This window comes from Elaeis guineensis, chromosome 6 (genome assembly GCF_000442705.2).
Source record: "Elaeis guineensis isolate ETL-2024a chromosome 6, EG11, whole genome shotgun sequence".
Lineage (NCBI taxonomy): Eukaryota > Viridiplantae > Streptophyta > Magnoliopsida > Arecales > Arecaceae > Elaeis > Elaeis guineensis.
In genome coordinates, this window is record NC_025998.2 from 126,097,973 (window position 1) to 126,242,151 (window position 144,179).

The 144,179-nt window shown below is 37.5% G+C and overlaps 9 protein-coding genes and 1 long non-coding RNA gene across 16 annotated transcripts in view; 3 read left to right on the forward strand and 7 right to left on the reverse strand.

The window, feature by feature from the left end:
- The window catches only part of LOC105033257 (casein kinase II subunit alpha-2), a 14,360-nt gene extending 13,691 nt beyond the window's left edge, over window positions 1-669 (reverse strand). For 2 of the 3 annotated variants that reach the window (XM_010907979.4, XM_010907978.4), the window contains exons 1-2: window positions 258-669; window positions 25-154 (exon numbers count right to left, since the gene is read on the reverse strand). In XM_010907979.4, the coding sequence (XP_010906281.1) occupies window positions 25-154; window positions 258-592 (465 nt within the window). In that variant the 5' untranslated portion in view covers window positions 593-669. The remainder of the gene's footprint in view (window positions 1-24; window positions 155-257) is intronic. The other variant, XM_010907977.4, reaches the window with a different exon arrangement.
- Window positions 670-22,089: 21,420 nt separating this feature from the next.
- On the forward strand, window positions 22,090-24,255 carry LOC105033256 (uncharacterized). 2 transcript variants are annotated; one of them, XM_073259777.1, is made up of 3 exons: window positions 22,141-22,249; window positions 22,352-22,436; window positions 22,568-24,255. In XM_073259777.1, exon 3 carries the CDS (start codon window positions 22,758-22,760, stop codon window positions 23,823-23,825), a length of 1,068 nt encoding a protein of 355 aa, XP_073115878.1. In that variant the 5' UTR covers window positions 22,141-22,249; window positions 22,352-22,436; window positions 22,568-22,757; the 3' UTR covers window positions 23,826-24,255. The 2 variants fall into 2 exon arrangements, with proteins under 2 accessions (XP_010906278.1, XP_073115878.1); XM_010907976.4 differs by lacking the exon at window positions 22,352-22,436 and having other exon boundaries at window positions 22,090-22,249.
- Window positions 24,256-29,349: 5,094 nt separating this feature from the next.
- On the reverse strand, window positions 29,350-30,186 carry LOC105033255 (uncharacterized). The gene is made up of 2 exons (XM_010907975.3): window positions 30,029-30,186; window positions 29,350-29,917 (listed from the first exon to the last, which is right to left on the reverse strand). The coding sequence occupies exons 1-2, from the start codon at window positions 30,111-30,113 to the stop codon at window positions 29,682-29,684; spliced, it is 321 nt and encodes a 106-aa protein (XP_010906277.1). The 5' UTR covers window positions 30,114-30,186; the 3' UTR covers window positions 29,350-29,681.
- Window positions 30,187-32,785: 2,599 nt separating this feature from the next.
- On the reverse strand, window positions 32,786-37,769 carry LOC105033254 (peroxidase 51). Its single transcript, XM_010907974.4, has 4 exons — window positions 37,470-37,769; window positions 37,193-37,393; window positions 36,920-37,085; window positions 32,786-33,318 (listed from the first exon to the last, which is right to left on the reverse strand). Exons 1-4 carry the CDS (start codon window positions 37,680-37,682, stop codon window positions 32,912-32,914), a joined length of 987 nt encoding a protein of 328 aa, XP_010906276.1. The 5' UTR covers window positions 37,683-37,769; the 3' UTR covers window positions 32,786-32,911.
- Window positions 37,770-65,669: 27,900 nt separating this feature from the next.
- Window positions 65,670-68,512, forward strand: LOC105033253 (uncharacterized). Of its 3 annotated transcripts, none has more exons than XM_019846596.3 (3): window positions 65,670-65,940; window positions 67,463-67,578; window positions 67,666-68,512. In XM_019846596.3, exons 2-3 carry the CDS (start codon window positions 67,501-67,503, stop codon window positions 68,194-68,196), a joined length of 609 nt encoding a protein of 202 aa, XP_019702155.1. In that variant the 5' UTR covers window positions 65,670-65,940; window positions 67,463-67,500; the 3' UTR covers window positions 68,197-68,512. The 3 variants fall into 3 exon arrangements, with proteins under 3 accessions (XP_019702155.1, XP_010906275.1, XP_010906273.1); XM_010907973.4 differs by having other exon boundaries at window positions 65,672-65,940; window positions 67,419-67,578; XM_010907971.4 differs by having other exon boundaries at window positions 65,673-65,940; window positions 67,336-67,578.
- An 871-nt stretch (window positions 68,513-69,383) lies between these two features.
- On the reverse strand, window positions 69,384-75,342 carry LOC105033252 (uncharacterized protein At2g23090). Its single transcript, XM_010907970.4, has 3 exons — window positions 75,077-75,342; window positions 74,931-74,971; window positions 69,384-69,694 (listed from the first exon to the last, which is right to left on the reverse strand). Exons 1-3 carry the CDS (start codon window positions 75,147-75,149, stop codon window positions 69,575-69,577), a joined length of 234 nt encoding a protein of 77 aa, XP_010906272.1. The 5' UTR covers window positions 75,150-75,342; the 3' UTR covers window positions 69,384-69,574.
- On the reverse strand, window positions 70,333-74,924 carry LOC105033251 (uncharacterized). The gene is made up of 2 exons (XR_829948.4): window positions 70,677-74,924; window positions 70,333-70,600 (listed from the first exon to the last, which is right to left on the reverse strand). It is a non-coding gene; the product is annotated as an uncharacterized lncRNA (long non-coding RNA).
- A 4,735-nt stretch (window positions 75,343-80,077) lies between the features above and the next one.
- On the reverse strand, window positions 80,078-87,840 carry LOC105033272 (uncharacterized). Its single transcript, XM_019846586.3, has 5 exons — window positions 87,243-87,840; window positions 82,697-82,858; window positions 82,444-82,616; window positions 80,460-82,161; window positions 80,078-80,372 (listed from the first exon to the last, which is right to left on the reverse strand). Exons 1-5 carry the CDS (start codon window positions 87,357-87,359, stop codon window positions 80,319-80,321), a joined length of 2,208 nt encoding a protein of 735 aa, XP_019702145.1. The 5' UTR covers window positions 87,360-87,840; the 3' UTR covers window positions 80,078-80,318.
- Window positions 87,841-89,579: 1,739 nt separating this feature from the next.
- Window positions 89,580-97,642, reverse strand: LOC105033249 (probable prolyl 4-hydroxylase 9). 2 transcript variants are annotated; one of them, XM_073259779.1, is made up of 8 exons: window positions 97,400-97,639; window positions 97,174-97,296; window positions 96,126-96,283; window positions 95,334-95,436; window positions 94,006-94,101; window positions 91,450-91,515; window positions 91,251-91,370; window positions 89,580-89,860 (listed from the first exon to the last, which is right to left on the reverse strand). In XM_073259779.1, exons 1-8 carry the CDS (start codon window positions 97,526-97,528, stop codon window positions 89,771-89,773), a joined length of 885 nt encoding a protein of 294 aa, XP_073115880.1. In that variant the 5' UTR covers window positions 97,529-97,639; the 3' UTR covers window positions 89,580-89,770. The 2 variants fall into 2 exon arrangements, with proteins under 2 accessions (XP_073115880.1, XP_073115881.1); XM_073259780.1 differs by lacking the exons at window positions 89,580-89,860; window positions 91,251-91,370; window positions 91,450-91,515 and adding an exon at window positions 92,522-92,841 and having other exon boundaries at window positions 97,400-97,642.
- Window positions 97,643-143,086: 45,444 nt separating this feature from the next.
- LOC105033248 (subtilisin-like protease SBT1.7) overlaps window positions 143,087-144,179 on the forward strand; it is a 2,650-nt gene continuing 1,557 nt past the window's right edge. Inside the window, exon 1 of the mRNA XM_010907968.4 lies at window positions 143,087-144,179. This exon is cut by the window's right edge and continues 1,557 nt beyond it. Within this exon, the coding sequence (XP_010906270.3) occupies window positions 143,239-144,179 (941 nt within the window). The 5' untranslated portion in view covers window positions 143,087-143,238.

Sequence of the window (144,179 nt, forward strand, 5' to 3'; positions counted from 1 at the left end):
TGCTTGATTGGAGAAAGGTCGCACCTTTTTCTTCTTCACCGGCTTTAGAATCTTAATAATGCATTTCTCATTGTTCGCGCAATGAACTCCCTCGAAGACCTCGCTGTACTTTCCCCTCCCGACCTTCCGAACTACTTCATAATCGTCCTGTTCCCTGCCGAGGAGGGGGAAAAAGAAAAACCTCTCTGAATCAATGAGAGGGTATAAAAAGAAACCCTAAGGGGAGATCAAAGGAAGGGAGAAGCAACGATCGGTACCCCCACTGGACGGTGAGGGACTCGTAGTCCCAGTACTCGTTGGGGCGGTGGACGTTGATGTCGGCGTAGGCGCGGGCCTTGGAGGCGGCGCCGGGGCGGCGAATGGATTTCCCGATCTTGTGCGCCAGGGTTTCCGTCTGGGGGGCGATGGCGGGGCGGGCGCAGGTGGGGCTCTTGGGGCGGGCGAGCGGCGGGCCGCAGGTGATCCGCCGGAGAGCGGCGGCGCGTCGTAGAAAGGGAAAGGAGAAGGAGGAGGAGGAAATAGAGGGAGACGAGGGGCGAGAGAGGAGGAGGAGGAGTCGGTAGGATATGGAGCAGAGAGGCCCCCAGGCCATGAAATAGAAAGGAAAGCGATATCACGAGCCCGTCAAAATTCCTCTCTCCCCCAACTCTCACCGACCAAAAGAAAAGAAGGAAACTTTGATTATTCCCTCCTCGTATCTCAAGGTCTTCTTTTCTTGTGTCCTTCTGCTAATTAATATAAAAAAAATATATTTACTTAAATAATCTAATTTTTAATTTATTTATTAGTTTGATGCAAAATCAATAAAATACTATTTTGAATGGCGTTTTATCATCATCACATCACCCCCTATTTTTTACGGAGACCACGTCAAAAAAAAAATTTAAAAATTAAAAATACCAAATAATATGACATTTTTAAAAATATCATATTTTTTGATGTTTTTTATTTTTCCACCCAAAAAAAGAAAAAATAGAAAAAAATATATATATATAAATTTATAAAAAAATAAAAATTCTAATTTTGAAAAAAAATAAAAATTATTTTTTTAAAATTAGCATCTCCATTTCAAAGTATCTTTTTAAAAAATTGGTGTAAAAAAAATAAAAATACTATAAAAAAAAATCGAAAAGAAATAGAAATTATAATTCTAAAATTAATTTAAAATTAAATTTTTAAAAAAAATATCTCAAAAAAATCTTTAAAAAATACCATAAAATAAAAAATACCATAAAATTATTTTTTTCAAATTAATTTTTTTAAAAAATATCATAAAAGAAGAAAAAATAAGAAAAAATTGAGAAAAAATGAAAATTATAATTTTGAATGAATTTTAAAAAATAAAAATTCTAATTTTAATTCAAATAAAAAAGATAATTTTAAATTATTTTCTCAATTTAAAATTAATTTTTTTAAAAATTATCTAAAAAATCTTAAAAATTTTAAAAAAGAAAAAATATCATAAAAAAGAAAAAATGAAAAAGAAATGAGAAAAGAATAAAAATTATAATTTTTAATTTTAAAAAATTAAAATTTTAATTTTAATTCAAATAAAAACTATCACTTGAAATTAGTTTCTCCATTTCAAATTAATTTTTTAAAAAATAGATGTTCAAAAAGATAAAAAATTAAAAAAAAAGTGCCATAAAAAAGTCAAAAATTTAAAAAAATGAAAAAAAAATTATAACTTTAAATTTCAAAAGAATAAAATTTTTAATTTTAATTAAAATAAAAAACATCATTTCAAATTACTTTCTCCATTTCAAATTAATTTATTTAAAAAATATTCCAAACAAATGAAAAAAATACCTTAAAAAAATTTCATAAAAACAAAAAATGGTAAAAATGAGAAAAAAAATAAAAATAAAAATTTTAAATTATTAAAAAAATTAAAATTTGAATTTGAATTCAAGAAAAATAAAAGAAAAAATGCCATAAGAAAAGCAAAAAAAATAAAAAATTAAAATTAAAATTAAAAAAATAAAAATTTTAACTTTAATTAAAATAAAAAATATTATTTCAAATTACTTTCTCCATTTCAAATTTTTTTAAAAAAAATATCTGAAAAAAATTGGTGTAAAAAAATAAAAAATACCATAAAAAAGGAAAAAGAGAAAAGAATTGAATTGAAAAAAAAATAAAAATTCTAATTCTAATTTAAAAATAAAAATTATAATTTTAAATTTAAATTTAAAAAATTAAAAATTATAATTATAATTCAAATAAAAAATGGTAAAAAATAAAATTTAAAATTATTAATTTAAAAAAATAACTTTAATTTAAATAAAAAATTATCATTTCAAATTACTATGCCCATTTTAAATTAATTTTATTTATTAAAAAATCACATAAAAATAAGTAAAAAAATTAAAAAAACCATAAAAAAAATTTAAAATTTTGAATTAAAATTTTTATTTTTTTAAATTCAAAATTATATTTTTTTATTTTTTTCTCTTTTTTTTGATATTTTTTTATAATATTTTTTTTTTAACCTCAATAATTTTTTGGGATATTTTTTTTTAAAAAATTAATTTTAAATGAAAAAAATAAGTTGAATTTATGTTTTTTATTTGAGTTAACATTTAAATTTTTATTTTTTTCTCATTTTTTACTTCTTTGTTTGAAATATTTTTTAAAAAAATAATTTGAAATGGGGAAAGTAATTTGAAATGATATTTTTTATTTTAATTAAAATTAAAAATTTTATTTTTTTAATTAAAAATTATAATTTTTATTTTTTCTTATTTTTTAAATATTTTGCTCTTTTATGGCACTTTTTTTTATTTTTTATTTTTTTTGACATATTTTTTTAAAAAAAATTAATTTGAAATGAGGAAAGTAATTTGAAATGATGGCTTTTATTTAAATTAAAATTAAAATTTCTATTTTTTTAATTTCAAAATTTTAATTTTTATTTGGCTCTCATTTTTTTCTTTTTTATGGTATTTTTTATTTTTTTTAATTTTTTAAGTTTTTTGAGATATTTTTTAAAAAAATTAATTTTAAATGGAGAAAATAGTTTAAAATTATCTTTTTTATTTGAATTAAAATTAAAATTTTTATTTTTTAAAATTTATTCAAAATTATAATTTTTATTTTTTTATTTTTTTTCTTTTATGATATTTTTTTTAAAAATTAATTTGAAAAGAAGATTGTAATTTGAAATGATGATTTTTATTTGAATTATAATTAAAATTTTATATTTTTTAAATTTTAGAATTATAATTTTTATTTCTTTTCGATTCTTTTTTTATGATATTTTTAATTTTTTTTACACCAATTTTTAAAAAAGATATTTTGAAATGGAGATACTAATTTTAAAAAGATAATTTTTATTTTTATCAAAATTAAAATTTTTATTTTTTTATAAATTTAAATTTTTTATTTTTTTATTTTTTATCATTTTTTTAGGGAGAAAAATAAAAAAACGTCAAATAATATGGCATTTTTAAAAATATCATATTATTTGGTATTTTTTATTTTTATTTTTTTTGGCGTGGTCTATGTGGAAAATAGGGGGTGACGTGGCGATGATAAAATACCATTCAAAATGATGTTTTATCGATTTTATATCAATCTGATAAATAAGTTAAAAACTAGATTATTTAGGTAAATAATTTTTTTATATTAATTAGGAAAAGGACTCTCTTTTCTTTCTCCCATTTTCTTTGTTTTCTTCTTTTGGCGGGGGAATGATTTTTAGGCTACCCCCCGGTGGATAGGGGTGGAAACAGGCCAGACGTTCTGTCAGGGGCCTGCAACCTAATCTACTGTCGATCTGATTTAATATGATGTATTTATCTCAATAAATCAGATATAGTTTTTTTAAAAAAATTATTTAAATAAATAGATAAAACCTAAAATTTTAAAGTCTGATCTGAAAGCCCGTAGGCTGATCTGTATAAATTGACAATGCAGTATGAGTCCTTGCTTTGATTATTTAGTTATATATAAGAGTGGCATAGTGAAAAGAAGGACAAAATCTTTAGATTTTCATTGTAAAAATGATTCTTAAAATATCATTTTTTACTTTTCATTTGATTCAAGTTATATTTTTTATAATTTGAGATCTATTAGAGGCAAAAAAATTATTATATTTGATAGGCCTTCGCCTGTATTGAGGTCTTGAAGGCTGTTGGTCTATTTAAATGCCTTAATGTTTATAGATCTTTAAATAGGCTTTTAGGCTAGATTAGGCTTTTTTATTTTGCAAAACAGGTCAAGCCGAGTCTCATTTTAAGCCTGAACCAGTCCAACAAGCTAGGCTAGTATTTAAGTTAGTATTTTATAATATAGGCCTAGCCTATTTAAGCCAAAGCCTAGCCTGACCTGGTCTATTTCCATCCCTATCGGTGGATTTCCCAAGATAGTTGCTGAAGTTAAGGGCTTGTCCAATTGGAAGTGGATAAGGCATTCTAGCATTTGATTTTGGCGATATGGATGTGAGATGTGGACTTCTACTACAGGCACCTCTTTCTCATAAAGATTTAGAGGGTAATTCACAGAAAGATTTTTTAGGTTTAGAAGGCTTGTTGATTTACAGAAAGAATTTTTTTATTAGATATTTTTTTTAGAAAGCTGGTTCTTGATGTTGCTGCAAGTCTGCGGTTCTTGATGACATGACTAGAGTTAGATGCGGTTCGGAAATCGGAATATCGGAGAGAATCTACAAGAGAAATTTATACTTGTCAAAGAGTTTCTAGCGGGGGAATCTTCCGTTGCTTAAGTTAGTCGGAGCTCTAAAAATAGTCGAGAAAAAAATGAGAGCAAGAGGAGAGCAAAGGTATGTTCTTTCTTTTTCCAATTAAACTTACTTCAGGATCTTCTTGTTATCTTTTTTTTATACAAAGATGGAGCCATAGGCAATTTAGCCGAAATTATTAAACCATTAAATCTCGTCAGGGCACTAAGTCACATTCTAACAAACCATTAGGATAGGAGATCTTTCCACTATCGTACGAATCAAAGTTGTTAGACAGTTATGGATTTTGCCCATGTAGACCGAGGAGCTGGTAGTCAAGGTCATGTATCGATGCTCATGTTTACGGCTTGATATATTACGAAGTGCCTTATGTTTGATTAAGCATATGCTTTTCTAAAAAAAATTATATAAAATATCTATTATACTTTTAATAAAAGACAAAGGTCTCATCTAATTTTGATAGTCTTTTTGGAAAAATTTTTAATTCTCTTTCATGAAAAAAACAAAAATTATGACTTACATAGATTTTTTCTATGAAATATGAAAAGTTTATTTTCATAAAAATATCACTTTTTGATCTCTCTCTTTTGACGACTCCAACTAAACAAAAGAGACTATTTTATTTTTTTTTCATTGATCACACTGTCCCCTTTCTCTTCCTACGAAACTAAACAAGTCCAAAATGAATTGAATGTGCTAGTCATGGATTTGATTTCTTTCTTTGAACCGTTTTATGTCATCTAACCATGCTAGGTCTCGTTGATGCAAGTCCATCCAATACGAGGAGATAGAATTCATGCTAGAGCAAGGTTAGGTATGTAGGCCATTTGCTATAAAGTGTCCATAAGCCACAAAAAAGACATGCTAAATGCATGGACTCAACCACCATAGGACTCGAAGCACAGAATTCACACATTGTGATATAAATGTGCTGGATGCTAAAATGGCCACAAGATAAAATAGAGACACAATGACATGGTGACCAACTTAGCTTAATAGCTTGTGAGTGCAAGGTTGAGATAACAGTGTGTTCTTTCTAAATCTAGATTTGTTGACTTCAAACTAGTGTTAATAGCTTTGGTGTTTTATGATTTAAGAATTTGATCTAATCCAACAATTTGGTGTTAAGGGCTTAGATTTGGACTTTTGAAATATCAAATTAATCCTTCTTAGCTCTTTCATTCAGCTCCAAGATCCATGGCCCATTTAATAAAAGCTGGTCCTTAAACCTACCCAATGATAAATTTGCCATGTTTAGATGAGCAATTCTTTGTGCACCGCATGCGGTGATTCGCTCACGCGCAGGCTTGGGGACGTCGGCGAGAATTTTTTTTTTTTATCGGCCCTATGTAAGAGTGAATCACCGCACGCAGTATATAAAGAATTTCGCTGTTTAGATTAGCTCAAGTACAAGCAAGACATCTGTGTGCTATATTATTTGGTATCCTTTGGTGCCCCAAAGCTTGTACTTTAATTTGCCGATGTTATCTTTTCATATTCAAAGCCTCTCATAAAGAGAAATAGGGCTGGCTGAAGGGCAAGGCCACCGAAGCCCTTACCTTAGGCCCCCGCAACGCCCCTCCCTCCCCCCCCCCCCCGGCCTCCACCTCGAAATGCTGGAAGACCTCCCTTCGCCCCTAGGCCCTCTGCTCAGCCTGCGAGAAGACAAATGATGGGATGCCTCTACCCTAGAAGGCCCCCACCTCTAGCCCACAGGCGGCCCTGCTCGGCCCGCGAGAAAATGAACGGCACCAAAGCAAGATAGAATGGCTGAATGCGCAGTCGGTCGGTCACTAGTAGCAAAGAAGATGGAAGGATCGAAAGTCTTCGGCTCTCCGTGCAAGCGGCGCAACTGTGGATGTTCCCTTTTTTTTCATTTTTTGAAAGGTCCCCGCCCCCAGGCCCCCCCCCCCCCCCCCGCTTGGCCCGCGAGAAGATGAACGGCGCATCAGTGCTAGCAAGGAAGAATGGTTGAGGCCTGAGGTCCTAAGCAGCTGAGCAGTCGTCGATCGATCGATCACCGATGGCAAGAAAGACGGAAGGTCTCCACTCTCCACATGAACGGCCTTATGGTCCATCAGTCCCTTTTTTTTTCATTTTCCAAGCGAAAACACGTGGCAGACCGCAGACGGTGACTGTGTGGCAACGTAGGAGAAAATAAAGAGAGTCGGACGACGTGCAGCCTGTTTAACATTAATATTTGTCAATTATCGATCTAGTCCACCAACGAAGTTCAGTGTTTCAATACTAACGGTTATATTTTTATAAAAATAAATTCTTTTCTTATGCTTTAATAGAAATACTGTTAATGATCAATATTTTACACAGTACAGATGGCTCCACAGAAGTATAAAACCTTGTTCAATTTTTGAATTTTTTTTTGTTATCTACTTTCGTACTCCTTCAGAAAGGTTTGTAAATTCTCAAAACTGATTAGGATTAGAAAGTATTTGATGTTTTATAGTTTGAATCACTCTGTATTTGTAAGTTCAACAAGGTTATCCATTTTTTCTCTAGATTAATACAGTTCTTCTTTTCTATAAAAAAATAAGTTTTTTTTTAAAATTTATAACATCTATTTCTTAATTCTTCTTTCATTATTCTCTTTACTCTTCTTATTGATAATAACTCTAACTCATATTTTCTGCAGTTTGCACTTTCGTATAACAGCATTCAACAATCGGATACTATGAATTAGTTGATTATTCATCTCATTTGTAATCAGCATTCAACAATTGAATACTATTATTCTAATCTTTACAAATTTTTTTATTTAATTTAGAATTTATATTATATTATTATATTATCTCTATTTTATTTAATACTTGATTCATTAAATTAGAAATTTTGATTGCTGATCTTGTATTAGCCATTTAAAAAATATAAGATAATTATAATAGCTAATTTTTTTTGATAATTCATAATAAAAATTTAAATATATCAATTCAAAAATATAAATCTAGTTATTCAAAGTTTCAAAAAAAAAGAAGAATTAAAAGTTTAATATAATCTGAAAAAGGAGCTCTTGATAAACTTTTTACAAGTAATAAAAATAATAAATCAAAAAATATTGATGAATATTTTTTAAATGAACAAGTTAATAATCTTTTAGAGTTAGATGATAATAAAATATTAGAATAAAAAAAAGTTAATAAAGAAATTCAAAATAATTCTCAAAGTCATGGTGAAGAGAACCAATCTGTTAATTTAAATGATTACATTCCTAAAAATATTTTTGATCTAAGTCAATAGATAAATATTGATACAAATTTGAGAAATTTATTAGTAGAAAAAGGTCTAATTAGAATTGATGATATAGATTTACCTAAAGATGAATTTTCAAAATATTTTTCTACTACATACCATATTCAAAAGTTGGCAAATGAAGAGAAGCATGAAAGAAGATGGCTAGTTTATTCAAAAAATTTGAATAGAATATTTTATTTTTATTATAAATTATTTAATTATGCTCCTAGTATAAGTAAACTGGCCAATATTGGCACTAAAGATTAGAAAAATCTTAGTGCTAAGCTTAAGAGTCATAAGATGAATAATGAGCATATTATTAATATGAGTTCATGGAATGATTTAGAAATGAGATTGTTAAAAAATAAAATAATTGATAAAAATATTTAAAAATAAATAAATAAAGATGAAAAATATTGAAAAAAAATATTATTAAAAATTCTTACTGTAGTAAAACTCTTGATAAAAATAATTTAATTTTTCATGAAAAAATAAAAATATCTATCAAGAAAATAATGAAAATTTTTTAAGTCTAATTGAAATGATTGTAGAATTTGATCTGATGATGTAAGAACATATTCGACATATTAAAGATAATAAAATTCATACTCATTATCTTGGATATAATGTATAAAATGAATTGATAAATTTGTTAGCAAGTGAAACTAAAAATAAAATTATTAAAAAAATTATAGAAGTAAAATATTTTTCAATAATACTTGATTGCACTCTAGATGTAAGTCATCAGAAGCAAATATCTTTTATATTATGATATATAAATATTTTATTAAGTCCAATCAAAATTATGAAATACTTTTTTGAATTCTTAAAAGTAGATGATACAATCGAAAAAATTTTTTTTGATGCCATTATAGATGAAATAAAATATATTGGACTTGATATTAATAATTTAAGATGACAGAAATATGATAATGGATCTAATATGAAGGGCAAACAATAAAGAGTGCAAAAAGAACTTTTAGATATAAATTCTGGATCTTTTATACATCATGTGGTTGTCACAATTTAAATTTAGTACTTTGTGATATGGCTAATTTTTGTACTAAAGCTATATCATTTTTTAGAGTGGTACAACGTATATATTCACTATTTTCTTCTTCTACTAAATGATGAAAAATTTTATAAGATAATATTTTTAATCTAACTCTTAAATTATTGTCACAAATATGTTGAGAAAGTTATATTGAAAGTGTTAAAGCAATAAGATTCTAAGCTCTATAAATAAGAGATGCTTTATTAGAATTAGCAGAAGTTAGTGAAGATATTAAAACTAAAAGTAAAGCTAATTGCTTAGCAATATTTGAGCTTAAAAATTTTAAATTTTTATTGGATATGACTATTTGGTATGATATATTATTTGCTGTTAACTCTTCTAGCAAAAATTTACAATCAAAAGATATGCATTTTGATGTTGCTATAGAACAACTAAAAGATCTTCTTTCTTTTTTTAAAAAATATAGAAAAGATGGATTAGCATCCGCCAAGATTCTTCTAAAGAAATGACATCTGAAATGAAAATAAAACTTAAATTTTATGATAAGCATATCATTTGTAGAAATAAATAATTTGATGAGAATGTTGACAATAAAATAATAAAATCTCTTGAAGAATCATTTAGAATTAATTATTTCTTAGATATAATAAATCAAATAATTTTTTTACTCCAAAATAGATTTGAATAGTTTAAGATATATAAAAATATTTTTAATTTTTTATTTAATGATAAAAAATTAAAATCATTAGACAATGATAGTTTGAAAGAATATTGTCTTAATCTTGAATGTTCCTTAAAATATAATAGCTACTCTGATATTGATGGTTTAAATTTATTTTTAGAGCTAAAAATTTTTAAAAAAATTATACAAATAGAAGATAACAGTCTAATAGACATACTCAATCATATAAGATGACTCAACCTTTTTTCAAATATATAGATTGCTTTTAGAATAATGTTAATAATTTTAGTAAATGTTGCTTCAGCAGAAAGAAATTTTTTAAAATTAAAATTAATAAAATCTTACTTAAGATCAACAATGTCTCAAGAAAGATTAAATGAATTGGCTATATTATCAATTGAAAAAAAAAATATTAGAAGAATTTGATTATAAAAATTTAATTAAAAATTTTGCATCTCAAAAAGTTAGAAAAATAAAATTTAATAAAAATTTATATAAATTTTAATAGAAAAAAAATTATATTTTAGTATTTAGCTTTAGGCCTCCAAATATGTTGAGCTGCCCCTAAAGAGAAAGGAATTCAATGCCAAAGGACCATTGCACTTAAGTGGAGCTATTAGCAGATTTATGCCAAAAGGACCAACTGGAATCCCTCATTTTGAAGGAGAGTGCAATTTTTTTTCAGAAAGTTGCCGAAGAGCTGCTTGATTGGTGGCAACAAAGGGTTGAAACCTATTTGAGCCAATGAAATGTGGAGCAGAGCTTTGTGTAGCTTGGACACAGATCGTATATGCATGAAGGATATTGGGAGTAGATCATATAGCTATTAAGGATGACTCAGCTGTTATTGTATCCTAGATTCAGAGATGTATGCAGAGAGTGACTAATTTGAAAGGAATATATCCTATAAGTTAATTAAAATTTGTATTTTGATGAATTTTTTTTTAATCTTTTAGACTCATGTAATTGATACTTTATAAATAAAAAGTATTTATTTTTCATCATGGGCTGTATCTTACTTTTGTAATGATTATAATAAATTTCATAAATCAAGATAATGGATTTAGAGTTATGATGAGATCATATCTATGAGATCTAAAATCTTAAAAATCTTGATTTAGAATATTTCTAATCATAGGAACATTGAGTAGGGAATCAATATTTCGGATAGACTGGCACATCCTATGTATGCTCGATGATGAGAGTGGTTGATCTTATAGGCCACTTATGTGAGATAATAATATAAGGATGTGGGTGCTCATTAAAAAATAAGTTCACTGAATTGATCTGAATTAAGAAACATCTTATAGAATTAACTTATCTGACAAAAGATGTTTTCTTATAATGGAAGTTATGTATGTAATTCTTTGATCTGAGATTACCATAGAACTTTGTATACATGAATTCATATTTTGGTTCATACTCATTCATAACTTAATCATGTATGGGATATTCTGGATATGATGAAATATGTATGGAGGTTGTGAGTAGATCAATATGGAATCGATCACTCCTGATAAGAGAAGATCGCATCCTACTTGCTCTAATCGACTGATGATTCAAAGAGTCTTTAATCAAAGCAAGATAAAAATTAGAAAGAGTTTCTAATATTTCATTAATCGAATCATCATTATAAGTTTAAGAAAAATATGAATATGATATTTGATTTGACATCATTCTATATCCAGAGTCATATTAGGGATGCAGATTGATCGCATGATCGAATTATACGGTAATTTACTATTGAAAGATATTTTTGATATTTTTATCAAAAATTTTATTTCTTTCGGATAGGGATGATATGTTGCTAGACATCAATCTTGTCTTATAAATTTGATTAAATTAAAAAATTTAATTCGATCGTTAATTAGAAAGGGTTTCGATTATTGAAATCAGTTTAGCTCGATTGGATCTAAATCGGTTAGATTGAATTCTAATCAAATCAGGTCAACTTGCACCTGGACATACTGCTGGCTAGATATAGAACCCAATGGGTCACACACAAAGAAAATTGATTAGGAGTCTAATTAGATTAGATCATATTTGTAAGATGAACATGCGAGTACATGTTGCAAACCCTAGCTCCTTGTTTCAAATCGGGTTCGAATTTAGTTCCTGATTGGATAATTAAATCCAATTAAATTGAAACTAAATTTGGGTCTGAGTTGCGTCAACCCTTTGCTAGTTAAACTAGGAAATGGGTGCCACAAAACTAGCATCCCATGTGCCAAAATTTTTTTCTCTAGTGTGTGGGGTTTGTCTTGTGCGCAAATAACTAGTTGGCGTCCCATGGGATGGGACGCCCCTTTTTCCTCATCCTTATCCTTTTGTTCCATGGTAAAAAAAAATTCACAAAGGTTTGTGATCTGATTCTGGGTGCAGAGGAGTCTTTCTGTGGCTAAATCACTTCATGAGTTAGCATTGAAAATTGGATAAAGATCAAACCATAGCCAAACCTAATCCAGTGCCGCCTAGAGTCCAAGTTATTTTGGTCTCTTAAAAATGTTACACGCCATTTTTTTTCTCTGATTTTTCTCCATGCCTAAATCAAGTTAGCGCCTCCCTTGTGGGCCCTTGGATGGCTAAAGTACGCTGATCAAGGGTGAAGAAACATGCCGCCCAAGAGAAGCCTCGCGACATCTCGAAAAACATCGAAAAAAATTTCTCCGAAGAGTCTTTCTGTGCGAAGCAACTTTTGGACTTTTTCCCGATGTTTGTCACATGTCACAAGGCTTGCTGATGGGCATGTAAAAATGGTTGGAGGCATGAGAATTTCTGGTTGGGTGTGAGTTGTCACGTGGAGAAGGCATGAGTTGTTCCTGATGACATCTGGTCGCTAAGTATAAATAGGATGCCGCGCTAAGGTTCAGATTCATTTGAATTCTTCTCTTATCTCTTCTTTCTTACACTACTCTCCCTCTTGTCCAATTATTCTCTTCCTTTCCTTATTAGGACAAGTTCTAAAATAATAAGAACAATTTCGATTTTAGGACAAAGGCTTAGGAAGAGATATAAGAAAGACAATGAGAAAAGAAAGATAAAAATAGGAAGGCTAGGAGGAGAGAAAGGTAGCCCCAAGGTTCTGTTGCCTAAAGAAGTTCTTGAAGGAAGAATTTAGAGGGAGGAACCATCTTGAGGAGTTGGTGTCTTGATCAAATCTCTGTGTGGATCACCATTGGAGGACGAACATTTGGACGTATCGTGGAGGTTCTGTCGGAGTTTTAGAATAAATGTTGTAGGTATTCTTTTATACTGTGAGGCCTGGCCCAAGCAACGAATCCTAAGCCCAAAACAAAAAAAAAAAAAAAAGAAAAACAGAGCAGGAAGACTCCCGATCGGAGTCTTCCTCTTCTCCGATCAAGAATCGGAGTCCTAGGGCCATTGAAAGACCCTAGGACGAGCTCTATAAGAACCCTTCCCCTCTCCTCTATGGGTAGACCCTTCCGTCGCCGTCGATTGCCAGAGATTTTTCTCCGATTTTCCCGTTTGAAGCCGCGACTCCTCGACCCGTGTTCGCCGCGATTTCTCGCCGGTGGGGGTCACCGGAGGTTGTGGTAAGGTCTCCCTCCTCTCCCTCTCTTCTCTCCCTTCTTTCCCGTGCCTGTGTGCACGATGGCCGGCGACGGGTGTCGCCGGATTTAGTTGGAGAAAGAAACCCCCCTGTTCGCCGCCTCTTTCCTCTGATTTTCCGACGTCGACGGTCATGCCGATCGCCGGCCCTGGTCTCTCCGAACCCGAGAGAGTCGGCCGTTGCCGCCGGCCACCTCCGGCCATGAGATGGCCGTGATCGGCCGATCAAGGCACGGGGACCTCTAGGTCCCCTGTTTCGGCCCAATGAAAGCCCGGGAAGAAAAGAAGAAGAAGAAGAAGGAAAAGAAAAAGAAAAAGAAAAGAAGAAGAAGGAAAAGAAAAGAAAAAGAAAAGAAAAAGAAGAAAAAGAAAAGAAAAAGGAAAAGAAAAAAAAAAGAAAAGAAAAATAAAATAATAATAATAATAATAAATAGGATTTTCTCTCCTCTCTCTTCCGTGAAAAAAAAAAGAGAGAGAAAAGAAAAGAAAAGAAAAATTATTAAATTAATTAATAAATAATGATATAAATAATAAAATATGAGAAAGAGAGTTTCTCTCTCTTTCCTCTCTCTCTTCAGCCTGAACTAGTATTTTCTCTCTCTAGAATTAGACTTTCTCTCTCTACTTTCTCTCTCTAGAATTCTCTCTCTAGATTATCTCTCCTAAGATTTCTAGAATTTTGAGAAGAATGATGATGAATTTAAATGATCCTCGTGATGGATTTTTGATCCGTGATCGTCGGACGGTACACCGACATCCACTTTGATCAGATCAAGTATTTTTAGATTTTATTTCTCATGATCTTATTGAATTGTCCACATGATAATTTTAGCATGATTTGATCTGATCGATCAGAATTTGTTGAATCATATTGTCTGAAGAATTCAAGATGAATTTTCTCTCTCTAGAGATTTTCTCTCTCTAGAATTTTCTCTCTCTAGAATTTTCTCTCTCTAAAATATTTTCTCTCTTGATTGATTCTCTCTCTAAAAAAAAAGGTTAGTGAATGAAGAAATTTCTTTTAATAAGTCTGATCTGATTCTAATGAAGAACCTTGATCCATGATTGTCAGACAGCGTACTGGCACCCACCTTAATCAGACCATGAATCTTTAGATTTGATCATCCATGATTTCGATCTAGCCATGATTTGATTTGATTATGTTGGTTTCACCAATTGAGATATTGGACCAATCGTAATGTTGGATTGTGTCACTTGATCAATTCGAATTGTACCTCATGAATTCTCTCTCCTCTGATTCTCTCTCTCCACTTGATTTTATGAAATCGATGAAGAAACCTCGATCCTATCACTTCGAATCTGATTTGATCTGATAGTCAAACTTTGGATCATTTAGGTCCTAGTTAGATTTTGATTAGATAAAATTAGATGATCGGACCCAATCTAAACCGTTGAAATATGGTATTCGTATTCTTTCTAATTATTGAAATTGATTCTGTATAGGATTGTAGATATTTGATCATGGGATATCGCGATATGATCTACGAACATAATTTTTGGAAGAAAATTTATAGAATTATGTGGATTTATTGGAATACGTTTGAGGTAAGTAGTGTTTATTTTTACTGAATTTATCTGGTAAATTATGAATTAAATAAATTTATGCATGCTTGTGATTGTAATTATTTATTGAAATAATTATTGAAAATTATTTATGATGAAAGTTAATTGTAGAAAATTATTTATGATTGAAGTTATTTGTGGAGCAATTATTATGATGATATATGATCTCAAAGAATGTTATAATTGATTTGACTCGAATATCAATTAATTTTATTATTCTTGAAAATAATATATGAATCGGAAGACAATATGAAATTGACAACCTGACTGTGTTGAGGACCCCGCCAATAAAGGCATATACGTTGGCAATTGACTGTCCTGAGGATTTATGTCGCCAGTGAGACCAGCGACATGTCGCCAGATAGACCAGCGACAAAACCGCCAGCTAGACCAGCGGTTCCAAAGGACTTGGCTGCCAGATGATTCGCAGCCCACCGCAAGCAGATACGCGGTATTATGACCCTGCCACAGGGATAATGTGGTCATAGTCATGGTTGGTAAGAAGAATTTAAGAAATTGATGAATTTAAGAAGAAAAGCATAATTAGAAATTATGATGAATTGACTTTTATATATGATTGACAGTATGAATATGATTTCATGAAATTACATATTGATTTGTTATGCATAGTATTATTTGTCTGATTATTCAGTTAAAGGTATACACTGCTTACTGGGCTATTTAGCTCATGATAAGTTTTATGTTTTTCCTACAGATCCAGAAAATTAGCATGATGCGGGATTTCGATTGGGAGAGCGATTAGAGATGGAGTTAACTCATTGATTTAGGATTTTCTCAGAATTTATTTAAGACTTTTAGTTTTGTTTTTAATATTGACTTGTCAGACAGTTACTTTCTTTTGAACACTTAGTTTTGATTTGTTATTTGAACCAAGGTTTGATTATTGAATAAAGAAAAATTTATTTAACTGTTTGTGAAGATATCATGATGAGATACCTTGCATGCTTATGGGAAAAGTATTCTATAAGTATGCGGCGGTTGCCATGACCCTCGATTCAAATCTCGGGTCGGGGGCGTGACAATTAAAGTGGTATCAGAGCATAAGTGGATGAATTATGAAACATAGAATCAGATATAGAATGGGTGTAAGTGGATAGACACCAGGGACATTATAGTGTAGATCTTTGATGATTGTAGTGGGAGAAATATTTATAAATTTTGATTAAACATTGAGATTATGTATGAAAGGATCACAATAGATTATAACATATAGAATTTGAAATATGATGGATGATCTATTGATCATGATATGATTAGTTAGATCTTGATCGAAAGTAATCACAAAAGGATTGATATAAAAATTGTATTGTGCATTATGGTTATTAATTTGATCATTGGTTATTCAAGTGAATCGTAAGTTCAAATTCGATGTGAGAATAATATTATGATATTACTTCTAGTTGAGAGATTGACTATTATTGGAAGATAAAGATTTGATAATAAAATATTATTCCAGAATGGGCTAAGAAAAATCTTTTATGATGCTTGATTGGAATATTTATCGAAATTGAATTTGGTATGTGGATTATATATAAAGTGGCATATTAGGATGAATGCATATTTGAGGATATTGCAAAGAAACCTATTTCTTATTGATGAAATTGATTATGAGGTTGTAGAATATTCATTGTATTGGAAGCTTTAATCATCATCTTTAGATCTAAATAATGGATCTTATTATGCCTCTTGGAGGCTACATGATGTGTGTGAAATTTCAATTTAAAGATTTCGTATCTAAGTTGATTAAGAGATTTTTTGATATTATTGTTGAGGTTGTTAATGAAAAATTGATATCTTCAGATTAAGATAAAAGATCTGATTTATATTTATTTCAGATTAAGGGACCTATGTGAATTTACAATTAAGAAATCTTGGATTTAAGAATTGATATGGAGTTTCCTTTGCTTTTGTTAACGAGGTCCTTAATTGAATCTACTATTAAATGGAGATTTGATTTTTGAAACTTGTATGATTGTTATGAAAGGATATTTGATAGATATTGAAGATTCTGATGATAGAAATTTTAAAAAAAAAAATAACAATAATAATGATTTGAAATTCATATATATTCAGATTATGTCTAAATTTGATGGAGCATCGAAGAATTTTCTCATTGATTTGACTTATAAAGATTTTTGGTTTGAAAATTATCGAATTGAATTGATATGAGAATTGAGATTTGATTCATATTGATTATAGTAAATCTATATGATGGTTTAAATATGATATTGAACTCAAGGGTTAATCAAGATTATTGTACACTAGTAAAGGTATGAATGAGAATCGAAAGTTAATCTTTGATTTCAATTGAAATTTAAAATTTTTAGATAAAGAAATAATTTGATCAAACTTTTTTTGGTGAACCTAAGAAATTTTGATTATTAGATCAGAGTGCGCAGCGGAAGCATGGTAATCTGGATTACTTTGAGTAAGTCAGGAATGTTGATTCTTTGAGTCAAAGAATTATGATAGATGATATGGTTTGATACAAAAAATTTATTGATATTAGAAAAAATAATATTTTAAAATTTTGAATCATTTTAGATATCCTAATGTGATTTTTTAAAAGTAGTGCTTCCACCTACTATGCTACAAAAATATTTAGCATCCTAATTCTAGGATGAGTGGACCCTTGATTTTTGATTTTAGATTTAGAATATTTAGAGATAATTTTTTTTTCTATCCTAGAATTAAATTTTATAATTATCTAATTACTAGGAAGAATTTGAGATTGTTTATCGAATGATGATTTCGATCTTAGATTATTATACTCAAATATTTATCTCCAAGGTATAATGAAATTTGAAGTTAGAACTCTTTTGATCATTATTATTTCTCTGACTGAATGGAAAAGATTGAGGTTATCTATTGATATTGACGATTGTTCTATAAAAAATGGATTGGAGTTGTTTAATAATAAATTGATTAATTAAGAGTTGTTAATGTTTAGATAAAGAAAAATTGATATACTTACTTAGAACAGAGACATTGATTTTGATTATAAGAAAAATATAGTTTTGATTTAGATCAATTTTTGAGTTATTGATTTTTATTATGGAATGACTTAATGATAAAATTTGCTTCAAGAATTAGAATATTTAAGAATTTGAGGGTTTGAGTAAGAGAACTTCAATGACTAGAAAATAGTGATATTGATTTCAATCAACAATGGTGATATTGATCTTTATGAAATGACTTAATGATGAATGAAGTTCTTATGCAAGAATAGAGACATTGACCTTTTTCTATTCACAAGAGATAGATTTGATTTTAATTTGAGTCATGAGATATTGAATATTAATTTTTACAGGAAATAAGATCATAATTTTGAAATATTGAAATATTGAAAATCTTTGAGATGTTGATCTTGATAAATAAGAAAATGGATGGTTCCGTTCAGATCGATATTTGATGTACCGATTTTTTTCTTATGAAATGATTTAAGAATGAATTTATATCAAGAAATAAAATATTTGTGGATGAGATTCAAATAAGAAACTATGAAGACTCAAGCAAGAAAAAATTTCGAGGACGAAATTTCTTTTAGAGGGGAAGAATGTGAGGCCTGGCCCAAGCAACGAATCCTAAGCCCAAAAAAAAAAAAAAAAAAAAGAAAAACAGAGCAGGAAGACTCCCGATCGGAGTCTTCCTCTTCTCCGATCAAGAATCGGAGTCCTAGGGCCATTGAAAGACCCTAGGACGAGCTCTATAAGAACCCTTCCCCTCTCCTCTATGGGTAGACCCTTCCGTCGCCGTCGATTGCCGGAGATTTTTCTCCGATTTTTTCGTTTGAAGCCGCGACTCCTCGACCCGTGTTCGCCGCGATTTCTCGCCGGTGGGGGTCATCGGAGGTTGTGGTAAGGTCTCCCTCCTCTCCCTCTCTTCTCTCCCTTCTTTCCCGTGCCTGTGTGCACGATGGCCGGCGACGGGTGTCGCCGGATTTAGTTGGAGAAAGAAATCCCCCTGTTCGCTGCCTCTTTCCTCTGATTTTCCGGCGCCGACGGTCACGCCGACCGCCGGCCCTGGTCTCTCCGAACCCGAGAGAGTCGGCCGTTGCCGCCGGCCACCTCCGGCCATGAGATGGCCGTGATCGACCGATCAAGGCACGGGGACCTCTAGGTCCCCTGTTTCGGCCCAATGAAAGCCCGGGAAGAAAAGAAGAAGAAGAAGAAGGAAAAGAAAAAGAAAAAGAAAAGAAGAAGAAGGAAAAGAAAAGAAAAAGAAAAGAAAAAGAAGAAAAAGAAAAGAAAAAGAAAAAGAGAAAAAAAAAAGAAAAATAAAATAATAATAATAATAAATATGATTTTCTCTCCTCTCTCTTCCGTGAAAAAAAAAGAGAGAGAAAAGAAAAGAAAAGAAAAATTATTAAATTAATTAATAAATAATGATATAAATAATAAAATATGAGAAAGAGAGTTTCTCTCTCTTCCCTCTCTCTCTTCAGCCTGAACTAGTATTTTCTCTCTCTAGAATTGGACTTTCTCTCTCTAAAATTCTCTCTCTAGATTATCTCTCCTAAGATTTCTAGAATTTTGAGAAGAATGATGATGAATTTAAATGATCCTCGTGATGGATTTTTGATCCGTGATCGTCGGACGGTACACCGACATCCACTTTGATCAGATCAAGTATTTTTAGATTTTATTTCTCATGATCTTATTGAATTGTCCACATGATAATTTTAGCATGATTTGATCTGATCGATCAGAATTTGTTGAATCATATTGTCTGAAGAATTCAAGATGAATTTTCTCTCTCTAAAATTTTCTCTCTCTAGAATTTTCTCTCTCTAAAATATTTTCTCTCTTGATTGATTCTCTCTCTAAAAAAAAAGATTAGTGAATGAAGAAATTTCTTTTAATAAGTCTGATCTGATTCTAATGAAGAACCTTGATCCATGATTGTCAGACAGCGTACTGGCACCCACCTTAATCAGACCATGAATCTTTAGATTTGATCATCCATGATTTCGATCTAGCCATGATTTGATTTGATCATGTTGGTTTCACCAATTGAGATATTGGACCAATCGTAATGTTGGATTGTGTCACTTGATCAATTCGAATTGTACCTCATGAATTCTCTCTCCTCTGATTCTCTCTCTCCACTTGATTTTATGAAATCGATGAAGAAACCTCGATCCTATCACTTCGAATCTGATTTGATCTGATAGTCAAACTTTGGATCATTTAGGTCCTAGTTAGATTTTGATTAGATAAAATTAGATGATCGGACCCAATCTAAACCGTTGAAATATGGTATTCGTATTCTTTCTAATTATTGAAATTGATTCTGTATAGGATTGTGGATATTTGATCATGGGATATCGCGATATGATCTACGAACATAATTTTTGAAAGAAAATTTATAGAATTATGTGGATTTATTGGAATACGTTTGAGGTAAGTAGTGTTTACTTTTACTGAATTTCTCTGGTAAATTATGAATTAAATAAATTTATGCATGCTTGCGATTGTAATTATTTATTGAAATAATTATTGAAAATTATTTATGATGAAAGTTAATTGTAGAAAATTATTTATGATTGAAGTTATTTGTGGAGCAATTATTATGATGATATATGATCTCAAAGAATGTTATAATTGATTTGACTCGAATATCAATTAATTTTATTATTCTTGAAAATAATATATGAATCGGAAGGCAATATGAAATTGACAACCTGACTGTGTTGAGGACCCCGCCAATGGGGGCATATACGTTGGTAATTGACTGTCCTGAGGATTTATGTCGCCAGTGAGACCAGCGACATGTCGCCAGATAGACCAGCGACAAAACCGCCAGTTAGACCAGCGGTTCCAAAGGACTTGGCTGCCAGATGATTCGTAGCCCACCGCAAGCAGATACGCGGTATTATGACCCTGCCACAGGGATAATGTGGTCATAGTCATGGTTGGTAAGAAGAATTTAAGAAATTGATGAATTTAAGAAGAAAAGCATAATTAGAAATTATGATGAATTGACTTTTATATATGATTGACAGTATGAATATGATTTCATGAAATTACATATTGATTTGTTATGCATAGTATTATTTGCCTGATTATTCAGTTAAAGGTATACACTGCTTACTGGGCTATTTAGCTCATGATAAGTTTTATGTTTTTCCTACAGATCCAGAAAATTAGCATTATGCGGGATTTCGGTTGGGAGAGCGATTAGAGATGGAGTTAACTCATTGATTTAGGATTTTCTCAGAATTTATTTAAGACTTTTAGTTTTGTTTTTAATATTGACTTGTCAGACAGTTACTTTCTTTTGAACACTTAGTTTTGATTTGTTATTTGAACCAATGTTTGATTATTGAATAAAGAAAAATTTATTTAACTGTTTGTGAAGATATCATGATGAGATGCCTTGCATGCTTATGGGAAAAGTATTCTATAAGTATGCGGCGGTTGCCATGACCCTCGATTCAAATCTCGGGTTATATTATGAAAATATTTCATATGATTGCTAATCATCAAGGAGGTGCTGATTTAATAGTTTAATGTTTAAGATTTTTTAGTTTAAATTTTTAAAATTTATTATGCTTTCGCTGTGCATGTTGTCTATAAAATTCTACATAATTATCATTTTCTGTGAAACATCTATTTTACTTTCAAGATGCACTGAACTTATAATTAGACATATCTTCAGGAAGATAAATACTGTAGCAGATTGAGTGGCGACTTATATGATGAAGCACACGGAGGATCTTTTGTGTATTATTATGGAGGTAGCCCTTGGATAGTTTAAAAATATTTTATTTTTTGATTTTTTTTTATATATTTATATAAAATTTGTATGAATTATCTACCTTAGCGACCAAAGAAACCCTTCTCCGGGCCTTCCTCTCTCCCCCTCAAATCCACACTTGTTTATGAGACTCGGAAGTGGAGCGGGACTCAAAAGTGTCAAAAGAGAGAGAGGGTATTTTCTCAAAATTACGAGACCCACTACGTGGAGAAATTACTGTATAGACCAGGTCTAACTGGATCAAAGCAAATTGCGAAACATATGTACGGTGGATAACGTCCAATCGAAATTGGTGAAAGACAAAGAGTGATGAGGCGTGTTTTCCACCGCGGGATTTGGCGTGGTCCATGGGACCTGGTCCAAGAAATAATTAGACCACTCCATGGGCGTGTAGGCGACTTGGAAGTGAGAGTCAAGTCCCCAACCGCAGAGCAAGCGTCCGCACTCACCAACCAAAATCACACGTGTCTTTGACCCAAATATCGCATTGAGAAGCTTCCAATCTTGGCCCGAAGGAGGCTCTGTTCCTTTCCTCTCTTTCCGCTTCTATATAAATAAGAGCAGCACGCCACGAGCCCCAAAAAGGGCAAAATTGAAACCCTTCTGACCCCTCTTCGCACCCCCAGATCTGTCGAGTCCTCAATCCCAAAGCTCTTCTTCGATGCCAAAGGTCGGTCCTTTCTTTATTTCTTTCGCCATTTGCTTCTTTCCTTTCTTGATCACGTGCTCGATCTGTGGCTTTAATTGGTTTTGATCTTCGATTTCCGGTTAGGGTTTCTCTTGGAATCCGTTTTCCAGCAAAACAGTCCGTATGATTTGTTTATTTGTGGGAATCAATTACTAGCGGCATTAAATTAGTAATTTCCCCTTCATTAGCCCCGAGAATTTACTATCGGTTGCCTTCTTATTTTATTTTCGATCAATTAATGATTTTTAGTTGAAAACCTAGTTCTTTATCTGATTTTCTTGAGTGTTTCTTTTTATTCAGGGGTCTGATCTGCTGTAGCTATCATCTGATCTGCAATAGATATCCGAATACCCAGTTTTGATCGAGTTTGTGTTTTTGGAGACAAAAAGGTAGCTTTACTCCTAGGGTTTTGTTTTCGAGATTTTACTGGTCAGTGAGAGTTAGATCAGTGAGCTGCATTTTAGTGGTTGCATGAGAATTGGAGGTCAAGATGCCATCTTACAGGCAGTTTTCCCGAATTGATACTATGGAGCTCAAATCTCAGCTTTTCAAGAAGCTCGGGCGGCAAAAAGCTGAGAAGTATTTCTATAATGTGAAAAGATTACTCAACCTGAAACTTAGCAAGTTAGAATTTGATAAGTTGTGCTATAGTACCATTGGGAAGGAAAATGTTGCTATTCACAATATGTTCATCCGCTCGATCCTTGGCAATGCATGTCTTGCCCTTGGCCCGCCTAGCAAAGAGACAGTCACAGGGAACTCTCGGATTAGCAAATTGTCGAGCTTTGGAGACACTTGCCCAACATCCCCTCGAAGGAGAAGGTCTATAAGTAGTAGGGATCGGAGATTCAGTGACCGTCCGAGCCCCCTTGGACCTGATGGACAGATGCCTCTTAGACATCTGCAAGAAGTCACTAATTCTTGCGATTTGCAGAGGTCACGAGAGCAGCAAAGTGCTCAAGAGTTGATATCTGTTGGTAGTAAGGCTTTCTTAGAAGTTGCATCTGTGGAAGATGGAGAAGAGGTTGAACAAGCAAGAGCTAGTCCGAGTGTCCAAAGTAGAAGCCCTGTAAGGGCACCTCTGGGCATTCCGAGGACTGCTGGTGCTCTTCCCCGTAAAACATTTTGCACCGGTTTTGCTGGAGGCTTTCATCTTTCTAATCCATATGTTCCTGAGTCTTGTCATGGTAGTTCTGAACTGCCTGATACAAGATCTTTAAGGAAGCAGTTGGAGCATAAGTTGGAGGTTGAAGGCCTTGGTTTATCAGTAGACTGTACTAATCTGTTGAATATTGGTTTGGATGCATTTCTAAAGAGGTTGATCAAACCCTGTATGGACTTAGCTAGAGCGAGGTGCAGCAATAGGAGGCAAACAAATGGTAGGATTTTTCCTGGGATAAATGGTATGCGGCAAGGAGAACAGGTGCAAGGGTCAAATCAATGTTATTATGTCTCATTACTAGATTTTCGGGTGGCAATGGAATTGAATTCTCAGTTGCTTGGTGGTGATTGGCCTCAACAGCTTGAGAAGACATGCTTGCATCTGTTGGAAGAATGAACCACAGCATGAATACAAGTTCAGTCTTATTGATTGCCTCTGCAAGTGTTACTTACAGGATCGACAATCCTCACGAGCCTTTGATACTGCTGAAGCAACAGAGTACATCATTAGGCTCAAAGTACAGAAAAAACATTAGTAAAAGACCGCAGAGTTTACTCTCAAGAAGTTTCAAGCTACAAACAATTCATTACTCCTGCCATGCGGAATAAATTCCATGTGCCTTCCTGAGGACGGAATTGAAGTGACATATAGGTGTCACCACTGAAGCCTCCAATTTTTTGGGAATGGGTCCATGCCCTGGCCATCGAATGTAAACCTTTCGACCCAATTTATACATCTTTTCACTTTACGAATTGTTATGGTTCTGAATCTTCTGATCTACATCTTTTCTCTTTACCATGCTGGTAAATAAAGTGTTACTTCTTGATTTTTGTGGCTCTTGATAGACTTAATTTTTTTGGTTGAGATAAGCTGATTATAAATTCATTATTCTTGTATGTTATGTTGGAAATAATTTTACTACTGATATAAGGATACATGATTGCTTACCATTTCGTTGTTATATCTATCCAATTTTGATATTTTGGATCAGCTATGAGCATCTGCACAGAGTGGTGCAGCCTAATGTTTAAATCAAAAATCATAATATTTTGGCATTTTTGAAATGCAGTCTAATTTGGGACATTTACTTCTAAAATCTTGTTGAGTTGCACCGAATGGAGCAGCCTAATGTTTTCCTTCTCCATTGACGAGGTTTAGATATATTGTCAAGGTGGGTACAAAATTTGGCTTGCTAATGGCAACATGCAATAAACCAGGAAAACTTTAGTAATAAGCTAGGAAGTGTTGGAGAATAAATGATTCAGAAGTTTACCTACTAGGAAAAATTGTTAGGAGCTACTAGATTTTAAAGAAAAATCTTAGCATAATTCAGAATCACCAGTGTAAACTGTAAAGCTTATCAAGTAATTGGAAAGTCTATTACTTTATATTTATTTATGACACACTCATAGAGTTCAGTTAAACTGAGAAATAAATAAAAGGTTTGGAATTTTCATTTGCTAAAAAAAATGTCTGTATCAGATAATACTGAATACACTTTTGGTTTGAACGTTCTCATGTATAACACCCTGTACTTTTTTTCTTTGTTTCTCTTTCCTTAAGACTTGCATCGGTTATAGCAGATAATTTGAATTTCATTTCTAGTCCACCTTTCTATGGAGTTGAATTCTATTTCCATATACTACTCATGCCTCTTCCGTATCATGAATATGGTGCAGGGTAATGTTAAGTTAAAGTTGAAACCAACAGTAATTATTTCTCTGGAATAAAGCTTGTGAAAGAAGCTTAGTTCTGACAAAATAGTTGTCTTACTGCCAAAACATAGATGGGTAAATAATAACTTCTTGGGTTACTTCACCAGTTGTTCATTATTTTGGAGCTATGCTTTCTGAAACCATCTCATTGCATGTGAAAGATATTATTTTGTATAGATGAAAATTTTGAGGATGTTCTTTTTATCGATATAAACATATTCCAGTAATACACTTTATTAGTGGATATATTGTTTATGGTACTTGTACAGTTTAACTTCTTATTTTTAAAAGCAACCATCTAGGTAGCTGGCAAACCTGTATTGTTCAGACTTCAGATCCAGAGCAGATCATGATATGCTGGTAGACGTTTCATGATACCAAATGATATTTTCTTGATACTGTTCGTGTATATTAGAGCAGAATAGGGCTAAGTCTACTAGATATATTCAATATGAAATTGAATCTTTTTCAGGACAGTCGAAACCTATATGACACAATACATATGACCCTTACTCATCCTGGGCAATATCTTTATTTATTTATTTATTTATTTATTTTTGAGGTTTAAGGGAGGCACATAGGCAATATCAATACATACTCTTCGAACCTTTGGTCCTTTTCTACCACCAGTCTACATCTTCTAAGAGCTCGTTAAAGCCCGAGCCCCATTGGACTTGTTGGTTTTTAGGAATTTCTTTGATAAAAAAAGGCACACAGAATCTGCTGGGGAATATCCCAATAAGCTGCCCCATCTGCGCAATCCTGCTGAACTATCCAAGCAGGCTCTAAATTAGAACTTCTAAAGAGGTAATGTTATATATTAGTTACTCAAATTGGAACTGCTATGATGTGAATTTTTTATTAAACACTAACTTTTCATTGGTAAATATGTAGCACATTTAAGGGAAAATAGTATATTAATCTATTTACTTAAAAAAAATAAATATGTTCCAAAATTAACTATAATATGTTCCAATTTTTTGTTGAATTGTGTTTTAAACATTCCTGGTGTGAAAAAACATAAAAATAAAATAAAAATAAAATCAACAACTCACTGTGTGTGAAGAATTGGAGTATCATGGATCTTGACCAATAAATTGTGTTTTCAATTTAAATTATGCTAATAAATGAGTTAATATATGAATATGTAGCTGAGCTAAGTGTCCAGCATGTAGGCATTCTAGATAACTAGTTGACTGTGCCCAAGGATCATATTCTAAAATTGTTATGGTTTGGTACTATGTACACCATATCCTAATTTGTGGTGGAAATCTAAAGTTTAGATAACGGTTTAGATAAGGGCTATGTGGTGGTGCCAGGATCAAAGAAATAATGTGAGGTTCGAACCTCCATAATGAGAAAATGGCCAAGTGTTCAGGTCTGATTTAACATAATGAGAAGGGGTCCACTAACTGGAGTAAAGTGTTGATAGGACTATTTACATTATGATCCCACCAAGGACATAAAGATCACTTAAGATGAGGCTATGTGCTTAGTCTTGAAGAAGGCCAAAAGGTAATTAGAAAGTGCCAATCAGGTTACTATGTGGCACCACATAAGACAGGCTGAGTGGTATGTAGGGGGAGCTGATCAGACTCGGATGATTGATTACTTGAGACACAAGTCAAGTTCCAAATGAGGCGTGAACATAAGCAAATTGCCAGCACAGCCTGCCTGATTAAGTTCTTTGCTAGGATGTTAGCTTGATTCAGGTGTGGTTCGAGAGCAAGATCTATGGGGATAGTTGTTGAAAGGCTAAGAGGTGGAAAGTGAGGAAATAGTTACAGCCCATTGTAGCAATTATCAGAGCAAGTGGATGAAATGATGGTAATTGAAAATGGCAAGCATTAATATAGAAGATGGATAACTGTATAACGGTTAATAAGGAGATGTATAAATACTAAGTTGTAATTCTGAGGGGAGGTTTACTTTTCGTGAATTGAATGATCATTTCTTTTTACCTTCTAGTTATCTTTCTTTACTTTTGATTGTCTTTTAGTTCATAATTCATAGCTCTTAGCAAACTCTTGTAGCCTCCTTCGGAAAGGCAGGACCCAAGTAGCGAAAATCCTTGAAGATCAAGATAGCGGAAATCTACTATCCTTTCCGATTCAAATAGCAGTGGCATGCATGTGTATTGATCTAGTGCAGTTATAAACTTGTTCTCCTTGCCATCCTATATCGAGAGGGAAAAAGGGAAGGAACAGGTACTTTGATAGATTTAAGCTCTTGATGGTTTCAGCTTCCAAGTAAGGTGCTACTCTGTGCTTTGCCATATTAATGGTATCAATGACTCTTCATACACTGGAACAGCTATTTCATGAGAAAAAAATTCTGTCAAAGAGAAAGAGGAGAAAACAAAATGAATTAGATAGACAGAAAAAGGAGAACACTAATATGAAACATGAAATGTGAAAAATAAGGAGATCTAAGATTTATGTTAGTTGCATTGAAGGTACGTTCTAGTTGTGAATTTTCTGTTTGAAGGGACATTATGTGGTCAAAGGAAGGTTGGAAAGTTATAAGGCTTTAGATGGTTGGCTGATGCCCCACTCGGTCTGACTTCATAGATGCACCTCTAAAAATCTCATGGTATGGTTGAGATAATCCAAATCTTGTTAATATATGGGTTTAAAACCACGATTCTGATTGTAATATAGTTATTGGAGAGGATGCTGAGCAGTTCCAGTAGCTCCTTTGTATCATGCTTTATATAGGGAGGTATATGGTTTTATACCTTTAGGGTGTGTTTGGTTTGTGACTGAAATCGGAGTGTCATATCCTTCGATACATTTGATTCATGATTGGAATCGAAATCGAAATGGAATTTGAATACCAAAGGGGAATAGGGATTAAATTTCGAGGGATTGAGACATTCCTATCATCCTTTAGAATTGGAATAGGAACGAGGTCCCCAATCAAATAGTTAGAATGGAAGGCATCCATTCTCATTCTCATTCCAAAATTCAACTCCTTTTAACCAAATATGCCCTTACTTATACAATGATGCTAAAATATTTTGGCATGCTTTTGTGCTTAGAAAATCCATTCTTTATCATCTTGTAGTGGTCATATGGTTTAGAATGTCTAGTTATACTTTTGAGACGTTTTCATGGTGTTCGGATGACATTTACCAACTCTATGTGCATGTAATGCACGTGAAAGCAATTCCCGTCTCTGTGATACAAGACGATAAATGAAAGAGAAACCTGATGGCATATTGATGGTTTCTAAACCTCAGACGAGTGTAGAAATGGTGAGGTCTCCACAAGCGGCAGATCATTGTGTTGATGCATGACGATGCTCATGGACCTGTCAAAGAGCATGGGAGAGCCAGGGGAAAAATTGGACGATAATTGTAGATTCATATCTTAATGTGATCCCATAAAGTTAAACGATTTTGAGTTATGAACTGTAAGTTTACAATGATTTGACCTTAGAAATTCTTATTAGAGCCAAAATCTGTATCTCGGGAATAGAATTTTTCTGGTGTCACTGCAAAATTGGTTTACAAATGAGAAATTTATTATCCTAAACACAGGCTTGACGCATCTTTGTAATTGTACAATTCATATTGTGCTCATTCAGGGGCTTATGGTATACCAGCACAGTGATGCACTGAATGTGCGATACACTATACTAGGATGACATACATGACTCAATTTTTCATTGAAGAATTGCTACTAGAGTGAAGAGATATTGGTGTTATAGAAGTCTAACACACCACTCTTGTCCTCTGGAGGAGTTATAAATCATCTTCCATGGTGGTACTTTGTCAGTGGAGAACTACCACATCAACCACCTTTTAGTCTAAGTATTGATACACACCCTTCCAATTTGTGATGGTCAGCTTAATGGATCAAAACAAGGTTTAGACTGAACACTACTCTACGGTTAGCTTTAAAATTTATGCTTATCCTCCTGTCAAAGAAATTTTAGACTCTATGACAGGCTTGTCTCTGTAATCAGTTTTGGATTATTTGATGGGAGAAAACCTTATCCATCCTTCTTGAAATATTAGAAATTTATTTTCATTTAACCTGGAGCTACTGAGAGGTTAAAGCCTTGCCATAGCAGATCCATTGGATGGTTCTATTGAATGCCCAACTTACTGATCTGTTCACAGAATCTAAAAGTGAGTAGGGAGAGAAATAGTTGTGTCTTAGAGAAAGATCAGGGATTTACAACACTGAGGAGAAGGCAGCAATCGCAAATAGCAAATATTATTATGAGTTCCAGGAGATGGTCTTCTCAAAAGAGGAAGGGACTACTACTTTTTTTTAAAATATATATATATATATATATATATATATATATATATATATATATATATGCAGGGGTGGAAAGCTCCCCTCGCTTCCATTGTCTTCGCGATCGTTCGGTCTGTGTACAAGAGAACCCAAAATTAGACCACCGCGACTACCACGACAGATATTGCAGCGACGGGGGAAGACGGTAGGGAAAGACGGCTTCGCATGTGCCGAGACCAACTCTCTTATGCCGCACTCATCCCATATTCGGATCCGTTCCAATCCAATTAGAATTCGCGGCACAGGTTATGAGGAGCCCACTCGAGCACGGCCGCCCACACGCCGCTCCTCGCCCTCCCACTCCGGTGATGCCTCATCCTCCGCCGTCGGATCTTGTTATCATCATCCATCGCCACCGGCGGATACCGTCCGATCTCGCCGTCGGTCTTCCGCAGCATCTCCCACATCACGTGCACGTCCTCGTACTCGCACGTCCTCACCTCCTTCCTCAGCTTCGACAACCCTATAAACCATTACAAAAATATAGATTAATAAATAAATCTAATTTAATTAACTCCCATCGGGGAAAATATTTCGGACCGTTCGACGAGCAAAAAAAAAAAAAAAAACTTACCGGTTTTCTGAATGCCGATACGGGTAGCCACGTTGATCCAGACTCGCCTCATCGGAATCGCCACCCGATCCCAGCAGCTGTCCATTGTTCCCAAAGCCCTCGTTGTTCTATTGCTCCTCCTCCTCTTCTCTCTTGTCTCTAACCATTTCTTGGTTCCTTCTTAAGAGATCTCTCTGGTACGCGCTTCCTGTACCGCGTGTGCAAGCTTGCCTCCATCGCGTCTCAGCTTGACAACGACGCGTACGATCCTGTAGACCGTAAACGTGTCGGACCGTGTAACTTCCTCACACTGTGTGGTCCCGGTTTCGCTGTCCGCCGACGTGGTACAAGGCCTCCTCGGATGCTGCCACCTAAGCCCTCGAGATACGGAAAGCTAGGTCAGATCCGGGACTGTTGACCGTTAGGTCTCTGGTCGGATCTGGCTACAGAAAAAGGACACGTTTTTGTCGTTGGACGCCAGCGGGGTGTTTTTTTTTTTTTTCCGTCTGGAGTTGGAATGCTTACTGTCTATAATAATCTGCTGATGCAGCGGTCAACAAACAACAATGATGATGTGGCATCCTATGATTGGTCTAATGTAAATTCAGTTTTATATTTCAACCAATTTCTGACTTCCACGTAGGATTAGAGAGTGGTGGGGAATGAAGCGGTGATGGATAGCAGTACTACCACTTCAGCTGGAAACGGCCTTAACGCCACCAAGCTACCCCTTTGAAAGCCGCCCCTGGCATTTGTCTGAGACAGAAAGTGGTCGGGAATGGAGGTACGGATGGGAACGGCCAGGACAGACCGAGGGGGGCACTATAAATTAAAGAAAGAATGTATAATACATAAATCTTTGATTAAAATGATGAAAATTAAACATTTAAATTTTGAATTAAAAATATATAGACAAATTATATTTTTGTTCTCGATTGATTTTCATATTTTGGAGACATTGTATGATTGTCTCATTCTCCATGTTATTCAGCATATGTTTCTCATTTTATGTAATCAAAATATCATTCATCAACTAATATGTAATTATCTTTTCACAATACTCTTGGCCGAAAATTTTTTAATATACAATTTCTTTCAATAGATTTTGGTTATAATCTAAAATTCATGGTCATAATCCAAGGTACAAAGGCGAGGCACAGCCGCATAGGCACTTGGAACTATTTAAAGTGAAAAAATTATTGATTAGAATAATCTTATTATGTGTATCTGACACCAACTAATAACAAATCAGCACATCATTTAATAAAATTATTTTATTTTTATTTAAAAATAAAAATTATCAGTTGATCAATAATAATTTTTTTATTTAAAATTTTTAATTAAATTTGGATAACAGTGTGTATTTTTTTAGTAATAAATGGTATCTGGATTGTTATTGACTAGTGCAAGGTATAAATGGCAGAACCAGTCTAACCATATCCAGTGGGATGCGGCAAGATCTCAAATCCTGCGGCCTATCCCATCTAATAAATAAGAGTATATTTTTTAATAGCATAGAACGTGGAGGTCCCAGGAAACATAATTAGATGGGTTATTCTAGGTTCTCGCCTTTGTTAATGGGAATCCATTTGCTTGTGTGAGGAACCTGCATTTGTTCTGGTTCGCGCTTTGAGTTTAAGCTATCTCTGCATTCATATGTAATATTATCTATATATTAAATCGAAAGAGTAAGCGAAACTCTTGTCGATGGATTGTGAGTTTGAAGTCATCACTATTTTCTATAGCAGAACCGTATCTCATGGCATAGTAGGTAAATGGTAGAAAGATAATGTGGAATGACTGGAAAATCTTGTGATCTAAATTGACCATATTGGGGCAGATGTTGGCTCTGAGATCACAACATAAACATCAGAGCTTTTGAGGTTAAGAAGGTAGGCAGAGAGCCAAAATTGTGAGATTCAAGAGAATTTTTTTTTGGTAACTAAGGAAAATCTTATAATAAGAGTATAACTTGGCCGAAGGCTGTCAAAATCTATTTAGAGCATGTTTGAGTCTTTCCCTAGGAGTAGACTAAAAAAATTCTATAGGATTTGTGGATTAGATGATCCATTTAAGTATGGCCCTATATAACCCAATTCCATCTGACCCAAATTCCTCTAGGATCCGAATACCATAGGATGTTTAATCCAATCCTATGAGAATATTCACGCAGGGCATTTGTTCTTTTTGAATATACCAATGTATCATATTCATCCAAGGGTTTGCTAGTATTCTTTGCGGCATTCTCTTCCCACTTGTCATCTTTAGATAATACTATGCTGAACGTTTTTGTGTACCGAGGAACCATAAGATGTTATGTGATTGTAATGCCCAAAATTTGTGCTTTAGTTTCCTCTAAAGTTATGCTAATCAAGCTCATTTGAAGCTTCAACATTCAAGCTCAATCCAGAAGAGTAAATGTGAAAATTTTCAGGAGTGCATGCCCAAAGTCCGCTCCGTGTGTTAACCAACCCATTCATATGTGGAACCATAATTTAAAGGCTCCAATTTGGATGAGTGAAGGAGCAAATTAAAGAACAATTTAAAAAGGTCAGTTGTTCTCTCTACCAAAACATCACTAACAAATGAAAGATGAAACCCAGATTCTTCTATAGGATCCGATGGGATTTCCTTTTGCTTGCCATAGTTCTTGAAGCAATCTTTGCTTCTCCATGTTATTTACAATTATCTGTTCTTAAGACGTTCGGTTCTATCTTTGGTTTCAGTTGAAAAAACAATCAAAGATGAAAAAGGAGCAACTCGATGATGCTACCACACTTGAGAAGAAGCACATTTCTTTTGCGTATGATCTCACTTGCATTCTTAACAACCATAGTATGAAAATTTCATTGAGACTGACTCCACCATAGTTTTCAAAAATAAAAGCCACTCTCAGTAATTAAGCTAGTTGAAGGTGGCACACTCATGGCGAATGTTGCCATTGGACCCGGTCTTGACTCCGACCCGGCCGAGCTTGATGATGGCGGCGACGAAGGCCTTCTCGAAGGCGGAGGAGCTCTGGGCCCAAGAGTTGACGGTGGGCCTGGACCGGGGGTCAGTGAAGAGGGATTGGTCCGAGGTGAAGAGGCCCATCCCTTGCTGAAGGTTCTTGTAGTACTGGTTGTCAAAGATCCGGGGGGTGATGGGGTCCATGTTGACAGCTATGGTGGGGTCTACGTTCTTGGGGCACATGGCCTGTAGCTGGGACGCATAGGTCTTATTTAGGGTGGGGTCTACTGGGTTTTGGGAGTTGAAGTTGTAGATGCGGTTGGCAAACCTGCTGCAATGGGAGAACCCTACAGTGTGAGCAGCTGCAAAGTTGGACGAAAAAAAAAGAGAGGAAATGTCAGCTTAATTTCTAAGTTTCTGACATTTAATTGACAATTAATATAAGTTGAAAATAAGTTATGTTTGAATTTTATTTTTTTTTATTTTCATTTTTGGCTCTACATACTAGCCCAGCAAATATAAATTTGGGAGTAGTTCTCAAAAGGTGCAGAGAAGAAGAGAGAAAAAAAGCTAACATGTACTCACGGTCAAAATACTGAAAAATCATGGCGATCTTCGGTGCTGGTTATCTTATAAGATTTTTGGATATTTCAAAAATGTTCATGATTGATGTTAGTTTAGCATTATTTTTTATAAAATTCAAAAATTTCTTTCAGGTTGTGGTGGCGGGTAAAAGATACGATGCCTAATAAGCATACATGGATATCATGTTGTTGGTGGTTTGTTTTTATTCCTCTATATATTTGTAAGCATGAATGTGAATAAAGGTGAAAGAATTAGGCATCATTGGATGCTGTAAGAGGAAGCAAAGATATGGAAATGATAGGCTTGGAATTGATCAAACCTATAAAGGAAGATGTTATATCTTAGATTCTTAAGGGAAAGTGAGAACCATGATTTCGAAGACCGGCAAACTTTAATGATGCAGATATCACGCTAGGATATTGGAATATTTGGAGAAAGATTTTTTATTTTTCTATATTAATGAGTGTAAGGAGGGAATAATTATATTCTCAAGCCAAACAACAAGCCAATTGGCCTCAAAGTTTGATCAGAAGAAATGATCTGTCATACCCTATCCAAAGTTGCGCACCAACTTGTACTTTATACTGGACTAGTAATTGTACATATGTAATATATGCTTGAAAAATATGAAATTTTCAGCTATGTTATATGCCCTAAAATAGATTAATTATCCTAATAGCTTTTTCACTTGTTTAAGCTACCATTCCTCCTTTCCTGATCAAAACAAATCTTTTCATGAAAATTAAAAATAGATTGGATATTATCCCTTTCTATAATTCTACCTAAATGGATTTGATTCTTTGAATTGACTCTCAAATTGATTGGACTTTAGCACTCTCTTTTCTCTCTTTACTCAAGCACATATGCCCAATTGCTAGTAAATCGCATAGTGTAATGGATCTCTCTCATATTTCTGTATCACTCTTATTTTTGCTTTCCTTTTTTCTAAGTGCTAGAATTTTTATTGTTTTATTTTTTAAAAAAGTCAAATTTATTTAAACAAAAGTTTGTTATGTATTGTGAGAAATGTAGAAGGGTATTTTGGGAAGTTAAAAGTGATGGATAGAACTGGAATGAAATATTCCTCAAATCCAAAACTATACTTTCATATGGTATAGATAAATGATGAAAGGAAATATTTTTAAGGTACCACAGACCACTAATTATTTAACAAAGATAGGTTTGACATACAAAATGCACAAGGTTTTACCCAAAATTTCTAAAACAACTGTTTGCATGCATTTTCCGGTGGAGAGATGAAGAATTCTGAGATGAAGAGATGATTCTTTGCATAACTATGTTAACAAGATATCTAAATACCAAAACCAGTATTTCTTCATCTTAGTCTTTGCTTTCTAGCATATCATTTCTCAAAAAATAATTTTAGCATAATTCAGATGACAAGCAACGAAAAAGTCTATGTTAACTAATCATAGAGTTGATCAACAAAAACTTAATGAAAACTCCATTTTCTTCCACAAATAACTGAACAAATTAACCTTATATTTCTCTATGTTGTCTACTACGATATCCTCTACAGGACTTTTCTTCAAATTTAATTTTCTTCTGTTGAGGAGTTTTTCACAAAAGAAATTCTTTTATGAGTTCAAATTATTTTATGAACAATATAAGTCAATCAAAAACAGAAAAAAGAAAAATCAAAAAAATGATATCTGTTTACCAGTCAAAATGTCTTGTGCCTCATCTCAATTGACTAGTAGTTTCAAAAGAAACCAATTAATTGAGACAATGACCTAAGGATCAGTGATTCTGTCAGACATTGGATAAGATATCTTCCAGTCTGGATCTATATAATTGATAAGCTTTAAACCTGACTGAGATGCAACTACAATCCAACGTGGCACCTTTATTGTTACCATCCAATCATCCATCCTTCAACCAACATCACTTTCAGAACACATCTATAGCCTCTTACAACTTGGCAAGTCCCCTTGACTAATGTCCATATCTATCCAGGTGAATCTATACTCAAAGATAATGTGATTTTTAAGGGGATTAATATCCAAATGTTTTCATGTAACTACATCCAATCAGAGTAGTTGAATGCTACAAATAAAACAAAGTCAAGTTGGAGACAGACAAGCATTGTGCCCACTAGATCATAGAAATTAGTTCCTTCATTTCCGGCTATAACACGCTAGCTTGAGCCGGGTCCAGGACCGGTAAAAATTCGAAGATATCCAAGACCGTATGCCCCAGAGAAATTGTTCGGCGGATCAGATCTACCGTGAATCTAGATGAAATTATTTTATTTTTTTATGCGCAATAGGTGGGCCTTGTCCATCTAATAAGATTTGGGTCCAAATTGGCCGGCTATTATGGCGCAGTGGCAGGCCGAACTTGTACGGATGATGTTGTAACGCTGACCTACATGGCAGGAATTATGGAGTGCAATCCATCCATTTTATTAGTCAATCTGAGACTACGACGGTTTCCTCCATCCAATCTTATAACGAAGGATTTCTAATCAAAAGAGAAGAGGAAGGGTGCCCGTTCGTGGCTCGGTCCTACTCGACCCTATCAGATCCTCCTTGATCTTAATCTTTTTTTTTTTAGTGAGGAATCTACATAATTAATAAAGATTATGATATATAATGGATCTAATTTGGAGACTACTTATCACAAACTCATGGTCTAAAAGCTTAATGATCTCTTGGGAGGAGGACCAGCCCAAATAAATAAACCCAGGTGGCAGCTTTTTGTATTTGTCAATATGGGACCATGATAACATAGTTTTGCGCACTGCATTAATGCTGCAATAAGCCCAGGTTGGCCAGGAGCTATAATTCCTGTGGCCAACCACATGAACCAATCATATGCAGGAACGTGGAAGGAAACCAACATACAATTACTCTAATGGATCCATCAGAGTGCATGCTAATTCAGTTTCCGTCATTCCTAGATTTAAGGTGTGGGCTCCGTGAAAACTGGGCACCTAGCAAGATCCAAAGAAACGAGAAATTATTAGATGGACAAACTCCAGCAGACCAGTCCAAATCCCAAGGCATGCGTACAGTGGATGACAAGAAGAATTCTCACACCTATTTTGGTCTGGCAAGTGAGTATCGGACTGGTCCACTGGACTTGATCCATCTAATAATTTCTCCAAAGATACTAATATGCCGATGCCAATTTGTAATAATGGCAACCATTACCTGATTCAAGAATGAAGCAGAATTGAATATAGTATTCTGTTTCTTCGGCAGTTGTTTTAAGCTGTCGATCTGCTCTCTGTCTGCTAATCTACAGGCCTTAATCTAATGTCCCAATTAGACTCAACGGACAGCGTGCTGAATGCAATTGTTGAATACCTAGCAATCAAACATATGCAAAGGATATCTATCCATCTAGAGTTACCTGAAAGAGCTATCATATCGCCCTGAGAGAGCCCATTCGCTGCAAATAAGGCATTGAGCTGGTTCAAATTAAAGGTCGGTTGTGGCAGCTTCCCGTTTACACTATTCGCCGTAGAGCTCAGCCCATCCAGTCTCCCCAATTCAACTGCGTACGATGGCCCGCCAGCCTGTTCCAACAATATCCAACCAACCACTACGTTACTTATAATGCTACTATATATATATATATATATATATATACAGAGAAATCAATGGCTAGGATATCGTGACCAACCAGTGCTACGACATCCCGGGTGGCCATTGCAAGGATATCGGCACAGGACACCTTATTCCTGCATTGGGGAACGGCGTCCACGGCTTCCTTAGCCTTGATAACAGTATCGAATCCATCTCCAGCCAGGGATAGGTTATCCGGGTGGTCCTTCTCGGCTGTGTTATTCGCAGTGGATGCAATGATGACTGAAGCATCACAACCCTGTAATAACACCAATAGTTTAGAGAAGCAATCACGAGCACGGAGTAGAGCCATGCATCTTGGGTTTCTGCTATACCTGAACGAAGCAGTCATGGAAGAAGAGGCGTAGCGTGGCGGGCACAGTGACGAAAGTCTGTTGGAATTTCTTGGTCACAGCATTCCTCACAATGCTCTCGACATTGGGGCAGATTTTGGAATAGTAATTCCGGCGGAGTTGGGCTGAGCTCAACTGAGGGAATAGACAAATGCTTAAGGTCAGTAGTAACAAGGCCACCCTGATGTTTCCCATCTAATATTGATATGAAGGAAAGAGAGAGAGAGAGAGAGAGAGGAATATAGGGAGAGTTGGGATATGAAGGATGGAGGACGGGGAATATATAAAAGGTTGGCCAAGCCAATTGGTCTTTAGAACCTTTTACAGCTATTAGGAATTAAAGGGATAAAAGGAGGGGTGGAGGGAGAGCGTGGACAGGTTCCATTTGTCTACGGCCGCCTTAGCTTTCAGCATGACAGATATGACGAGGCTATCAAAAAGGTCCAACGAACGTGCTACTAAAAGTATATCATGGGAACAATGATAGAGATATTAATTAATATGGGGATAGGGAGGAGAAGATGGTCAGCTGTGTATAGAGAAGTTGGTGGAGTAACAGGTATATGTGGGGCAGGAAGAGGTTTCATGCGGGCTTCCACTATATTTTGGATGCTTGTGTTTTGGGTAATCAGAATAGAGAGCATCTATCCTTGGTAGTCATACGTGGCTCTTATTTGCGCAGGGTTTTGCCACTAAGACAAAATTATTGTTTGTTTAGGGATTGTTGTATACAGCCTTCACACCTTGGAAAGGTGTATTACTGCATAAAAGAAGAAAAAGTTAGGAGGTTAGATCGCAATTTTCTCTTTTGAAGTCTTATTAATTAGAATACAAATTTTCACTTTTTTTTCCTGTATAGAGAATGACTTTTAATGTCCAAGCTTTGGCCATTGACCGCAATTATATTTGATACATTAATTGTCTTTTTTCAAAAAGCATGCAAATTTACATATGGCATAAATCGTTATACTTAATTTGCTTGAAAAGAAAATTGTTTTGCCTTGCACACCACATGGCATTTTCTTTGTGCTTGAAATTTATATTTTCATGTTTGAGTGAATCTTCTCAACTTTTTGTTACTCAAAGTTATAAAAGAAAAAATCATAAAATTAGGCAAGTAAGCAATCTTATAAATTATATATACTAAATGACCATATCCATCGATCTATCTATCCATCCATCCATCCTTCCATACATACATACACGCAAACATATATACATATGCCCGATAATACATCACTGAAACATATAGGATATAGATAAATAAACTATTATAATAATATGGTTAAGAATTATATCAGGCTACTCATCTATAGTGACGTAAAATAAAGGTTCTCTCAATTTTATTATTCTGAAATCCATGAATTTGATGTATAAGTAGATATATATGATCATGTCTTGTTTTAACCAAATCACCTCCTGTCTATTTTGTCAACATTTTATATCAAAGCTGCAAGTTTTATTTATCTTATTTGCAATTTTCAGTAGGAAACTTTAAACAAGAGCAGGCAGTTCGATGAAATTATGTATTTAGAAAAAGCCTATAACATCGGGGGAAGGTAATCTGATTTGACAATCAAGTAGAAACTTCTTGGTAACTTAGAATAGACTATTGCCATGAATACTTTTGAACGAAAAAGGAAAGAAACAAGTAGAGCTAAATTGGTATAAGTGTATCCTTTTTGAGATGGTTGGAATTTAAATGTGAACTTGTAAACGAAAGAAGATATCAATCTTATGTGTATGTATCAGTATGTTGAAGACAATGTCGACAGAAATTTATGATTTCCCATGGCTCTGCATTTTATTCAGAAGTCATTCAAATTATTATGATTAAAATTACTTATTTGAACTTGTAGTTGATTTTTTGGTGAGATATGTCCAAAATGCTTTCATTCCCGAGACTTATCCTAGATTCTCCTCCTAATAGAAGTATTTTTTTGATTCCAAATTCTGAAAGGCAAAGGAGTTCTTCTAAAGCTTGATTTGAGAAGGTTAATTGTGATCTTCTTGATTGGAATTTTTCTTAGTACACTGCATGCCCAAAACTTTGGATATGGATAGCCTGGATCAAAAAGATTGTTTGCTCGACAAGCATTATTTGTAGTGAATGGGTGGTTGAATTGGATCATTTGATGTTACTGAGGCTTGAGGCCGGTGTGATTCCAGTTCTCCACTTGGGTTTGGGCTGGAGGCTGACGTTTTTCATGTGATGTTAGATTGCTAGAGGTCACAAGAACTATTAAGCTTAAAGATCTGGATAACAAGCTTGAGGCAGGAGGTATCACTAAGTTATAGCATGCAGATGACACTTTGCTGTTCAGCAAGGCAAGGGATAGATATATTGGCAACTTGAAACTAATTCTATATTGCTTTGGAGGTCTCTCAGGCTTGAGAGAGTCAATTGTATCAATATCTTTTTGAGAATGGTCAATTATATCAATATCAAGAGCTTCTTAGTGCATATCGGACCTGATAGTCAACAAGGACAGCTATTGGCATGTACTGTGAATTGTGGACTGTAGAACCTCCCTGTCAAGGACCTTGGTATGCTACTTTCCAATACTAAGTGCAGAAGGACTAATTGGGAGCCTTCTATTGAGAAGGTGGTTAGGCATCTAACCAGTTAAAAGAAAAGGGAGGACAATTTTATCCTATAGAGGTAGTTTAGTGCTCATCAAGGTTCACTATTTTGGTACCAGATTTTGTACCAGTACCATTCCATTACAATGTTGGTATGATACAAGACAATGAGATATACCAAGTGTCAGTATGGTATGAGATTGTATATGGTACAGTATGCTCGGTGTAGTATCGATGCGTATGGAGATCTTGGTGCTCATCCAATATGTACTTACAGCCCTTCTTTGCATCATGTCTAGATCCATTGACATAGGTTATATAGAGAATTGAAGCAGTTCGAAGGTTTCTTGGGGACAAGTGTGCAAGAGTAGAGATCAAGACTCCTTTGGTTTGCTGTGTCCAGTGGCAGGACACCTTCAGAATATTGGGGATCTCTCAAGGTACGCTTTTTATACTCCTTAGAACAAAGCCAAAGTCAAGATTCTGTTTGGGTGATTGGGTTTGATACATTTGGTTTCACACAGAAAAAGAAACTCAGGAGAAGAGTCCCTTCAGCTCTACCAAAGCTCAAATTATGCATTTGTGGATTTTATGCATATAATTTTATACTCCTTGTAGCAAAGCCATAATTCTGTATTTGATATTGTGGCCTTTGAACTATTCTGCCGTCATCATATTAAGCATGAGAAACAAAATTTGCTTATCGGACCCTTTGTGGCTTTGTAGCTTGCTGTTTATAATAATTTTGAGTTGCATATAGTGACCGTTGAGTCATTCTAAGATAAGTATATGAAAGATGGGGGAAAATTTATTGCAAGGTCCAAATTCTATGTATTCGAATTTGACCTTGAAACCTGTCTAGGTCAACTATATATATTAAGCATACTAAATGAAACTGGATCACTAGACCCTTCATAGTTTGTTTCTTTTAATAATATTCAGTTTCCATATAATAACTATGGAACTATTTAGGGGTCACAAAAAGAAGCATGAAAAAAAAAATTATAGCCATGCCCAAATTCCATAAATTTATACTGTGACCCAGAACCATTATGAGGTCAGTATATTAATCTAGTATGACAGAATTTGATTACCAGACCTTCTGTAATTCATTGCTTATGGTAATTTTCAGTTTTTTTATAATGGCCATGAAACCATTCAGAGGTCTCTATTATGAAATAGTTGAAATAAATTTATAGCTAGCAATGCCCAAATTCTATGTTTGTATTTTGGGGCCTTAGAAGCAGCCTGAGGTCACTGTATCAAGCATAGCTAATGGAATTTGATCACCAGATCTTGTTGCTTATAACCATTCTTGGTGTCTATCCCACAACCATGCAACCATGCAAGGATTACCATATGAATCATAAAACTATAACATGGCCCTAACTTTGTGTTTCAGTAATGTGACTCAAGAACCAATATAGGATCAGTATATTAAGCATGGAATATGGAATTCTACCACCAGACTCTCCATAGTTTGTTGCATCAAATATCTATCAGTTTCTATATAGTGATGATGGAACCATTCAAATGTCCCTATATGAAATATAGAATTTATAGCAAGGCCTAAATTCAATTTTTGCATATCGTGAACCCATGGTAAATGTTGGTCACCATATTAAGAATGGTTAGTGAAAATTGATCTCCAAACTTTCTACAGCTTGTTTTCTATAATAGGTTTTAGTTTCGATATGGGATCATGCAATCAGTCAAGGGTCACTATATGAAACTTGCGAAATAATTTATAGCAAAGCTCTGTTAAGAACTGTGTCACAGAGCACTTTGTATTATTTGTTCATTGCATAAAATGGGGGTAGCTTCCTACTACCTCCTATTCACATAAAAAAAAAGAAATTGTAACCACTGAATTATGGGGTCCTAGATGAAGCACAGCTAAAAAATTTGATCAGAGGACTCTATGTAGTTTGTTCCTTATGATAACTTTTAATGTCCATATAATGATGATCGAATCATTCAAGGGTCACTATATGAAATATGGGCAAAAGATTTACAGGAAAGTACAAATTTCATATTTGCAAAGCTAATGAAATTTGATCACTGGAACCTCCATGGTCTGCTGCTTATAATAATTTTCATTTTTCATATAATGAACCATTCAGGGTCACCATATGAAACGTGGAAAAATTATAGCAAAGTCCATATTTAGTGTTTGTATATTGTAATTGTAGAACCAGTTTGCGATCACTATATTAAGCACTACTAATGAAATTTGATTGTCAGATTTTCAAATTTCTGGTGGCTGTTATGAAAGCGAAAATAGAGCCACAAAGGCTTCAGAGAAAATGGAGGCGGCTCGGTGACAAAAGAATTGATGGCACTCTTTGGAACAGAAGAAAAAGAATGAACAAGTCTACAAGAAATGCTGAAGGCCATATATCCAAGAGGTTATAGTTGCCAACAAGGTTAGTATTACAAATGAATGAAGCTGTCTGCAAATTTCTTGAACTATGGCCAAATAACCAGCTTGTTCTCCTCCCTCTCTCTCTCTGTTTGATCTTTTTTTACAGAAAGTTTGTTCAGGTTTGTTAATGGGAAAATAAGCTGAATTCCACATGATTAAAAAAAAAAAAAAAAAAGCTGAATTTAAGCCACATTATGAGGATGGGCATATAAATGACAATGCCTAACTATGCCATATATGGGCTCCAATTGCATGGACCAAGCATTGCATGGGCACAGGGAGAGCTAGAGAACTTGGGCAAACAAAAACCGTAATGACAAAAACCAACTTAACATTGCCCTCATTATTTTTAGCAAACTGAGCTCGTTAGCAGCTCTAGATCTGGATAAGATTATATGGATCCCATATCCAATGCATTAAAAATTAGAACTTTCATCATTTTGCGAACCAGAATCCCAATCCTAATTATATGACAAGAGAGAGAGATCAAGGAAGTCACAACAAAAACCATAATTATAAAAATAATGCCATAGTTTAATTAACATCACAAAGATTTCCTCATTGCAGAGATTAGTTTTATCCCTCTTTGCAGCAGCCAAGGCCCAAAAGAACTAGCGTCCAAAGGGGTTTTCCTACATGACCCAAAAGTAACGATGCCTGAATGACGCTAAGACCACATGATCTTTAACATCTTTCCAAGGGATCTAACCCTCTCTGTCTGTTCATTGTATCTCGTACATTTTTATTCCTTAAAACAGGAGAAAAGGGACAACAAGGACGGCCAAGGCCACCAGGGCCTTGTCCCACCCGAGAAAGAGTAAGTCCAAAGCTTTCTTACCCAAAATGATTCTGTTGGCTGCGACCAATCAATAAATAACAAGAAACAATGACAAAAAAATCCTCCATGATTTCGTCCAGTGTGCCTCATTGATTTCTAGGAAGAACATGAAAAATTGTATCCTATTCTGTATGCATCATGTGGTTGTACGCACCGTCAACCGCAGTATCCATCCCTACGGTCCTCATTCATCAATCATATATCTCGATATATTATTATAAAAATAAATAGCTGTGATTGATAGCTTGCAAAACAACTTATGCTTGCAACGTAGGGTATGATTTATAAGAGAAGATACCATGTGTTGCCTCAGGACTTCAAAATATGGAGTAGAGTGAATCGATTTGAATGTGATTGGATGGAGCAATCCCTGCGATCTGGTGAAAACTCTTTCAATATGTAAAATCAGTCAAAAAATCGAATGGGGATCCTCTGATTCTTGATGCTTCGATGCTTAAGTCAGTTCGAACTTTGAGAACAAAGGTAGAAAAGAAGGGAAGAGAGAGAGAAATTGAATTGAACTGGAGGAGAACTGGATAGGAACTAAGAGTCTAGTTTAATTTTCTACTGATAGAGTTTTTTCTAGTTTCAGAGAGCAAAATTTATCGATGAAGGATCTTTGGCCCTCTATTTATAGAGGGGTTGAAGAGGTCATTCCAGAGTTTGTTAGGCCGTTAGAGAAGTTTGTTAGATGATTAAAGAGCCACCTGTAAATGAGCTGGCGTACAGCTGTGCATATGAGCTGAACATGAGATCGTGGCCAGTTGTGACATAGTTGAGGAAACCACCGTGGCATTTGCAGAACAGTTAAGTCCATCACAATAATAGCTCACCTCGATAGATGATCGGGGTGAAATAGAAATACCATAACATTCATCCTGGTGGTATCAGGGTTCAGGTCGGTAGATACCCGACCTGAACATTTGTTTGTCAGCTAAGACCATCCGGATAAAATACATAAGGATGTCTTCTATTCATCTCGATAAAACATCGAACTGAATCTGCTAATAGGTAAATTGGTATGCTGAGATCCGATGCTTTAAGATTGATATCTCTTTGATCTTGTATGACAATGCCATGTATCTTAAGGCTGATTTAATACACCAATATGTTACCCCCCACTTCCTATGTGCGAGATGATAATTTTTTGATTGGATCAGAAAATAACAATATCTTCACAAAGTAGGATTTTCACCAATTTGGTAAGCATTTGTCATAAAGATTGGATTTTACCAGTCGGGACATCTTATTTCCGAATCAACCTAATCTAGCTCGGTTATCTACCATCCAGGAGATCTATTCTCCGTGTTTGCCTTTTTATTCGATCGTTTACCGACTAGAAAATCTTATCTTCACTCTTGAATCTTTGGTCTAATTTTCATCGGTCAGGAGATCTTATCTCCACATTTGATTTTTTTGCTCGATTTTATATCAATCAGGAGATCTTATCTCCGTACTTGAATTTTTAGTCTGATTTTCACTGGTCAAGAGATCTTATCTTCATATTTAGCTTTTGGTTTGATTTTTCACTGATCAGAAGATCTTATCTCCGTACTTCAATTTTCATTCCAATTTTTATCGATTAGAAGTTCTTATCTCTATATTTGGCTTTTGATCCGATTTTTCACCGACTAGGAGATCTAATCTTCGTACTTTGAATTTTCATTCTGGTTTTTACCGGTTAGGAGATCTTATCTTCATATTTGTTTTTGATCCGATTTTTCACCAATCAAGAGATCCTATCTCCATACTTTGAATTTTTATTTCGATTTTCACCGATTAGAAGATCTTATCTCCATATTTGATTTTTGATCTGATTTTTCATCGATCAGGAGATCTTATTTTTGTATTTTACCTTGGGATATTCTGGGTTGATGTTGTCGTCGTTTGGAATAAATGCACCACACCTCGAGAGCATGAAAATTAATTGTTTGGTTGAAAACGAAGGGACTTGATCTTTCAGAAAATGATTCATCAGATCTTTCCTCATCATTGCTTGGACGAAGGATTTGAAAATATCAAATAAGAGTGCGATAATTGTCAACATTTGGTTGGCTTATCAGCTTGGGCACGGATCAGTCCATCATGGCAGAATCTGAGGAAAAGTGTGCCTAACCGCTGTCTAACCGAGCATTGGATTAACGTTAAGTGTCACAAATCGGCAAGGAGATCAGTTAATACAGGCTGTCGATTTGCCTATAAAAGGCTTTTGCCCCCCAGTCTTTGTTTATTTTTTCTGTTATCATGCAAAGGTGCTGCTGAAATATTTTCAGAAGTTTCTTAGCATCAAATGATTGCCAGAGAAAGTAAGGAGCCTCGTCGGAGCAGGAGGAGAGGAGCCCACTTTTCATCTCTTGAGAGGATTTCAGCTGTTTTCTTTAGGTATCAATCCTCCCTCATTCGCTCTCTTTCATCCTTGTTTGCTTTCAACTGTAAGGTAGCTATTCCTTCTCTTTTGAGTCTGTCTATTTTTTTCTCATATTTTTTTTCTGGAAAACAAGTCTAAGAGAGATAGAAAGGGGAAGGAGACCATAGATGGCCCACATGTTAGGTCGACTCAACCCCTTTTGGCCATAGAGATAGAAAATCCACCTCGAAAGGATCCTGAAACTGATTTGTTAGGTAAAGAGAGTTCGGATCACAGTGCAGAATTTTTTGTGCATGATCTCATGGATTACCTCGATCCAGAAACAGAGGGATCTGTTCTGACTGAGGAGAACCTCACGACCCTTAGAAACAAATATGACATATCCGACGAATATGAAATGATAATACCGGATCTGGAAGGTCGGGTATCTGAACCTCTCGAAGGCTGCATAGCCTTCTATGATGAGTCTCTTCGGTCTGACCTATGATTTTTATTGCATCCCTTTTTTTATAATGTCTTTGATTTCTTTAGGGTCCACTGCACTCAAATAACTTCAAATGCAATTAGAATGATTATAGTATTCATCATCACGTGTAATTTCCTTCATATAGATCTTAGGATTTCTTTGTTTAGGTCCTTGGTCCTTTTGAAAAGGCATCTGAGTGAGAAGGGTTAGTGGTACTTCTCACCTCGGAAGAGCTGCAAAATTAGATCTAGCCTTCTCTCTTCCATTCACGACTGGAAAAGCTATTTTTTCTTTGTCCGAGCTTCCATTCCATAAGGTTTTAGGACTTTCTGGGGGCGTCTGGACACCAAACATAATTCCCACGATGAAATTCTCTCTGAGGATGAGGTGACTTATTCAACCTTGATCACCACCAAAACATCCAAGCTTTCTTCTCTGATAAATGATCAGGCATTGTATGATGCTGTTATCGATCTATACTCTCCTCAGGATAAGATCGAAGTGTTATACTTTTTAACTTCTCTCTTTTTTGTCTTCATTGTTCTGAAACGTATGTCTGATGCAAAAATGAGGTTCAACCCGATGAAACTGAAAGATAGGAAGAGGAAGGACCAACTGAAACCGTCTGTCACTATCACTGCACCAAAAAAAGTTAAAGGTGCAGAATCTCTTCCTGCCCCGATGCTGTCCCAATCTTCATCGGCGACTCCTTCCTCGACCATCTCGAGGAGGAGTGAAGCCTTCTGGGGATCCTAGAACTCTCCTCGAGCACTATCATTGGAACCACCTTGCCAACCCACCGTGGTCAGGGTCAAGAACAATAATGCCCGGCCTGCACCGCCTTCCAAAGAGTTCGGGCACAAAATGACTACAATCTCTGAGGTCCTATCAAGCTCAGCTGAGGGGGACGCTGTGACTAGAATGTCACTCCTAGAGCGACCTCGACTAGAATGTCACTCCTTGAATCTGTAATGCCGATCATCGATCTGGAGGTGCGTCAAAAGAATTGCCCAAAGGAGATCGTCAACCATGAATTTTAACAACTCATGCATGTGAGCATTTCTCTTCTTTTTTTTTTTTCACTTCGATGAATGACCGAACTGAATCTTTTGTCCTGCAGGTTGTCGTTAACTTCAAAGTCATGTATGAGAACATGATCTACCTACTGAAGAATAAAGAGGCCATGGACACCAATCTAATCATTCTCCAAGAGGAGAAGAAAAAAGAGTTCGAACTCACCATCGGACTAAAACATCAACTCGAAGAGAAGCTGAAGGTCTTAAAGGAAAAGAATCAGAACTTACTGGACCTTCAGCAAAAAGTCAACGAGCAAGAGAAGAAGATTTTTGATCTGCATACTATTGCGGAGAAGAATAAAGAATTGGAGCCAAGGCTTAAAGAGGCGAAAAAGGCCAATAAGGCTCACGAAAAGGCCATAGAGGCCTTGAAAAGATAAATTAAGAAAGAGTAGGACAAGGCGGCCAAGGTGGTCAAACTATATAAGGCTTCTGAGGAGTTCAAGGATGAAGTGTCCGAAAGCTCCAAGGGCACGTACGACTACGCCTTCAGTCAGTGCCAGAATCTGATCAAGAAGCTGTACCTTGAGGTAGACATCTCTAGGGTCACTCCAAAGGTGACCGTCGAGATGGGCGTGAAGTGGGATCTTGAAGCACCCCTCTGAAACGATGGAGGAGCCAGCGAAGGAGTTTGATCGATCTCCTATAGAGGTGAACGCAACTGAAGCTATCATTGTGGAGCCCATATCCATGATGCCTCCAGTGGAGACTGAAGTCCTCGAGGTCGGCAAGAAATCGAAGCCTACCCTAATCGTGGAGCTTGCTATTATCGATACTGAGAAGTCGGAACAACCCAAGAAGGAACCAACCAAGGAGAGCTCCGATGCATCGGTGATCATTCAATAGAAATTTTTTTTTCTTCTTAGGATGTACCGACCTGATATAGGTCTTCTTTTTTCTTCTTTGGGATATATAAACCCGATATGGATTCTTATTTTTGTATCTTTTTTAAATATCAATGCAAAAGATATTTTTTCAGGCATACTTGAGTTATGTAGTCTAGCAGATTTTATCGTTTGTCGGGATAAAATAATCATGCATATCTTTGTAAATCAATAGAATCAAAAATTGATAACTAATTCAATAGAATCAAAAACTGGTAACCTTAAATTCATCCATCATCAATTAATTAAAAATGAAAGGCTGGACGTACCTTTATTTGCATGACCGCGGATGGATCAAGTTTTGAAATTTGATTCAGATATTGATATTTTCAGGAGACCCCAAAGATAATCTCACTCTAGAGATCAATATAAACCTTTTGATCTTGTATTCGATATAAGACTCGTCGGTCAATGGGGGGATCAAATCCTCTGGGGCTTCTCCAGACTGAAATCTCGATGAATGCTTATCGCCTTCAGTGCTCTATCGGATCAGAATCTTGATAAACATTCATGCCCTTTGGGGCTCTATCGGACTGAAATCTGAATTAACATTTGTGCCCTTCGGAGCTTCATCGAATTGGAATCCAGATTGGTGTTTATGCCTTTCGGAGCTTTATCAGACTGAAATCTGGATTGATACTTGTGCCCTATGGGGCTTTACTGGATTGAAATCTGGATTGGTGTTCATGCCCTTCGGAGCTTTACCGAACTGAAATCTAGATTGATACATGTGCTCTATGGGGTTTTATCGGATTGGAATCCAAATTGATATTCATGCCCTTCAAGATTTTATCAAACTGAAATGCAGATCCATATGTATACCCTTCAGGGCTTTACCGAATTAGAATCTGAATTGAAACTCATACCCTTCGGAGCTTTACCAGATTGAAATCCAAATTGATACATGTGCCCTATGGGGCTTTATCTGATTGGAATCCATATTGGTATTCATGTTCTTCGGAGCTTTATCAGACTGAAATCCGGATTGATATATGTGCCCTACAGGGCTTTATCTGATTGAAATTTGGATTGATATTCATACCCTTCGGGGCTTTACCAGACTGAAATATGGATTAATACATGTGCCCTACGGGACTTTACCAGATTGGAATCCGGATTGGTATATATGCCTTACGGGACTTTACTGACTTAAGGACCAAATTTTGATAAATAGGAGGGACATGACGTACAAGAAAAAGCTCGTTAGATCATTTTCATTGATAATATCTTCTGAGATTTTTAGAATTTCAAGTACGAGGAATAATAGATCTGTCTAAATTTTTAATTTCATAAGCCCCTGGATGAACTGCATCAGTGACTTAATAAGGTCCTTTCCAATTAGGAGCCAATTTATCTTGCTCAGTAGGCTTTGAAACTTTAGCTCATCTCAGAGTGAGGTCATCCTTCTGAAATGACTTCGGCTTCACTCGGGCATTGTAATACTTAGCAGTTCTCTGCTTATATATCGCCATTCTGATATGAGCTTGTTCTCTTATATCATCAAGAAGATCCAGATTGATCCTCAATCGATCAGAATTGATTGTTTCATGAAAATTTCTGACTCTATCAGATAATAAATCAATCTTCACTAGAATCACAGCTTCAGTCCTATAAGTGAGCCTGAAGGAAGTTTCTCCTATAGAAATCTGATGTGTGGTTCGGTATGTCCACAGTACACTCTACAACTCTTCAACCTACAAGCCTTTTACATCAGTGAGCCTTGTCTTCAAACCATGAAGAATAGTTCTATTGATTACTTTAGCCTCACTATTCGACTGTGGATGCCCAACAGAAGTGAGTCAGTGATCAATATGAAACTTGAAATAGAATTTTTTAAACTTGAGGTTGTCTAGCTATCGATCATTATCAGTGATGATGATCCGAGATAAATCAAATCGATAGATTATGAATTTTTAGATAAAATCCTGCATCTTTTTCTCTATGATTTGGGCTAAAGGCTCCACCTCTATCTATTTTGTAAAATAATCAATAGCCACCACCAGAAATTTTCTTTGACCTGCCGCTGTTAGAAAAGATCCCAGTATATGCATCCCTCAAATTGCAAAGGGCCAGGGGGCGGTAATCGCAATAAGCTCAACAGCAGGTTGATGTTAGATATTAGCATACCTTTGGCATTGATCACACTTGTTGACAAGATCAACTATATTTTTTTGAATAGTGGACTAGTAATAATCTCGCCGGATTACTTTATAAGCAAATGACCTATCCCCCAAATAGTTTCCACATATACCCTCATGCACTTCTCGAAGTACGTAGTTAGCTTTATATGACGTCAAGCATCAAAGTAGAGGAAGAGAATAAGATTTTTTATATAAATGACCTTCTTGGAGAACACACCATGGAGCTTATTTTTTAATGCTTCTAGTCTTGATCAGATTATTAGGCAGAACTCCTTTAGATATGTAATCTATGAGGGAATCAATCCAACTCGACTCATGACCGATCTGAAATATAGAGAGCACTTCAATACTAGACCTGTCCAACTGTTCAATCAATATTTTTTGATTCAGATCGGAAAAACCTGAGGTGGCAAGATGGGATAGAGCGTCAGTCCGGGCATTTTTTGATCTAAAAATTTGGAGTACTTCAAGCTCTTTAAAATTTTTGGGTAGTTTTTTGACATTCTGCAAGTAACAGGCCATCGTGGAATCTTTGGCTTCAAATTGACCTCGGACTTTGCCGACGACAAGTTGTGAATCTGTGAAAACCTTTAATTTTTTGACTCCGAGTTCTTTTGCCATCTTAAGACCTGCTGTTAGGGCTTCATGTTCAGTATCATTATTGAAAGTATTAAAATTGAACCTTAGGACTTGCTCAGTTAAAATTTATTTATATTGTCCAGCTAGACAATCCAAGAGGGGTGGGGGTAAATTAGATTTTAAAAATTTTAAACAGATATGTGCACTAGCTGTGAGCTAATTCAAATGTTGCGTAGTGAATTTAAGCTAAAGCAAATGCGAGACAAAAATAAAAGATGCACACACACAAATACAACAAATTTATAGTGGTTTGGTGCACTTCAAGCACGTACATCCACTTTTCAAGCGATCATCTTAGAAATTTTACTATAATCTTTCAAAGATTACAGTTAGATAGTTTTGACGAGCTCACTATTCAAAAATTCAGTTGGTTTTAAAACAGATGCATTAACCTTAACCTTTACAAATCTTAACCCATGACTCTCAATCCAATTTAAAAGTTGGATTCAACCTTTCCCTCAACTTTCAGTCCCTCTAAAATTTGTTACAGCAAACCAAGAATAAAGAAAAGGTTACAACAAAGGTGCTCCCAAAGGTGATTTGTTATCGTTGATGCTTGAATGAAGAAGCTTTGAATGCTTTCACTGATTGCTCCCTTGCTTCTTCTTAATTGCTCACATAAGTCTCAAGAAAATATAAAATGAAAGTAGTTGAACTCTCTTGAATATACATTTGATTTTTTTGCTCGATTTTATATCAATCAGGAGATCTTATCTCCGTACTTGAATTTTTAGTCTGATTTTCACTGGTCAAGAGATCTTATCTTCATATTTAGCTTTTGGTTTGATTTTTCACTGATCAGAAGATCTTATCTCCGTACTTCAATTTTCATTCCAATTTTTATCGATTAGAAGTTCTTATCTCTATATTTGGCTTTTGATCCGATTTTTCACCGACTAGGAGATCTAATCTTCGTACTTTGAATTTTCATTCTGGTTTTTACCGGTTAGGAGATCTTATCTTCATATTTGTTTTTGATCCGATTTTTCACCAATCAAGAGATCCTATCTCCATACTTTGAATTTTTATTTCGATTTTCACCGATTAGAAGATCTTATCTCCATATTTGATTTTTGATCTGATTTTTCATCGATCAGGAGATCTTATTTTTGTATTTTACCTTGGGATATTCTGGGTTGATGTTGTCGTCGTTTGGAATAAATGCACCACACCTCGAGAGCATGAAAATTAATTGTTTGGTTGAAAACGAAGGGACTTGATCTTTCAGAAAATGATTCATCAGATCTTTCCTCATCATTGCTTGGACGAAGGATTTGAAAATATCAAATAAGAGTGCGATAATTGTCAACATTTGGTTGGCTTATCAGCTTGGGCACGGATCAGTCCATCATGGCAGAATCTGAGGAAAAGTGTGCCTAACCGCTGTCTAACCGAGCATTGGATTAACGTTAAGTGTCACAAATCGGCAAGGAGATCAGTTAATACAGGCTGTCGATTTGCCTATAAAAGGCTTTTGCCCCCCAGTCTTTGTTTATTTTTTCTGTTATCATGCAAAGGTGCTGCTGAAATATTTTCAGAAGTTTCTTAGCATCAAATGATTGCCAGAGAAAGTAAGGAGCCTCGTCGGAGCAGGAGGAGAGGAGCCCACTTTTCATCTCTTGAGAGGATTTCAGCTGTTTTCTTTAGGTATCAATCCTCCCTCATTCGCTCTCTTTCATCCTTGTTTGCTTTCAACTGTAAGGTAGCTATTCCTTCTCTTTTGAGTCTGTCTATTTTTTTCTCATATTTTTTTTCTGGAAAACAAGTCTAAGAGAGATAGAAAGGGGAAGGAGACCATAGATGGCCCACATGTTAGGTCGACTCAACCCCTTTTGGCCATAGAGATAGAAAATCCACCTCGAAAGGATCCTGAAACTGATTTGTTAGGTAAAGAGAGTTCGGATCACAGTGCAGAATTTTTTGTGCATGATCTCATGGATTACCTCGATCCAGAAACAGAGGGATCTGTTCTGACTGAGGAGAACCTCACGACCCTTAGAAACAAATATGACATATCCGACGAATATGAAATGATAATACCGGATCTGGAAGGTCGGGTATCTGAACCTCTCGAAGGCTGCATAGCCTTCTATGATGAGTCTCTTCGGTCTGACCTATGATTTTTATTGCATCCCTTTTTTTATAATGTCTTTGATTTCTTTAGGGTCCACTGCACTCAAATAACTTCAAATGCAATTAGAATGATTATAGTATTCATCATCACGTGTAATTTCCTTCATATAGATCTTAGGATTTCTTTGTTTAGGTCCTTGGTCCTTTTGAAAAGGCATCTGAGTGAGAAGGGTTAGTGGTACTTCTCACCTCGGAAGAGCTGCAAAATTAGATCTAGCCTTCTCTCTTCCATTCACGACTGGAAAAGCTATTTTTTCTTTGTCCGAGCTTCCATTCCATAAGGTTTTAGGACTTTCTGGGGGCGTCTGGACACCAAACATAATTCCCACGATGAAATTCTCTCTGAGGATGAGGTGACTTATTCAACCTTGATCACCACCAAAACATCCAAGCTTTCTTCTCTGATAAATGATCAGGCATTGTATGATGCTGTTATCGATCTATACTCTCCTCAGGATAAGATCGAAGTGTTATACTTTTTAACTTCTCTCTTTTTTGTCTTCATTGTTCTGAAACGTATGTCTGATGCAAAAATGAGGTTCAACCCGATGAAACTGAAAGATAGGAAGAGGAAGGACCAACTGAAACCGTCTGTCACTATCACTGCACCAAAAAAAGTTAAAGGTGCAGAATCTCTTCCTGCCCCGATGCTGTCCCAATCTTCATCGGCGACTCCTTCCTCGACCATCTCGAGGAGGAGTGAAGCCTTCTGGGGATCCTAGAACTCTCCTCGAGCACTATCATTGGAACCACCTTGCCAACCCACCGTGGTCAGGGTCAAGAACAATAATGCCCGGCCTGCACCGCCTTCCAAAGAGTTCGGGCACAAAATGACTACAATCTCTGAGGTCCTATCAAGCTCAGCTGAGGGGGACGCTGTGACTAGAATGTCACTCCTAGAGCGACCTCGACTAGAATGTCACTCCTTGAATCTGTAATGCCGATCATCGATCTGGAGGTGCGTCAAAAGAATTGCCCAAAGGAGATCGTCAACCATGAATTTTAACAACTCATGCATGTGAGCATTTCTCTTCTTTTTTTTTTTTCACTTCGATGAATGACCGAACTGAATCTTTTGTCCTGCAGGTTGTCGTTAACTTCAAAGTCATGTATGAGAACATGATCTACCTACTGAAGAATAAAGAGGCCATGGACACCAATCTAATCATTCTCCAAGAGGAGAAGAAAAAAGAGTTCGAACTCACCATCGGACTAAAACATCAACTCGAAGAGAAGCTGAAGGTCTTAAAGGAAAAGAATCAGAACTTACTGGACCTTCAGCAAAAAGTCAACGAGCAAGAGAAGAAGATTTTTGATCTGCATACTATTGCGGAGAAGAATAAAGAATTGGAGCCAAGGCTTAAAGAGGCGAAAAAGGCCAATAAGGCTCACGAAAAGGCCATAGAGGCCTTGAAAAGATAAATTAAGAAAGAGTAGGACAAGGCGGCCAAGGTGGTCAAACTATATAAGGCTTCTGAGGAGTTCAAGGATGAAGTGTCCGAAAGCTCCAAGGGCACGTACGACTACGCCTTCAGTCAGTGCCAGAATCTGATCAAGAAGCTGTACCTTGAGGTAGACATCTCTAGGGTCACTCCAAAGGTGACCGTCGAGATGGGCGTGAAGTGGGATCTTGAAGCACCCCTCTGAAACGATGGAGGAGCCAGCGAAGGAGTTTGATCGATCTCCTATAGAGGTGAACGCAACTGAAGCTATCATTGTGGAGCCCATATCCATGATGCCTCCAGTGGAGACTGAAGTCCTCGAGGTCGGCAAGAAATCGAAGCCTACCCTAATCGTGGAGCTTGCTATTATCGATACTGAGAAGTCGGAACAACCCAAGAAGGAACCAACCAAGGAGAGCTCCGATGCATCGGTGATCATTCAATAGAAATTTTTTTTTCTTCTTAGGATGTACCGACCTGATATAGGTCTTCTTTTTTCTTCTTTGGGATATATAAACCCGATATGGATTCTTATTTTTGTATCTTTTTTAAATATCAATGCAAAAGATATTTTTTCAGGCATACTTGAGTTATGTAGTCTAGCAGATTTTATCGTTTGTCGGGATAAAATAATCATGCATATCTTTGTAAATCAATAGAATCAAAAATTGATAACTAATTCAATAGAATCAAAAACTGGTAACCTTAAATTCATCCATCATCAATTAATTAAAAATGAAAGGCTGGACGTACCTTTATTTGCATGACCGCGGATGGATCAAGTTTTGAAATTTGATTCAGATATTGATATTTTCAGGAGACCCCAAAGATAATCTCACTCTAGAGATCAATATAAACCTTTTGATCTTGTATTCGATATAAGACTCGTCGGTCAATGGGGGGATCAAATCCTCTGGGGCTTCTCCAGACTGAAATCTCGATGAATGCTTATCGCCTTCAGTGCTCTATCGGATCAGAATCTTGATAAACATTCATGCCCTTTGGGGCTCTATCGGACTGAAATCTGAATTAACATTTGTGCCCTTCGGAGCTTCATCGAATTGGAATCCAGATTGGTGTTTATGCCTTTCGGAGCTTTATCAGACTGAAATCTGGATTGATACTTGTGCCCTATGGGGCTTTACTGGATTGAAATCTGGATTGGTGTTCATGCCCTTCGGAGCTTTACCGAACTGAAATCTAGATTGATACATGTGCTCTATGGGGTTTTATCGGATTGGAATCCAAATTGATATTCATGCCCTTCAAGATTTTATCAAACTGAAATGCAGATCCATATGTATACCCTTCAGGGCTTTACCGAATTAGAATCTGAATTGAAACTCATACCCTTCGGAGCTTTACCAGATTGAAATCCAAATTGATACATGTGCCCTATGGGGCTTTATCTGATTGGAATCCATATTGGTATTCATGTTCTTTGGAGCTTTATCAGACTGAAATCCGGATTGATATATGTGCCCTACAGGGCTTTATCTGATTGAAATTTGGATTGATATTCATACCCTTCGGGGCTTTACCAGACTGAAATATGGATTAATACATGTGCCCTACGGGACTTTACCAGATTGGAATCCGGATTGGTATATATGCCTTACGGGACTTTACTGACTTAAGGACCAAATTTTGATAAATAGGAGGGACATGACGTACAAGAAAAAGCTCGTTAGATCATTTTCATTGATAATATCTTCTGAGATTTTTAGAATTTCAAGTACGAGGAATAATAGATCTGTCTAAATTTTTAATTTCATAAGCCCCTGGATGAACTGCATCAGTGACTTAATAAGGTCCTTTCCAATTAGGAGCCAATTTATCTTGCTCAGTAGGCTTTGAAACTTTAGCTCATCTCAGAGTGAGGTCATCCTTCTGAAATGACTTCGGCTTCACTCGGGCATTGTAATACTTAGCAGTTCTCTGCTTATATATCGCCATTCTGATATGAGCTTGTTCTCTTATATCATCAAGAAGATCCAGATTGATCCTCAATCGATCAGAATTGATTGTTTCATGAAAATTTCTGACTCTATCAGATAATAAATCAATCTTCACTAGAATCACAGCTTCAGTCCTATAAGTGAGCCTGAAGGAAGTTTCTCCTATAGAAATCTGATGTGTGGTTCGGTATGTCCACAGTACACTCTACAACTCTTCAACCTACAAGCCTTTTACATCAGTGAGCCTTGTCTTCAAACCATGAAGAATAGTTCTATTGATTACTTTAGCCTCACTATTCGACTGTGGATGCCCAACAGAAGTGAGTCAGTGATCAATATGAAACTTGAAATAGAATTTTTTAAACTTGAGGTTGTCTAGCTATCGATCATTATCAGTGATGATGATCCGAGATAAATCAAATCGATAGATTATGAATTTTTAGATAAAATCCTGCATCTTTTTCTCTATGATTTGGGCTAAAGGCTCCACCTCTATCTATTTTGTAAAATAATCAATAGCCACCACCAGAAATTTTCTTTGACCTGCCGCTGTTAGAAAAGATCCCAGTATATGCATCCCTCAAATTGCAAAGGGCCAGGGGGCGGTAATCGCAATAAGCTCAACAGCAGGTTGATGTTAGATATTAGCATACCTTTGGCATTGATCACACTTGTTGACAAGATCAACTATATTTTTTTGAATAGTGGACTAGTAATAATCTCGCCGGATTACTTTATAAGCAAATGACCTATCCCCCAAATAGTTTCCACATATACCCTCATGCACTTCTCGAAGTACGTAGTTAGCTTTATATGACGTCAAGCATCAAAGTAGAGGAAGAGAATAAGATTTTTTATATAAATGACCTTCTTGGAGAACACACCATGGAGCTTATTTTTTAATGCTTCTAGTCTTGATCAGATTATTAGGCAGAACTCCTTTAGATATGTAATCTATGAGGGAATCAATCCAACTCGACTCATGACCGATCTGAAATATAGAGAGCACTTCAATACTAGACCTGTCCAACTGTTCAATCAATATTTTTTGATTCAGATCGGAAAAACCTGAGGTGGCAAGATGGGATAGAGCGTCAGTCCGGGCATTTTTTGATCTAAAAATTTGGAGTACTTCAAGCTCTTTAAAATTTTTGGGTAGTTTTTTGACATTCTGCAAGTAACAGGCCATCGTGGAATCTTTGGCTTCAAATTGACCTCGGACTTTGCCGACGACAAGTTGTGAATCTGTGAAAACCTTTAATTTTTTGACTCCGAGTTCTTTTGCCATCTTAAGACCTGCTGTTAGGGCTTCATGTTCAGTATCATTATTGAAAGTATTAAAATTGAACCTTAGGACTTGCTCAGTTATGAACCCTTCAGGACTAGTTAGAATTAAACTGGCGCCACTTTCTTAAAAATTTAAGGCTCCATTCACATGTAGAATCCAGAATGAATCGTCACTTTTAGGACTTGCTGGCATGGACCCATCATCTGGCACAGTGTATTTTGCAACAAAATCAGCTAACACCTGACCTTTAACTGCAGTTCGAGGTCGGTAGTGGATATCAAATTCATCGAGTTCAATGGCCCATTTGACGATCCGACCTAAAGTATCAACTCTTTGTAATATTGATTTAAATGACTGATCTGTCAATACTCCTACAGTATGAGCTTGAAAGTAAGATTTGAGTCTCCAGATTGCCACAATCAAAGCATATATCATTTTTTCAGTCTTTTAATATCAAGTCTCTGTATCTCACAATAGTTTGCTGGTGTAGTAGATAGGCCTTTGAATTTTCTTTTCTTTTCGGATAAGAATCAAGCTGACTGTAATAGGTGAGATGAAAATATACATGCACAGTTCTTCACCCTCGATCAGCTTAGAAAGAAGAGGTGGAGAGCCGAGATACTTCTTAAGATCTTCAAAAGTAGCCTGACATTCTCCTGTCCAGTTGAAGTTTTTGATATTTCTCAATATTTTAAAGAATGAAAGGCATCTTTCAGCTGACCTGGAAACAAATCGACTGAGGGCTGTCCTCCGTCCGATAAGCTGCTGGATTTCTTTAATAGAGGTCAGATATTTTATTTTCAATAAAGCTCTAATCTTTTCAGGGTTAGCTTTTATTCTTCTTTGATTAATGAAAAAATCAAGGAACTTATCTGAGCCAACTCCAAAAACATATTTATTGGGATTGAGCTTCATCTGGTGCCTTCTAAGTTCTCCAAATACTTTCTTCAGATCGGTAATATATTGATCCTCTTCGGTGCTCTTTACTATCATATCATCAACATAGATCTTCATATTTCGATCAATTTATTGTTTAAAAACTTTATTGATGAGGTGCTGGAATGTAGCACCTACATTTTTAAGATAAAAAAATATCATTTTATAATAATACAAATCTCTTTTAATGATAAAGACAGTATTTTCTTCATTTGTTGGTGCTATTTGGATTTGATTATAGCCTGAGAAAGCATCCATAAAGCTGAGGAGCTTGTGACCAGAGATAGTATCTACAAACTGATCAATTCTCAGCAAAGAAAAACTATCCTTCGGACAAGCTTTATTGAAATCTTTATAGTCAATGCATATCCTCCATTTGCCATTAGTCTTCTTGACCATAACAACGTTGGCTATCCACTTCGAATAATGAGCTTTCCTGATAAATCTTGCTTTTAAAAGCTTATCATGTCAACTTCCTCATCAATGGCTTTTTGCCTTTTCAAGATGAAACTTCTTTTCTTCTGCTGAGTCGGCTTAAAATTTGAGTCTACATTTAGTTTATGAATAATCACATCGACAGGGATACCAAGCATATCAGAGGCCGATCAAGCAAATACGTCAGCATTTGCTCACAGAACTTAATCAGTCTCTCTCTTAAGTTAGGTGTAAGATTCATACCAATTTGGATCATTTTTTTAGATTATCTTCCAAAGAAATGGCTTCAAGCTTTTTCGTCGATTCACTTCGGATTTTTTTGACCTCATCCAACGCATTTGGTATATCAATTGGCTTAGTTTTTGCTAGTTGGTTCATTTTAGCAGAAATCATAAAATACTGTCGAGCCATCATTTGGTCGCCATGCATCTCATCAACTCCCTCTTTAATCGAAAAGTACACCAGCAGATGATAAGTAGAGATAATGGCCTTGAGACCAGATTGGTAAAGGATAGCATTATAAATAGATGGGACTCTAACTACCAAAAAAGTGAGCTGCATTATTGACTGCCTTGGTTCCTGACCTACTGTAACTGGTAGAGTGATTTCTCCCTTAGCTGCCATCGGATTTCTTGAGAACCCGATGATGGGAGTATCGATTCACCTGAGTTATCCAGTCAGGTTCATTTTTAAGAAAGTATCATAGGACAATACGTTAGAGAGCTTTCATTATCAACAAGAACTTTTTTTACATCATACTTTGCTATCATCATAGAGACGACGACAGCATCATTATGAGAGATTTGGATCTTTTTTACATCATTTTTAGAAAAAAAAATATTTTTAGTTCTTTGCTTCATGGAGGATGGGTCATCAGTACCAGGTAGGATGTCAGATATCATATTGATAACACCAACAGTTGGTCGGTTGTGATCGTTAGAAGTTTCTTCTGCTGGAGGCCTGTACTCTTCAATTTTGGCCAGTCTGACATATTTACCAAGGTAATCTTGGCACACTAAGATTTCTATCTCATCTCACGGCTGTCTACATTCTTTGATGTCATGGTCGTGATCTCTGTGGAAGCGGCAATACTTTCGTTTGTCTCTTTTCTCTGAAGGGGCTTTCAAAGGATCAGATCTTCGGAGATATTTTTCTCCTTCAATCTCCATCAGAATTTGAGCTCGAGGAGTGGATAGAGGGGCATAAGAATTGAAGTGCCGAAGTGGGCTTCTTGACCTCAGATTTTTTCGAGGTTGATTTGAATTTTCAGTTTGCTCATCATTCTCCCTTGGCTATTTTTTTTCATTTTTGTCCTTCTTCGCCTACCTTAAGATAGCCTCCTCCTCCTCAGCCTGAGTGTACTTATGCACCCGATCGAGCATCTCATTGTAGATGTTCGAAAAATTTTTATTCGAAAAAAAAATCAGACGGTTGCTTCAAATTTTTTTTTTCAAAGTATATATGGCAACTGATTTATTAAAATTTTTTATTTTCAGGATGGCCACATTGAAACGAGCCACGTATTTTCGAAGATCTTCTCCTTTCTGTTGCTGAACAGAAAAAAGATTATTTACATACCTTAAAATAAGGCATGTTAGTGCTAAAATAAGTGACAAATAATCTTCCAAGCTGCTCAAAAAAAGAGATGGTTATGAGAGTCCAGAAAATCAAACCCTCACCGTTTTCTTGAGGGTTGCAGAAAAAGCAATGCATAATAGGGCATCGAAAGCTCCTTGTAAAGCCATGAGGGTCATATAACTCTCGATATGATTCATGGGATCAATAGAACCATCAAAAGACTCGATGGAGGGTATTTTGAATCGGTTCAAAACTTGTTCACTCAAGATCTCATTAGAGAAAGGAGATTGAAGATTAAAATTATCTTTATTCTGAGATCGACCTCCTACCTGGAGCTCCATCAGATGTCTTTCAAGATTCAAGATCTTATGCTCCAGGTCATCCCTTCTTTGAACTTTCAGAGTGCTGGGAGCAAATTCGCTGTCAGCCTCATCAATGTGGTGTTCGTCTTGATGGACTGGTTGAGAACTGTGCTGGGACAAAGTATTTGAAGGAGCCTCTTTAGATGGTTGCTTCTCCTTCTTTTGAAGCTGTTGAACAGCTGCTGTCAGGTCTTGGACTTGCTAAACAAGAAAGCTGAATTGTTGAGGATCACAGCAATTGACTATTGCGGTAGCGCCTTCGGTACTCCTTCTGAAGTGGAGGGAGAGGGATGCTGAGCTCGTGCTTTGATCATCTTTTTTTATAAGAAAATCAAAAGACCTTTTCTCTAGCACTAATCTGTTGCCACAGGGATCAAAATCTGGAGTAGAGTGGATCGACTTGGATGAGATTGGACTGGAGCAATCCTTGCGATGTGACGAAAACTCCTTCAATCTATAAAATCAATCACGAAACTGGATAGAGATCTTTCGGTTCTTGATCCTCCGATGCTTAAGTTAGTTTGAGCCTTGAGAACTGGAGTGAAAAAAGTGAAAGAGCGAGAAAAATTGAATTGAACTGGATAGGAGTCAAGAGTCTAGCTTAATTTCCTATTAGCAAAGTTTTTCCTAGTTTCAGAGAGCAAAACTTACTGATGGAGGATCCTTGACCCTCTATTATAGAGGAATTGAGGAGACCATTCCAGAGTTTATTAGACTGTTAGAGAAGTTTGTTAAGCATTTAAAGAGCCACATGTAAATGAGCTGGCGTACAGCTGTATATATGAGTTGAACATGAGATCATGGCCAGTTGTGGCCTGGTTGAGGAAACTATCATGGCATTTACAGAACAGTTAAGTCCATCACAATAATAACTCACCTCGGTAGATGACCGAGGTGAAATGTAAATGCCATAACATTCATCCCAGATAAAGGTATCAGGATTCAAGTCGGTAGATATCCGACCTGAACATTTTTTTGTCAGCTGAGACTATCCTGATAGAATACATAAGGATATTTTTTATTCATCTCGATAAAATATCGAACTGAATCTGCCAACAGATAAATTGGTATGCTGGGATCCGACGCTTTAAGATTAATATCTTTTTGATTTCGTATGACGATGCCACGTGTCTCGAGACTGATTTAATACACCAACACCATGTATTGTCATGATGGAGAGGAGGAGGCCTTGGTTCCAAGGCTTATTATTATTTGTTATTAGGTTTTTTAAATTTTTTTTTATATGATTCAATCTCCAATGTTGCAAATGGATTGAAGAATAGAAGGGGAGAAGAGTAAAAGAAATGTGCCTTCTTTGAGGCTACATTGTGAGGTCATGCCCCGTGAGTTCGACTCTTTTAAGAACCCATGAGAGGGGATTAGGAGAGTGGTGGCATGATGGGTCGATGTCGGCCGCATTCAAGCCCCGAGATAGCCTGGGGAATGGAGTGTGCCCAAGAAATGGCTTGACGTTGGATCCGATACCAGCCGGATGCCCATAGGTCTTTTCAATTATTGTAGTTGCCTTGTGGTGGCCACATCAGGGTGGATTCATATGGGCTATGGTGTTGTAGTAATAGGTTATATCATGAACTCCATGCTAAAATAACTTTTAATACTCACTTCTGTTTGAATCTTTTTATCAATGCTCCTTGGGATGCTTGTCATCTATCAATGGTCATCGATTTGATGATTTAAGATCAGGATTGATCGATTAGAAGTGATGGATAGGATGAGAGTATCTCTGTACTTCATAGTATAATCTAATCTGTGATGCTTTAGGCATTGTGCTCTATCTTGAGAATTAATGAAGTACAACATTTTCTTATTCTTGTTTCACTTGTACAATGTTGAACAATTGACCTACAGAGGTTCCTTTATACCTAAACCCTCTTATTGCTATCTTTTATCCATCATGTTATTTAAGGTTCTAACCAAGACAATTGTACCAGACAAATTGTAATTAATAAGAATGCAGGAGAGACAGAGCATGCGCATGTGCTATACCATGGATTTTAAAGATATAATTGGACAGAATGCTTAGCACTGAACTTAATGAGGTTTAGCATTTGGATTTGATGATATACATTTTGCCGAATAATGATGGTTATGCTTTACAAACTTGTTGGAATAATGATGCTTAATGCTTTATAAGCTATATAAATTAATCGTTGACCAAGCTTATCAATTCATGATCTCATATAACTATAACTAACGCCATCCGGTCTTCCCTAGTAGGCTGAGTTGGATCCCACTATTAAAACTTTGCGTGCACCTAAGCCATTGATAGTGAGAGTGGGGTTGTCCCCTCAAAAAAGAGATGAATACTTCATAATTTGGTCTTCTTTATCTATGGTTGGCGTAAACATGAAGAACACTTGTTAACACTAACGAACATATTTAGATTTTGTTCGAAACATATTGCTATGAGCTATAATGATTAGACTATCATAAAAAAGGAGTGTTAATATTAGGTGCCACTTGTTAGGATTCTGATCCTGAGCTTCTCTTATGGAGCCAAAAGAGATACCAACTAATTGAGCTAAAACTACTTCAAACCATTAGATAATTCAAAAATTTAATTATCACTAACTTGTTTCTAAAAAAATAGAGGTATCAAAACAAAAGTAGCTTTATCCTCTTTTGCTTCCTTTTATCTTTAAGTGGGTCATTAGCAAAAGTAGTTAGGAGAAAAGTAGTCAGGGAGAGGTAGCTTTAAGCTTTGAAACATATTGCTCTTTATGTAATTTGATCAATTATTCTTCATTGAATTATTATGATCCTCACAATATATTGGTTGCCCCATGGCTCCTACTTTTGAGAAGCCCCATGGGACCCATTACCCTGTACCTGTGCGCCTTCTCTCGGCGGCAACGCGTGCACCGATGTCGGGCCTTCCTCTGGCCTCTGAGCTTGAGGGGTTTGTCCGTAGGACCTTTTAACATGTGATGATGTGAAACGCTACTGGTGCCTCTCTCTCTCTCTCTCTCTCTCTCTCTCTTTGTGTGTGTGGTCATGGACGTCGTATTCACCTACTGCTTTCATAGGGATTGGATCAGCTGGACTTTGCCTTGCTTAAAGAGATCTTTGTCAGTACACACCAAGGACAAAGTTAAGCCTTCCTTCCTCCCAAAGAAACGGATAGATTTGTATTTTTGTGGCAATTATGCACGCATATCTATGTGGCATTACATGTTTTGAGGGATGCTTACTAGGTAGTTAATGCTGCTTGTGACAATGTACGTCCGCTGAGGAAATGAGATTTTATGTGGACCCATGTAGATTTTGCTGCTGATGGATGATGATCAAAAGTGATATTTTAGTGATTGTGGATGCCTTTGGAGTCCTGATGCACTGGTTGGTTGTACCCTGAAGAGTGTAGACCATCGCATTTGTGGTCCAATCAATCATAGATGATGGATAGAAGTTGCTACCATCAAGTAGAACTGTGATTTTTTTTGGTTTTAGTTTACATGGAGGGAAATGAAACAAGGTGAATTTGAATTCCTTTTGCAGGAGAGAGCAAGAGAGAGGGGGAAAAAATTCAATGAGAACTAAAATGGAAGATTGGGACTGGTATGGCAGACTATTTGGCCAATAGGGAAAGAATCTAGGGGGCTTTTGATGATTGAGAATGGGATTTGGGATTTTTCTATAAAAACAAAAAAAAAAAAAAAAAGTGAGAGAAGGATTGTGAATCATTTTGCTTTGGTGCAAGGTTCATGTGTGTATTTTATTACATACAACTGAGATGAAATCTCTTTTCAAAAATTAAAAAAGAATAAAATATCAATTTTTTTATTTAAGTCTACCCAGCTATCATGGAACCAAAACAATATGGACAGTACTGTTGATTTCATTATGTGTTCCTACTCTGCCTTGCTACAATTATAAAATGAGCAAAACCTTAGAACATGTGGAGACACCAACACCCATCTTCTTGTATGGAATCTGACATGTATGATTGTAAGTATTACAATTAAGTATTATAATTAGAAAAACATCAACCAACTTCTCTACGTGGAGAAGTCTCTTTATATATCTTGTTCCTGGTTCACAGATCCACAAATCATGGAAGAATAAAATCCAGCTAATGAATGATGAAGTTGACCAGCAAGAAAAATTCAGTTAATGTTACAAAAACCAATGTATGATTCTGAGACTAGATTTAAATGCAAATATTATGAACTGTTGAAGCTTTCAATCTCTTGGACAAACATGTAAGTGGACACTCATTGGCTGCAAATAGGCCCTTCTCAAGCTGATGACACTCAGAAAATTGCCTTCTTGCTACAGTGACAATTGTGAATAAACAAAATATTCTCATGTGGGGGTGCTATACTGTTGCCACATTCTGCTACCCTTTAAGTCTATCACAAGTCATCAACATAATGTATATAGGAGCAAAATCTTAATCCATATGAGACACTCACACAATTATATATATGCTGAGACAACTGGTGATGATCATAAGAGTTCCAGGGACATGTGACTTACCATGGCAGGGTTAGCTGTCCTTTTTGATGATTATCTGAAACAGTACTCCATAATATTCCAATACTGCATATAATAGGTAGGTCTACTAATTCTAGTCCTGTACTTCTTGGCACTTTCTGGGGCATCTTTTCCCTCATGCACTTGAACTGCTTTGGCTAAGGGACTTGGATTTGTTTGGCGTGCCTACATAGCCCACTAAAATATTCTGGTGAGAGCCTCCAAGAGGGATCTTACATCCTTCCTGCCTCACCAGAATGGGAATGAGAAGATTGTTGTTTTTATCCAACGGGAAACTGTGGCTTATGGGAGGATATGAGAAGAGGAAGATTTGAGCTCTCTCCATGGGTGCAGCTATATGTTCTCTCTCGTCATAGCTAGTAACATCCATTGATAGATATTTACAGGTGAGGATGTCTGCTTTATATCTTCCTCCTCTTTTCATCAGCTGTAGGCTCTTTCAAGTCCTCTCTTACTTGCAGAGAATGTCAATCATATAGGAAGTGATTACAAAACGTCTCGTTTATTTTTAGTTCTTTTGAGCATGTACATGAATCTGTATTTTTAAAGCTCTTTTCCTAGGACAATACTTTCTTGTTGGATAGTTTTCAGCTTCTGTCAGAAAGCAGAACCTATTTGATTCTTCCTTATTTACAACCTATTCGATTCTTTTAATTTCTTATTACCACCACCATTATTATTACTGAGGTAAAAAGTAGCTCTTGTAATGTTTTGTAAATAAATGTTCTCAATGTACACACTTCACCATCTGTTATCAATCTCTGTTTTCCGACCTATTGAATGAACCCTTGCAAGTGTTTTCATACTAGCAAGATGGTTAGATTCTTCACCTGACTTCTCTATAAGGAGACTGAAAGAAATTGATGCAAACGTGTCACTTTCCCATCAAAAATATAACCATATCCTTGCTGACAGATAGCAAAGTAAAAACTATATGACCAATTACTTGAAAAATCCAATTTAGGTAAGCCCATAACTTGGGCAAATGGCCTTGCCCTCCCCGTACTTGCATGCAGAAAGATGTTCATAGATCTGTTTTGCTCTTTAATTTAATGGACTTGTGTTCCTTGGGACCTTGAGAAGTGTCTGATATATATCTAATCATGTAAATTTTAATCTCAAGGACAAGATTAAGTAAACATGGCGATCACCAAAATCTTACCGTGGACGTCAAATCTTTCTTTAGATCAGATTTCCTTCACCAAAAACACTAAATTTGCTTGGAAGCCCTTCAATAGGTTGCATGTCACTAAATCCTGGCTTGACTGCCTTTTTATGATTGCCTACAATTAACTTGGCGTTGTTTTCTTTGGAAGATGTTACTGCATTCTACTTTGTTTGATGCATAATAGGCATTCGAATTCTCTCCATGTCATACTTATTTCATCATGTCCTCTATTTATCAGGACAGCCCAGAAAAATAGAATCTATGACCTAAAATTTATTCCTCTATTACACTTTATTCCTCCCAAACGAATGACATCCAGCAAGCAATCGATAGAATATAGTTTGTCTACTATAAAGTTGGAAGCCGTTGCAAAAAAATCTTGAAGTATAACCAAAAAGGAAGCACACCATTACTGAAAGTGGATTACCAGGTATCAGCATAACTTACAATCACCATCTTTTTCTCTCTGCTCAAAATGTCAGATAGAATCTGGCCTTTTCTTTATGTTGTTATCTTGGCCATCAGTTCACTCTTGTCAACCATAATAAGGCATCTGTTTAAGTGCTAAAACCAATCAATCATTGTCAATGTCTTAGAATCTGAATATATGCAGGATTCAATCAGCACTTGAAATTGATATCTCCCAAGAATAACTGGAACATATTGAGATATAATCAACATCCATATTGCACACAGCACTGATTAGACAAAACCCAACCAAATCGCGATCTTCTGACCAGCTGCAGCAGGGCACCAACAGACAATCCGCAGAAGACTGATGAAGTTTTTGAAGCACTACGATAAAGAACGAATGAAAATGGCCATCCTGAAGCATGAAGAAACCTTCAGACAGCAGGTAGGCTCTCAGCTCCCCTCTTTCCTCCATTTTGGCCATTTTATGTCCTAGTCTGAGAGCTTAGATATGTTCTCATATATGGATCAGGTTCATGAACTCCATCGCTTGTATAGAGTTCAGAAGCTACTAACGAGTGATATGAAAGATATTAAGCTCAAGAGACAAAAAGATCTTGCATGTCCTAAAGCTAATCTCAGTATGGGAAATGGAGAGCATGGAACAGGTTCATGTCAACCACGTTATAACAACCACCATCAGAGAAGGCCTCGTCGGCCACTTAATCTGGAACTCCCAGCAGAAGAGTACATAGAAAATGCTGAAGAAGATGTGATGCTAGAGATCGAACAAGAAAGTGATATAGAGCTAACGCTGGCCATAAGAAGCAGGAGGAGTGAGAGAGATGGAACTCCTGGAACGAGCTTTAACTCATCTTCAACTGAGTCTAGTGGGGTCAAATCAAGAGGCCATGAATGGGGACTGAGTCAGGCGCCAGACATAAACCTCAGCTTTCCATATGAGAGGAACAGTTCCTTTAATGTTGGAGAAGGAATGAGACAGGATGGAGTAAAGCAGCAGCCACCCTGGCTCTTCCAATGTTTGAGCCTCAAGATGGCGTGATCTTTATGGATTCCAAATGTTTGTTCTAGTTTGGCAGTCAATGGCATTTGGTAGCTTCTTGGATTAAAACCTTCAGTCTTTTATGCAAATCTACTGACTAAATCATGATTGATGCTTGAGTTGATCATCTAGTTTGTGCTAAAACAAAGTGGTCTTGAGTTCCTTTTTCATGTGGAGTATGAGAAACACGTTGACCATTTTTGCAAAATAAGAACTTCGTAGCATGACTCTTTACTACTGCTCAAGCATTCTTTTTTAAGTGCAGAATTTTGATGAGACCGGTTTACCGATTAGCCTTCAAGTCTGTCAACTGCAGCACGGCACCCCCTAATTATTTCCTTATTCTTTTTCTTCTTTCTTTTTCTTCTTCTTCTTCCGTTTTTTTTCTTTTTCTTTTTATTTTTTTTTTGCTGTAAAGGCGTTCCTTAAGTATTTTGTTTGACATATGAAGATTTCCCAATCAATAAGTTATGATGCTCATTTCAAGCCCTGCTCTCCTTATTATTTCTATCTTTCCTTACTTTTTTTTTTTTTTTTAATTTTGTTATTTATTAGAGCCGGCAAGCTATACCCAGCTGCCTCACCGCCCGTCTCAAAGAAATTATTGATTAAAATTATTCTATCATCTGAATTTTTAACCATCCAATAAAAAACCATTACATTTATTATGATTAAAAAAAATTCAACAAGACCTACCACTGATATTTTGAATAGAAAAAGATTTACCATCCAACAATTTAGACGGTAGAATGATCCCAACCAATAATTTCTCCCAAGCCCACGCCTTTATTGCTGTTCCGTGAGTGACGCGTCCCGTTTCCTGGTAAATGCAACGAGTCTTGCCGGTGGGTCGCGTCTCTCACCTTAGCGAGACACGCTTCATCGACCGGCAGGTAAAATTCAAACAGCAGCGGCATCGCGCTCGCTTTGCCTTTTTCCCCATACGAGCATCACGCTCTCTTTCTTTTACCAAGACCTCATTAAAAAAAAAAAAAAAAAAAAAACAAACTGATATTTCAACCCATATTTAGTTATTGCAGCGTGACACGTGGAAGCATAAGCCAAGATGTCCTGGCAGGGCACAATTGCCTCGCAAGCCCTTATTACTGTCATCTTTTTCACCTTCTATAGAATTTACGTGGAACTGCAACAACATAAATATTAAACTATCACAAACAGCAACCGGAAAACAAGCAAAGGGCTAGACAGGAAGCATGCATACCAACTTTCTCAGAGTCCAAAGCACAGCAGACTGGACTACAACGTAAAGATGCAGTACACGGTAATACTACAAGGGATAAAGTTTGCATGCTCTAAATTATAGAACACATCCATATCTAATGTAATTTGACTAGAGATGATGCTTCCTGATAGCTCTCTATTTCTTAAGGTGGGGAAAACACTGATTGAGATCAGATTTTGGATGCTTTGCTTCAGCATGTTCTCGGCATTTCACTTCCGATGTGGTACAAATGAACGTCTGCATGCATACCTTGCACTGCATTCGGGACAAAAGAGCAAATGTGAATAATTTAAAAAGGCTATCACCTGGGAGACCTAAATAACAATGATGAAATCATGGCTCACTATAACAACATAATTCAAAACGAATCATAACAATTAGCTTGAGAATTCAAGAAATCTTAGCTCTGCACTCAACCGTGCAAACCATGCATGAAGTGTTTGGTGAGAAAATGAATGCTGAAAGTAGTGCCATTTATGAGGTCTCAACCGACACGTTCAATTTTAGAAAGCAAAAACGGTAAGGAAAATCCCTCCACCAAGAGAGAGAAACCTATTCTCCCATCCAAGTATTCTACGGTTTCATAATAAAAATTCTCCACTGCCAATTTCTCTCCTCCCTAAAGGCAGCATTACGCAATCTGAAGGCAACGTTTCCAGTAATGTAGCTACAGAAAAAACTATTCCATGTAAACAATAAATGATCTCATTAGATAAGTGAAACAATATAGCAACGTATTGCTAAGGTGCATCCATGATACATACAATCCCAATACCTAAGTTTTCAGGATTTGATATATTAACAATAGACTTAGAATTGTAATCAATATTAAATTTTTCTGAAAAAAATGTAGAATGACTCCATCAGAGAGATGCCAAAAAAAAAAAAACTAATAGTTCAATAAAACATTGCATTTCCATCAACAAGATACAATGTATGCTCATCATCAGCAAGTAAAGAATAAGATAACCTGCCATTATAGATATGGTTGACATCCTTGACTTATTGCAACCGAATCAACAAGCCATGTTTACCTTCATACCAGGAGTACAGCTGCACAACAGAAGATGCTGTCTACAGTTCCTTTAATATTATAGATCTGAAGCACACAGAAGTGCATGGACTCATACAATGGCATCCTTGTCAATCAGTGATCATATTCTGAAATTTTGTTTCCACAAATTTATTTTAGCCAAAGCAAAATTACTCAACAGAATATGGAAAAATTCTAACTCACTGGATGGTTGATGCAACCCTCACTCCATTCCATGAACTTGATAGAACTTGATACATATCCCACAAGTACAACGTTCAAAAATTACTTGACCTGGAAAAATCTTTCCTGGCTTTGTTGCCAGTTGGGTCTGTTTAGTAGCATGTGACCATTGCGAGTGTTACAATTTAGTACAACAAATCTATGCTTAAAGACGCTTTACAAAAATGGCAAGTCATAATTTTAATTTATTTACTTATTAGCAAACGTCAACGATGGTCAACCACCAACATAAATACTTGACCAAAGTTGGACATGCATGATGATCTGTCCTTGTCTAATTACGTTTTTCTAACATTTTCAGAGCTCAAGTTTATCATGCCAAATATCTGGAATGAGAATCACATTTTGGAAACCCTCTTGCACATAACTCACTTCTAGGCTCCAAAGATTCTGATGATTGCTTGCAGCCAAAACAAATCCAAGTATTTAATTATGTGAGTTATTTCACCCTGAATGACATAGATGCCAACCGTAAGATATGAGCAAATGCATCACTCCTTAAAACTTAAAACTCAGTATCCACTTCCCTGCCACCGAACATCCCATTAATAAACAGCTCTTTTCTTAGAGTTCGAGATCTAGAATTCTTAGGATACAGAAGGTTACTATGTGTTAACTAAGACAGCAACTTAAAGGCCCGGATTCTAGCCTTGATCAATTGATTCAAGCATATTCACTTTTTCTTGCACATTTTTCTTTTAACATTCATCGCTCCTATTGCCTATAGCTCAACTCCTTTCGCTGGCTTTGAAGTTATAAAATTAACTTGTTCCTTTTATTACCCAGTAGCAGATGTTTGAAAAACATTCTTTATACTTAGGGTTCGTTCTCTGGTAGGTAAATATCATAGAAAAATTGGTCAACTTTTCCATTGACCAGCTTATCATATTCTCACGCTTCTCTAGGTAGATAAATTATTTTCCTATGGATACCATTTATCCATGAAATGGGGGGAGAAGTCTTACCCACCTAGGAGGTAGGTAAGTCATTTTTTCATCAATTGAAAAAATAATCTTTTTTATTTCATTCCTAATACACCCTTAACCCTATAATAATAATAAAATAATACATAATACCATCTTATATATAATATAATATTGTTATCAATCAATAATATTTTATTATTTTAATATAATATATTATTATGATAATATAATATTTTAGTATAATATCGTATTTTATTATTATAATATAATATTAATATCTTATATTATTTTAATATATATTAAATTATATAATATTATATATTATAACATACAAAATATAATATACTATAATATAAAATATTATACTATATTATTATATATAATAAAGGGTATTATGAGAAAGAAATTAGTAATGTAAAAGAACATGAGAAACAAATTTTCGAACTATTTTTCTATATATAAAAGAACATGGATAAATTATTTTTCTATCTAAATATTGCCTGAAAAATACTTATCCAAAAAAAATATAGATTCTTGCGCAAGTTTTTTATTCTCAAAAGAACGGGCCTTTAGATATAAATTAGTATAAAGTCATCTACTTAATAATTGAAGAAGCATTAGGCAACTATGGTAGGATGCTTTTTTGAAAAGTTTGCAAAACCAACCAGAACCACCTGGTGCAAAGTGCACCAAACCGACCTGATGTGGAACTAGGTTAGTTTGTTCGTTCGTTTTGGAACTTGGGTAGAAGCAATCTAACTCGAGCAGAATTAACCAATTCCACTCAATACCCAGTTTTAAGCAATACCATGACTAAGATTTGAAAAAAGTGCTGGGAGCCTATCTCATACAGTTGTTGCCATACTGAATTGGTAACATACAGAAATGGTTTATGATACCAATCTTACAGACCTTGCTTTTTTAATATAAATGAAGCTTAAATTTACCCTACCTTTACAATTAGTTAATGTATTTATTTTCAATTTTCTTGTATTCTTCAACCATTAGAAACATAGATATTTTATATGTTCTTGCAATTTTGGTGCTCAATTTTGGGGTGATTTTTCTGGTGGGTCTTGAACTCCTATTTTAGAAGGCTGCATTTGGTCGCAAGATTAACCAAAATAAAATAGGGGATGACAGGTTATCCCGCCAAAATCTGCCCCTTTTCATGGGATAGGATTATTCCAGTCAACATAGGATACCCCACTTTTCATGGAATAAGTCAACTAGATCCACCACCCAGAACTGACTTATCTAGTGATTTGTCTCATGGGTTATTTATCTCTTTATCATCTTTTCATTTTCTCTTTCCCACTTTTTTCATCACATTTTTCATCCTATTCCTTTTATAATTACTCTAGTTACATACAAACAAGGTTACCTCTATTTCCCAACCAAATGCAGCTGTAAAGTTTAGCATCAAAAAGTCCCACATTAGGTCTAGCTGCATTAGGACATGTTTTGAGTCATTAGAATTGTCTTTGTTTGATTTTGATGACTCTCTGATGGACCTACAGAGAAAAAAATAACTTGTTAATTCAACATTTAGAAGTATTGTATATGTTTCTTTTTCTTATTTCTTTCTCAAGGATGTCAAAATGCCTAGAGGTGTCCTAGTTAAATAAGGAGGCTATTTGGTAAATCTTGATATGGCTTTAACTACAAAAGGAGTAATTGGTTTGATGACCATTTAAAAAATAAATTTCTCTTGTTTTATTTTTTTCCCTCTACTTTCTTCCTCCCCTCATATTATACTTATCCTAACCCCACTTTTACTCAATCCTCTGTTCTCTTTTTTTTCCTCTAAATTGTAATTAGGTACATCAAACTGACAAAGTAATTTCTGCTAATTACATTAGCCCCCGATCGGATCTAAATGAACCTACAATCACTAACCTGCAGCTTTCAATCAATGATGCACCATCAAAAGTCATCTAGAGATAGGTACGCAAGAAGCTTGCCGATCCATGATATTATAAAGAAAGCAATCAGAACTAATGGCTCAAAAAGACTAGTCTTGCCCAATGATTGTCCACATTAGGTGGATGGGCCACAACATAAAGAAGGAATACCTGCAAGTTTGTAAAAATTATTATTATTATTTTTGATCCCTTTAAAGTAGTCGTATCCACAAGTAATACAAACATAAAGCCAAGCATCATCATTCCAATCAAGACCAACTAATTCTCATCCAACTGAACCCAAATATTGTTACCAAAATTGCTGATACACAGAAAACATAAATGTGTTGTGTATAGACACAGTGACAGCAAAAGGACCAGTTACACAATCCCACCAGTGTTTGTCGAAAGCCCTATGTGAAGCCTATAATGCTATAACAGAATATGTAAAGGTACATTAACCTCTTATAGAACTTCTTCATCATAGCCTACAAAAAATTTAGTATGATTAATACTAAATGCAATAAAACATTACTTTTGATGGGGGGCAAGCTGATCAGGAAAACCAAACAAAACTGTGAAATATCTTAATTTCTAGGGTGTTTTCACTAATTAAAGCATGTCCAATGACACAACATATGTGCAAGTGTGAATGTGAACACAGTTCACCGGCATGCATAATTATACTACCTAATGTAGAATAATTTATTTTGCATATAATGCACAAAATTGGTCCACAATGGGGGGAAATGGTTGGGGGGTTTAGGTTCAGAATAAATACAAATTTGGTTTGCTCAAAATAACTTAAACATTTATGTTTATATAGCAACTCACAAATAACAAAAATATTTTATTGTTTGTAAGTATGACCAAGAATCATTCCCCATATTTGGCAACTGAAAGTCATCAATACTCAGTGTGTCCAGTGAAAACCCTCTCGATAGATATTCAAATCTATTGTTTTCCAAAGAAGCACAAAATTCTCTCGAAAATAGAGTCTAAAAATCCATCGTTTCTTTCGGTACATTATTCTCACTATAAAAAGCTCTGATCTTTTGACCTTCATCGATCTCTACTGATCCTTCCCAGAACCACTATGCACACAAACAAATCCTCCAATAAAGCAAGATAACCATCCCAACAAACAACCAGCCATTAAAATATAAATTTCAATGGATGATCCGAAGTCTCGAGATAGAATGCTGTCATCCTTCCATTGTTACCAGTACTCACCTTAATCATCAAAATTTCCACTAAATAAGAGCGGATCTGCCAAGATCTAACCAATTACATATGATCTCGAAAGAAACAACAGAGAGATCTAAACCCTAAAACGTCTTTCATCTCAGAAACTCATTCCAATTGAGAAAGGAAACGGGAATAACCTGGATTGTCATGGCCTTCTTGTTGGACTCCAACTGGCTCCCTGCACCGAAAACGTCAAACCGTCGATCGATCGGTGAGATAACAGTAGAAATCTAGAGAATTCCAACAGATCTAAAGATCGAGAGAGGGGGAATAAGATTAAAACCCTTGGGAGCCTTGTTCTTCTCCATGTTCTTCTCGCGCGCCATCTTCGATTTCTGCCCGTTGCCTCCTCCCATCTCCGCTCCCTCTCTCTCACTCTCTCCTCTTCTCTTCTTCTCTTCGAAGCCTCTTCCTTCGTTCGCTGCCTCTCTCTCTCGCGCGCGAGGGGAGACAAGAGGGGAGGGAGAGAGATAAAAAAAAGGAGGGAGGGCGTGGCGGCGGGCGAGAACGAGAGGGGTAAGAAAGGGGCGCAAGAAATCCTGGGGAGCGATCCGAGGGGTAATAACGTGCGAAAAGTCTGAAACTGGAGTGCCGTGTACCATTATTATTTAAGTGATATAATTATTTTATTATTTCCTTCCGGCTGTATTTTTTTCCCCTCCATACAGCTGCCCATATATCGGTATTTTTTTTTTCTTTTTGAAACACCTTCTTAATTTTAATTTAATTTTATTTACATCATCTCCTAAATTGAATAGAAGAGGAGTTTCTGTGTTGTATTTGAGGTGTGTTATTGTATAACAAGGTAGAAATCCACCCAATAAATAGAGATACTCGAGGAACCGTTCCAAATATACATTTGGTGAGTCACCGAGAGCTTCCTCTCTTTTTCTCTACTTTTTTCTCTTATTCTTCTTGCTCTCTCTTGGATTCCCATTTGATACACAAGGTTTTGAGATGTGGTGCCTTAAAAATAGAATTGTTCAAAGTAAGAAAAGCTAATGATATCGTCAAAGTCATCCAAAGGATATTTAGTCCCTCCATCCGTCCATGGAGATTGAGCATATTTAGAGTGGTCAATAAAACTTCAAACTGGATAATTAATATATAGCGGTTACCTGTATGGAACCAGCCTAGTTTGGAATCATGCACTACTACTCGATCTTTGAAATATTTTGCATTTTTTGTTCGAAACAACCTTTTCTCATTTTTTTTTTAAAAAAAAGCATTCTAATTCAATGCTATCAATTTTTTAACAATCCTTTTTAATTACTCAACAACAATATGCTCTTTTTCCTTTGATAATCTATCAGACTCTTCACTAGAGCTAAATCATACACCCCCACATCACCATCTTGGAAGTCTTGTTTTCCTTTTGCTCTCTTCTGATCGTCACTAGCTTTAAGAACCGTCGGTGGGAGTTCGCGAACTCTGTCCCAAACCGAGTGGCCAAACAGTGGCTTGCATGCAAGTAGGTCAAAAAGTAACTCAAAGTCAAATACGTGTGGGAGTTTCCTGTCGTTTTACTCCATTATTCTGTCCTTGAGGAGGTTGGTGAGAAAAAAAGTTCTGTAGGAGTGATCTTGCAAAATTAAATAACTCGATGCCTTTAGCTGCCTAATATTGACTTGAGGGAATTGAAGACGTCGACCATTAATGTTGGTCCGCGTCTTCTTCTGCACCAGTGATGAGAGAGAAATAAGTCCAGAGAGAGAGACGGATGGCATCCTGTTTTTGGATCAAGCTGTGGCCCCAAGGAAAAGCCCAATAAATGGAGGAGCGTGGGTTGGCAATGCAATTTGTGGTGGACAGCGAGGACAGGTGTCGGCAGGGAGAAATTATTGCATGGGCCCTCCAACCCAATCCATGGGTGCCTCCTTGGCTGTCCTCCACTTGGATGGATCAGGGAACAGAGGACACTGGAAGCGGCCAACTGCTTAGAGGCTGCAAGCGGCTGGCAAGTCAAATAATGGCGGCAACTTACAAGTAGTTTTTCAATTTAGACTTAAATAATTTAAATAATAATTAAAAAAAATTATTTGTGTGCTAGTCATAGATGGTGTGTATTGTAATATCGCTACTATTAGGATAGAATCTTTCTATGATACTCAAAAAGTACCACACACGATACTGTACACAGACGTTCATAAAAAAAAAAAAAAAAGATTATATGATGTTTATCTAAACTATTCAAATATCTCTGGAGTTTATCCTTTTTTTTTTAATATTTTAATGCATGCGCGTAAGCAAGCGCGGTCACTCATCTTTTGATGGATGTCTCCAAAACAGTATTTTTTGAATACCGCAGAGGATCCATTTTTCTCTTTTTCTTTGATGAGAAACACTCTACTTATCGCTATCATGTAAAGCAAACTCCAAGCTCGACTAGAGATAATCATTAATCTCCTATCTTTCTTATAGAGATACACATTGCCGTAGTGCATGGTGTACATTAATCCAACTAATGGGACTTAAAGTCACGTATATTGCAACAACCGGAGAGGCCTATGGCACTAGTAATGGTAGAAAGATGAGCTTGTTTTCTTTCTGATCCAAGTAGCAAGAGTTGGTTGTTTGGATGGTTGCATGGAAAAGAAAAAGAGAAAGAAAAGAAAAGAAAAGAAAATGCTCATGTTCAGCACTTCTAGATTGGTATTTCAGATGCTGGATAAAAGTTTTTATATAAGTTTTTTTTTGATTTTTTAGAGTAATATTTAAAGCATTACTATTATAATTTTGATCAGACTTCACAAGGGTTGAACTAAGAACCTCCAAGGGGGAACTTGATAAAGAAATTCGGTTCGAGGGCTTATATTTTCGAAGGAAGCCCTTCTTTAGCATCATATGCAAGCCTAACCGTAGCGAGTGTCGAGATCCTTCTAACTGGATTGGATTCAAAATGTGAATAGAGTATGTACAACTGATGGATTTTGATCAAGCTGTTCAGCTGTTGATTAGTGAGGCACAGACGATTCATCTAATGCTCCTACTGTCTAAAGGAAGGCATATCTGATCTAATTTTGGATGCTAGCAATGCCTCCAACTCTTTTACAATCACTATCTTCACCACCTCTATCACACAACTGTCACTATTGTCAACACCTCCATTACATATCACTGTCACTACCACCTCCACTATTATTGCCTCCACTATACCACCAATGTCATCACCGTCTCCCTCCTATATAACATTATTTTATTCTTATTTTATTTTTAAAATAAAATTGTAGAAATAAAGATAAAAAATATGTTTGGTATTATCTTTTTATTTTCTTAAAAATTATTTTTAATATTTCTAAAAAATATAAAGTAAGAAAATTCTTACTTTTGATATTTCAAAGATTTAAAACTCATTTCTTTGACCACCACCACTGCTTCCGCTTAACACCATCTTTTCCTTTCTTTACCCTAAAGAGAGAATGAGAAGGCTAGAGCAAACGTTTGCTAATTTACTATGGAGCGAAATGGAGGGCAGGAAGAAAGATCATTAGATGGTGTAGCATAAAGTTTGTCATTCAGTTAGAGAGGATGAGTTAGGTATTCGGTCGTTGGAAATAATTGATAAGACTTTTTGCTGCAAGATATTTTTGAAATTTATTAGTGGTTTAGGTTTGTAAGTTTTTTGCTTAAAAGCTAAATACATGAAATCATCCCACATTCAGGATTTGTAAAAGAATGCTGGTTGTTCTCAGCTGTGAGCTGTGATTGAAAATTATTTAAATTAAAGAGTTTTTCATAGAGCACACGAGGTGGGTGAAAGGTAATGGCCAAGTCAAATTTTGGCATGATCGATTGTGGGATGAAGCTCCTCTCTCACAGCTTTTTTCAAATCCAAATCAGGTGGAAATGCCTCCACCATCATTACCACTGCTTTTGCTACCGCTACCACCATCGTCATTTCTTCACTACCATCCTCACTACCATCTTCACCGTCACCATTACTGCCTTTGCCACCTCATCACACAATTGCTATTATTGTTAACATCTCCATTGCATTGTTAGTGGTCTCACCATCATTATCATCGCTGCCACTACCACTTCAATTATTATTGCCTCCATTATACTACCAATATCATCATTGCTACCCTCATATATAGCATTATTTTATTCTTATTTGATTTTTAAAATAAAATTACAAAAATAAAGATAAAAAAATATTTGTTATTACTTTTTTATTTTCTTAAAAATTATTTTCAGTATTTCTAAAAAATATAAAAATAAGAAAATTTTTATTTTTGATATTTTAAAAATTTAAAACTCATTTCTTTAACTATCACATCTTTAACACCATCTCTACAACTATCACTGCTACCACCATCATCACTACTTTTGCAATAACCGCTACCACCACCATCATTATTGTCTTCGTTCCCATCCTCACCATCATCTTCACGGTCACCATCACTACCTTCGCCACTTTCATCAACAACTGTCATTATTGTTAACATCATTTACATTGTTAATACTCTCACCATCACTATCATCATTGCCACTACCACCTCCATTATTATTGCCTCCACTACACCACTAATGTCATCATTGCCCCCTTCTACGTAGCATTGCTTTATTCTTATTTTATTTTTAAAATAAAATTATAGTGATAAAGATAAAAAATATATTTGATATTATTTCTTCTATTTTCTTAAAATTTATTTTGAATATTTCTAAAAAATACAAAAGTAAGAAAATTCTTGCTTTTAATACTTTAAAAATTAAAAACTCATTTTTTTAACCACCACCATTCTTAACACCATCTCTACAAATACGGCCTCTACCACCATCATCATTATTTTTGCTATAATCGCCGCCGCCACCACCATTATTATCTTTGCTGCCATCCTCACCACCATCTTTGCGATCATCATTATTGCCTTCGCCACCTTCATCACACAACTACCACTATCGTCAACACCTCTATTACATAATTAATGCTCTCACCATCACTATCATTACTGTCATTACCATCTATACTATTATTACATCCACTATGCCACCAATGTCATCATCGCCCCCACCTATATATTATCGCTAGACCAATCACCACCATCATTTTCACTATTTTCATTATAACAATCACTATCATCTCTATCACCACTGCTACATTTATTTTTAAAATACAATTGATTATACTAAATATATTTTTTCAAAAATAAAAAATAGAAATAAAAAAATAGATCTATTCCAATAAAGAGTAGTGGAATTCATTTTAACTTTTTTGAATATTTGTGCCCAAGCGTCAAGACTTCCGCCCAAACCTTTGGTCCACATACCAGGCGTGGCTGGGCCTAAATGTATGGTGAAGTACGTCTCATCTGTAACTCAGTTTCTTTTCTCATTAACCAAGAATTGCTGCTTCACATGAGTGTAAATTAAACTGACCTATACGAATATTTCTATGGGCCTATTCAACATTATAAGCTCCATCAAGCAACAAAGAATGGTACGTCAGATAGGAAAATGAATATACGCATGTCTTTAAGGAAATTCAGAAAAACATCAGCAAGGAAAAGAATCTTAGGTTTACTTCATAGCGGCATTTCTCGCCTTCGCTCTTCCTCCTCAGCTTTCCTCCAAGCAGCCTGCAACATAACAGTTGGAATTCTTCAAACTTTTAACTTGGAGAAACAAGTATGAGGCTCTGAAAAGAGTAACCCATCAATGCCTACCTTCTCTCGCTCAAGCCTCGAGAGGTGTGGTCGTATAGAATTTCCCAAGCTCAGGCCTCCCCATGCTTCTTGCAACTCCCTTTCCCTTGCTTCTCGACGAGCATCCACATGCTTGATATAATATGCTGATTGTTGAGAGGCAGCTAACTTGGCCTTCTCAAGTTTTGATTGATGCTTGACCAAAATTCCATCCAAACTCTCCACACATTCTTTAGACTGTGGATCACTTTTTTTCACTGTCATCATCTCTTCCTTTGTTCCAACGGCTAACTTTTCCTTCTCAAGTCTTGAAACATGCTTTACTAATACCTTATCTAAACTCTCCAATGCTGTCATCTCAGCTCCTTGCTTCCTCTGGCTTCTTGGCATCACATTGTCAGCTCCATGTTGTAAGGCTTGCATTTTCTCCTTCTCCAACCTGTGAACTGGCTTGACTAATATTTTATCGAGGCCCAGGTGTTCCTTTGTTTCTTTCAATACCTCCAATTTAGCTCTTTCAACAGTGCAGGAAGATGGCATAAGCATGTTAGAGTCTATATTTTCTTTCTCCTCATTCAGACCTTGAGAAGTTCTCAACTGTTTGCATTCTTTCTCAAGTGATGTGATCTCCTTTTCATGGTCTGAAGAATAGTTTCCGCCCAAATCGGGGGTGGACCCTGATGACGGTGCAGCAATCTTATTAGATTTAGATGTTCCATCTTCATTGTTAACTTCGTTTTCGACATTGAGTTCCATAGTTTTCCCATCTTCTGATGATGGAATGTTCTTGTGAGAGTTCCTCTTGGCTTCCTGGATCTCCCTTTCTAGTCTTGAGACATGCTTTACAAGTATACTTCCAAGGTCCAAGGTGGACTCTGCGGATGTTGCAACACCATTAGCAACTTGTGTGTCAGGTCTTCCTGAAGCTTTCAGATTTTCTGATGCCAATTTGCTGTTCTTTAAATTTCGTGCTTCTTCAACTTCTCTTTCAAGCCGAGAGAAATGCTTCACCAAAAACTTGTCGAGACTGGGTACTTCTGCCACAGTTTCTTTCTTTTTCAAATGTTCATCCATAGAACCCATTGTGTAATTGCTAACTGACTCAAGATCATGCTCCTTGCCAGTTTCCACTTCAAGAAGTGCAGCATTCAGGCCACAAGTGGCAACAATAACAGCAAGAGAAGAAAGCTCATCTTCTTGCAAACCTTTAAGCCTGTCAAGCATCACATCAACAAGCTCCATGTTTGACTTAGTGCTGCAACTGCGATCGGCTGGAAATAGACTGTTTTTCTGCTCTCTTTCTTTTGTTTCTCTCTCCTGTTTCCTGACTGCATTGCTTGCAGGATCAGGTTCACATTCTGAAGATGTCCCTGATAATTCCTCCAAAGTATCATCAGTGTCAGGATTCTGACTGATTTTACGCAGCAAATCTCTAAATTCTTCTTTGTTTGAGGAAGAGGGACTATTTGCAAGAAGTATAAATGCTTTCTTAACTGCTGCAGCAACTTCTTTATCTACCTCAAAAGCAGTTTCAAAAGAAGCAGTGACTGTGTGAGTGGATCTTCCTCCAATGGATGCAGAAGATGTTTCTATTTCACATGGTCGCCTTGGACAATCAGGTCTATCATACATCATTACTCCCATAGCTCTCGCTGCTTCAAAAGCCTCTGCTGCAGATTTCTGTGCTTTCTCCAGGTCAGCTGCTGCTTCTTTGCTTTGGATCCTATGCAATTGAAAAAATGATCAATAAAATGAGTTACTGTAAGGGCTCATTTGGTTTGGTATAAGTAGGATGAGCGGGAGCCCACTTCGTGGAAGTGGTCTGAAGCCACTTCAGGGCATCTCTCTAAATTGGGCCGGTATAGGAATTCACTTTAGCTCCATATCAGGCCAAACAATGCCCGAAATGGGCTCCCATGGGCTAAACAGAGTTCCGATGCCCAATTATGGACAACCAAACAAGCCTTTATGTATTGATGAATGTGATATTCTAGTAGAATGTCACCTTGATGCTTGAAGTATTCGGCACCAAGAGGCTTCAACCATTGCAGCTTTACGAGCTTCCATAGCTTTTCTTGCTGCCTCTCTTGCTGCAATCTTTTCCCTTGCCATCCTAGTATAATGAGGGTTGGCATTTCCTAGAGTTTCATCAAGAGAAAGATTCATCCCTCCAACCTCCTATAAGAAGTAACAGATATTAGTATGAAATGCAAAATAATCTGTAGAACACACATATAAATAGATGATAACAGTATTACCTGCAGATGCCTTATTTTTCTCTTTAAGTAAGAGTCTGTCTTTTTCCGTGGAAACCAATTCAGTGGAGAAGCACTTCGTCGATGGGTGGGCTTCTTAATTTGTAGTGTGGATTTATTGATAGATTTCAGAATTGAATTTCCAATATCTTTCGATCCACCACTCTGTATAGAAGCAATCATAGGCTGATGCCATTATTTCTATTGTATATGAACCTAATATAGCTAACAAACATGAGAAGGGGTTTGCTTTGGAAATTAATATGGTGAAGTGTGTTTAATAGCCTCATGAAATGAATGATATGTAAATCCGTAAATATCCGTATATATCCTTGAGGGCTATAAGAAAATGCTTGTGTCTAAAATAACTCCAGCTTATATTAAGTTTGTCACCATGGACCTAAGGTCATCTACCTATAGATTTCAATTAAGAATTCATAAATTAAATAATATGTATGATGAGCAGAAATGACAGCAATAAAAACCAGAAGTCAGTAGTAACAGTTTCTACAAGAACACAATAACAACAGACCAATAGGCATTATCTTCTTTATTTGGTCTGGCTCAACATTCAACATGTGTTTTAACATACATTCTTCTAGTCCTTTTTGTTTGGAGATGATTTCAGCAGATACATTAATTAGTAGGTTTTTAACGGTACCTGTTGTAAACAGATGCAAGATTCAAATCAAGATTGTCTTGGACATTGTTTTGAACCAAAAATCTGATGGAGTATAACATAATTTAGCAAATGAAAAGACATTATCGGTTATACTACAGCTTCACTTTAAGTCTCAGCGAGGCAATCTCACTTCCACATTCATTTACTAATATGTCAGTGCCCTATAATTAAACCAACTCCAACACATTTATATTCAATACAAGAAATGACTAAAAACCTTCGATATATTTAAAGAGAAGATTAAAACAATCATAGGACAGTTTTGTAATTTAAAAAAAAAAAAAAAAAAAAAAAAAAACTATACAGTGACTTAGATGAGTGTCAATGTTGCACAGTCATTGATAACAGTGTTGTACTCAAGAAAAATCCACAGATATAGATAACGCAATGTGTGCGCACATAAACATGCAAGAGAACAATATTGACACAGTTTCACGAAAGCTCATACAACCTGTGATGATCAGATAAAAGTAATAAGAAAAACAAATTCCATATTCATTATTTCAAGAAAAATCATCAAGGAAGTTGAGGTACGTTAATTAGTGGGAATGACAGTTCCATAAATTATCGCATATATGCCTAATAAACTACCATGTGGCAACACTTGGATACTTATTGTTGGATTCCCCCCTCCCCCCTTCAGCACTCCTTGATGACTAATCTACATTATAACCATTGCACATTTTGGAAACATGTATCATCAGAGTCAAAAATGAGCAATAGACAAAGTAAAATGGGAAAATGTGTGACAAAGTCACTCAAATAATGATGCATTTTAACATACTTTGCTTAAATAAGCAATGACCTTATGAGATTCAAATCTTTTCTTTCCAAACCTCGCAAATTTTGACTTTTAGGCCCTTTGATGGTAAGATCGACTAGGAGAGACAAAATTGTCATGTTATACACTCCACTGAAGTGCTATTTTCTTTCCAAGGTGCATCCATTAAAGTGTAGGATTCACTCCCTTGCAATATTAGCATAACTTATTCTGCTCTTGAATTAGGCACAGGTTAAGCCAGTTAATATATGTATGTATGTATGTATGTATGTTTTCCAGATATCTTGGGCTCATAACTCTTTCAACTATACCTGTGTGCAGAACCAGTCAGATTGTCTCAATGTGCATTCATTTTCCTTCTTCCCAACTGAATGTTTACGCATGCATCCACTTAGCATAAACCAAAAATAAATGTATTTAGAGTTGTTGAATGAAGTTAAACAATTTTCAACTTGGACATAACCTGAGAAAAATCAATTAAGTCTGAATTATTCTTTCTATCTGACATAAAATATGTGCTTTTATAGAATTATCTATAATTTCTTAAGAAATAATAATAGGATATTCTACTTTCATCCAGATAAGATAAGAAACTGGCAATCTGCCAACTTCAGATTAGCTGCAAGACAACTTAATGACCATGACTATCCCGAAAATACATAATGTTAGTTCAAATTCCTAGTTAAAAACTGCATCCAAATATTCCAAATAAGATGTGAGAATGATGGTTATGGTCATGGTAAATTTTACAAAAAAAAAAAAGGTGCTTGCTTTTTAAGTAAATATGAGTGTACATGAGATGAGTTAATTCAAACATTGCCCTGTCAACTGTTTCAGGAATCCTAAAGGCATATTGAAATGAAGGTGGCTGTTTTCAGGCCCACCTCACAGGGAAATGCCTGCTAAAGAATAATGCATTCAATTTAGAAACATTTCAAAGGACAGAGTTTCAAAAAGCAAGGAATAAAGAATATATAGGAAATGATATCATAAAACACACACTGCTGTGACTCAATATGAGTGTACATGAGATGAGTTAATTCAAACATTGCCCTGTCAACTGTTTCCTGAATCCTAAAGGCATATTGAAATGAAGGTGGCTGTTTTCAGGCCCACCTCACAGGGAAATGCCTACTAAAGAATAATGCATTCAATTTAGAAACATTTCAAAGGACAGAGTTTCAAAAAGCAAGGAATAAAGAATATATAGGAAATGATATCATAAAACACACACTGCTGTGACTCAATATACTGGTCACTGTTTTGACATTGACATATCTAAACTACAGATACAGTTGCCAGATACAACAAAGGCATCTTCTTAGCAAGTTAACAAAATTGCATGTGGAATTTCTTAGTAATATCAAAGAGAGGAGAATGTTATTGCTAAGTTCACTGATCCATCACAAAGATATCGGCTTGAAAATTATTCTTCTTTTTCCTTTGATATGCTAAGCATCCAAATCAAAAGGATAACCATTGAATTCATGAAAAGCTGAAAATCAAAACAGTCTACAATTATAAACAACATAAACAGATCTTTTGAGTTACATACCAGCTTTTCAGTCATGTTTCTATATTTTATTAATATGTCATTCATCCAGCTGCTTGACGTAAGTAGAAATTGAAAATATGTTGGACCCCAAAATGGATCCCAAAAGAGTTACCCTAACCAGAGCATGGGTGAATGCATTTAATCCTCAGCTGGATTTCCTGATTTTCAAGTGTGTGGGTGTCTCTTCTGCAGCTCTTCAGGGGTTTTAAAGCATAGTTCCTTACAAAATAAACTATAGCTTGTATTGTTGAATCCAAAAAAGATTTTGATGTTAACTCATGCACATACAAGAAAAGACCATGCCTTGCCTTAATAAGAATGTACATTTGTGATTAACAAATTAATCATCAAATACACAATACAAAACTGTAAGCGAAGCAACAGTTTCACCATTCAACAATCAAACATGTCTTCTTTCTGACACCTACATACATAGAAAGCAGATATTCAAACATAATCTGCAACCATTGATCCATGTGAAACCAATCTAAGACATGGAGTAGACAGCATGTTGTATAAACTGGTTGTGCACTCTTGCCTTGCATCAAACCCCTACATGTATAGAATTGCTAATGTCTTCTAAACTATCTCCAATGAAAATAATTACCATGACATTCGTTTTTTTGTGAACTGTAGCTATCACAATATTTGGTTCCACTTAAAAGAACTACCTAATTCTGTGTCCGAGTTCATGCAATCATTTATCATTTTTCATGCTTTGGTTAAACTAAAATTTTCCATTTTCCTTTACTTCAGCTGGCTCGTCACCAAGTTTTCAATGTTACCATATCCAAAAACCGTGTCACCAATATTTCTATTGCAAAGAATGAATCTAAGATGTAAACCAAACTATCTATAGACAGCATGATTCAACACAAAATTTAGAGCCAAAATTTTTTAAGGATACTATTTTTTTATTCATACAGAAATAGCAAAACACATCGTAGAAATCATCACTCAAATTATATATATATATATATATATATATATATATATATATATATATATATATATATATATATATATATATATATATATATATATCCAATCTCTCTTTAATGAATATACACATTCCTATCCTAGCACTTGTCAACAAAGACAGGAATGACATACTTAGACTAAGGCTAGAAATAGAATTAATTCCTTTCATCGTACAATCTGTAATCAATGGATGGTAGTAACCAAAATAATGAGACCCATAAGTTTAAAAGAAAGAAAAAAGAAAACTCCACTGTCACATGGTACATCAAGATCGTGTTTAAATTTCAATCTAGATTTCCATGGGACACCAATCCAAAATCAAGAGACCGGAATAAGATCAAAAGTTGTAGAACATCAAGCAAACCAAGAAAATTGACACAATCCAGCAATATGATTCAAAGGATCCGGTAACATCATCTCAGAAACCCTATAGTAGATTAGAACAAGACAGATGTCTCCCGCACTCTAAAGAAAAGACCAAACCTCAAATCTTATGCGAAAAGTATGGAAAGATAAACCCTACTGTGGAGTTAGATTTCTTCAAGAATACCTTTCTGCCACTCCCGCTTGCGGGTGTCGATGCTTCAAGATCCGGTTCCTTCTTCTCCAAAACGTCAACGGCCCCGTTGATCGCTCCATTTGATGCGGTGACACAGCTCGATTCCATGGCTTTGAGAGAGCTCAAGAAACGCCCGATTTCGAGTGCAGAGCAGAAGAAGCACTCGCAGAAACCAAGAAGCGCGAGAGCGATGGATGGATTTCCACGAAGAAAAGATCCTTTGAGAAAGGAACTATACAACCTTATAAGAAGGAAGCCTTTAGATCAGGGGAGGGTTGGGAGTCGCAGTTCTTGAGAGGAGAATGATGTGGATGGGGGGATGGCAAAATTTGAAGGAACAAACTAGCCGTTACGGAAATGTTCCCCAATTAAATATTTTCCTTTTTTATTTTCCCTGACTGGATTCGATGGACGGACGCGTTGGACAAGGAAAATGCCGTCTTACGGACTCGCGCACAGGATATCATATGCGGGAAGACGGATCGACCGTCCACGTTGTAAGGTAAGAACAATTCCATACATTCGTGTCGAATACGTGAGCCTCTTTTCCTAGAACGCGACGCCATAAACGGGCGGCTGGGATCATCCGAAAACTTAAAATAAATTTACAAAATGTAGTACTTAGATATCAAGGATATGCGATTATCCAGATTCCAGACAATGTAATGCTAACTTTTAGTTGTCTCAGTGGCCAAATCATTCTTGATTCTAAGTATCATGTAGGTTTTGCACCGATCGTAAGGTAAACCAAATCTAGAAAATCTATACTTGATAATTTAGTCCGGTTTGGTTTAACTGAGCGCTAACATCTATAGCATTCGGTCTTTTTAATCAAAAGTAGATGATTAACTACATAAGACAAGCAGAATCCAGGATTGTTTTATTTTATCTGCTATCAAAAAAAAAGCTCCCAAAATATTGCTCGTTGATGGGTGCTATCTGGTATTTTTATCAGCAATAGATGATTGCACAGAAAATGCAAGCAAGATCCAACTTGGATCACTTAAATGTATGCACCATCTACAAACGACACACAGAATATGTGTTATGATGTTATACGGATGAGATGATATGTAAGAGTCACAATGTGATCACTATTCAATGTCTTTTTTGCCGAATTGAACAATAGTTTTAAACAATTATAGTTTTAAACAATTATTCTTAGATATCTAGGATATGCTATTATTTTAACACAAAAATCGATAGTTGATTCAAATTCCTATGCTTTGTTTTGTTGTTATAAGTACCATTACTATATCCAAAATATACATTACTTTTTTTTCCCCCTTCACGGCCAAGCAACACTACATCGACCTATAATCGTTTCACTCTTTCCAGGCCACAATAGTTGTAATTCTGATGACAAGGATACTACAACCATGTCTTCAAGTAATTAGACACCGTGCCCTGCCACAAAGTCCTTTGAGGTCACGGAAAAAAAAAGAAAAAAATCACACAACCTTCAGATTGATTTAAATAATTGAATCTGTTAATTTGCAACTTGTGTGTTACACACAAGAGGTCTGGCTGGCTACCTGCTACCGGGAGCCAACCCAAGACATGATAGACCCAGAGGTGAAACCAACCCAATCCATTTGTAAAAGCTGCAGCCATGCCCTCTGGCTAACTCTTCTCGAATCCTGATGTTTATCACCACATGCTCCATAGACAGAACAAGAAAGAATTACAATTCTCAGCCACCTTGATTAACAAACTTAAGCTAAACCTTCAGCAACCTCTCTTAGATATATTAATATCTCATCCAGATAGAGTAAGATTGATCACAAGCATCCAGAATTGCTGTACCAGCAGTTGGAAGGGAGGAAAAAAATATTTTTTCTCAAAAAAAAAAAAAACAGAGGAATACTCAAATAGATCAGATTTATGGTGAAAATATTATACAGACAGATGCCTAATCAGGTTGCTTTCCCTGTTAAAGCAAAGAAAAAGATTTATAGATGACTCCGATGCCACAGCTACAAAAAAATTTTCTTCAGATTATACATGCTAAGCACATAATTTATATTGTGTGGCTCAAGGTCAACAAGAGGCCTTGTCGCCATCTATTAGACTTTCAGCCAAATGTGGAAGTGCTTTCTTGCTGCGATCAGTAAAGCATTCCCCAAGTTACATCGAGCATTTTGTATCTAAATCTACTTTAAAATTATTTGTTTGAATTTTCTGTATCAAGTAAATTATAAGACCACGCCAGCAGTAGTCACCGAATAATGAGCATGTGACTCATGATTAATGGTTCTTTACATAACAACACAAAAAGCTTTTCTCCCCAGAAAGAACTTTTTTTAATCCATTTGGCAAACAAAGATATTTGATTCAGATGGCGAGATTTCATATTTGAATTGGATATTTACCAGATTTTACTCTTCCAATTCAGTTGCTTTTCTCTGAGTTACATTTAAAACAAAAAGATGCACATACATCGTGAAGATTTAAATTTAAACTGAAAACTAAGCAAAAAAGGGGGAGAAATTCCATAAAACTGAAGCATATGGTAAAAATTACATTAGTTCTTTATTCTGATTTCTGATCCACTTTGTCGCTACCCATTTCTCACCTTTAATCACCGGACAGCTACCATGAAGTGATGCCTGCATACACAACAAATCCCAATCAATCAAAATAACTCTGAAACCTGCATTGATTCTTCACCCTATATTTTGAGCTCACACCCTAACAAGAGGTGCGAATGGGAGCATTTATAGACATAATTTAAGCAGAATCCAGTTCCAGTGCCTACAAGTGAACTTTGTGCGTTGAAAATTATATGAACTAGCACACCACTATCAAGTTGGTCTCATAACATTCGATGTTGGTGGCAGAGCTCTGTAACTCTATCAGAATTTCTTAGATTTTTCTCAATCGGCACTATGTAAGGGAAAATTTATATTCATATAATAAAATATGTCTACGAACAAAATGAGTGCATAAAAATTAGAACTGACCCTTAATAAAGAATGTCATACAGTAAGCACATGTTATGATGCATAATCACCACTATTCCTAATGCCATAATCATCCTTGATCAAGTATACACTGTTCATAATAATGACCCTCTAACTATGTAGATCTTTTCTATCCTTCATGGACCATTAAAACCTGAAAGCTGTAAAAAAGGATGAAAATAATTCATATATTCAATACATGTTATGTTGCATATCATGCTATACACAGTTCTATTTTTCGATTGATGGTGAAAAAGAGAATTCTTTAATATTGAGCCATCCTTATCACAAATTTTCTTTGTTCAATGTCATACAGCTTCCCAGGAAACACTATGTGACTAAAATTTCGGGAGACACCACATTCCTCATCCTGCTTTGTAGAATAGAAGATGACACTTCATGATAACCCAACTAACTATGACAAAGCACTTCCTTCAAAAAGCTGAATAGTCATTGCTACGCTAGCTGCTTAGACAGATGAAATATGGGAAAATACAGTAAGTGGAAAAGCAGGAAACCCAACATAAAAGTTTCTTATCTTGTTCGTTCATTAATTTCCAAAGAACCTTCAGTTTATTACTTTCAATTTCTTAGTCCGTCTTCTAAACTTTTCATTCCCCTGCAATATATAACCATATAATTTGCTTATTGCTACTAGCCTTATAAATCTTAGTTGCTCCACTGGCAAAATCATGCCAAGCTTTTAGCCAGTATAGTTATCAATGCAAAGATATATGGCATATAATTACATGAATTATCAAACAAAACAACACACTGGGAACCGGTCACACCAGTAAGCACATTCTCTAGTTCGCCATAAATTTAAAGACCATCAATAGTTATCGAATAGCTCGTATTTAGTGTAGCAAAGTGACCATGATATCGATCAGCACGTGTAATCTGACTTACTAATCTAATTGAAAGGCTATCAATTTTGTCATCTAGCATCATCTGTCAGCAGAGAATTGTGCAAGTGCACAAAATTCTACAAAAGAATCATGTATTATTGCAAAAGAGCTAAAGATAGCGAACTTACTGGGTCGATTGTGCCATTTACAAACAGTGAATAAAATAAAAGACCATCCCCTTGGCGTGGTTTCACCTTCAAACCGATGCACTTTTCATAATCATAACCAATGTCCATATTTAATCCATTCTGCACAACAAAATGGAACCTTATATTGCAACTGCAGTAATTTTTAATTTCAAAAAGAGCAGCAATCAAACCTTCTTACCTCGAAAGGAAACATAGTTTCTCCCCCTTCCTCAACATCCGATAAATATAGTAAGAAAGAAGCTACCTGAGAGATTATATAAATATGTTTTAAAAAAAAAACCTTGTTTCTTCAAGTTATAAGCACCAAATGGCAATCAAGCAATTACAATATTAAGTGCAAAAAACTGAAAAGGAAGTTCGCCCATAGCAAGACAGGAAAAACAGAAGACCATTAACAGAAATACTGGAAAAGGGGCAAAAAAAAAAAAGAGTAAAGCAAGTCATCTTGGGGTAAGATTTCTGGGTTGCCAACATACGTGATGGAGCTATATAGATTCAGATATAAGAAAGAAAGAATGTTACTAATCATTTGGAAGGTGCCAATTGACATAACCCATCTAACAAGCCCAAAGAAAAATAATAATGTCCTTAAATATATAAATGTAATAAAGCAAACTTAATTATCAACTATATTCCTATTAAAATAATATTTTAATTGCATTAGATGGGAATCATGCCCTTGAACCATGATCACATAATAATTGGATTTCCAACTCGGTTAACTACATGAAGAAATCTTCAAGGACATCACTGAGATGACGCTACAAATCTACAATTAATGAACCTTACTGAAGAATATTTTGATGAGGTTTTGCATTTTTTTGAAAAAATCATGAGGGTTCGTATACAACAATGCTAGCACAAATGCATTCAAGAAGACACCAAACGAAGCTTTTAGCAACATTTCAAGCAAGTCGATAATGAGCATGCTTGTTACATTTGTAGTGGGGCCAACAAGGTGAATGGACATGCATCATGATAAATGACTTGAATCTTTCAATGCATCGAGGTAAGTTTCCTCAATAGCTAGCAGATATGTTGTATAGATGAATATCATGAGCAGCAAGCATTTTCTTCTTTTATCATATTGCTGATCATTCCAAGATTGAGGCTACAACATTATAAAACCTGACCACAATAATATTAGTCAGTAAACAAATGGTATGAATCTCAATAGTGTGTTGTGGGTGGAATTTGTTGCAGACCTAACAGTGTGAAGTTGTAGGCCAAAAACTAAAAAGAACTGCATATAAGGTACAAACAATTTCTAACAATAAATACACACCACAGTGGTTAAATATCATAGTCTCTTTAATCTAATTTCTAAATCAGACTTATGGTTTGACTAAATGACAACTATAGGGTATTATATGGGCTTCACGAAGCTGGGATATGTCACCCTTGCTCCATATCCTGAGTTGCCTGGCCAATGTGGGTTGGTATGCAGTCACTGGGCCCTTTCTCCACCAGCTTCCCAGTTCATTGAGGCGGCAGCAGTGAGTGGAGGCCCACTGCTGTATTTTGTTGCCCACTTTGGCCGTTCTTCATGTTTTCCACTGAGAAGCGAAAGCTGACACTAAAATCATGTTATTGCAGGAGAGGCCTATGGCAACAAACATAAGGTGAAAAGAATAAATAAAATATCCTAAACAAACCCAGATTTTATGCATGCCTATTTACATGCTGACATGGCAGCATTTTTGCTGCTACATAAAACGATGTGCCTAGATGCTGCATGTAGATGTAGCATAACATGAGCTTAAATTTCATATGAGACCAGCGAACAGCATCTCGCTAATAGAATCCAGGTATAAAGTCCTACAGGGTACCCAAAAACCATAAATAAGTGTCCTCTCACAAAAAGTATTTTCTACCTCACGTACTAAATGTTGCCTGCCAGAGGGCAGATCTAAACTGTAAAATCTTAACTCTCATAAAAAAAGTACTTATGTTTGAAGTCATACAACTTCAAAAATTCAGCGATAACAAGCACATATATAATCTGGAAGACCACAAAGTCATGCACTAATTCATAGAAAGAACGTTGAAGAATATAGTCTATACTTCTTGCTGATGCTTAACATCTAAGTCCAGGGCAATTTGTAAATCAACTGCAACAGATCAGGCAAAAATATCAAACTGCTGCAATTATTTTCATAATTTAACCCAGAAACCATATCTTGGGAATTTCTGAGTTAATAAATCAGCACATAATGCTCTGAAATTCTAATGTTGACAAAATTTTCAAATCAGAACCTTGGCTACCATGTCATTTTACTTACCTGAGATTTTTCCGACATGCATAACATTACATCACTTGGCGATGAACAGTTAATATTTTTACGGCGAAAGTAAGTTTCATTATAATAATTACGAATTTCTATTAAAGGGAATGGACATGGACATTAATGGACCTAAGCATGAATGAAGATTGGTGTTGTTTTCTGGCACTAATTTATAGTTCCTGTCCATGAGTAATATGAACTACCACTGCTAATACCAAGCTATTCATATTTAAAACACATGTACAAGCTTGCTTAAAAGAAAATGTGACTTGCCATGGAACTAATCTGTAAACAAGCTAAAAAAGCCTCAGTATGGACGTGAATGATCGCATATTGAAAGTTCCAATGCAAGTAATGGAAAGACATGCTACATCAGAAATCAAATACCTAGAAAAGTAAAAGAATATTAAGTATTAATCACACAAAAGTTTAGGCCATAAAATATGTACCCTCTGGCTCTTCTGCGGACCATATTCAGCTGGGTTGAATGCATCATAGTGTGCAGCATACCTCTGCCCAATCTCATAGCGCAGGACATTGAACGACTGCAGCATGGTGATAGCACCACATGTTACTTATAAAGCATTTTATAGTTATCCTAAATTGAAAAGCAACTAACGTAACAAAGCAAGAGACAGAGCAGGCGTATAAAGTGTAAATTCCATATGAACATCAGAGTACCAAGATGCACAGAGAGTATTTTAATCTATGGGTTGTCATTTACAGGATATTTTGTTCAAGTAGGAAAACTTCAAATATCATAACACCATGTCCTGTAATTTTTGAATTGCATCCAGAACATTGAATGGTCAAGCTTCCAGCATAATTAGATGTTCTTTGACATTTAACTGCATATATTTTAAAATGGATGTTATTACTTCAATTTTACCAGATCATTAAATTCTCTTTCAGAAGATCTAGGACTTCATGGTGAAGACACAGAAACAATTCTTACTGCACTCTTCTGGCACTAGACTTTCATATATTAAATGTAGGCTTTGTGTGCAATATTAGGTATCTTTCCACTTTGGCCTATACAACATATGCCATCTCAATGTTATAATTCATTCTATAGAGAGCTCAATAAAAATCAAATAGCTGTGTTGGATTTTTTTTCTATAGCAAGGAACTTTGAAATCTTGGATCAAGAAAGTTGTCTTCAAAGATAAGCAATAATTGCTGATCTCAGGCTGCTGCTCGATAAAAAAATAATGTCGGTCATTTTTCCCTTGAAGCCTTTATACTATATGCGATGTCTTCTTCATCACAATATTCTAAGACCACCTCCACTTCAATGTCTTCCTTTACTTAGTCAACATTGACAAGTTTTTTCTATAATCATTTGGAAGAATAATATTCTCCTCTTCTTGCTCTAGAAATTTCAAGTTGCTTGGAAACAATCCCGAATCTCAATCATGTCAATCATGGAATACACCATATATGAAAGCAAGTTGCTATGAGCTTTCAGGCTAGTTCTAGTTAGGAATTTGTAAAAATGAATGGCTGAAACTGGTCAAAACAGTTGATATCAACTGGACTCGAAACATAGGTACCCAGTTAGACATCATACCAAATGGAAGTAGTCTTGGTCGACACAAAAGAATTTCATTTAAGATCACATGGTCAGATGCCCACATATGGAATCACAGGGCAATTTTCCAGAGATGTTTCATCCAAAACAAAGCAATTAAAAGAAAAAGTCAATCCATGAATAAAAGGAAATTGTGTAGAGCAATTGCATAGAGTATGTTATTCATGAACATGTGCAAAGCAATACCTCTCCATGGTCTCTTGGGATCATTGTAGCCCTAGCAATTTTTTGTTCGATATGCGCCAATACTCCAGTTGGATCTTCCAATGCACTGATGAAAGTGCCAGAACTGTTGCCAATTGCTAAGAGTAATCAATTTACTACAGGACATAGCAAATCATAATAGAATTTCAAGACATATGGCATTATTTGTCTGTATGGCTGGAAAAGCAAGAATGCATGTTGTTGTTCACCAAAAGGAATTAAAGAAATACAGAAACCAGGCATATATAAAAGAGAAAAATGCATTACTTTTGGTTAGATGCTGCATCACTAACAAGGACATAAAACTCCCATAATTTATCCGAATAAATTCAGATCACTGAGAAGGTCCAAGTAAAAAGAAAAAAAACAGACAATTTTGATCACAATCTGCTTATTTGTTTTGCATGTTAATGCATCCATTGTCAACTAACATACTATCTAAAACTACACCAAAGAAAGATAAGATGACTTTACCAAACCATCACCATGAAATTTATTATATTGAAATCAATATCACAAAGGAGCACTGTTAACTGTTGAGAAGCTAGAAGCCAACAACTCATCACATCTCTACTATATTAAAACCACTGTCAACTTAACAGATATATGAACACAAGGAGAAGAGGCTCACTTATCAAAAGTGTACATAACACAACTACAGCAAATTTTCAGCAAAAATGATTGCCAGTAAAGATGCAGCCTTAGCACCATCCCTCATCATAAAATATATTTTGTTATTTTTTCTTCGCAGTTATATACAGTAAAAATAGTTACCTTGTCCTTATTCCTTTAGTGCTCTCTGCAGTTTCTCCTTTCCGTAGAGCCAATGTTGATGGCCTAAGCTTTGACTTTGTAATCCGTATTATAGCCTGACACTGTTCTGCTGTCGCAAATTCTGGAAAATATAATGCACGAGGTTTCAAGCTCAAAACCTGCACTCCAGCACCAACATTTTTACATAATTAGTTATTCCAAATCTGAAAGTAATAGAGTTCACATGACTTGGAGAATTTTGGAGAAGCAACACAACAATTGGATGCCGTCATGTAAATAAACTCTTGTCCGCAATAAGTTGGATATCTTAAATATCATCTGAGGACTAACTAGTTAATAGTTGCCCATAACACAATAAGAAAAAGGTTGCTTCATGGAAGGTGGTGTCCACATTTCATAGTTGCAAGTTTTGGAGGATCACAAGTAAGAAATAAACTACAGTCAGGTCACTCATGCAAATCTCTATACAACTTTTCGTGAACCAATATTTCTCATGGTTTTTACTCACTTAAAGCAGTCCTAGTAGAGAGTGTGCACCGATAGTTTTGTGATCCCGTTATTACTGCAGCCACTGACAGACATAACTGCCTTATACAGCCATATGTCAGGATTTTAGATAACCAAACCTTTACAAAGTCAAACTTAGTCCAGATAAGTCATTCAATAATCAAAATAACAATTTTTCTGCTAATACTAAAAGAAACGTATTTATTATCCTTCAACATATAATTGCGCGTTAGCTCCATGTAAGTTCTATGAGTTCTTATAGATCAAGACAATCAAATTCTATTTCTAATTTAGAGAACAATTTTCTGTCTGTGCCTCGCATGAATCGACATAAATTCATTCTTTTTCAGTGATAATTATAACAATTTCACATAACGATCCAATTCCTAACATGCAGGTATGGAGCGATCTGCACGACATACGTATCAAATCAACTCGTCCTTGCAATAACTATAAGATACTCTTAATCTAAATGACTGGAACAAAACCCAACGAGATATCAAACAAACCAAATTGGGAAGATAAAGCGGGAGCGGAGAACCTGAAATGGGATTGAAGAGATCGTAGATTCACCAGTCTCCCCATAGGCCATGGCCCCCCACTCCCCCTCTTCCTTGAGCTCCTCCAGCAGCCTCTCCCGTGGCACTCCACCAACCGGAAGATCCTGCAATAAGGGCAAAAAACAACGATCGAAACAAGCACCACGGACGGGAGAGAGAGAGAGAGAGGGAGAGAGGGAGGGAAGGGATTCTAGGGCTAGGTCTCACCTGGGAGAAGAGCATGGATCCGAAGAAGCCGGCGAGGAAAAAGAGGGAGCAGGAGAGGAGCACGGTGGGGAGGCCAAGCTTGGTCCTCCCCAGTGCCACCAAGGTCGACCTCCCTTTGTTTCCTTTCATGGGAGCGGATGCTTGGAAGCGGGAAGAGGGGAAAGAAAGAAATGAGACGAGAGGAAATTGGAGGACAGTAAACCGGGATCTCCCGTGTGTCCGAGGAGAATCCTCTTCTGTTTTAGTCTTTTAGACCTCCCACCGGCCACCTCCGTTGTTGGGAACTTTTTAATTAATTGGTTTTTTTTTTTTTTTTTTTTTTTTTGCATGCGTACTCTTTTAAATATCTAAAATTATGTGAATATTTTTTTTAAATTAATATATATATATATATTTTTATAAAATGTTTAATATATATATATATATATATATATATATATATTATTTTTTATATATATATTCACATCATCTAACACCGTTAAAAAATTAATGATTTAAAATTTAAATAACTAAAATATCTTTATAGATATATATGAAAAAAATTAGAAGGATATATATGTAATTAATAATTTATGAAGGTATACAAATAAATATTAATTTTGAAAGGATATTCATATAAATTTTGACGTTTAGGAGAGTATACAGGTAAAAATTTTTAATTTAATTTTTTTTCTATTGTATGTTATTTTAACGAGATGGAAAGAATTTAAACATATTAATTAATATCATAGTAAAGATGATTCAAATACATTAATTTTTATCTATTATTTTTTTATTGGATATAATTTTTTTATTTTTATATCATATTAATTTTTATTTCATATATGATTTATCATGAATAGTTGCTTATTCCATATCCAGACTTATTAAAATGGAGTAATCGCTTTTCAAGTTCAAGAGAAAATTTGATGGTTATTTTAAGAAGATTAAGAATTCTATAAGAATAAAATATTATTTTGAGAGATAAAAAAGCTGGTTAGTTAATGTTGACCGCTATTGTTACATAGATCTATATGATGATATAGTGCATATATTCAATTTGAAATTTGAAGAGACCATAAAGATTTGATCTGTGGTTAAATATTTATCACCTAAGTCTTATATGATTCTAGATACAGATCATAAACTAATGAGTTTGTTTGAAGAATATAAAGAGTTGATGGAGTGCTTCTTATTTGTTACAAAAGAAGTTAATGATATACAGTTTTCTCAATCAACACTAGGTAGTCAAGACCAAAATAGAAGTGAAGTACCTGCAATAGGGGAGGTTCGAGTGGATGACCAAAGGGAGAATCAAAGACAGAATGAAATTGAGCATCTAGCTGCATTAGAGACTGATATCTCAGCTATTGCTATTGAGAACAATGACAATAGATGAACAAAATCTTTAAACAAGGAACCGTCTCTACTATAAATACCAACAAAAAAGCAATAGATAAAAGTTAATGTACTTGAATCATCCTTACTATGACATTAATTAATATGTTTAAATTCTTTCCATCTCGTTAAAATAACATACAATAAAAAAAAATTAAATTAAAAATTTTTGCTTGTATATCTTCCTAAACATCAAAATTTACATGAATATCCTTTCAAAATTAATATTTATTTATATATCTTCGTAAATTACTAATTACATATATATCCTTATAAATTTTTTTTTGCATATATATCCATAAGGGTATTTCAATCATTTAAATTTTAAACTGTTAATTTTTTAACAGCGTTAGATGATGTGGGTATATATATAAAAAATAAAGAAAAAGAAGGGTATACATACAAATTAAATATTTTATAAGGATATACATGTAAATATCAATTTTGAAAGGATATCCACGTAAATTTGAATGTTTAGAAAGATATACATGCAAAAATTCTTAATTAATTTGATGAGCAAAAGTATAGCACCGGAAAGGTCGATAGATACCTACTCTACTTATAACCCTCATTGATAATTAAAAATTTCTATACTATTAATATTTGATAGACATATAATAAAATATTTAATATATAATCTATAATATTTGACCATCATTAAAATTTATTATTAACGATAATAAATATGCAGCTACCCTAAAATCATTGCTTTTGAAACCAACTATTTATTATATTATCATAATATATCTTAAGAATAATTTAAAGAATCATATCTTTTATATTGCATAGGTTAATATTAATGATGTTGGTACCGATGGTAGGACCTTGGGGACAGAGGCTCAATGGGTAGCTTTCCATTTAGTATATAGATGTTGGCATTAATGACATCAATGTTAATATAAATGTTTTCATCCAACAATCGTTAAAATTCCTTGCTTATATATAATAAATATTTAGTTATTAAAACTTTCTATTTAACATAATTTGTTACATTACCATTTTACATTGCAAAAATAGATAAAAAAAGATAAAAAATTATGCTCCATGCACCGCATGAATGATATGACATTTCTATTTATGCTCCTTCCTTGCTCCCATCTATAATCTCTAATTTGATTCTTGCATTACCTAGAAAATAGATGTGATTGGTTTTATACCTCTTTCACTATTCTCACCTTCTCAATCTAGTTCGAATCATTATCATTACCAATGATTACAAATGAAGTGCCCAATCTTTTTTTTCTAAGGTTAGGGGAGCCTAGTTTCATCTGTTTTCTGTTATCAAAACCTTTACTAGCTTATAAGTTGGTATTTTATATTTGACATATTTGATAAATATGATTTAACTCCCTTCATAAAATTAAAAGATCAAAGCAGGGATAGAAGATTAGGAGATGAAAATGCATGGGCTCCACTTTGATATAAAAAAGAGAATAATTCTTATTTCTATAAAAACATTGTTGGGCTTTTTTTTTTTTTTTTTTTTGTTGATTCCGCAACGAGCAACCTATGTTAACTTTAAAAAAAAAAAAAAAAAAAAAAAAAAAAAAAGGACAGTAGCAATAAAGCATACCGTACATCATTTTAGAACCACAGCATGTCCGTACAATATATATATATTTTTTAAAAAAATGAAATTTAAGGAGCGAAGCCAAACACCTTCCTTGTAGCACTCACTCGGCCCGACCATCATTTCTATATGACGCATGCTCTATTTATTTTAATATAAATTTAGAAACTATAATGCTCATCAATATGATATCAAATATGCATGGTAATTAATGTTGCATGATGAGATTGAATAGATTCACAATCAACATGACAGTCCCAACACTTTCTCGATGTGATCAAACTGAGTTAACTTCTGCTAACCAAACAGTGAAATCAAGTAGATCAGAAGCAACTAAACTCTAAGCTCAGATTTTTCCACTTAATTATGCAACTACTCAACCCTCTCACCTCAAATAATAGTTAGAAACATACGTCTCTCACTACTAGATTTTTTGATAATTACACCATGACTCCAGGCTGTTAGAACATAATCTCCTGGAATTTCGTCCCCGCATCTATAAATATACTCAAAGACCTTACAAATGCTAAATCTTAATTAAAACAAAACTTTGTCTTCATAATTTCTCCTTCGTTCTTATACAACCACTCTTCCTGACTTCAGTATTAGAGTACCCAGTCCGAGCAAAGCTCGGATGACTTTGCTAACCCTTTTCTAATGTTGTTGTCTTGCAAATTGATTAAGTAATCTACATCAATGATCCAATGTTCTGTAGCAACAATAATCATTCTTTAACCTACCTATGAATATTTTTCTTCAAATGCTCATTAGCTATTACATCCATTTTCATTCCTACTCTTCTTGTGAAGACTAGAACCAGCCATCCTTCATTTACTCTAAAAAGTTGTGTATAGCAGGGAAATTAAATTCTTCAAGTCCAACTATAAAAGGATGCTTTGTCATAAATCAAAAAAAAAAAAAAACAGTCATGGACTTCTGTAGAACGATAGAAATATGAGAGGTAGATAAAAATTAATGAAAAATTTCTAGTTTTAGTTTCAAATTAAAAACAGCTTTGAGTTTTATGTAAAAATAGCTTCTCATTCCAAATATAAATTAAAAGCAACTCTCCATTTTAATATGAAATGACCGAATTGCCTCTACAGTTATAAAGCAACACTAAAACAATATTGTGATGTTATAAAATAGTACTGTCTTATTTTAATATAATACTGTCTTATTGTAAAGGAATACTATCTTATTGTAATACTGTACTAATATAATAAGGTAGTATTACATTATATTATTGTAGTATTACAATAAGGCAGTATTATATTACAATAAGATAGTATTGTTTTATAATAATACAGTATTATTTTCTAATAGAGTAGTATTACATTATATTAGTGCAATATTATAATAACGCAGTATTTCTTTACAATAAGACAGTATTACATTACAATAAGATAGTACTGTTTTATAATATTGTAGTATTATTTTTGTGTTGTTTTATAACTGCAGGGGCAATTCAATCATTTTATACCATTTAGGGAGCTGTTTTTAATTTATGTTTGGAATGGAGAGCTAATTTTACTTGAAACTTAAATGGGAAGCTGCTTTTAAGTTAAAATTCAATTAGAAAGTTTTCATTAGTTCACTCATAAAATTGTCACTTCCCTCCTTGGTATACATAGGATGTGCCCGTGCCTAACACTAACGTCAGCAATTTCATCTTTGGTGCACTCGTCAACAAATTCTAATTATATCTTTTGCACTAAAGAATGATCTGATATGATCTTCTCTCACAAACTCAACCATTACATCGAGCTTTGAATGACTTTCAAAGCGCGATGACCTACTTCCTTCTAACATAGATCATGACATCTTATCTTGAAAGAAAGTAGATCATCATGCTTTAATAGCCATATATACAGCACGATCCAATGATCGAAGCCACGAAAGAAGATCAATCGTTCCTTTGTGCAAAAGACACAATCCGAACCCCTTGTCAACTGTCCTGATATAGTGGGCATCCAACATGAGGAGAAATTTTTGGATAAATTTAGTCTACCGCATGTACTTAGAGGTGGCAATCGGATTAGATCGGATATAAATGGATTGGGTCATATATGGATTGAGCTAAAAAAATCTTCAATCTGAATCTAATCTATTTATTAAACGGATCAAATTTTAAAATCCGAACATATCCCGTTTAATAAATAGGTTAGCTGATTCGATCCGTGTAACCTGTTTATACAGTAACTCACATATAAAAAAAATAAAAGGAAAAAGAAACGAAGTGAGATCGGAGACGGCGGAGAGGGATTATGCCACGAAGCCACTGACCGCCTCCACCCAGGGCTCCACCATCGAGTACTCAGAGGTGATCGCCACGAAGACACCGATGAGGCCATTGCAGATCGATCACGATTGTGCATGGAGCCCATCGAACCAAGTGATGATGGCAGTGCGGCCGACGGCAGGATCTTCTGGTAGTGGACAGCTATGCGAAGATGTCGAGGAAGCTGTCGCAGACTGATCACGACCGTGGATGAAGCCAATGGGGCTGAGGGATGATGGTGGTGCGGCCGACGGCAGACCACTAGCAGTCTAGCCATGGTGGAGTCGATCGGGCTAAGGGATGACAGTAGTGCAGCCGATGATGGACCACTGGATATGGATGGAGCCGATCGAGCTCTTTCTTACGGTCAACGATGGCGAAAACTGGTGCGAGTGGCCGATGGGAGCGAGTGGCGGAGCGAGCAGCTGCGGGGGTAGTACAGGCATTGTGGGGGTGACGGTATGGAGGAACTCGCAAACCTTGGCCCACCGGCATGGAAGAGGGAGGCGACGGAGGGTGAAGCGGTGATAAATATTTAGGGCCTTCTGGGGAAGAAGAAGAGGAAATAGGGAAAGCGGATGAGTTCCGTGACTTTCATTGCTCGGTGGTGGGTCGCTCAAATTTTATTGATCACAGCCACAGAAACGGATCAAAATTGAAACGGACGATCCAAATTTTATCAAAATTTAAATATTTTAAATAAAAAATATAAACAGATTAAATAGATTAGGTAGGTTGAGAAATTTAAATTCAAATTCGATCTATTTAATAAATAGATTAAACAGGTAAATCCATTTACAATATGAACTTATTTAACTCAAATCCAAATCTGTTTAAGCTGGATTGAACGTGGATTAGGTTGACAGATTGAATCATATTTTACCATCTCTACATGTAGTATAGGCAAAATCAATAAAAAAATATTATATTAATATTTTAAATTTAAAAATTTTATAATCACCTCAATACACTACTGTTTAATTTTGTAACTATCCCAATATGTCAAAAAAATTATTAGTTAAAATAATCTACCATATGTACCTTCCATCATCTCAACAACAAACCAGTATACCATAAAAGAAAAAAAGTGATCTTTTTCATTTAAAGTAATAAAAATTGTCAGCTGACCGATCATAACTAGTCAACTGTTAATTTTTTTTTATTTAAAACTTTTAACCAAATTTGGATACCGATATATTTTTTTTTAATAATAGATGGTGTACTAATTTATTATTAGATGATGTAAAATCTATATGATAAAATTATTTTAATTAATAATTTTTTAAATAGACTGTTATTTAACCACTCAATACATTGCTATATGCTACTGTGATATTTTTTTATTGACTTTATCTGCAGCATATGTGGTAGACAGTCTATCCAAAAATTTTCTCAACATGAGATAGCCGAGCCAGATGTAGGGATTTGCATGGGACGGCAGATACGAACCGAGGAAAATTGTTGCACCATATGGGACAACATATGTCATACTCTGCGGTATTCAAAAAATATCGTATGATATTGTACATATGTTGGGATGTTCATAAAAAAAAAAAAATGGATATGTAATGTTTATTTAAATTATTCAAATATTTTTAAAATTTATTTTTTTATATATTTTAATATATAATTATTTATTTTTTGATGGTTGCTTCGAAATATGTAACCCTACGATATTTTTAAGTACAGTGGAGGATCCGTTCTCTATCCAACTCAACTCAAAGCCTACGCATCCACTCGCGCTCCATTCCACTCCCTTCACTCGCTCGCGTTCGCGTCATCCGGCGACGGTGAGTTGTCGGGGTGCATCTCCTTGGGGAGCCTCCAGAATGACGCCTTTGATCTCGACGAAGGAGCACCTCATAAGCGCTCCCGCCAGCGATGTTCCTGGATCTCAGTAGTCTCCTCCTGCCATTGGCCTTCGCGTGGCTGCAGCCCTTGGAGAGATTGATCCAAACACCTCGGAGAGGAGGAATTGGAAGCGACGGAGTTCTATCGCTCGGCATGGCATCAAGGCCAAAAACCGGCGCCGGAGAGAGAGTGTGCCATGGCGACCGAGTGCGGCGGAGCTGGGAATTAGACTGAAGAGAATTGCTACAGGGCTTCCGAGTAAACCTGTGTGTGTGCAGTTCCCGTCTTCTGGGGCCGGTGGGAAACAATGGACTCCAGTTATTTTTTGGGCCCGTAAGTGTTAGGTTGGGCTTTCCATGTTTGACGGCATTGTCCAACCTTCTAGGCCCATCTACAGTGATTTCCTTTCTTACCTACAAAAATTCTTTGTCCACTATTTTCAATGGAGAAAAAGTATACCGCTTCATCTAATTGGGCCACACAACACAGTTAATAATGGAACATATATTTAATGCAGCTCAGTTTTTTATCTCAAAATTTTTTTTGATCATAATGCGCTTTCTCTCCTTTTACCTATTTTAATGATCAAGATGTCATAAATAATAATAAAACATCATTACAATCAATAGCTTGCTATAGAAAATAACATGACATCATAATAATGATATGATAATACTATATGATATTTTATTGCTGATACAGAATATCATATCAAGCATAGAATATTATAACATTATCCGAGATATCATAGGATTTATAAGAAGTTATATAAGACATCCAAAAGCAATAATAATCTTCTCCCTTTGTTATATGATATCTTGAATAATATATATGACTTCTTGTGTTTTTATATGACTTCTCGATAATTATTCAGAATATCATAACCATCAATAGGAGATCATAGAAAATAATAGAATGTTATAATAATGATATAATATCATATGACATTCCGTTATATCTTATGAACAATTATTGAGAAGTAATATTACTGAGATAGAATATCATATAAAGATATAAAAAATTATATATATTATTCAAAATATCATAGAACAAAGAAAGAAGACTGTTGTTACTTTCTCATGCATTAAATGTCTAGTCAAGCACGAGCAAAATAAAGTAAAAGAAAAAAAAAGATATTTTGATAAGAATTTTTTTTAAAAAAAGGTTAAGCTGCATTAAATGCCAACCTCATTATTAGTCATGCTACATGGCCCAATCTGATAAAGCAGTGTATTTTTCTCTACCAAGGGCGGTGGATAAAGATTTTCTCTTGTTACCTAATTCACGGATTCATACCGTTTGGGATTGAATTTGCAATTGATTTTTTTTTCTAATGTTTTTAGACTCTATTTGATTGAGGAGAAAATAGAAAAGAAAGATAAATTGAAAAAGAAAAAAAAAATTGAACATTTTTCTAGTAGTGTTGTTGAAATAAGAAAATATGAGAGGAAATTATTGAAAAAGTGATCAAGAATGATCAAGTTATTTTTAATCATTTGACTACTAGTTATTGTCTCTCATGGTTACTCCTCAAAAAAAAAGAAAAAGACTTGGTAAAGAAAATTTTGATTCTATATTTTCTCTTTGATTTTTTTAGCCCTAGAAATATAAAAGAAGGAGATTTTTGTCCTAACAATTTTTTCTTTTTTCTTTTTAACTTTCTCATCATTAACTCAAACAAAGTCTTAATGAATTAGTTTTGCAAGGAATTAGCTAAGAAAATCCCTACTTTGTTTCTTTATGTTTTTACATTTCATTTTTCTTGCAAGACCATATGAGATAAATGGTGTAAAAATAATAAAGGGGTTATAAGGAATTACATAAGCAATTTGTAAGGATAAGAACTTAATTGGATAAACTATTTATAAGGAGTTTCTAATTAGTAACTCACATTTTTTTATTTCACCAAAACATATCATGAATAAGTTTAAAATATATAAAGTATTAGCTCAGTTCAAATTTAGCAAATTAGGTAATTGTGCCCATAGGATAAATAATGGCCATTAGTCGTTATATCCTATAGGGAAATCTACTATACAATGGGATCAATGACGTTATTTTGAGAATTTTAATGTCCATGTGATTTGCATGCTTTTTTAAGATTCAAATCACCGCATGAGTCTCAAATATAACATTTTATTGAACGGTGGCATTATTGAGTAACACTTTTTTTCACCATTCTCATCCTTTGTTTGGCACTAGCCATTATTTTGTTGCAATGGTAAAATAGAGATTTTTTTAGGGAGTCCATTATTTTACAAATATCTATATCAAAATCCCAATCATATCTCACATGTCACGGTTTTTAAATAACAAATTTGATTAAATGCAGAGAAGAAAACCTCATGATTATTTTGGACCGCAAATGGCTCAATCGTGTTGGCAATAATTGTGTTGCATATTTTAGCATTATAAAATAGAAATAACCCACTTTCGTCGTCTGCTCTTACATGCAAACACTCTCTCTCTCTTTGGCCTTTTTGCATGGAAGGAGATAACTATGATTCCGATCTAGCTACCTTCCAATTGTTAGAGGTCATGGCTAGGGAATGCTACTATGGATGAGAACTAGCATGCAGAGTAGAGAAAGGCGGGTAATCTTTCCTACAAATCAAGGTTAGATGTTGATGTGCCCAGGCTTAAATAAATATCTTGTGTAGGTAAGAATAAAGGTTGGAGCACAAGAAAAAAAGAAAAAAAAAATCTTTGAAATCTGATTGATAAGAAATCGCCACAATCAGATCACAAAGGGATAGAACGCCACATTCAAGAAAAGAAGAATGTGAGTGATAAGTTCTAGGGTTTATAACTCGTCACTAATACATAGGGGTTAGATAAGAGAAATCAGCAACACACATTTTCATTCATTGAAATCTGAATTGAATACATAGGTCGCCTTCCTTTATATAGATAAGAGAGAGAACATAAGACAAATTCAGTAAATGGAAGAAAATAATAGAATTTGACTATCATAGAAATGATGGTGGCTATATCTTGCTACAAAAGAAATGATAGTGGCCGTATCTTGCTACTATGAAAATGATGGTGGGTGGAGATCATGGTGAATTAGGAAGAACAAAATAACTTTGGCTGCATCTTGCTACTATGGAAATGATAGTGGCCGGAGATCATGATAAATTAGGAAGAACAAAACAACCTTGATTGTGTCTTGCTACTATGAAAATGATGATGGCTGGAGATCATGGTGAATTAGGAAGAACAAAACAAGCTTCTAAACTCGGTCCTTTTTTCAAGCAATAATTTTTTTCAAATTCCTGCCAAATCTGATTCGCACCACATCATGCTTCTATGCACGTGAGCAAAATCATCAATTTGACTTTTGGATCCATATATGGCATGTGATCATCTCTTTCTTCATGATGGTGTACATCATTTCCCCCTAGTTGAGTAAGATTTGCCCTCAAATCTAAGTCTTCCCCATCATCCAAACTATCCTCCAAGTAAGGAGAAAGATCTCAAACATTGAATGTAGTGGATACATTGTAGTCACCAGGCAATTCAATCTTGTAAGCATTGTCATTCACTTTCTCAACAACTCAGAATGGACCATCAGCACGTGGCATGAGCTTAGATTTTCTCTGGTTTGAAAATTATTCTTTGCGAAGATGTATCCAAACAAGATCACCTGGAGCAAAGCGAACTTGTTTTCTTCCTCTGTTGGCTGCCTTCTCATAAGCCGCATTCTTCCTCTCAATCTGCTCCTTGATGCTCTTATGCATGGACTTAACCAACTCAGCTTTCTTCTTCCCATCCATACAAACTCTTTCGCTGATTGAAAGTGGTGCCAAATCAAGTGGGGTGATAGGATTAAACCCATAAACCACTTCAAAAGGAGAATGCTTAGTAGTGCTATGAATACTACGATTGTAAGCAAACTCAACATAAGCTAAACACTCATCCCAATTCTTCATATTCTTGTTAACAACAGTGCGAAGCAAAGAAGAGAGGGTACAATTTACCACTTTGGTCTAACCATCGATTTGCGGGTGGCAAGTCGTGTTGAAGAGCAATTTAGTACCAAGCTTCTTCCACAAGATCTTTCAAAAGTAACTCAAGAACTTGACATCTCGATCAGACACAATGCTCTTTGATACACCATGCAGACATACTATCTCTTTAAAAAATAATTCTGTAACATATGAAGCATTATCGATTCTGTGGCATGGCACGAAATGAGATATTTTTGAGAATCGATCCATAACCACCAGAATCGAATCCTTTTCTCTTTGTGTTCTTGGCAATCCAAGCACAAAATCCATACTCAAATCTACCCATGGTTGATCTGGTACAGGTAGCGACATATACAACCCTTGTGAAGTCTCTTTGCTCTTCGCCTTCTTACAGGTAACGCATCTCTCAATGACGTGATGCACATCACGAATCATAGCTGGCCAATAAAAGTGCTCTTTCACCATCTTCAATATTTTCTTCTCTCCAAAATGACCCGTCAATCCGCCACCATGAGCTTCTCTCACAAAAGCTCTTGAATAGTACTGTTAGGAATGCACAGCCAACCTGACTTAAACAAATATCCGTCACGTCTGTAATAGCCATTTACAGCTCCTTTCTCGTACTCTTCATAAATATTTGTAAATTTTGGATCGCCCTTGTATCGATCTATAATCAACTCAAATCCCATTAGTTTAGCATTAAGCAATGAAATCAAAGCATACCTCCTGGAAAGTGCATCAGCCATGATATTGACATTTCTTTTTTTGTATTTGATCACATAAAGAAAGGTTTCCAAGAATTCCATCCACTTGGCATGTCTACGATTCAGCTTGCTTTGTCCTTTCAAGTGCTTCAAAGACTCATGATCAGTATGGATGACGAACTCCTTTGGCAATAAATAATGTTGCCAAGTCTCCAAAGCCCGAATCAGAGCGTAGAACTCCTTGTCATAGACAGAGTAGCTCAAGCTTGCACCATTCAACTTCTCATTGAAATATGTTATGGGATGCCCTTCTTGCATCAGAACAGCTCTAATGCCTACACCAGAGGTATCACATTCTATCTCAAAAGTCTTGAAAAAATCGGATAGAGCTAAAATAGGTGCTGAACTCAACTTCTCCTTGATCAACTCGAAGTTCCTTTGGACTGCTTCAGTCTATTTGAATTCTCCTTCTTTCTTGATGCATTCAGTGATAGGAGCAAGAATAGTGCTGAAGTTCCTCACAAACCTCTGATAAAAAGATGCTAGGCCATGAAAACTCCTCACTTCAGATACATTAGTAGGAACAGGCCACTCCTTGATTGCTTTCACCTTTTCCTCATCAACTTTCACTCCATGTTGTGACACAACATACCCAAGAAAGACTATGCGATCCTGACAAAAATGATACTTTTTGAGGTTGCCATATAGCTTCTCTTATCGCAGAACCTCAAAAACACCCCTGAGATGCTCCATATGCTCTTCCTGATTCCTGCTAAAAATTAGAATATCATCAAAGTATACAACCACAAAATCATCAATAAATTTACGCAGCACATGATTCATCAATCTCATGAATGTGCTAGGTGCGTTGGACAAGCCAAATGGCATGACCGTCCACTCATACAATCTGAACTTGGTCTTGAATGCGGTCTTCCATTTATCACCTTTCTTCATGCGAATCTGATGGTATCTGCTCCTAAGATCTATTTTTGAGAAGTCCTTAGCTCCATGCAACTCATCAAGCATATCGTCCAATCATAGGATTAGATAGCGATATTTTATTGTGATCTTGTTTATTGTCCTACTATCCACGCACATCCGCATAGATCCATCCTTCTTTGGTATCAATAGAGCTGGTACTGAACATGGGCTCATAGACTCCCTCACATAATTTTTTTTCAAAAGATCCGCAACTTACCGCTGCAACTCCTTGGTCTCCTCGGGATTGCATCTATAGACTGGTCTATTTGGTAGGGCAAACTCTAGAATGAGATCAATCTGATGCTCAATCCCTCTGATTGGTGGCAATCCTTTTGGTAACTCTTCCGGGAATACATCTGTAAATTCTTCCAAGATCTCCTTCATTTACGGTGGAAGGAAGACTTCTTCACTTGGAACCTGCTTAGCTACAAGAACAAAAATAATTTCATGGTTAGTCAAAACTCGCTTCACTTCTCCCTTGTTGGCAAATAGGTTCTCTTTCTTGTCCTTTTCAATCACAAGCTGATCCTTCTAGACCTGTTGCGGGCTAAGTGGTGCCAATACTATGTTCTTCCCATTCTTGGCAAATGAATAGGTATTTTTGAAGCCATCATGAATAGCCCTCCGATCGTACTGTCAAGGCCTTTCTAAAAGAAGATGACTGGTTTTCATAGGAACCACATCACAAACAACCTCATCTTTGTAGGACTTGCCAATAGAGAAAGGTACTACAACCTGCTTTGTAACCTTCACATCACCATCGTCAGTAAGCCATTGCAATCTATAGGGACGGGGATGCTTCATAGTCACCAGATTAAATTTTTTCACCAAAATAGTAGAAGCCATATTGGTACAGCTATCTCCATCAATGATAACACCACATACCTTATCATGGATGGTGCACCTGGTATGGAAGATATTTTCGCGCTGCTCATCATCCACTTTGGCTTGTAGGTTCAGGTTGCAACGAATAACCAACAGCTCTTCTTCATCTGCAAACTCCATATAATATTCTTTTACCTCTTCCAAAATAGCCTCATCTTCACTTTCAATTTCTTCTTGTGACTCCCGAATGAACATCACCCTCTTGTTTGGACATTCAGAGGCTATATGACCATAATCAAGACACTTGAAACACTTGATATCTCGACTTCGTCTGGGAGGTTATGAATTTCCCACCTTCTCTTTTTCTTTGACCGCATCAGTGACTTGCTTGTTAGAATTATCTTTTTCTACTTATTTTGGAACCACCTTAGGGACGGACCATGGTGATAAGAAAGACGAGTTGGTAGTTTTACTCGACTTACTTACACCACGCTTGCACTATCTCTCCACCTTAACAGTAAGTTTGATCACATCGTCAAGGAACACATAAGATTGCAACTCCACCGTATCAGCAATCTCCTTGTTCAAGTCTCTTAAGAACCTTGCAATGGTTTGTTCTTGAGGTTCTCGCAAATCGCATCTCATCATCAGCATCTCAAATTCTTTGACATAATCCTCAACACACATCCCCCCTTGTCTCAAGCTTTGTAACTTGATGTACAGTTTCTGCTTATAATATTGAGGGACAAATCGCTTCTCCATGATCTGCTTCATAAGCCTCCAGTTTCGGATCTCCTCTTCTCCATCCCTCCTACGCTGAGCTTTCACATTCTCCCATCAAAGATTAGCGTAATCAGTGAATTCAAGGGCAGCAAGTCTACATTTTTTTATCTCAGAATAGTCTTGACATTCAAAGACCTTCTCCATACGTTGCACCCATTCTAGATATTCTTCAGGTAAGCTGGTTCCTTTAAAGGATGAGATCCTCATCTTAATATTATCTCCCGAACTCCTTTGTTGCCGCCTTTGCCATGGGTGTTCCTCCACACTATCATCATCTCTGGGTTCGTCATACTCTTCATCATCGCAATCAACTCGTCGTGGTGCTGGATGGCCATGCCGCTGTGGTGGTGGGAGAAGTGTTGCCAACCGCTCAAATGCTTGTGTTAGACGATTGAGTTGCTCCATCATCTCTTCTTGACACTGCTGGAGCCCCATAATCTGAGCTTGTTCTAAATTCATGGCTCTAGGAATAACAGGGGCCTCGTCTCCTCCAGACATGATTGGATGTCAAACACTCCCTCAAGCTCTGATACCAAACTGATGTGTTCAGGCCTAAATAACTATCTTGTGTAGGTAAGAATAAAGGTTGGAGCACAAGAAAAAGAGAGAAAAAAAATCTTAGAAATCTGATTGATAAGAAAATCGCAACAATCAGATCACAAAGGGGTAGAACACCACACTCAAGAAAAAAAGAATGTGAGTGATAAGTTCTAGGATTTATAACTCGCCACTAACACACAGGGGTTAGATAAGAGAAATCAGTAACACTCATTTTCATTCATTGAAATCTGAATTGAATACATAGGTCGCCTCCCTTTATATAGATAAGAGAGGGAACATAAGATAAATTCAGTAAATAGAAAAAAATAACAGAATTTGACTATCATAGAAATGATGGTTGCTATATCTTGCTACAAAGAAAATGATAGTAGCCGTATCTTGCTATTATGGAAATGATGGTGGCTGGAGATCATGATGAATTAAGAAGAACAAAATAACTTTGGCTACATCTTGCTACTATGGAAATGATGGTGGCTGGAGATCATGGTGAATTAGGAAGAACAAAATAACCTTGATTGCATCTTGCTACTATGAAAATGATGGTGGCTGGAGATCATGATGAATTGGAAAAACAAAACAAGCTTCTAAACTCGACCCTTTTTCCAAGCAATAATTTCTTTCAAATTCCTGCCAAATCTGATTCGCACCACATCATGCTTCTACGCATGTGAGCAAAATCATCAATTTGGCTTTGGATCCATATATGGCATGTGATCATCTCTTTCTTCATGATGGTGCACATCGGATGTTTTTTTAATTTTTATATCTTATTAACAATTTGTTAGCCAAGTTCCAACCCAGAGATTATATTCTACACCACATGCATCATGTGGCTATACCAAACCGACCATCTCATCTCCTTCACGTGATCTCCATTCATCATGTGTTCTTCTCAATGATTGGCCAATAGCAAAGGTATGGTGTGATTGACATGATGCACAGCCATGTTGGTGCACATGGCCTGATGTACGTATAATTTCTCATCCTAACTATAGCTCTTATGTTGATGCCAAGTCTACTGCTTAATTTTGTTGTAATAGAAAAGAAATCCTCCTTCATGTGTACTAAACATTATTGTGGCATGGGCAATATATAATCCATAATTGTGGCTAACTCTAGTGTTCTCAGCTTATAAATGGACATGCTAATTAAGTACTATTATGATATCTAACATTATGATATAGAAAAGAAGACATCATTAGTCTAATATTGATTGTGAGTCAAGAGAGACTTTTGGCTTATGAAGTGACCATCTTTCTCCTTGTGAGGCATCTTTTGAAGGGCAAAATAGTGAAGTCTATGGGCTAGAACGGATAATATCTCAGATCATGAGCTATAAGTCTTGGACCATAACAGTGGCATACTAGATAAGGGGCCACTATTGCAACTGTGGGGCTTCTTCTGTCTGTATACCAATCTGTGATAAAAATAAAAAAAAGAGCACCTCTTGGTGGTATATAGACTCCCATTTATTGGAGGGCTATGGTAAAAATAAAGACATCATTTTTTATCTGTACACAAACTCTCCATTAACTGGAGACTATATTATAGTATAGAAGAGAGGACATCATTAGTTCCATATTGGTTATGAGTCAAGAAGAACTCTAGCTTATATAGGAAAGAATCATCTTTTCCCATATGAGGTGCATTTTGAAGGATAAAATCGTAAGGCCCATAGACTAAAGCAAATAGTACCTCACGTGTCTAGCCAAAAGCTCTTGGCCGCAACATCTAAATATCATATTCCTATAATTTTTCATACTCGTGTGCAGTGCAAAACTTGTAATCAATGGTTTAGATTTGGTTCCAAGAGAAAAAGAAAAAGAAGAACGAACAATGTAAATAAATAGAGAATATCTCAAGAGTAAAGAAAATAGACACCAATGAGAATGAGGCAATGAGATCCACGGTACCAATATGTGTAAGATACTGGCTATCACTGCATTCCATTGAAAAAATAGCTATTAAGGTTGAAAATAGATCTCGGATATAGATCAAATATAGTACATTTATATCTATATTTATTTTATTTGATGAATATGGATATATATATGAATATTAATCAAATATAAAAATTCATATCCATATATATTTTAAGTAGATATAAACATAAATTGGATACTAAAAATATGGATATAAATATGGATATAAATCAGATAATTAAATTTTATGAGCATAAAATCAAAAATATTACTAAGTAGATGTTAAGTAAAATTAATAGCATATTGATGTAATTATATATTTATCATAAAAATTCTTAAGTAATATATAAATTTAGATAGGATTATAAATAGAATCGTATATTCGGATATGAATTAGATAGTTATCTATCGATATATCCATATCTATTTTTTTTTGATGGATATGGATATGGATAAAGATATTGATTAGATATTCAAATTTTTATGCATATTCGGATAGATTTAAAATATAAAAATAGATCCGAATGCATGTTATCCAATTCATTTTCACTCTCAATAACAATATCTTCATATATATATATATATATATATATAAAGATATGAAAAAATTTTAAATCTTTTTTTTTCAAAAATAAAAGAGAAGTGGTCTAAATCAATCTTTATAACCATACAGTGCCTTTTCAGCGTGAAATTATTAGATAGACTAATTCTTCTATAAGCAAAGTCTTATGTGGATTTTCATTGGCTCTTTGAAAAAAAATTATTTTTTTTTTCAAAAATGAAAGAGAAATGGTCTAAATCAATCTTTATAATCATACAGTGCCTCTTCAACGTGAAATTATTAGATAGACTAATTCTTCTATAGGCAAAGTCTTTTGTGAATTTTTATTGACTCTTTTTCATCTCACAACCAATCATGATCAATCATGATTAGCAAATATAGGAGGTAGGCTAGCACTCATAAATATCGTCCTTAGTTGTATACCTATGTACTGGATGTCTTCCATGCTGCTGCCAGGAGGGGTGATTGATACAACCAACAAAAGAAGAAGAAACTTCTTTGGGTGAGGTAATAAAACATGTTTGGGTGGTAAGGCTTAGCCAACTGGGATGAGGTTTGCCGAGTGAAACACCTAGGAGGCCTAGACATCATCAATTCATGAGCGTTGGATGGTGGTAGTGGAGATATTTTAAAGATCAACAAAGGCTATGTTAGATAAGTACCCTAGATGCCAGATTGGCTGACACATTTCTGTACAAATCTAAGGGCAAATTTATAATTTTGACTATAAATCAATAAATGAGTTATTCTTCTATCACATTGTGTACATTGTGTCTGTGATACATCCTTTGAATTAGTAGGAACGTCAATTCATATTTTCAAGAGTTAAAAATTTAAGGCATGAATTTACATAACTAACTCATAAACAGCTCCTGACCATAGGATCATTACGAGTATGGTGATCGATCTGGAAGGTTGGTGTATGATCGCTTCTTTAGGATAGATGTGTCTTGAGTCTACGGTGTGGAGACACCGAACTGAGAGTACAGGTATTCGTTGAGAATGAGAGTATTGAGCGTGACCATCTCGAGCAGTCATAAGAAAATCTACCTTCTCGTCGATGACTAGCTTGATGCTGTAGTTGTGTGTCTAGTTCTTTGACCTGAGGTGCATCGACAGTTCACCTTGAGTGTGTTATAGTTTGACTACACCATAACTCGGTCTCCTAATCATTCAGAATCCTGAGGTGTATGTTGGCTGTAGCATGTTCATTATAGGAACTAGATCGCATCAAGATGAAATCTATCAACCTTGATAGATGAGAGGAGTAGTCCTATGATGATCGAAAGATCGAGTCCTTGAGCCCATGGCCATGGCAGAGTGAAATAATGGAAAAGAATTTTTCATTGGAATTTCACATCGGACTCGGATCGATCGATTAACTCATATGACTGATGTTGGATTTCACGAGTTCACCTTAACCCTAATTCAGTCGGGACTCATGATAGAGGAACTCAATCACACAGGTAGCTGCACTGAGAGGTTCCTCTTCAGTTCTGATGGATTGTCACCATATACTGTTAGGTGTCACTGGTGAATTTTGAGAGCAATTAGAATGATCTTGATGATCGATCATTCTAATTGTATGAATCAGAAGAGTTCTGATCCATTGAAAGGAGTTTCGATAATGTCGATGATGAGATCACGACACGTCTCATTACCATACAGAATTGAACCTAACTGGGTCACACTAACAAGGGTTAGGATTTGGATGTCATCAATTGGGTTAGCCCAATTAATTTGGATTAGATCCAATTAAGTGCAAGAAAATCGTGCTAGCACTCGATTGAGCCTAACTTTCTCCTCGTGTAATCTTTTCTATCTCGATGGAGCCAAATATGATTTGACTCATTCAAAGAACCTTGAGAAGATTTCTCTCAGTCTAAATGAAGCTTGTCTAGCTTAGAAAAGTCTTGTCTTAATTTATGAGATGAATTTAAAATAATACCTGCTAATTCCTGTCATCTGCCATTTTCATTTTAGGACATCTGTCAAATGTTAACATATGGATCTTAAACTGAAGGTCACTTGGCAAGAGCTCATTGAAAGATTTTTATGGAGTATCCACATGCCAAATCCACATTAAATTGGATGCCATAATCAGATTATGGTGTGAGCCCAATTGGATTAAGTGGGCACCCCAAGTGGATAAAAATGGAGAGTCTTGATCAACATAGACTCTTGGGCGCCACCTCCCTTGTGCTTATCCAAATATGGTGCCAACATAGGAGAGAGAGTGGGGGTTCTTATCTAATGTGATCAGATGATATCACTCCACCAATCAAAATTTTTTTGGATTTATTGAAATTTTTTGATTGATCGAATGATGTGGCACTGCGCAGTGCAGCAGGGTCTATATAAACCCTGTCTGCGCCTAGGGTTTAAAAAAGATTCTGCTCCCTACCCAGCAAAAGCCAGCCACCCCACCTCTTCTCCATGTCCTCCCTGGTGCTCTCTCTCCCCTCTTCATGTCCAAAGAGTTGGACATCCATCTGGCAAAGGTCTAAGGCGTGGTGACGCCTTGAACAGGAAGGCTGCAGGACTTCTTCGACAGGCTGCTGCTCCAACTTCAGGAAGACTTTTGAAGATCTTCCTAATCAGATTTAGCTCTAATTTTTGGAGCAAAGATTCATGAGGAGAAGATAATCCAGATCTTGCCTGAGTGGATACTGGTAGAGGCCAGACGATTGCATGGCTAAATCAGAATCTCAGGTTTGCTGCGATCATCTACAGGGTAATCATATTACCCTTGAGGTATTTCATGTTTCTTCATATTTTTAGATTTATTTTAGAATTAATATCAGATAATAAAATTAGATCTAGAGATTTAGATCTAAAATAAATATAAGATAATTTTTTTTTAAAATTATTCCACCCCAGATTTGATGAAATCTAGAAGATCCTACAAGAAAAAAGGTGATTTTTCCTTCAACTGGTATCAGAGCCAGGTTGATGGCTCAGTTTCAGATCTAATTTAGATCTAATTTTAATTTTAATTTATCTGATATTAAAAAATTTCAGATATCACATCAGATATGATAGGATCTGAAATCAAATATTTAAAATTAAATCTAAGAAGATCTAACATGCATGAGATGCATGACTAAATTAGGAATAGTTTGATCTATATATAGTCTTGTAAGTTTATATTTTAATGAGATTAAAATATAATTTAGATCTAATTTATTCTCTAATTTTGATGATATAAATATTATATATTCAGATCAAAAATAAAAAATAAAAATTTGGATAATATATAAGATTGATTTGTTGCATGCCTAGACTAGTTGTAGAATTGTTCTAGTAACTGTCTAGAATAAATTTCATGTTGAATAGTTTAATTTAAATTTTATTTTTTAGATGTTACATGTGATGTATTAAATCTGAAAGCATGTTAATTAGATCAATTTTTGATACATGAGATGTATGCAAAGCATGTATTAGTTAGATCTTAAATTATATATATGATATGTAAATTTAGATCTAACTAGTTTTGTAGTTAAATTTATATTTTTGATTAAGGTGTTCCTCATGGCCGTCCGATTATAAGAATAAAGTAGAGTTTAAAGACCCTCTCCTCGTATTTAATGGGATGTTCTTATGACGTGTAGGGGTGCTACGCGTTCATCCTTAATCAGAAATCAAATTTACTTTTCTACAAAACCCTAGATCTTGAAACCCTAGGATTTATTTTACATATTTTGTTTATGAACCCAAGACTTAATTAATGAATTAAGCTTATGAAATTAAATTAGATCTAAAATTGAGAGTTTCAGATCTAAGTCATTTTCATAAAATTGGATTCAGGCTTGGGTAGCTCAATTAGGTCTAGCGGTTGATCAAACCGAATCAACAGTTGGTTAGGTGGGATCATGAAAGCTAATAATTGACCAGCCTAATAGGATTATATCTGGATCAAGGTCGAATCACATTTAGATGTGACTCGATCAAGTTAAGACCTAATTTGGCTCAGTGGTTAGAGCCTGGATTGTAGGCTAATCCAATTAGTTTTGGTTCGACAATTTGATGTCTAAGATAAGTTGGACAGATGCGACCGACTGGTTTTTAATTGAAAGCTACTCAACTCGAATGCGTTCTTGTCGAGTTAATGGCATATCCCTTCCACCGGTCTCACTTATCTAGCCATATGTGTCGACCCAATTCTGATTTGAGGTGACTAACAATTCGAGCTAACCCATGCCACTAGGTTAGTCATAATTATTATGACTATGTCAAGTCAAGTTTAAAGAGACCTAAATCAAATCTCTCTAAGAAAATATTAAGTCTAGGTCTTCCACCATTGTGGATGTGCGGGCCCTTCCTGGGGTTGATTATTCTCGACTGATTAAGTGGCTTAGTTGCACCGAGAAGATGCAACCATGTCCATTAGGCATTGGATGATACGAATTAGAGGATGGGTTGGGCTCAATATTCTGGATACAGTGAGGGATCCAATCAGGAATCTAGTTCGTGCAAATGATGGGTTTGACTTAACTAAGGATTGAAGCAATATTTCGGGCACGATGACCTTCATAAATTAGAGATCAAGTTTTGGATGCACCATGATTAGAGAATTATTGGACAAGAGTTGTTCATTCATCGGTTGACCCATCACCAATAATTGTTAGGTGAGGTGGTGAGCCAGTCGATGAGACCGCACCACTCACTAGAAATCACTGATCACGGAGATTTCACATCTCTACCAAGGGAGTGTAGGGATCTGAAAAATAGTGAAAGTCTAATTTATTTAAAAATAAAACTCCTAAACAAATTGGTTAAATCTGATTACAAAATCTAACTAAAAATTATTGACTCTCTATAGGAAACATGTCTGCCTCAAACCTCCTGACCAAAATACTAGACACCCACAGATTGACTAGACCTAATTTTAAGAACTGATTAAGGAACTACAGAATTATTCTGGGTTCTAAAAAATTGACCCATGTCTTGGACCAGGACCCACCTGCCATGCCAGCACGTTCGACTGCTGAACAGAGAGCATCTCTGAAAAAGTGGATGGATGATGATAACAAAGCAAGGTACTACATGTTGGGTGCAATGTTTGATGACTTGCATCGCCAACATGAGAATATTTTGACTACCCATCAAATGTTGGCTCACCTACAAGAGTTGTTTGATGAACAAAGTCGCGCAGCCAAGTATCAAGTCTGTCAAAGACTTTTTAAGGCTAAAATATGTGATGGACAATCAATCCAAGATCATTATTTGACAATGATCAAAGACCTTGAGGAGCTTGAGAAGCTCGATATCATCTTAGATAAGGATTTTCAAATTGATGTGATCCTTCAGTCCTTGTCTGATGCATATGGTCAGTTCATCATGAACTTCCATATGCATAAGATGTAGTGTATCTTGGCTGAGTTAATGAACATGCTGATTACGGCTGAACTTTCTATGAAGGGTTCAAAAGGCTCAGTTCTTACTGTGGAGCGGACTTCTTTCAAGAGAAAGTCTTTTGGAAAGAAAAAGAAGTCTGCGAAAAAGCAGAAGGTGGATGGAAAGAAGAAGAAGATAGAACCGAAGAAGAAGACCGCTGAAAAGAAAAAATATTTTCACTGTCAATCAGACGGTCATTGGAAGCAGAACTATCCTCAGTACCTGGTCACCCTGAAGAATAAGAAGGATGGTCCTTCTGGAGGTATGCTCATTTTAGAATCTAATCTTACGATTTCTTCTGCATTCAGTTGGGTGTTTGACTCTAGTTCTAGTACTCATTTGTGCACTTCTATGCAGGATCTTGAAGAGAGCAGGAGGATGAGGGATGGAAAGATGATCCTATGCGTCGGAAATAGAGCAAGAGTTGCTGTTGTGGCCGTGGGAACCTACCCTCTGCGATTACCGTTAGGATTAGATTTATTTCTTAGAGACTGTTATTATGTGCCTGCAGCAAGCAGAAATTTAATTTCTGTTTCATGTTTAACACAAGAAGGCTATGTGATTAGCTTTCATAAGGACCATTGTAACATATTTTATGAAAATAATAAAGTTGCAGATGATTTTCTTATTAATGGTCTCTATCAGCTATATATTGATGTATCTATATTTAATATTGAGCAAAATGTGAATACCATAGGAATTAAAAGGCCTAGAGATAGTCTAAATGATAGGTATCTGTAGCACCTAAAGCTAGGTCATATAGCGGAAGACAGAGTTAACAAATTAGAGAAATTCGGGCTATTGAGTCCGTTGACTTCCGAGTCATATCCAGTTTGTGAATCATGTTTTCAAGGCAAAATGACCAAGCTCCCTTTTGTAGGACATGGAGAAAGGACCACAGACCTACTTGTCCTAGTACATACGGATGTGTGCGGCCCATTTGATGTGCCGACTAGAGGCACCTATGTCTACTTCATTACCTTTACCGATGATATGTCTAGGTACGGATATGTGTTTCTAATGAAACACAAGTCTGAAGCCTTTGAAAGGTTCAAAGAATTCAGACATGGGGTAGAAAAACAAACAGAAAAGTCCATTAAGATTCTTCGATCAGATCGAGGAGGTGAATACCTTAGTCGGAAGTTCCTAAACTATCTTAAGGACAATGACATAGTCTCTCAATGGACTCCACCTAGAATGCCACAACTCAACGGGATTTCAGAACAGAGAAATCGGACCCTATTAGATATGGTCCGTTCATGATGAGCTTCACGGACCTCCCTGAGTTTTTTTGGGGATATTATCTCATGACGGCAATATATGTATTGAATAGGGTTCCATCTAAAACCATTCTTACCACACCATATGAGATATGACATGATAAAAAGCCAAGTCTGAATCATCTCAGAATTTCGGGTTATCCGGCTCATGTCAAGAGATAGCAGACGGACAAGTTAGAGTTCAGGTCTTTTAGAGCTCGATTCATAGAATATCCTAAAGAGTCATTAGGATACTATTTCTATATTCTGGAAGACCACAATATGATTGTGAGTCGAAATGCTATTTTTTTTGAAAAATAGTTTATTCAAGATGGTGGCATCGGAAGAATAATTAAGTTCAAGGAGAATGTCTCCCAAGAGCAACGAGCTAAAGAACCTGAGGAACCCAATCAATTAGAATCAGTCCCAATACAATCTCTTCCACCTCGTAAATCGACTAGGGTTTTCTGTCATCCTGAAAGGTACTTAGATACTATGCAAAAGGAAGTAGAAAAAATATTCTTCACGAGAAATGGGGCTCACGGTGATGATCTCAAGACCTATGACGAGGCGATATCAGATATCGACTCCGAGAAATGGTTAGAGGCAATGAGATCAGAAATTGACTCGATGCACTCAAACCAAGTCTGGACCTTGGTAGATCCACCTGAAGGTATTGTACCTATTGGGTGTAAATGGATTTTCAAGAGAAAGATAGGTGCAGATGGGAATGTAGAGACATTCAAGGCTAGGCTCGTAGCGAAAGGTTATAGTCAGCACGAAGGCATTGACTATCAGGATACCTTCTCGTTCGTAGCCATGCTAAAATCTATCTGCACATTGCTTGCTGTTGCAGCCTATTTCGATTATGAAATATGGCAGATGGACGTGAAAATGGCGTTCTTAAATGGATATCTTGAGGAAGATATCTATATGGAACAGTCGCTTGGTTTCACATCCAGTGATGATGATCACAAGGTCTGCAAGCTGTAAAGATCCATTTATGGACTTAAGCAAGCATCTCAGAGCTGGAATACTCATTTCAATGATGTAATCAAAATATTTGGTTTCATCAAGAACGAGGAGGAATCATGTGTGTTCAAAAAGATCAATGAGAGCGCAGTTGTCCTTTTCGTATTGTACATAGATGACATCCTCCTAATTGGGAATGACATTCTCATGTTGACCTCAGTCAAAGTATGGTTGTCTAAGGAGTTCTCTATGAAAGATCTAGGAGAGGCATCTTTTATACTGGGTATTAAGATCTATAGAGATAGACCAAATAGGATGCTGGGACTTTCACAGAAGATGTACATAGAGGAGGTGCTAAAAAGGTTTAGCATGGAAAACTCCAAAAGAGGTTTAGTACCATTTAGACATGGCATTCATCTCTCCAAGAAGATGTGCCCTAGCACACCTGAAGAGATTGAACGCATGAGCAAGATCCCTTATGCTTCGGCAATAGGAAGCCTCATGTATGCCATGCTATATACACGACCTGATATAGCCCATGCTGTGAGTGTCACAAGCAGATATCAGTCAAATCCAAGCGAAGAGCACTGGACTTCTGTGAAATGTATCCTTAAGTACTTGAGAAGGACTACGGATATGTTTCTAATTTTTGAAAATGGAGAACTCCAGATTCAGGGATATACAAACTCAGACTTTATGTCTGATATAGATGATCGAAAGTCGACATCTGAGAATCTATTCATTTGCAATGGTGGTGCAGTTAGCTGGAAGAGTTTTAAGCAGATGGTGATTGCTGATTCCACCATAGAGGCAGAGTATATTGCTGCATCGAAAGCTGCGAAGGAGGCATCCTGGTACAAAAAGTTTGTCGCGAAGCTTGGAGTGATGTCATCGGATGCCATCCCTCTTTACTGTGACAACAATGGTGCCATAGCCCTAGCTAAGGAGCTAAGGTCTCACTAGAAGTCCAAGCACATCGAGCGACGATTCCATCTGATCTGTGATTACCTCAAAAAAGTTATGTCGAGGTTAAGAGAGTCGACTCTACAGACAATGTGGTAGACCCACTGACAAAGCCATTAAGCCAGCAAAAGATCGAAGCTCACCTTGAGAAGATGGGACTTAGATATGTAGCCAATTGACATTAGGTCAAGTGGAAGTTTGTTAGATGAGTGCCCTAGATGCCAGATTGGCTGACACATTTCTGTACAAATCTAAGGGTAAATTTATAATTTTGATTATAAATCAATAAATAGATTATTTTTCTATCATATTGTGTACATTGTGTCTGTGATACATCCTTTTAGTTAGTAAAATGTTCATTCATATTTTCAAGAGTTAAAAATTTAAGGCATGAATTTACATAACTAACTCATAGATAGCTCCTGATCATAGGATCATCAAGAGGATGGTGATCGATCCGGAAGGTTGGTGTACGATCGCTTCCTTAGGATAGATGTGTCTTGAGTCTACGGTGTGGAGACACCGAAGTGAGAGTACAGGTATTTATTGAGAATGAGAGTACTGAGCGTGACCACCTCGAGCAGTCATAAGGAAGTCTACCTTCTCATCAATGACTAGCTCGATGCTGCAGTTGTGTGTCTAGTTCTTTGACCTGAGGTGCATCGACAGTTTACCTTGAGTGTGTTATAGTTTGACTACACCATAACTCGATCTCCTAGTCATTCAGAACTCTGAGGTGTATGTTGGCTGTAGCATATTCATTATAGAAACTAGGTCGCACTAAGATGGGATCTATCAACCTCGGTAGATGAGAGGAGTAGTCCTATGATGATCGAAAGATCGAGTCCTTGAGTCCATGGCCATGGCAGAGTGAAATAATAGAAAAAAATTTTTTATTGGGATTTCACATCAGACTCGGATCGATCGATTAACTCATATGACTGATGTTGGGTTTGACGAGTTCACCTTAACCCTAATTCAGTCGGGACTCATGATAGAGGAACTCAATCACACAGGTAGCTGCACTGAGAAGTTCATCTTCAGTTCTGATGGGTTGTCACCATATACTGCTAGGTGTCACTAATAAATTTTGAGAGCAATTAGAATGATCTTGATGATCGATCATTCTAATTGTATGAATCAGAAGAGTTCTGATCCATCGAAAGGAGTTTCGATGATGTCGATGATGAGATCACGACATGTCTCATTACCATACAGAATTGAACCTAACTGGGTCACACTAACAAGGGTTAGGATCTGGATGTCATCAATTGGGTTAGTCCAATTGATTTGGATTAGATCCAATTAGGTTCAAGAAAATCGTGCTAGCACTCGATTGAGCCTAACTTTCTCCTCGTGTAATCTTTTCTATCTCGACTGAGCCAAATATGATTTGACTCACCCAGAGAACTTTGAGAAGGTTTCTCTCAGTCTCAATGAAGCTTGTCCAGCTCAGAGAAGTCTTGTCTTAATTCATGAGATGAATTTAAGACAACATCTGCTAATTCCTGTCACCTGCCATTTTCATTTTAGGACATCTGTCAAATGTTGACATATGGGTCTTAAACTGAAGGCCACTTGGCAAGAGCTCATTGGAAGATTTTTGTGAAGTATCCACATGCCAAATCTACATTAAATTGAGTGCCATAATCAGATTATGGCGTGAGCCCAATTGGATTAAGTGGGCGCCCCAAGTGGATAAGGATGGAGAGTCTTGATCAACATGGACTCTTGGGCGCCACCTCCTTTGTGCTTATCCAAAGATGGCACCAACATAGGAGAGAGAGTGGAGGTTCTTATCTGATATGATCAGATGACATCACTCCACCAATCAAATTTTTTTTGGATTTATTCAAATTTTTTGATTGGTCGAATGATGTGGCACTGCACAGCGCAGCAGGGTCTATATATACCCTGCCTGTGCCTAGGGTTTAAAAAAGATTCTGCTCCCTACCCAGCAAAAGCCAGCCACCCCGCCTCTTCTCCACATCCTCCCTGGTGCTCTCTCTCCCCTCTTCACATCTAAGGAGTTGGACGTCCATCTGGCAAAGGTATAAGACGTGGTGACGCCTTGAACAGGAAGGCTACAGGACTTCTTCGACAGGCTGCTGTTCCAACTTTAGGAATACTTTTGAAGATCTTCCTAATCAGATTTAGTTCTAATTTTTGGAGCAGAGATTCACGAGGAGAAAACGATCCGATCCTGCCCGAGTGGATACTGGTAGAGGTCAGACGATTGCGTGGCTAAATCAGAACCTCAGGTTTACTACGATCATCTATAGGGTAATCAGATTATCCTTGAGGTATTTCATGTTTTCTCATATTTTTAGATTTATTTTAGAATTAATATCAGATAATAAAATTAGATTTAAAGATTTAGATCTGAAATAAATGTAGGATAATTTTTTTTTTAAAATTATTCCATCCCAGATTTGATGAAATCTGGACGATCCTACAAGAAAAAAGATGATTTTTCCTTCAGGCTATAGAGAAGAATTGTGCATGCAAGACATTCATTTCAGATGCTGACCACCTAACCAACCAGCTCAATCCAGCATGCTGCTTCATGAAGAGATATTTTGACAATCCGTGGTTGGTTCTTTTCTAATGTCGACTTTATAGTAGGAAACAGGGAACAAGCAGCATTTTGGCATGATAATTGAGACACTGCTAGCCCTCTAAGAGAAGCATATCGTAGCTCTCAGCTTCTGCTTCTGCGGATTTGAAAGGAATTATATTTGATTCGATAGGGGGATAGGCTAGTGAAGCCATTAGTATGTTATGTACTAAACCAAAAAAAGAGAAATCAATTTCTCACATATCTGAAATTAGTGAGGTTTCCCGATGGATATGCCTCAAACTTGAAACGGTGCATCAAGCCGAAAGATGGAAAGATTGTCGGGATGAAAAGTCACGACTGTCATATGCTCTACAACATGTGCTCCCGGTTGGTTTGCGTGGATTATTTTCGGATAATGTGTGCGATGCATTACTTGATCTGAGAACTTATTTTCATGACTTATGTGCGAAGACGTTGAGACAAAGTCAAATCCACATATTAAAGAAGAAGATTATCATTACTCTCTGCAAGCTCGAGATGATATTCCCTCCTGCCTTCTTTGATATCATGGTGCATCTTTCAGTTCATCTTTCACATGAGGCTAGACTGGGTGGGCCAGTACATGCAAAATAGATGTATCTAGTTGAAAGATAATTACATGATATTATAAAATTTATTATTCATTATTGTCAAACTTATTATATATGTATATCAATTGACAATTTGTTGGATAAAAAGATCCGAGAATACAAGAGTGCCACTAACAAAGCACGACCCGAAGTTTCAATAGTGGAGGCACACATAATGAATGAATGTCTGACATTCTACTCTATGTACCTTCGAAGAGTGGAGACCAAATTTACGAGGCCGCAACGAAATGTCGATGTTGATGACATACTCATCGATGGATTGTCCGTGTTCTCCAATGTTGTCTGACTATATGGTAAGACAGATTTTCAAATGTTGACACCACAGGAAATGGATGACATGCATTGGTATGTGCTAAACTATTACGAGGAGGTAGAAGCGTACATGATGTGAGTATACATTTAATTTTTGTAATGTTCATATTGCATGAATATAAATACTCATAGACTCTAAATTAAAATATACATGTTATTACTGTATCACTTTAGTGAGCACGAAAGTGAGCTCAGAAGAATCAATCCTACATTAGCAGTGGCATGACATAGGAATCATTTCGCATCATGGTTTGACGAACGGGTAAGCTATGTTAATATTCACCATGACTTAAAGGTTCATTTATATAGTATTTATTTTATCAAACTTAACCTACTTATTATTCTTTTAATTATAGGTAGCTCAGTTATGTATAGACAATTCTAACTGTATCAGTGATGATTTAGCCGCACTTGCATGAAAATTTGACAAACGTGTATCGGTATATTCAGCATGCATAGTCAATGGTGTGCGGTTCTTAACGAAAAATCACAATCGCAATCGAACTACACAGAATTGTGGAATAAGCATGGAGGGCGATGAGTCAGAGGATTTAGATGAGACTCAGCTGTCTGAGTCCACGGAGCAGACTAGTGCTCAGCCAGAGCCTGCCCAACCGGAGGTCATGGCACCGCAGCATCATCTCCTACAGATACATCTCTATCAAATTTATAAACTATGTATATTTTTTTGTTATACACATTCATTGGTAGATGATATATGTTCATTTCATAAATTTTTATATACAGGAACATAGCAGTGACGCATGGTGCATGATCCTAGTAGGGGCCTCGAGTTTTGGAGAAATATGTGCATACGCACAATGAAAAGCCAAAAGTATAGATATTTCGGGATCATCTGGTTGGCACAGAGGCTAGTATAGTCACCAACAAGATCAGTCTGTATATGTGAAATTATTTTTCATGGGTCGCTGAAAGTTTCAAGCATGTTGCCCCTCGATACCGCGATGCCCTTGTCTCTCATATCAAGGTAAGAATTAACTTCGAATATCTTGGACATCATTACATGGTCCATATTATCTTTTCTCTAATCTCTTTTGTTACACTTCAAGGATATTACACGGATAATTTTTTGTTATATGGATAATTCTTTATTGCATGAATAATTCTATGTCTTTACTTCTTGTTATGATGAATGTTCATATGTGTAGGATAATATTAATTTCAAGGATTGCATCGACGAATAAGTGACCTCATGTATTCTCAAAATGGCTGCAAACAAATATAGAGATCGACGATGTAGGCTTCATAAGTACTGCAATCAGCTACAGACAAAGGGGATTGATTCTGTGATCCAGTCTTACAGAAATTGGGCTGGATCTAGTAACGATTGGCGGTGGTTATCCAAGCATTTTGGGAGTGAGGTATTTAAAGTATGTTTAGTATTTCAAGTTATTTTAATATTGTTATACTCTTTATTGGTTATAATTGTATATATTTTTTAGCGACGATCGGAGGTGAATAAGGTGAATAGGAGTAAGCTTGATTCTATTCACACGCAAGGAAGTGCCTCTTTTGCACAAAGAATAAAAAGGATGGTACGTAACTATATTTACAATTGCACGCTGTAAGTCTTTATTGAATATTTAAATTACTTTGATGTCCTTTTTCTTCTTTTCTTTTGTTTGAATAGGGACTATCCGGGGTCAACGCCTGTAGTAAATTCTATCAGAACAAAAGTAGCAAGTTTGTGATCAAGGAGGCAAGGCAGCATCATGTAAATATGGTACTACATTTTGAATGCTTTTAAAGTCTTTGAAACAAATTTATGATGTTATTTGGTCTATTGTGAAGAAAAAATATTACAATTGAGAGAGCAGACGATGAGGGAGGTCGGATCCGACAGTGATGCTGGATCACAGTCTGTTTGTTTGATGATAGATGATGCAATCCTGGATGCCATTCTCGGACGGCAGTTAGGGTCAGGGCATAGCATGTGCTTAAAAAAATTCTGCAGTTCATCGTCCGATCGGTCTGATGATGCCTCGATGCCAGAGGCAGTCAGGACATCGATGAGCATGATGTAGGATCAAATTACTTATTGAATGAATCGCAGTCAGACGCTCGAGAGGATAGTGGCTGCGATGGCGGGATGACTCGATATCGATGCCTCCGAGTTAGCACCTTTACAGCTGCATGATGCTGCTTTTGCACAGCCATCGCGACACACATCGGGCCAGAGATCGATGTCCGAAGGAGGGAACGAGGCCAACGATTTTGATAATGGACAGTTTATAGTTTTTTTTTAATTTTAAATGATGTACAAATTCATACATTTATATCTGATAATGATAGCTATGAAACTTATTATTATTTAAAATTTGAATATTTTTATTATGTTCATATATTTTGATATAAAATATGCTTGATCTAATGAAAATTTATATTTAAATAGGTACTTTCATGATAAAAATAATAAAAAATATTTTATTTCATTTCTAACTTAATTTAGCGATGAAATATTAATTTTATCATAAAAAATAATTAAAAAATTTTATCACTCTAAAATATTCAAATTTTCATTATATATTACGATGAAATATATTATTTCATCACTAAAATTATGATGAAATGAATTTTCATTGCTAAAAATATTTTTTTCATCATAAATTTTATTTTTTATTTTTTTTTAGCGATAAAATTTTTTATTCATCGTAAAAATTGTGATAAAATTTTTTTTCATCACAAAAATTATGATGAAATTTTTTTCATTGTAAAAATTATGATAAAATTTTTTTTCATCACAAAAATTATGACAAATTTTTTTTTCATCACAAATTTAGCAATAAAATTTCATATTCATCGCTAAATTAGCAACAAAATTTTTTTCGTCACTAAATTAGCGATGAAATTTTATTTTTCATCGCTAAATTTAAAAGAAATAATAAAAAAAATTTAAATGAATAATATTCATTTTTGATGATAAAAATATTTTTCATCATAATTTTAACGATGAAAGTTTAAGCTTTTACGATGAAAATATTTTATCGCTAATGCTACGAATTTTTTCGTCGTATGGTTGACTATTTTTGACGATGAAATAAAATTTTTTCGTCGCAAAGATATTTTGCTACGAGACTTTCTCTACAAATTTTTAGCAATGAAAATTTTCATCACTAATAGTTTTAGCGACGAAAATTTCATCTTTGGTGATGAAAAAATTTCATCACAAAAGATCAAATTTTTTGTAGTGGATGGATATGGCTGGGCTTGAAGGAGGAGAAGAAGGAGGAGAAGAAATAGGAGAGAAGAAAGGGAAGAAAGGTCCGTCAGCGAGAAGGATGGAGACAGAGGGAGCCACCATAGAGGGAGATGGCTCACAAACAGGCTTGAAGAAGGAGGATGAGGAGAAGTAGATGAGAAGAAAGAGGAAGGAGAAGGAGGGGTCGTGGGTGAGCTTGAAAGAGGAGGATGGAAAAAAAAGTGGATGAGGAAGAAGAGGAGGAGAAGGAGAGGTCACTATTGAGGAGGGGGTGGAGGTGGTGGGGGTACCATAAAGAGGGATACGGGTAGACTTAGAGGAGGAGAAGTGGAAGAGAAGAAAGGAAAGGAGGGGAAAGATGGGTTTATTGACGAGGTGGGTAGAGGTGGAGAGAGCCATCATGGACAGAGAGGACTTACAAATAGGCCTGGAAGAGAAGGAAAAGAAATAGGTAAGGAGAAAAAAGAGGAAAAATGAGCAATCACCGATGAAGAACAGGTGAAGATAGACAGAGTCACGTAGAGAAAGAAGACTCATGAGCGAGCTTGGAGGAGAAGAACAATGAGTAAAATAAGGAGATGAGGAGGAAAAGGAGGATGGGGAGAGAGGTAGAAGAGACGTCGATGCCGGAGGTGGAGAAGGGAAGCAATTGAAGAGGAAGGAGAAAGAAGAAGATTGGGACAAGGATAGTTTGGTTATTTTATAAAACAATGGTATCATTTTATTAACGAAGATAAATAACAGGACCATATTGGACATCTCAAAAATTTGAAAAACTAGTTTGATATGTTTTAAAGTCGAGAGGATATAAGTGAAATTGACTAAAATTGATAAGGTATTCTTGTAATTTACCTAAAAGAAAAGACAAACAAAATTATACAATAAGCAGCCTTTAGTGGGTGTCTATGCTAAAATTATTCTAATTAATATTTATTTTGTTAGATAGCTAAGAAGTAAAAGAACTTAATCTAATTAATTAATTAGTCGATCATGTATATATGCGTGCACATACATAGAAAGTGAAGAAATATAAGTAGGAACTAGGTTGCCAACTTGTTATTTTGCCATCAGATATCCCACTGTAACATCCATTATATTGCAACCATAATTTGGCATTTGCACTATTCATCTAATTATTATTCAGAGTAGGAAATTGTTCAACTACCACTTAATGTATGTGTATGGATCTTAACCACCGCTTATTTAGACATGATGGAAATTAAGGATGGCCCATCTGGCCATCCTTATTGCAACGAAGGAAGGGAGAGTGGCGATGAGAGGGACTTGGATTTTGGTAGCTAAACTCCGGTAAAGTGAAGAGAGGGAGATAGGTTACCAATGGTGGAGAAGGGACTCTAGAGAAGGTGCTAGGCATTGTTAAAGACGGGCCAGCTTTGATGAAGAAGGGTGGTCAGATCATCCTTGATGCAACGAAGGGAAGGAAATGGTGTGGAAGTGATTTCGATTTCTGTAGTGAGGAGACCTTCGATGAAGATAAGAGAGGAGGAAGCGTTGCTAGTGGTGGACAAGGGTGTGGAGAGAATGGTTTTGATTCCGAACAGCAAAAGTGACAAAGAAGGATTAAGAGAGACTAGAAAATTTCTTAGAGGATGAAGAAGAACTAGGACGACCTTGAGTGGAAGAGAACGATCATATGCAAAGAGGAGAAGTTCAATGGTTCTGGCAAATTCCCAACAAGACATTAACTCCCAGCCCATTTCAGGGATGAGAAAGATAATTTCATAATTTTAACTAAGTTTTAGTTTAATAAATATGATTTTGATTAATAGTATGATCATTTAAACTATTATGTCATGGATATATATATATATATATATATATATATATATATATATATATATATATATATATATATATATATATATATATATATGTTGGTGCAAAAATCTGCTTGCGCCGGAGAAGCTGGAGTCGAGGAAGCCGCGGTCGCCGCCGGGACCTGCAAGGGAAGTCTAAACCGGAGGTGGGGTTGCTCCGGCAAGACCCTCCGATGCTCAAGTCAGTTCTCTGCCTCAACAAGAATGGAGTGCTCGAACGAAGAATTTAGCAGAGTTTGGAGATAAGAAATGAGCTTAGAGAATAACGTATCTGGATCCCCTTTTTATAGGCGGGGGAGGTAACGGATTGATGGCGACACCTGTAACCGTCTGGTAGTGGGCCGCCCGTGGTCAGGAGAATTTATTGCGAGAGGTAGTGGAGCGGAATCGTGGCCATCACCGCAGCTCGCCACGTGGAATCTGTTGCAGGGAGTGGAGCAGCGCCCGTTGTCGTGACTTGCCAGCGGATGGGAGAATCGCCCGGTATCCGTCGCAGGAGGTGGAGCAGGTTCGTGGCCGTTACCGTGGCCTGCCAGGGGGTAGTGGAGCTGTGCAGAATCCGCCACAGGAAGTGGAGCAAGGCGGCGATGGTTACTGCGGCCTGTCAGGGAATGATGGAGCTGCGTGGAATCCGCCACAGGAAGTGGAGCAGGGCCGTGGCCATTTTGGTGGCCTGCCAGGGGGTGCGGATCTGTTGATTGAAGCTCGGCAGTGGTCGGAGCCCGGCCTCTGTAGAGGTCCGGGAGAGGTCCTCCTGGCGGCTGGGGTCGTGGGTGGAGTCTGACTTTCGTGGGAGTCCGGGCGGAACCCTCTCGGAGCTGAAGTTGCGGGCGAAATCCGGCTCTCGTAGGAGTCCGGGCGGAGCTGTGCTGTAGTAGATGTCGGAGGCGGAGTCCGGCTCCCGTAGGAGTACGGGCGGAGCCGTGCTGCAGTTGATGTCGGAGACGGAGCCCGGCTCCCGTAGGAGTCCGGGCGGAGCCGTGCTGCAGTTGATATCGGAGGCGGAGCCCGGCTCCCGTAGGAGTCCGGGCGGAGCCGTGCTGCAGTTGATGTCGGAGGTGGAGCCCGGCTCCCGTAGGAGTTCGGGCGGAGCCCTCTGCAATCAAAGTTAAAGGTGAAGTCCAGCTCTCGTAGGAGTCCGGACGGAGCTTACCAGCAGTTGATACTAAGAGCGGAGCCTGGCTCCCGTAGGAGTCCGGACGGAGCTGTGCCGCAGCTGATGTCGGAGGCGAAGCCCGGCTCCCGTAGGAGTCCGGGCGGAGCCGTGCTGCAGTTGATGTCGGAGACGGAGCCCGGCTCCCGTAGGAGTCCGGGCGGAGCTGTGCCGCAGCTGATGGCGGAGGCGGAGCCCGGCTCCCGTAGGAGTCCGGGCGGAACCGTGCCGCAGCTGATGTCGGAGGCGGAGCCCGGCTCACGTAGGAGTCCGGGCGGAGCTGTGCTGCAGTTGATGTCGGAGACAGAGCCCGGCTCCCGTAGGAGTCTGGGCGGAGCTGTGCCGCAGCTGATGGCGGAGGCGGAGCCCGGCTCCCGTAGGAGTCCGGGCGGAACTGTGCCGCAGCTGATGTCGGAGGCGGAGCCCGGCTCCCGTAGGAGTCCGGGCGGAACTGTGCCGCAGTTGATGTCGGAGGCGGAGCCCGGCTCCCATAGGAGTCCGGGCGGAGCTGTGCTGCAGTTGATGTCGGAGGCGAAGCCCGGCTCCCGTAGGAGTCCGGGCGGAGCTGTGCTGCAGTCGATTCCGCCGAGGGTTTCGGCTGTGGGTATTTTATACCCAACACCAATCCCCCTATTTTCGAGTTTGAATTTCAAGCGAAGGAAGTACACAGAGAGAGAGATGGGTACAGCCGGAACCGTCCCTTCGAATCCTGCGCTCTGCCGCCTCCAGATATTTTGGCATTAAATGAGCGCGTGCCGGAGTCTTTTCGAATTGGAGCGGTACGAGGGGACGCTTCGAAAATCCCGCAGGTACACTGGCCTAGGTATGGTGCAATTATGATCCTGCCAACCGCCAGCCGCTTTTAGCCGTCTGCCAGGGGGAGTGGGACACGTGTCGGATGCGGACTGGCCTGGGGAATTCGCGATCATTATGGCGTCGGATCCCAGGGTCTATTTAAACCCGTCCTCCCCCCTTCAGGCGTCCTACTCCATTTCTGAGTTTTCGCTGGTGTCCGTCTTCTCTTCGAGAGCCTTGCTCTAGTGAACGTCTTCTCGGGCCGTAGGCGCCTCCCGTTTCTCGTCCCCCAGGTCCCTCAGAGCAACATAGGTTAGTGCCAACCTTCCTCTCACCGCCTAGGGGCTTCTCCTCTCTTCATTACTTTTGTGCCTCCCTCCGAGTTAGCCTTCGGCGTCTCGTTCCCCTTTCGGTCTGTCTTTTTAGGGTCCTTCAGATCCTCCCTTCGAAACTACTCAAAATGTCTTCCGACTCTTCTGCTCCTGGCAGTTCTGAGAGTTCTTCCGCTTCAAACCTCCAGGTCGCTGTCTCTGCGGACGAACCTGCGTCAGGGGCAGGGCCTCGCCCAGTTTTTGCACCGGGCACTATTCCCTGTTCGTCGACTCCGGATGAACTCCTTCTGATAAGGGTTCGGTATGGGGTTCCTCCGGAGTACGACCTGGAGCTACCTGGCCCCTCTGACCGGGCCAGCGCTCCTCCTCCCGGTCGCTTCTGTTTGTATCAGGAAGCGTTCCGTGCCGGACTTCGGCTTCCGCTTCCTGTCTTTGTTGCTGCCTTCTTCCGCTTCTTGGACATTTCTCTCGCCTCCGTGGCCCCGAATTCCTTTAGGTTTTTTATAGGGTTTCTCTCCCTCTGCCACATAGCCGAAGTCCAACCGTCCCTCTCCTTGTTCAGGCATTTTTATACCTTCAAACGCCATCCTTCGACGAAGGACTGGTGGTACTTCTCCCTCCAGTTTGGTAAGAAGGGGTTGCTGAAGGGCGCTCCTTCTTCGATTCACAATTGGAAGGGGAAATTTCTCTTCGTCCACTGCCCGACCCTGGAACTGGGCCTGCCCCCTTGGGGTTCTCTGAGGGATTCCGTCCGTCGGGCTCCCAGCCTGGGAGAGGACGACCTCCAGGCCGCCCAGAAGCTTCTAAGCTATCCCGCTCCTTCCCTTCCTAATCTTCTGAGGGAGCAGCTTCTTTTCAACATCGGCCTGAGCCCTCAGGATCCAGCGAGTATTCATCTTTTCTTATTCTTTCTTGCCTTCCTCTTCTCCTTCTCTTTCTTTCTTTCTTTTCTTCTTTTTTTTTTTTTGATTGACCGGTGTTGCTTCTTTTTCCCTTTTTCTTTTCTCATCATTTTTTTTTTTTAGCAATGGACGCCGAAGCAACGCGGATGCTCGCCAGGGGCATGAGAGCTCAGAAGAGAAAGGGCGCGGCGGCCTCCAGATCGGCGAAGAGGGCAAGGGCGGAGGAGACGAGCTTGGCCGCGCCCGTCCAGGCGGCCCCGGCCATCGACATTCCTTCAGACGCTGAGCCAGTGGCCCCCCGGGCTTCCTCGAGGAGCCCGCCGACTGGGGCCCCCGCCCCGGGGGTTCGCCCCATGGAGGCGCCTGCCGTGGGGAGGAGGAGGAAATCGGTGGCTCGCAGGACGAGTAGCCATCGAGCTGCTGCAGACGAGTCCGTCTGCTCCGAGGGGGGGTCGAAGAATCCCTTCAACGACAAGGACCTGATCAGGCGGCTGCTCGATGGCTGCATCCTGTCCGACGTTGTGGAGATGATCGACCGTGCCGATCCCGAGCAGCGGGCTTGGGACTCTTTGGGATCCTTCCTCGAGGTAAGCGGGTATTTATTTACACGGTCACTCGGCCTTTGTTGTAATTCTCTAACTGTCCTTGCAGATTGGGCACCAGCTCTTCACCTATGTCGAGGCGACGAGCCGTATGAGAAGGGACCTCCTTCAGGCGGAGGAACGCCGTCAGGCCGAGGTGGCTCGCCTCCAAGCGAAGACGGCCGAAGTAGCCGCCCTCCAGGAGGCCCTGGAAAGAGAGAGGCAAGCCCGGGAAGAGGAGAGACAAGCCCGGGAAGAGGAGAGACGGATCTTGGAGGAGTCGGCGAGAAAGGCGGAAGCCGAGGTCGCCCATTTGGTCGAGCAAACTCCGGTTCTGGTTTCGGAGGCCAGGGCCCTTGCGGTGGAAGAGTTCAAGGCTTCCACGGAGATGAGGGAACTGAACGTCCAGTTCGGCCAGGAGGCATTCACTAAGGGGTTCGAGCTCTGCCAAGAAAAGGTGGCCAGCAGATACCCCGACCTCGATCTCGGCTTTCTTGAGGAGTCTGAAGACGAGGCCGGCCCCTCGTCCGCCGCCACCGCAGTCGCACCCCCCGCGCCGAGTTCTCCACCTCCTGCCTCTGAGGTCTGAGACCTCTGATCCTGCGCCCTTGTTTTGTCGCCATATTTCCTTTTTGCTTGTCTTTAAAATTATTCAACCAATAAAGTCGAATTTCTTATTGTGGATGGCTTCTTCTTCCCCCTCCTCCCTCTTTCTGCTTTTCTTCTTGCAATGAGTCGATCTTTAATGCTTGCACCTTCCGATGGCAGTGCCCTGCCGAAGCACTCCCCTTGCCCCTGGGGGTCCCGCTGAAATCGACAATCCAGCGATTGAAAAAGGAGGTCCTCCACCTGACGAAGAAGTTGAAGAAGTCGGAAGGCGAGCTCCGCAAGTCGAGAGAATGCCATTCCGAAGCCGCCGCTGAGGCCGCCCACTTTAGGAGTCTCCAAGTGAAGGCAATCATGGATTACAGCCGGAGGAAGGCGAACTTCACAAAGGAGCTCGAGGAATGCAAGAAGAGCACCAGCGACCGAATTTGGGCTCAAGAAGCCAGGATCAGTGCCCTTAAGGTGGAACTATCAGCTGCGAAGAGGAAGATCGGCCATCTGGAAGGAAGCTCATCCCGGCTCTTGGCCCGGGTTGATGATGAACAGCAGTGGTCGCAGAAGGTCTCCGACCTTCAGAAGCAGCTTCAAGATGCCGAGATGAGCCACGATGTGGAGCGGGCCAGCTGGCACCGGCAAGTGGAAGAGTACAAAGGGAGATTTCGAAAGGCGGCGGACGAGGTCGTTCGTCTCCAGAGGCAGCTGGTTACCAGGGCGCAGCTTACTTTCGCCCAAGATACCGAAGAGCTCCAAGCCCTGAGAGGCACTGTCGAAGGGATTTCTGTCTCCCTTGGGGAGAAGACAGCCGAGCTGCAACAAGTGAAAATCCAACTAGCGCTTGAGCGGAAGGCCGTCGCGGACGCAGAGGTGGAGTCCGAAGTTTTGCGGAAGTGGTGTCGAGAAGCGGAGGCTGAGAGCCGGCAACTTCGTCAGGCGCTCCAGGATACGCTGCGAAAGAGGGAAGAACTAGAAGAAGCAATGGAGAACCTGAGGCAGTCCTGGTTGAGGGATGGAGGTGATAACCCTAGGTCGGAGGGAGCAGGGCCTCTTTAGAGCTCTTTTGTCTTTATGTCTTATCATGTAGTTACTTTCTTTTTGTCGTTTTGTCCTTCTTTCCCTGGCCGTCCTGGCCTTGTAGTACGTATATCGGAAATGAAAAAAAGAGCGCTTTGTGTTACCTTGTCCACGCGTAGCACTGATATTGTCATCTGTTGAACCTTTCTTATCGTTCGGCTTGTTTGACGTAGATGTCGTCGTGGGGGGGGCTCTTTCCTTTCATCCGACCTTGTTACGCGGCCGAGTTCCGCCACCATTATTAACCCTTGCTGCAGAAGTGGCGGATGGAACCCGACTTCCGTAGGAGTCCGGGCGAAGTCTTCCTTGGCGTAGGAACCCGACTCCCGTAGGAGTCCGAGTGAAGTCTTCCTTGGCGGCGGAACCCGGCTCCCGTAGGAGTCCGGGTGAAGTCTTCCTTGGCGGCGGAACCCGGCTCCCGTAGGAGTCCGGGTGAAGTCTTCCTTGGCGTAGGAACCCGGCTCCCGTAGGAGTCCGGGCCTTCCATTTTGCTCGAGCCGGCGTGAGGTTCTTCTCTCGTTACCAGTCTGGCTTGTGGGGGCGCGTTAGGGCGCTGTAAGGCCTCTCCCCCCTCCGGTCTAAAAGAACCGGGCCTTCAACTTTGCTCATGTCAGGACGAGGTTCTCCTCCTGTTCCTGACATGGCTGTGGGGGCACATTAGGGCGTTGCAAGGCCTCTCCCCCCATCCGGTCTAAATGAACCGGGCCTTTGACTTTGCTCAAGTTAGGAAGAGGTTTTCCTCCTGTCCCTAACAGGGCTGTGGGGGCACATTAGGACGTTGTAAGGCCTCTCCCCCCATCCGATCTAAAAGAACCGGGCCTTTGACTTTGCTCAAGTTAGGGCGAGGTTTTCCTCCTGTCCCTAACAAGGCTGTGGGGGCACATTAGGGCGTTGTAAGGCCTCTCCCCCCATCCGGTCTAAAAGAATCGGGCCTTTGACTTTGCTCATGCCAGGACGAGGTTCTCCTCCTGTTCCTGGCATGGCTGCATTTTTGGAGGGATCAGATCCAGTCATAATACATCCACGCTAGGTGGGAGGGGCACGTTAGGCAGAAAGAAAAGTAGATTCAAGGCGAAATAGTAAGTGATACATTTACAGTTTTCCCGCTCCTCCTTGAGGCCCTCCGGTGATGGAGTCGATGGTCCCGATGGGAGGTCGGTCCCCGGGTTGCTCCTCCCTTTTCTGCGGTTCAGGCGGTGGGAGGGCTCTTGGCCGGTCTCCTCTACCCTCAGGCCTGCGGCGGATGAATCTGTCGAGTCGACCTCGCCGAATGAGCTCCTCGATCTCGTCCTGGAGCTGGATGCATTCCTCCGTGTCGTGGCCGTGGCCGCGGTGGTAGAGGCAGAACTTGTTGGGGTTGCGCTTCCCGGGGTGTGTGCGCATCCTCTCCGGCCTAGGGAGCTGCTCCCTGACCTCCATCAGTACCTGGGCCTTCGAGGCGTTGAGGGGGGCGTAGTTGCGAAATTTCCCTGGTGGGGAACCCCATCGGAATCTGCTGTCCGGGCTTCTCTGCCTGCGTGCCCGGGGTAGAGTATGGGCGCGCTTATGTCCAGGAGGGGATCGGGAGCGAGGCCGGGCTTCCTTTGGCCTCTTCTCAACTGCGGGCTTACTCGAATCTCCCGCCTGACGCTCCCTTGCTGTCTCTTCGTCCTTCATTTTGAATGCTTCTTCCGCTCGGGCGTATCCTTCAGCCCGAGCCAGTAAATCAGCAAAATTTCTGGGGTACTTCTTCTCCAGGGAGTACAAAAGATCATTCTTCTGAAGGCCACCTTTCAGGGCGGCCATGGCAACTGACTGGTCCAAGTTCCGGACCTCCAACGCCGCGATGTTGAAGCGGTTGACGTAGGCCCGTATGGACTCCCCTTCCCTCTGCTTGATGTTGATGAGGGACTCCGAACCCTTCCGGGGACGCCGGCTGCTGACAAAATGGGCCACAAATTGATGGCTCATCTGATCGAAGGAAAAGATGGTACCCGACTTCAGAGCTGAGTACCAGTTCCTCGCTGCTCCCTTCAAAGTAGACGGGAAAGCCTGGCACAAGATGGCGTCAGGAGCGTCGTGAAGCAGCATCATCGTTCGGAAGGCCTCCAGATGATCAACCGGGTCCGACGTCCCGTCGTAGCTTTCGAACTGGGGAAGCTTGAAGTTCGACGGGATCGGTTCCTGCATAATCATTTGGGAGAAGGGAGGGTCAGTGCAAATATCCTCACCATAAGCGGGAGGCGCGTGGCGGAGTTCTTCAATCCGCCGGCTCATCTCCTGGAGCTTCCGGTCCAGAAAATCTTCTCGACTTCGAGTCTCGAGGGTCCTTTGGCAGAACGGGGGCAGGGATCTTCCAGGGGTGGAGTCGTGATCCAATTGAGGGCTCTCTACCCTCGGATTTATTTTCCCGGGAAGGACGGGGCGGCTGGCCCAGGTGACCCGCCCTGCCGTCGGGTTCTGGCATTCCAGAGATGCCCTTTCCGGATGCGCCGACGCCTGCGGTTGCTGCTGCTGCATTGCTTGTACGGCTTCGACGAGGCCTCTGACCTGCTGTGCCAGCAAGTCAAATTGTTCCGCGCCGACCGCCGCCGCCGGAGGGGGAGGCTGAGAAACTGGAGGGGAGGCCGGAGCCTGAGATCTGGCCGCGGAGGCCGTAGACCGCCGGGTGGACGCCTTGCATGGAGGCATCGAGTGTCGATCTCGTGAAGGGAGGTTAGGAGCGGGTGACGGAGAGACGGTCAGGGACGGCTCCGTTGAACACTCCTTTAAGAACAAGGGTGCTGCGAAGACACACGTCCTTCCTCTAGCGCCAATCATGTTGGTGCAAAAATCTGCTTGCGCCGGAGAAGCTGGAGTCGGGGAAGCCGCGGTCGCCGCCGGGACCTGCAAGGGAAGTCTAAACCGTAGGTGGGGTTGCTCCGGCAAGACCCTCCGATGCTCAAGTCAGTTCTCTGCCTCAACAAGAATGGAGTGCTCGAACGGAGAATTTAGCAGAGTTTGGAGATAAGAAATGAGCTTAGAGAATAACGTATCTGGATCCCCCTTTTTATAGGCGGGGGAGGTAACGGATTGATGGCGACACCTGTAACCGTCTGGTAGTGGGCCGCCCGTGGTCAGGGGAATTTATTGCGAGAGGTAGTGGAGCGGAATCGTGGCCATCACCGCAGCTCGCCACGTGGAATCTGTTGCAGGGAGTGGAGCAGCGCCCGTTGTCGTGACTTGCCAGCGGATGGGAGAATCGTCCGGTATCCATCGCAGGAGGTGGAGCAGGTTCGTGGCCATTACCGTGGCCTGCCAGGGGGTAGTGGAGCTGTGCGGAATCCGCCACAGGAAGTAGAGCAAGGCGGCGATGGTTACTGCGGCCTGTCAGGGAATGATGGAGCTGCGTGGAATCCACCACAGGAAGTGGAGCAGGGCCGTGGCCGTTTTGGTGGCCTGCCAGGGGGCGCGGATCTGTTGATTGAAGCTCGACAGTGGTCGGAGCCCGACCTCTGTAGAGGTCCGGGAGAGGTCCTCCTGGCGGCTGGGGTCGTGGGTGGAGTCTGACTTTCGTGGGAGTCCGGGGGGAACCCTCTCGAAGCTGAAGTTGCGGGCAGAACCCGGCTCTCGTAGGAGTCCGGGCGGAGCTGTGCTGCAGTAGATGTCGGAGGCGGAGTCCGGCTCCCGTAGGAGTACGGGCGGAGCCGTGCTGCAGTTGATGTCGGAGACGGAGCCCGGCTCCCGTAGGAGTCCGGGCGGAGCCGTGCTGCAGTTGATGTCGGAGGCGGAGCCCGGCTCCCGTAGGAGTCCGGGCGGAGCCGTGCTACAGTTGATGTCGGAGGCGGAGCCCGGCTCCCGTAGGAGTCCGGGCGAAGCCCTCTGCAATCAAAGTTAAAGGTGAAGTCCGGCTCTCGTAGGAGTCCGGACGGAGCTTACCAGCAGTTGATACTGAGAGCGGAGCCTGGCTCCCGTAGGAGTCCGGGCGGAGCTGTGCCGCAGCTGATGTCGGAGGCGGAGCCCGGCTCCCGTAGGAGTCCGGGCGGAGCCGTGCTGCAGTTGATGTCGGAGACGGAGTCCGGCTCCCATAGGAGTCCGGGCGGAGCTGTGCCGCAGCTGATGGCGGAGGCGGAGCCCGGCTCCCGTAGGAGTCCGGGCGGAACCGTGCCGCAGCTGATGTCGGAGGCGGAGCCCGGCCCCGTAGGAGTCCGGGCGGAGCTGTGCTGCAGTTGATGTCGGAGACGGAGCCCGGCTCCCGTAGGAGTCCGGGCGGAGCTGTGCCGCAGCTGATGGCGGAGGCGGAGCCCGGCTCCCGTAGGAGTCCGGGCGGAACCGTGCCGCAGCTGATGTCGGAGGCGGAGCCCGGCTCCCGTAGGAGTCCAGGCGGAGCTGTGCTGCAGTTGATGTCGGAGGCGGAGCCCGGCTCCCGTAGGAGTTCGGGCGGAGCTGTGCTGCAGTCGATTCCGCCGAGGGTTTCGGCTTTGGGTATTTTATACCCAACAATATATATATATAGTATTTTATGAGGATATGCATGTAAATATTAATTTTGTAAAGTATCCTTATAAATTTCAATATTTAAAAAAATATTTATGAAAAAGATTTAAGATCTTTATACATGTATACTCTCTTAAATGTACAAAATTACATAAATATGGCTATTTGTTTCGGGCATTTCAATCATTTTAAATTTTAAATTATTAAATTCTTAATGGTATTGGATGGCTGGGTGATTGTACATAAAAAAGTAATATATATATATATATTTAAATATTAAAATTTATATAAATATTCTTTCAAAATTATGTATGTCCTCCTATAAAATATATTATATATATATATATATATATATATATATATATATATATATATATATATATATATATATATATATATATATATATATATCCCGAGAAAGTAATAGTACGTCACAAATGAGCATGTAACAAGCTCTTCCAAAGATTCTTCATCCTAATTAAAATGAGCATTGGTTCTCAGCTGTCCATACAGGGCCGGCCCTGGGGCAGGTCGAATTGGGCGACCGCCCCAGGCCCAAGTTCTGTATTGATATTCCAATGGGGTGCAAGAATGATTTTTTATAATATTATAATAAAAAAAATAATTACATAGGTTAATGATGGATTTTATATGCTACTTAACGAATATATCTATAAAAAATTATTGTATGTAAATTAATATTTTTAATGATAATTAATGTTTAAAGTATGTTAATTTTTAATAGAGAAAATCTTATTTTTTTATTTAGCTCCAGGTCTAAAAAATATCAGGACCGGCCCTGTGTCCATACATACATTCATCCTAATTATATACATACATTCAGAGAGCTCAACCTTAAAGACAAAACCTTATCCCGAGAAAGTAATAGTACGTCACAGAATGAGCATGTAACAAGCTCTTCCAAAGATTCTTCATCCTAATTAAAATGAGCATTGGTTCTCAGCTGTCCATACATACATTCATCCTAATTATATACATACATTCAGAGAGCTCAACCTTAAAGACAAAACCTTATCCCGAGAAAGTAATAGTACGTCACAGAATGAGCATGTAACAAGCTCTTCCAAAGATTCTTCATCCTAATTAAAATGAGCATTGGTTCTCAGCTGTCCATACATACATTCATCCTAATTATATACATACATTCAGAGAGCTCAACCTTAAAGACAAAACCTTATCCATGTCTCTCTCTCTCTCTCTCTCTCTCTCTCTCGTTTTCTCTTGATTCTCAACCAGCAATCATCCCTTCGGGACGAAGGGACGGGATCCTCTTTCCCACCATCCACCCAACCCTCTCTCACTTTCTCCTCTCGTTTAAATAACAAATAGAGCTCGCCGACGCCACCGAAACGGGGAGACCAGTGATGGCGTCGGCGGCACTCCTCCTCCTCCTCCTCTACTCTTCCTCCTCCTTCTGCCACGTAGCAGCAGCAGAGGAGAAGCGCCGGACGTACATCGTCCACATGGCCAAGTCCCGGATGCCGGACACCTTCACTGATCACGGCCACTGGTACCACGCCTCCCTCCGCTCCGTCTCCGACTCGGCCGAGATCCTGTACTCCTACGACACGGTCTCCCACGGCTTCTCCACCCGTCTCACCCCCGCCGAGGCCGCCACCTTGGAATCCCGTGAGGGCGTCCTCTCCGTTCTCCCGGAGGTCCGCTACGAGCTCCACACAACCCGGACGCCCATGTTCCTAGGCCTGGATGAGAGCCACGGTCTCTTCCCGCAGGCCGACACGGGCAGCGACGTCGTGGTGGGACTTCTCGACACCGGGGTATGGCCGGAGAGGAAGAGCTTCGACGACACGGGGTTCGGACCGGTGCCGGCCGGGTGGAAGGGAGCGTGCGAGGAGGCGAAGGACTTCAAGGCGACGTCGTGCAACCGGAAATTGATCGGGGCGCGGTTCTTCTCCAAAGGCTACGAGGCCACAGTAGGCCCCATCAACGGGACCACGGAGTCCAGGTCTCCGCGGGACGACGAAGGCCACGGGACTCACACCGCCACCACCGCTGCCGGCTCCGCCGTGACGGACGCCAGCCTCTTCGGCTTCGCTAACGGCACCGCCCGCGGGATGGCGACGCGGGCGCGCGTCGCCGCGTACAAGGTGTGCTGGGCCGCCGGGTGCTTCAGCTCCGACATCCTCGCCGCCATGGACAGGGCGGTGGACGACGGGTGCCACGTCCTTTCTCTGTCGCTTGGCGGCAAGATGACGGAATATTATGAGGATAACATCGCGATCGGAGCGTTCAACGCGATGGAGAAAGGGCTCCTGATCTCGTGCTCAGCCGGTAACGGCGGCCC

What these genes read in the sequence shown, in the direction of transcription:
- LOC105033249 (XM_073259779.1), bottom strand. Translation starts at nt 97,528, where the DNA reads ATGAAAGGAAACAAAGGGAGGTCGACCTTGGTGGCACTGGGGAGGACC. An exon ending in GATCCATGCTCTTCTCCCAG is followed by an intron (nt 97,297 to 97,399) that starts GTGAGACCTAGC and finishes CCCTTATTGCAG; the next exon opens with GATCTTCCGGTTGGTGGAGT. An exon ending in TCCCAAGAGACCATGGAGAG is followed by an intron (nt 94,102 to 95,333) that starts GTATTGCTTTGC and finishes ACCATGCTGCAG; the next exon opens with TCGTTCAATGTCCTGCGCTA.
- LOC105033255 (XM_010907975.3), bottom strand. Translation starts at nt 30,113, where the DNA reads ATGGACAGCTGCTGGGATCGGGTGGCGATTCCGATGAGGCGAGTCTGG. An exon ending in TATCGGCATTCAGAAAACCG is followed by an intron (nt 29,918 to 30,028) that starts GTAAGTTTTTTT and finishes AATGGTTTATAG; the next exon opens with GGTTGTCGAAGCTGAGGAAG.
- LOC105033272 (XM_019846586.3), bottom strand. Translation starts at nt 87,359, where the DNA reads ATGGAATCGAGCTGTGTCACCGCATCAAATGGAGCGATCAACGGGGCC. An exon ending in CGAATACTTCAAGCATCAAG is followed by an intron (nt 82,162 to 82,443) that starts GTGACATTCTAC and finishes TCAATTGCATAG; the next exon opens with GATCCAAAGCAAAGAAGCAG. An exon ending in CGAGGCTTGAGCGAGAGAAG is followed by an intron (nt 80,373 to 80,459) that starts GTAGGCATTGAT and finishes GTTATGTTGCAG; the next exon opens with GCTGCTTGGAGGAAAGCTGA.
- LOC105033256 (XM_010907976.4), top strand. Translation starts at nt 22,758, where the DNA reads ATGCCATCTTACAGGCAGTTTTCCCGAATTGATACTATGGAGCTCAAA.
- LOC105033253 (XM_019846596.3), top strand. Translation starts at nt 67,501, where the DNA reads ATGAAGTTTTTGAAGCACTACGATAAAGAACGAATGAAAATGGCCATC. An exon ending in AAGAAACCTTCAGACAGCAG is followed by an intron (nt 67,579 to 67,665) that starts GTAGGCTCTCAG and finishes TATATGGATCAG; the next exon opens with GTTCATGAACTCCATCGCTT.
- LOC105033254 (XM_010907974.4), bottom strand. Translation starts at nt 37,682, where the DNA reads ATGGGAAACATCAGGGTGGCCTTGTTACTACTGACCTTAAGCATTTGT. An exon ending in CCCGGGATGTCGTAGCACTG is followed by an intron (nt 37,086 to 37,192) that starts GTTGGTCACGAT and finishes TTGTTGGAACAG; the next exon opens with GCTGGCGGGCCATCGTACGC. An exon ending in CGATATGATAGCTCTTTCAG is followed by an intron (nt 33,319 to 36,919) that starts GTAACTCTAGAT and finishes CCAACTTTGCAG; the next exon opens with CTGCTCACACTGTAGGGTTC.
- LOC105033252 (XM_010907970.4), bottom strand. Translation starts at nt 75,149, where the DNA reads ATGGGAGGAGGCAACGGGCAGAAATCGAAGATGGCGCGCGAGAAGAAC. An exon ending in GAAGAACAAGGCTCCCAAGG is followed by an intron (nt 74,972 to 75,076) that starts GTTTTAATCTTA and finishes TTTTCGGTGCAG; the next exon opens with GGAGCCAGTTGGAGTCCAAC. An exon ending in AGAAGGCCATGACAATCCAG is followed by an intron (nt 69,695 to 74,930) that starts GTTATTCCCGTT and finishes TCCCGAATGCAG; the next exon opens with TGCAAGGTATGCATGCAGAC.